Genomic DNA, 119,031 nt, shown 5'->3' on the forward strand with positions numbered 1-119,031 from the left:
AGGTCAGAGAGCCATTGGCAAACTCAGACCACAACATGGTCTCATTTGAAGTGTTTTTTAAAACCCCAAAAGTAATGACTAAAGCTAAGGTTTACAATTTTAGAAAAGTAAACTGAGGGTATGAAACAGAGACTAACATAAGTAGATTGGAGTAACATCCACAGAAAAAGGATGGCTGTTTTTTAAAAATATAGTACTAGAGGTGCAAAAACATCCCAAAAGTAGACAAATCTAAAACAAAATGGTTTAATAGATCAATTAAAAAAATATATTTGTAAAAGAGCTAATGTTGTTATTATTATTATTATTATTATTATTATTATTATTATTATTTGTCAACATTATTAAAATAAAGCATCATTTTACAGAAATACGAAAATGTGTGGCGCTCCCTGTCACTTTGACTAAAATTAAGGTGAAATAAAGAGAGATAGACATACCATCAATTTCCAATTGTTCTGCTATTTCTTGACATGTGCATCCTTTTAATTGTCTTTATAACCACACTGGCATCATAAAGAACATTATATTTTTCAACTTTAATAATTAAATTCTCACTGATGTAGATTTTTTTTTTATTTCTGTGGTAATCTCTGCATGAGCGAGACACTGACAGTCTGACAGCTGCTACCTTTGACCTTATTTCTGATTTGTCAATTGCTACAACAGCACGTAGCACAATACAAATAAAACAAATGTATTTGTCTATTTACTCGCTTCATTCACGCCACTCGCTTCGCTTGTGTTGTGCATTACTCCATTTAAATCCCAGAAAAAGGATGGCTGTTTTTTAAAAATGTAGTACTAGAGGCGCAAAACAATTACATCCCAAAGGTAGACAAATCTAAATCTAAAACAAAATGGCCAAAATGGTTTAATAGATCAATTCAAAAAAATATTCAGCAAAAAAGGCACTTTACAGAGCGTTTAAAAGGGACCAAAAACAAAGTACACAGAAAGAGTTCTTGGAACTGCAAACACAAGTCAAAAAGGAAGTTAGAAAGGCCAAGAGAGAGATTGAAATCAATATTGTTGTTCCAATATTATAACAGCACGAGAACATTCAAAGAGGAGTTTAAATGTCTAAGAGACACAAATGGCAAAATCATAGATGAAGAAAAAAAAAAAAGCAAATATATTAAATGATTACTTTTCACAGGTTTTTACAAAGGAGGACACGGACAACATGCCCCACATGTCGACCTGTTCCTATCCAGATTTAATTAACTTTAGCATAAGAGGCAAAAGTGTAAAAGGACTAGGAGCTCTTAAAATAAACAAATCCCCTGGGCCGGATGAGATCCTCCCAATAGTACTCAAAGAAATGAAAAGTTATTTACAAACCGCTAACCAAGATCATGCAACAGTCTCTTGACACAGGGGTTGTACCGACAGACTGGAAAATTGAAAACCGAACCAGGTAACTACAGGCCAATAAGCCTGACATCTATTCTATGTAAACTTATGTAAACTATAATAAGATCCAAAATGGGAAATTACCTGTATGGTAACAGTATCCTGGGAGACAGTCAGCATGGTTTTAGGAAAGGGAGATTGTGTCTAACTAACCTACTTGACTTTTTTGAGGATGCAACATTGACAATGGATAATTGCAAAGCATACGACATGGTTTATTTAGATTTCCAGAAAGCTTTTGACAAAGTTCCGCATAAAAGATTAATTCTCAAACTGAACGCAGTAGGGATTCAAGGAAATGCATGCACATGGATTAGGGAGTGGTTAACAGGTAGAAAACAGAAAGTACTGATTAGAGGAGAAACCTCAAAATGGAGCGAGGTAACCAGTGGTGTACCACAGGGATCAGTATTAGGTCCTCTGCTATTCCTAATCTACATTAATGATTTAGATTCTGGTATAGTAAGCAAACTTGTTATTTGTAGACAACACAAAAATAGGAGGAGTAGCAAACACTGTTGCAGCAGCAAAGGTCATTCAAAATGATCTAGACATCATTCAGAACTGGGCAGACACATGGCAAATGACATTTAATAGAGAAAAGTGTAAAGTATTGCATGCAGCCAATACAAATGTGCATTCTAATTAAATATTATATGGGAGATACTGAAATTAAAGAAGTCGTCTATGAAAAAGACCTAGGAGTTTATGTTGACTCAGAAATGTCTTCATCTAGACAATGTGGGGAAGCTATAAAAAAGGCCAACAAGATGCTCGGATATATTGTGAGAAGTGTTGAATTTAAATCAAAGGAGGTAATGTTAAAACTTTACAATGCATTAGTAAGACCTCACCTAGAATATTGTGTTCAGTTCTGGTCACCTCGTTACAAGGATATTGCTGCTCTAGAAAGAGTGCAAAGAAGAGCGAACAGAATTATCCCGGGTTTAAAAGGCATGTCGTATGCAGACAGGCTAAAAGAATTGAATCTATTCAGTCTTGAACAAAGACGACTATGCGGCGATCTGATTCAAACATTCAAAATCCTAAAAGACAATGTCAACCCGGGGGACTTCGTTGACCTGAAAAAAAAGAAACAAGGACCAGGGGTCACAAATGGAGATTAGATAAAGGGGCATTCAGAACAGAAAATAGGAGGCACTTTTTTACACAGAGAATTGTTTGGGTCTGGAACCAACTCCCCAGTAATGTTGTTGAAGCTGACACCCTGGGATCCTTCAAGAAGCTGCTTGATGAGATTCTGGGATCAATAAGCTACTAACAACCAAACAAGCAAGATGGGCTGAATGGCCTCCTCTCGTTTGTAAACTTTCTTATGTTTTTGAAGTCCATAATGTATAGCTGTTTTGGCATAGACCGTCTGACTTTCTAACTGCGGGATTGAATTCTCAGAGGAGTCAGTTGAGTTTGTGAACGTATTTTTTTGCATCGTCGAGTTGGATTATAGGAAGTCAGAAAACAATGAAAGAATTTGTAATGATGATTTTAGTGTTTGCAGCATCTTTTTTCTGAAGTATATTTTGGATCTATTTTTTGGCATGTGATGAGTTTTTAACCAATCACATGCCAGAAATGGCTGATTCATAAATAAATTAGAATTGTAGTGATTCAAAATGGTTGTTTTTGTTAAAGTTCTAATGCCACCTTCGAATGTAAACATCAATCTCTCTTTCCTACTTTCACCTGAAGAATAGACCTTTGATCTCTTGAAGCTTGTGATTAACTATTGGTTAGTTAGTCCAATAAAAGGTATCGCATCTCCTTCTCATTGTCTATCATATACAGTAAAAAACCAAACCAAAACTTTCAGAGATTCACCACGGACTCATGACCTAAATACCCTGTGAATTTGAACACAAATCTAGTAAGGGTGTTTTGCTGAAATTGCACCTTTTTTTTTTTTTTTTTAGTGATCACCTAGTGGTGAAAGATAGTAGTACAGTTATGCAAAATTTACATTCTGCAGTCAGAGAAAACAACTGATACCAAAAGAAATGTTCAGCTAATTCATTCAGATCTTTTAAATGAATGCTCTTTTTTTAGAAATGTCAAATCTGGCATTTCTGCCAACATTGAAATGGCTGCCATTCTTGAATATAACAAAACATTTTTACCCATGACCTTCTGGTGTGACCCCATTTAGGGAGTAGACTTGTTTTGTAGAATCTAAGGTCCTGCGACACTGTTTTGTAAATGGAAGTATTGACCCCTTTGCTTGGAATGCCTGTTATAACTGATGTGTTTGTTCCCTGTCTGTGTCTCAGAGTTTCTGTGCTGTGATTGGCTGGCCAAGGGAACAATGCGTCACGGCAAGTCGGGAACCTCAAAGAAGCGCAAGGGGACAACCCCCCAGAGGAGGGACCGGTCACCTCCCAAGTCCCCCGCAAGGAGACCCCCGCAAACCCCCCCCAGAAAACCCTCGCCCAAAAAATCACCTCTGCGAAGAGTGAGTGGTCCCGGTGAGGCACAGTAATGAAATACATAAATAAATAAATACATTGTGCCACCTGACAGTGCTCGGTCCATACTGCTGTGTACTCTGTGTGTGTGTTTCAGGCAGTGCTCGGTCCGTGCTGCTGTGTAAACTCTGTGTGTGTGTGTTTCAGGCAGCGCTCCTTCCTCAGTGGGCCAAAGCCCTCGTAGAAGGAAGCGGTTCCGGCCCGGCACTCGAGCTCTGATGGAGATCCGGAAGTACCAGAAATCCACCGAGCTGCTGATCCGCAAGGCCCCCTTTTCCAGACTGGTGAGTGAGGGGAAAGGGAATTTTGATTGTTTAAAATGTTCTTATGTTAGCTAGTTTGCCCTTCACTGTGATGCTTTACTTTTCCTGTGAGTCTCAGTACCATTCAGTTACTGGGGGACTGCTTTTTCTATACAACTGTGTCAACCAGGGGCACTTAACTTTAAAGGTAAATAAGAACTGCCGAGCGAAGCCAGGCGAATTTTTTTTTGCTAAGAAGCTCTGGGAAACCTCATTTTTACTATTCAATCTTTGTCACGGTTTTTGTAATAGTAAACCCACAAAAGTGGACATGTGTTTCAACATAAAATATAGAATATTTACTAACTGCGCATTTATTAAGTACAAACACAAGTAGCAAACTGCTGTACAGTACCTATAATTCCAACATGCAGATTATTAAAGGGAAGGCTGTGTGGTCCAGTGGTTAAAGAAAAGGGCTTGTAACCAGGAGGTCCCCGGTTCAAATCCCACTTCAGCCACTGACTCATTGTGTGACCCTGAGCAAGTCACTTAACCTCCCTGTGCTCCGTCTTTCAGGTGAGATGTAATTGTAAGTGTCTCTGCAGCTGATGCATAGTTCACACACCCTAGTCTCTGTAAGTCGCCTTGGATAAAGGTGTCTGCTAAATAAACAAATAATAATATGTACAACATATTATTGTTATAATATGGCTTGTTTGTTTATAGATATATTGACTTATGTATGTTAAGTTAAACTATTCCTGTAGTGCTAGATGCTAGAGAATGTTTGTTTGTTTTTCGTGTTTTGTCATTGGACATTGTTGAGCTCAGTTATCACAGTGAAACCAGCTGCTATGAAATACTGTATTGCATGACAATGCTTGGTGCTGATAGGATAGGTTGAAACAATAAGCACCCGCCCTCACATTGCAATGCTTAGTGCTAATTGGTTGAAACACTGAATTCCAGCCCTTGCCCAGCCGATTCATGACAATATTACAGGCAGTGCAAATCAACCATACACTGCTCATACGTTAACAAGAGTATAGCTGTGATCGGCCGCACCGACAGCACTCCCAGCACCACAATAAATAAATACATAAAAATTGATGCGCCAAGTATGTGAAATTTACCTGCCCCAGACCAATGGAGTTGATGATACAGTGTATCATGAGCTACACTGGTAAATATTGAGTCGCCCTTTTTATCAAGCAGCATTTATTTCTACATTTTTTACTCCATTCAGGGACATAACATACCTAAATGATTATTATAAAAGGAATGTGAGTTTAAATTAGTAGTAAGTACACACGTTTCGATATGAAAGCTGAACATCATTAATATCAGCAAAAAACTGTTACATTTTTAATGAAAAAAAAATTGTAGCCAGCGTTTTCACTAAAGTAAAATCATGCTTGTGTGATTCTGAAGTGCCGCATTTTTATATATTTACTACTGCTTAATCTGAGTTAAAAATAAAAGATTTTGGTGGGAATTGAACTTGTTCATGTCCTGCAGCAACATTTACCTAATTTAATTCTAAAACCCAACATTATTTAATTTAATAATGGTCTGATACTCTCTCTTCCTTCAGATATTTTTGCGAGTAATACATAAACACATGCCTATATCTAAGTATTAATATTTTGTACAGTCGTCTTTCCTGACCACCTGACAAGTTCACATTTACTTTTAGCTATCGTCAGCCACAGTGCAGCCCTTGGGTCAAACCAATATGTTCATGTAGGGAGAATTTATTGCGATTGTTCATAAATGTGGCTCATCCTCTGAGTATTTTTATATTTTATTTTAAAGCAAACCAATGCCAAATACAACAAGATATAATACATAAATAATGAACAAAAAAAGTGGAGGGGCAAAATATATTGATGACCCCAATTATTCAAAGTTGGGGGGGTACCTGCCCCTTCTGCCCAATGGGTTAGGCGCCTATGGTGTCAACAATATTTTGTTTAAAAAAACAAAATAATAATCCCCTAAATGACCATCAGGAGGCATTTCTACTCATAGAACATACTTCATTCAGCTCCTAGAATTCTACCCTGCATTCCTCATCCATAACTGTTCACCACTCACTAGTGCTGAATTTCGAAATGCTGAAGGTGCTTCTGTAGGCTGTGCATTACACGACAGGGCTCGCATCCCCAAGGCAATTCTATGACTTTGAGAAGTTTATTCAGCGTTGTATCCTATCATTATAAATAAATAAATTGTTGTTGCTGCTAAAGTTGTTCTACACACACATACACACATACATACATACACACAAACATACACACATTTTTCAGAGGTTTAAACAATCCTAAGAATGATGTGCATAAGAATGGAAGTCCTAAATGATGCCTTGTAAGGTGAGAGTGAACCTTCCCTTGCACTGTTTGTGTGATAGACTCCTCGACACAGCAAAGAGTTCACAAGAATGAAATACACTCAACTTATCAGAGGGAGCCACCCAACACTGAAACTCACAGGAGTGGTGAGGTGCTGCTGGTGTGCCTGGGCAGTGGTGTCATTGTGAGTGTGTGTGTGTCTCTTGACAGGTGCGGGAGGTCTGTCAGAGTGTGTCCTCGCAGGATCTCAAGTGGCAGAGCCTGGCGCTCATCGCACTGCAGGAGGTGAGAGGCAGGGGTTTTGAAATTTTTTTTTTTGTGTGGCTACCTTGTGATCACTCCAAATAAAAGTGGTGCATTCCCCATTGGGAAGGGGAAAGAAGTGTCTCATCTGCTAAAAGCCCGGCTGTGTGGTGTGCAGGGTGAGTCATACAGTCAGGGGAGTGCAGGTTTGACAGGGGATTCTGGAGGGAGCATCGCACTGGCTTTGGCACTTCCGTGGGTTTATGGAGGCAAAACCAGCCGGAAAAGTGGCTTGATTGTGGGACACCCACTGATCTTTCAATTCTCCTGAGCCGTGACGAGGGAAGAATCAGGGGTAAAATAATTTTTTTAAACTGTTTTTTTGTCAGACAGGTTAATATTGGTTACACTCTGATGTTGCCTGCCATAGACAATGTAATATAGGGTATGCACTATGCAGGCCAAATATAGGTGTTAGTGTTTTCATAATAGGTGTACAGTGTAAGACAATTCATGTAATGTTCAATATTCAGTCTTTTCTATACATAAGCAGTAAAATGCTGTGTGTCTTGTACACAAATACATGTTGCAGTCATTTATAAAGAGTGACGGAGGGCTTCCTGTGTCGGCTTTCCTGATTGGTTAGGACATTAAAGGGAAAGGAACACATCCCTAGCATCTGTCAGGCCATTCGGTTTACTTCAGCTGAGTGAAGCTGTGGAGGTATCTTTGATAGGGTCAGATATGTTTTCTTTTCTATCTATCTATCTGTATATCTCTGTTTATACAATAAACCTTGTTTAAGATATTTGTTATAGTTTATTGGCAGTCTTCTTACGCATTTTTTTAAAATTATTTTTTGTGATTGTCCCCCTGCACAGGCAGCCGAGGCGTTCCTGGTGCGCCTGTTTGAAGACTCGTACATGTGCTCCATACACGCCAAGAGGGTCACGCTGTACCCCAAGGACCTGCAGCTAGCCAGGAGGATCAGGGGGATCCACCATGGACTGGGCTGAGACACAGCCCTCTGCCTTGCGCTACGAAGCAACCTGAGGTCACACCTTCATAAGCAATTTCACTGTGCGAGCAGCTCATCCATAACTATTATTAAACACTCGCTGCTGAAACAAGCTTTATGAATAGAGCTGCACAAATCTGTGATTTGAATCAAGATCTCCACACATGAGGGTCATCGGTGTTGATTGGGCTGATTTACCATTCAGAATGAAACGAGTGAAGAGACGAGTAAGAAAAGCAGTGATCCACACAAACCCAAGCAGCAGTTTCGTCACTTGTTTCACTTTGAATGACAAATTAGCCCAGTCGACACCGATGACCCTCTGGAGAGCTCAATCCTAATAATAAAATAATTGGTTTGTGCAGCACTAAAATTCAGTGACAAAGCTTATCAACTGGAGGTATAGAAAGACTTCCTGTTGAGACATAGTCAAATTCAGATTCAAAACTAGTCTTGTGAAAATTGCTTACATGTCCCCTGTACAATTAAATGCTTGAAGTTGTCTGGTTTTACAAAGTCTGTACCTTCAAATTTTATTAAGTCTTTTAAATATATAATCCATCCCTTACTAATGTTATGGCGTTTGCAGTCCTTCTGATGCTCCTCCAATATTGATTTCTTATAATTGTATTCTAAATGTGGCTTTGCGTTTGACTGTAGAATCAAAGTGCCAGGCACTGAACAACCTTTCTCATTCCATTCAAATCATGTGACTTAATCCAGCCCTGCCTACTCTACATGTATACAGAGAATAGATAGGCAGAGCAGAGTTAAAAGGTCACACTGTCATGTGATTTGAATGGAATGAGGAAGGCTGTTCAGTACCTGGCACTTGGGGTTCTCCAGGCAAGCTCAAAGGCAGATAATTATAAGAACTCATTATTGGAGCAACAGAACCCAGAGCCCCTCGGAATGATTGTAAACACCACCAGACTTTTGATGTGTTTATGTATATATGTTCTAGATTAAGCTGTGTACTCTTTTAATGTGATGCAGAACAGTGCTGTTTTTAATAATGGTGAACTCTGTCTTCCTGCTGTCTTGATCTACGGCAGTACCGTAAATCTGTTTTGTAGCAACCCTTAAAGAAACTTCAATTCAATGACAAGCGTTTTGAAATCTTCAATCAAATTAAGGTGTAATTATCAATCTACTTCTTAATGAAATAGCTGACCGGTAATAATCAATGCATTGAGGACACTTATTCAAAGCAATGTGTTACTCTTTCAATACTACTGAAAGCATGAATGATTGGGATTGCAATATATATATATATATATATATATATATATATATATATATATATATATATATATATATATATATACATTAAGAGAACTTTATTATTAAACGGTGACCAGCAAAAAACAAACAAACAAACTGACAACATGCATGTGCTGGTAATATAATATTCAGGTGAGGGAGGCTCCAATCACCGGGAGATTAATCAATCCTTGAATTCTTTTTAATTGAGGCTCGCAAAATAAAAGCTATGTCAAGCAGTAATGGATGTTGCATCTATACTTCTAGTCAAAATGTTTCACGTTGAATTCATATGCTTCTTCCCATGTCACATCTTACAGCTATGGACAAAAGTGTGCCATCACCTAGAATTTTAGGATTGAAACATAATTTTAAAAAAGTATATGAACAGAATTGATATTTTATTTAACATCTTATAATCAAAGAAACTACAAAATGATATCGCAAAAGTCTACCGGGAAGCCATAATGGTAGTACAGTATTCCATGTTAGATTTTGAAATGTCACATTTTTTAGTTTGTCAGTTTTTAGTTCAGTATATGGAAAACTACAAAGCGGTATGTAATTTAATATGTTAACAGAACATTATTCAGTAGGTTTCATTTGACTTTACAAAGCAAAATTAGTTAATTCTATAGGGTGATGCAAAATATTTGGCCATCGCTATAGACATCTGTATCATAAGTAATCGTTGTGAATGTGGGGTGTTTTTGAAGTCTGCAGTTGCTTTTGTGGATCCTCGATGGTTATTCAGAGGATCTGGAAACTGGTATAAAAATATCAGTCTTAACTGATGAATTCTTGTTTATAAGAGAGGGATATTGTTAGGGGTTTTAATGAATTCAGTGGTAAATTGATTAATTGAAGCTTATAACAAGCAAGACCTGTGTCTGTGTAGTCGTGGTAGGCACTGAATTCTGAATGAATCAAAACTGTTGTCAAATAGCAATCCAATCAAACACAGCTGTTTATTGTTTTATAAACTCAACTGATATGAGGAGGCAGACTTCCCAAGGAAGACAGTGAGTCATGTTATTTATTTTAAAATAATAAATACATTGTATGTGTTCTGCATCATTTTAATGTACTTTTTAAATGTTTATCTTTAATATTGATTTTTTTTTTTGCAAATGAATAAAGAATATTTACTTTAATTTTTCTCTTGCAGTAGATTGTCTCGCTATACTGGGGTTGGAAACCATGTATTTTTGTCAAGATCTGCCTCTCCCTGCTTGTCCCTGTTTCTCTCTAAGGTCTCATTTAGAATGCAGTGGGGTCTGAGGGCCTGTGATATAATTAGCAATTAGCTGTCTGTCTCTGTATGAGAGGGTGCAACTGGACTCGAAGCTTGTCTGGACCCCTCCCCTCCCTGTAGAGTAATTACTCAGTCTTGTGGTGTGATCCCCTCCCCCTTGTCCCAAGGGTCTGATTAATGTTAAAATGGTTTACAACAAACCCTTTCTTTATTCCCCTGTCTGCCGGAGCAGCTCGTGTTGGGATCTGCTTAAAGAAGCAGATTGAAGTCACCACTGTTCTTTGTATTGCACTAAAACAAACCTGCAGCGGTGACTGGTCCAAAATCCTGGGATGGAAGTAAGACCCCAATTACACAGCAGTTTCACCCATTCAGTGAGTAAGGGGTCTCAGTGGGATGAAACAGGCAGTAACTGCCCCGCCACCTCAGTCTTTCTGTTTAACGGCTGGTGGCACCATCATTTTGCAATTCTGTAAAATATTTTCAAGTGACTTGGTGATGAAATCACAAGGTAGCTCGCTTTAAAAAATAAATAATGCAAACATTCAAAGGACAGGGGGGTCTAAGATGGAATTTTGCCTACAAGTGATGACCAAAACTGAAACCAGTTGTTTCACCTCTGCCTCAGTGGGGAGATATCTGTAGAACTTATCTGTTGCCACATTAAAGTTTTTTGTGTGTTTGAATCCCATGCAGACCCACTTTTGCATTTTTGCTCATTTAATCCAAGCATCATCCTTTAAAAATATATATATATATATATTATTATTATTGTCCCCTTATATTTAATGTTGTAGACTAAAGTGTCTTTAGGAAAGTAACACTAGTTTCGTTTCTTTCTGGAATACACTGACTGATGGACACTTTACCTGATCTAGCCTGTATTACATGGTGTCTGTGGTAGACAACTAGAACTGAAGAGCAGCTCCTGAACTCAGTGTCTTTGTCTGTCTCCTGTCAGTGTGTGTATCATCCTAAATTATATACCAAGCATCAAAAGAAACGTATCACTATTAACACATTTATTTTCGAAAAGAAATAAGTATATAAATGATGGACATTGACAAAATGTTTTTGGTTTCTTTTAATCACTCGATCATTCATCCTTGACCATGACACGCTTGAGTGACTATGACTGAAGCATATGTACTTAATCACCTCATTAGTGAGACAGTTGACTGGACACTGGGTATGGAGTGATTTCAGCTGTTGAATTGCAAGCTTGAATAAAAGCAATAAAGAAAATCACAGAAAAACACCAATATGCCACGTCTGTCAAGAGAGCAGTGCCTTCGTGTAATCGGCATGTTGGAGGCTGGACTAGGGCAGCGTACTAGGGCTTGCCGTCTTGGGTGCTCACAGCCAGCAATTTCAAACCTGGTGAGACTGTATAACCAGACACACTCTGTCAATGACAGGCCATGAACTGGGAGACCACTGAACAGACAGATGCTTATCCAGGCACTACAAGAGGAATGGGTCAGGATTCCACAAGACAGCATCCGAAACCTGGTGCAAAGCATGCGTCGCAGACGCACTGCTTGTATTGCTTCCAACGCTGCCACACACGCCACGAGCCTGTGACTTTCACAGTATCCCCCGTCCCCCCATAACTTTAGACAGTAAAATGTCATCAGCACAATAAAAAGTCACTGGACCTGCTCTAAAACAGTGTTTGTCATTTTTTGATCACATCTAGTGAATTTTATCCAAATATAAATGATAAGTTTCATTTGATGCTCAAATATGTGATAAGTTTCTTTTGATGCTCAGTATACTAAAACTAATCTGAAGACATTGAAAAAAACATGTGTGTGTGTATCTGCCTTTCAGTTTGTGTGAATGAATGTATGTTTCTATCTCAGTCTGTGAGTAACTGTTTCAATCTATCTTTCAGTCTGTAATTGTGTGTTTCATTTTTAGTCTGAGGGATTATTATTATTTGTTTATTTATTGGATTGCGTGTCTGTATTAGTCTGTGAGTGATAGTGTGTGTATATTGGTCTGTGTGTGATATTGTGTGTGTGTGTGTGGAGGGGGTTGGGTGGGGTTTACAGACAGTGAACTTGCTTGCACTGTAAAGAACTCTATGCATAATTACTCCTTGGGGTTTGTGGTCTGGGATGGTTTGAAAAAAACAGATGACTCCAACAAGCACAAAACAAGCCGTTCCCCTGGGGCCAATTATCTTTTCTGCCAAGTCACATTTCCCTCGAATCTCTCTTGCATTGAAATTCAGAATGGGCTTCATTGGCATGACAAGTCATACAAGCATTGGCAAAGTTAGTGCATCAAATGTACTGAAATATGTTTTCAAAAATGTCTGTCTATTGATCTATACATATATCAAACATGTATACAAAAATCCCAGTTTGAACAGAGCAGACGTGTTGAATGTATTGACAGGCCTCTACTCTGCACTTGTACAGTGGAGGATGAAGTGTGTCTCTGATTCAGTCTCTTCACTGTCTGTGTGTTTTGTTCAGTGGAGGATGAAGTGCGTCTCTGATTCAGTCTCTCCACTGTCTGTGTGTTTTGTTCAGTGGAGGATGAAGTGTGTCTCTGATTCAGTCTCTTCACTGTCTGTGTGTTTTGTTCAGTGGAGGATGAAGTGTATCTCTGATTCAGTCTCTCCACTGTCTATGTGTTTTGTTCAGTGGAGGATGAAGTGCGTCTCTGATTCAGTCTCTCCACTGTCTGTGTGTTTTGTTCAGTGGAGGATGAAGTGTGGCTCTGATTCAGTCTCTCCACTGTCTGTGTGTTTTGTTCAGTGGAGGATGAAGTGCGTCTCTGATTCAGTCTCTCCACTGTCTGTGTGTTTTGTTCAGTGGAGGATGAAGTGTGGCTCTGATTCAGTCTCTCCACTGTCTGTGTGTTTTGTTCAGTGGAGGATGAAGTGTGTCTCTGATTCAGTCTCTCCACTGTCTGTGTGTTTTGTTCAGTGGAGGATGAAGTGTGTGTCTGATTCAGTCTCTCCACTATCTGTGTGTTTTGTTCAGTGGAGGATGAAGTGTGTCTCTGATTCAGTCTCTCCACTGTCTGTGTGTTTTGTTCAGTGGAGGATGAAGTGTGTCTGATTCAGTCTCTCCACTGTCTGTGTGTTTTGTTCAGTGGAGGATGAAGTGTGTCTCTGATTCAGTCTGTCCACTGTCTGTGTGTTTTGTTCAGTGGAGGATGAAGTGTGTCTCTGATTCAGTCTCTCCACTGTCTGTGTTTTGTTCAGTGGAGGATGAAGTGTGTCTCTGATTCAGTCTCTCTACTGTTTGTGTGTTTTGTTCAGTGGAAGATGAAGTGTATCTCTGATTCAGTCTCTCCACTGTCTGTGTGTTTTGTTCAGTGGAGGATGAAGTGTGTCTCTGATTCAGTCTCTCCACTGTCTGTGTGTTTTGTTCAGTGGAGGATGAAGTGTGTCTCTGATTCAGTCTCTCCACTGTCTGTGTGTTTTGTTCAGTGGAGGATGAAGTGTGTCTCTGATTCAGTCTCTCCACTGTCTGTGTGTTTTGTTCAGTGGAGGATGAAGTGTGTCTCTGATTCAGTCTCTCTACTGTCTGTCACACTGGTTACAAAGTCCAGCCTTCTGGGCTTCCAAGCTACATTGCACTAAAATATGATCCCTTTCTGTCTTGGTTCCTGCATTTTACTGCAGACAGCATTCACGGGTCAACCTTCTGTGAGTCTGAACTCCATCCGCAATGAGACCTTGTTGGCTTTCCAGTTTGTTTACATACACCAAAGTTGGGTGTAACTGCAGCGTGTGTGTCTGTATGTATGTATCTGTACATGTCAGTCTGTGTGTATATCAGTATGTCTGTCTCTGTGTGTATGTGTGTCTGACTGTGTTTCTATGTGTCCGTGTGTGTGAATCCTGCTCATTAATTTCCAATATATTTTAAATTGGTCCCTGCGCAGTCAATTATTTTACTGCAGGAAGACACAATCTCATTATCTAGCAGAGAGCAACCACAGAGGAATAGACACAAGCCCTCCCCCAATCGAACCCCCCCCGAATTAGCTGCACCTCTCCTGCACCTCCCTTCCTCTCCCCTCACAAGCAGATCAAACAGGTGAGACACAAACACACCTGCACTCAGTGAAGAAGAGAGAGAGAGAGAGAGACAGAGACATCTTCAGACTGGACTCCAGATCTGTCTCCTGCAGAAACTCACTCAAGGTAAGGCAGTTTCTCTTCAGAGATGATTTTCAACATATTAACCATTCACATAGTGCGCTTCATGTAATCTGATACTGTGCATGTCGTATTATGATGTAATAAAAAACAAACTGAAAATAAGCTATGAACTGCTGGTAAAAGGCCAGATCAAGGAATGTTCTGTACCTTTAAAAAGTTGTGTTTGACTTTCCGAATATAACCTGGAGTTCCACAGTGAAGGAGCTCAGAACAATGCGCTCGCGTACCGTAGCTGTTCCATGCTGGAGTTCCCAAGTGGATCTTATTAGTAGATCTCAGAGAGGGGTAGGAAATAAGACTCCCATTGCATAGCGGTTTGCTCTATTCCTGGTTTTACTATGAGCTTAAAGACACACCTGAGTTGTTACCTATACACTGGCAAATCAAGAACATTCTTAGAGAGTATAAAAGGGTTGGGCATAGGATGATTGCTGTAATTACCAATAAGTCAATATGGGGAAAACGTAAAGAGCTATCTGAAACAGGCAGACAATTATTTATTGTCATAAAGCTGGAGAAGGATAGAAGAAAAATTCCAAGCATTTGAGTATCCTAATTTCAACTACTGTTTCTATTATCAAGAAGTACAAGACTCATGGTACTGTCACAACGCTCCCTCATTCTGGAAGAAAGAAGGTTGTTTCACCAAGAACAAGTAGAAGGTCTCAATGGTCACAGGCCAAGGAAAAAGGAACTCTTAGGAAAACATCAGAAGGACAATAGCTTAGAAAGTTTGCAAAATGGCATTTGAATGATGGATACGAGTTCTGGTCAAAGGTTTTGTGGAGTGGTGAAACAAAAATCAAGTTATTTGGTCATGCTGCATGTCGTTAAGTTTGGAGAAAGTCTGGTGAGGCGTACGAAGAAAAGAACACCATACCTACTGTGAAGCATGGAGGTGGTAATATCCTTCTATGGGGCTGTTTTTCCTCTCATGGCTCAGGACATTTTGTTCCAGTACATGGTAAAATGGATTCCACAGCATACCAAAAGATATTGGCCAATCATCTGAAACCCTCCGCTACAAAACTTGGTTTAAAGCACAACTGGATGTTCCAATACAACAAGATCCAAAGCACACGTCAAAATCTACTTCAGAATGGTTAAAGAATAAAATCAAGGCTCTGGAATGGCCTGGTCAAAGTCCAGATCTAAATCCGATTGAGAATCTTTGGTATGAGTCAAAGAAGGCTGTGCACAAGAGAAATCTTCAGAATTTGAATAAACTGGAACAATTTTGCGTTGAAGAACGGTCAAAAATATCACTAAAGAATCAAGCTAAAAGATTATTTACAAATATCCTATAGTCGTTTAAAAGAGGTTATTATTGCTAAAGGTGCCTCAACTAGCGATACATTTTATATTCCTCATCACGGTATGAATAAAATACTTTAGCATTTTAGGAGTTTTGCAAAAAAAATTGCTGAAATAAATAATTGTAATAATTATAATCTATTTCTTGTAACGTTTTTTCCTTATCCACAATAGCAAAACTTTTGCTACACAAGATTTTTCCTATAATTCTTTGTTTTTGATAAAGTTCTAGAAATTATACATTTCCATCGGGTGTGCAGACTTTTGACTACAACTGTTTATTTAGGGGACCTCTTACTCATGTGTGATGAAACTTGGTCTAAATGGAAACAGTGTGTGTGTCAGACCGCCTTTATATCACACTTGCATTTTCATATATATATATATTGAGAGAAGCGATTGTGCGATTGTGATGAAACTTAGTCAGGACATTCTCAAGCTCAAGTATTAAGTGTAGCAGTCTGGGGGTGTATGGAGGCTGTCTGTGTCAGACTAGATCACTCTTACACATTTACATCTATGTACAGAATCGCTTGTGTGATTGTGATGATGCTTGCTAAGGACCTTCTTTAGCACGTTATTGAGAGGATCAGAATCTGGAGGCTGTCTGCCTGTCTGTGTGTCACATTACATTCAATTCAAAGTGCTTTATTGTCATGACCAATACATAGTATTGCCAAAGCATAACAGTTATAATAGTATTTTATACTATTTTGTCTTCCCTCCCTGTGTGAGGAGCCTCAGTGTTCACTCTGTCCCTCAGGCTGTGACATGCACTTGTGGGCTGGGCTGCCTCTTCTACACAGCTTGTCTTCTCTCCTAAGAGGATGGGGAGTTTTTCTGGGTCTGGCAGGTATGGGAATTCTGTGCAGAGATGTTTTATTTTTGGGAAGAAGGCTTCCCTTATTTAATTATATTTAGTGCACTGCAGCCTGTCCTCTTTGGGCAGCCATGTCTGCCTGTGTCGGCCCTTCTCGATGGCCAGGCTGTGCTCACTGAGCCTGTACTTTGTTAAGGTCTGTCTCTGTTTACTGTTTTTCACCCTGTTCAGGTATTCAGCCGGGGTGTCGTGTTTTTTTAGGGCCCGATAGCATTCCAGTTTGCTTTGTGTTTTCTTGTGTGTCCCCCAATGGGTGAGATATTCTTGTTTGGGTTGTGCTATAATTTGGTTTACTCTGATTGTGTGTGTTGGAGTGGTGCTGTCCTGAAGCTGGTTGGTGTTAGTGTGTGTTAGTGCAGTGAGCTTCAGGACCAGCTGGCTGAGGGGACTCTTCTCTGGGCTGTGCACTTGGCATTGCAGGGCTTTATGGTGGTAAGAGTCTGGGTTGCTATTTTTTAGATGAAGCCAAAATGTAATTGCTCGTTTTTTAATATTAATCAATAGTGGGTATTGGCCTAATTCAGCCCTGCATGCATTGTTTGGAGTTTTCCTTTGTATTTGCAGGATACTTTTGCTGAAATCTGTCAGTTGTTTACTGATGTGTTTGTTTATTTAATGTCTCACAGTATCTGAGGTGAAACTCCTGGTTGTCTGGTTGTCCATGTTTATGATTTGATAATTGCTGGAGTTGTTTTCTTATATTCTTTCAATCTTTGTCAAACCAATTGTCTTCTTTCAGTTTTTTCTTTTAGTGTTCCTCATTATTTTTAAAGTTGTCTGTTTAAATATATTATTCAGATTGTGTACAGCCAGATTTACTCCTTCGTTACTGTGTGGGTATGCGGTGACCAGAAAGGTGTCTATTAATGACTGGATTTCTGGGTTTTCGATTGCTTTCTGGTATTGTTCTGCACTGTTTGGAGTCCATCTGTAGGAGTGATTGAGGTTGTTCAGCTTGCTGGGCTGTGTCTGCGTGTTGCTGTTTCGCTACGCAGCGGTTTGCTGTGATCTGACAGAGGGGATTGAGGCCTGACAGTGAATGCATGAATAGAGGAAGGTCTAGGTCAGTAATGGTGTGATCTACTACACTCCTGCCAAGAGCCAAGCTGTAGGTGTATCTTCCCAAAGAGTCCCCTCGGATCCTACCGTGAACAATGTACAGGACCAGGCCTTGACAGAACTGCAGTAATTGTCTCCCATTTTTATTTATCTCCCGGGCATAACTGTCTCTGTGGGAGCTGATGGGTGTGGAATGCCTGCCCTGGCGTTCAGATCTCTACAGATCATCTCTCTCTCTCTCTCTCTCTCTCTCTCTCTCTCTCTCTCTCTCTCTCTCTCTCTCTCTCTCTCTCTCTCTCTCTCTCACAGTGTCCTTTGACCCAGCATGGCAGAGGGCGGCAGTTTCACGGCAATGCTTCTACAAGGATTTGGAGGAGACCCCCTCTCTGAGACACCAACCCCCCAGAGCAGAGGGGCTTTCAAACAGATACAGGGACACCGTGTGAGTACAGAGCCCAGCCTCACTGCACAGATACAGGGTGTCAGTGTGAGTACAGAGCCCAGCCTCACTGCACAGATACAGGGTGTCAGTGTGAGTACAGAGCCCAGCCTCACTGCACAGATACAGGGTGTCAGTGTGAGTACAGAGTCCAGCCTCACTGCACAGATACAGGGTGTCAGTGTGAGTACAGAGCCCAGCCTCACTGCACAGATACAGGGTGTCAGTGTGAGTACAGAGCCCAGCCTCACTGCACAGATACAGGGTGTCAGTGTGAGTACAGAGCCCAGCCTCACTGCACAGATACAGGGTGTCAGTGTGAGTACAGAGCCCAGCCTCACTGCACAGACACAGGGTGTCAGTGTGAGTACAGAGCCCAGCCTCACTGCACAGATACAGGGACACAGTGTGAGTACAGAGCCCAGTCTCACTGCACAGATACAGGGACACAGTGTGAGTACAGAGCCCAGCCTCACTGCACAGACACAGGGTGTCAGTGTGAGTACAGAGCCCAGCCTCACTGCACAGATACAGGGACACAGTGTGAGTACAGAGCCCAGCCTCACTGCACAGACACAGGGTGTCAGTGTGAGTACAGAGCCCAGCCTCACTGCACAGATACAGGGACACAGTGTGAGTACAGAGCCCAGCCTCACTGCACAGATACAGGGACACAGTGTGAGTACAGAGCCCAGCCTCACTGCACAGATACAGGGACACAGTGTGAGTACAGAGCCCAGCCTCACTGCACAGATACAGGGACACAGTGTGAGTACAGAGCCCAGCCTCACTGCACAGATACAGGGACACAGTGTGAGTACAGAGCCCAGCCTCACTGCACAGACACAGGGTGTCAGTGTGAGTACAGAGCCCAGCCTCACTGCACAGACACAGGGTGTCAGTGTGAGTACAGAGCCCAGCCTCACTGCACAGATACAGGGACACAGTGTGAGTACAGAGCCCAGCCTCACTGCACAGACACAGGGTGTCAGTGTGAGTACAGAGCCCAGCCTCACTGCACAGATACAGGGACACAGTGTGAGTACAGAGCCCAGCCTCACTGCACAGATACAGGGACACAGTGTGAGTACAGAGCCCAGCCTCACTGCACAGATACAGGGACACAGTGTGAGTACAGAGCCCAGCCTCACTGCACAGATACAGGGACACAGTGTGAGTACAGAGCCCAGCCTCACTGCACAGATACAGGGACACAGTGTGAGTACAGAGCCCAGCCTCACTGCACAGATACAGGGACACAGTGTGAGTACAGAGCCCAGCCTCACTGCACAGATACAGGGACACAGTGTGAGTACAGAGCTGCACTTTGCTGGGGACTCCGAAGGGGGCGCCACATTGGCTCTGACGCTCCCGGGGTGGGGGAGACTCCTCCTCATCACACTACAGCGAACCCTGTTTGTGTTTGTGTGTGTCTGTGTTCGTGTTTGTGCTTCAGTGTAGGTGTCTCGGTGTGTGGGTGTGTCTCAGTGTGTGTGAGTGTCTTGTGTGTGTGCTTCAGTGTGGGTGTCTCTGTGTTTGTGTGTGTCTCAGTGTGTGTGTGTGCTTCAGTGTAGGTGTCTCGGTGTGTGAGTGTGTCTCAGTGTGTGTGTGAGTGTCTCGTGTGTGTCTCAGAGTGTGTTTGAGTTCTGTTCCGGACTGTCCCTGTGTTTGCTGTGTTGCAGGAGGTGCTGGGGGAGAGGTGTGTGGTCTGTGCAGGATGTGGGGGGCGTGTCTATGACCGGTACTTCCTGCTGGCGGTGGACAGGCAGTGGCATGCAGGGTGTCTGCGCTGCAGCCTGTGCCAGTGCGCCCTCGATGCCCAGCTCACCTGCTTCTCAAAGGACGGCGCCATCTACTGCAAGGAGGACTACTACAGGTAAACCCAGGGAGAGCGGGGAGACAGATCCTCTCTTTATCAAAAACAGTATTTTAGCTTGAAATGTGTTTCTCTCTGTTTCTCTTGTGTTTCTCTGTGTTTCTCTCTGTTTGACTTTGTTTTTCTCTGTTTCTCTTGTGTTTCTGTGTTTGACTGTGTTTCTCTCTGTTTGACTGTGTTTCTCTCTGTGTTTGACTGTGTTTCTCTGTGTTTGACTGTTTCTCTCTGTGTTTGACTCTGTTTTTGACTCTGTTTCTCTGTGTTTGACTCTGTGTTTCTGTGTTTGACTCTGTGTTTCTGTGTTTGACTCTGTGTTTGATTCTGTGTTTCTCTCTGTTTCTCTGTGTTTGATTCTGTGTTACTCTCTGTGTCTGACTCTCTGTTTCTCTCTCTCTGCAGCCGGTTCTGTGTGCAGTGCTGTGCTCGCTGTGGGCTCGGGGTTCCCGCCTCCTCTCTGGTGATGCGCGCGCGGGACTCTGTGTTTCACCTGCGCTGCTTCACCTGCCTGCCCTGCGGAGCCGCGCTGCGACCCGGCGACCTCTTCACCATGAGGGGTGGTGACCTATACTGCCAGAGACACTCCACCCATGGACACACCCCAAAACCACGCCTCCGCAAGCGTAGGGCCACGCCCACTGAGAGAGAAAGAAACACAGCAGGTACTGACGACTGGGAGTGTGTGAGAGAGGGAAGGAGGGAGAGACACGACAGATACCGAGGACTGGGAGTGTGTGAGAGAGGGAAGGAGGGAGAGACACGACAGATACTGAGGACTGGGAGAGTGTGTGAGAGAAGGAAGGAGGGAGAGACACGACAGATACCGAGGACTGGGAGAGTGTGTGAGAGAGGGAAGGAGGGAGAGACATGACAAGTACTAAGGACTGGGAGAGTGTGTGAGAGAGCGACAGGGAAGGAGGGAGAGACACGACAGATACTGAGGACTGGGAGAGTGTGAGAGAGGGAAGGAGGGAGAGACACGACAGATACTGAGGACTGGGAGAGTGTGTGAGAGAGTGACAGGGAAGGAGGGAGAGACACGACAGATACTGAGGACTGGGAGTGTGTGAGAGAGGGAAGGAGGGAGAGACATGACAGATACTGAGGACTAGGAGTGTGTGAGTGTGTGAGAGTGTGTGAGCTTTCAGTTACCATGGTAAATTTGCAGTTTTCGACTAGTTATCCTGTGCATTTACCATGTTTAATACGCTGTACCTTATCTCACTGCTTCAACATGCAGCATTAAGTTTGCAGTACATCGTTCTATGGTAAACGTTTAGCTGTGCTAACTGTTACTGTGGTCGTGTTCAATAAATAATAATTCAGCTGGGGTGGGTAGTATAGTGATGAAAATAATTCATATTGATATGTAGACTATAATATTACAACTTAAAAAAAAAGATCATTTCCACTCAGCTGTATGGAGAAGGGGTCACACAAATTCCTGTTCAATTTTTATAAAAAGATAACACATTTTAACATGAATCTAATTGCACATACAAATACATCACACGATGAATGCATGATTAGTCACATATACAAAATAATGCATGTATTAATTGTATTTGAATATTTGTAGCACGACAAATAATACTATACAGTCCCGGGCGTTTTTGAAATGTATCTTTACCTTCCAGCCTTTGTAAACAGGGCAGGAGGTAAAGTTTACCAATTTTACAATTGCATGGTAACCAATTTAAAACAAAAACAGCGACATACAGGGTGTTCAGCGATTTAAAGTTCACAGATAGAAAATACCAACTTGCGCCGGGAACCCTCCCTTTAATTTGAGGAATTCGTGCCTGCGCAGTAAAGGCAATGTCTACTTTTTTCACGGTCTTCCGATTTCCTGTGACACCAGCCCTGCCATGTTTCTCCGCAGGCCTCCTTCCCTTGGAGGAGGGGGAGGGGTTTCTGGGCGGCCCCGAGCCCCAATTGGCTGGGCAGCAGCAGGAGGGCATGTCCGTGTCGAAGACTAAGCGAATCAGGACATGCTTCAAGAACCACCAGCTGCGCACCATGGAGTCCTACTTCGCAGTGAAGCACAACCCTGACGGGAAGGACTGGGAGCAGCTGGCCAAGAGGACAGGGCTGCCCAAAAGAGTGCTGCAGGTAGGGGCGGGGCAGGGCTACAGAGAGGACAGGGCTGCCCAAGAGAGTGCTGCAGGTAGGGGCGGGGCAGGGCTACAGAGAGGACAGGGCTGCCCAAGAGAGTGCTGCAGGTAGGGGCGGGGCAGGGCTACAGAGAGGACAGGGCTGCCCTAGAGAGTGCTGCAGGTAGGGGCGGGGCTACAGAGAGGACAGGGCTGCCCTAGAGAGTGCTGCAGGTAGGGGCGGGGCAAACCATTGGTTAGCCATATTTCTTAATATTCTTCATACCTCTCTGCGCTTTACAATGCTTACCTATGCTTTGAGTTAAAAGGAGTCAAAAATAGAAAACTGCAATAAAAGTCCAATATTTCACAGGTACAAAAAAAACAGAAGGTAGAAAAAACAAACAAAAAAGAAATTAGCAGAGAGGACAGAGAGCAGTTTGGGGTGTTTATAATTCTAAAGCAACAACAAGCAGGATGGGTTTTTATTATGTAAAACTGTTCATAGGTTTGGTTTCAGAATGCCCGGGCTAAACTGCGCAAGACCCTGACCACAGACGAGCCAATCGAAGGAGAGGGGGCCGACGACACGGCAACCACCACCATCGACCAATCTCAGCTCTCCCTCACAACCATGCCCCCCATGGACCCACCCACCCCAGCCTCGGAACCCTCTGCCCAGCCAAGCAGAGCACCCAGCCCCTTCCTCTCCTTTCCAGAGTTCTCAGGAAGTTACATCACACAGCCTGGCCCCATCATGGCCCCCATATTCCTGAACTTTGACCTTGGGGAGTCGACCACCAGCAGTGTGGAGGATTCTGGTCCAGCGAGTTTCTTTTGAGTGAAAAAAAAAAAGAAAAAAAAAACTGGGGACTGACTACAGCAGCTACCAAACATAGTACTGTACTCAGAACAGTGCTGGAGGGACCACACTATATAACACTATAACACCCTGTACAGAACTACAGCAGCTACCCAGCATGGTGTCTATATAACACTATAACACCCTGTACAGAACTACAGCAGCTACCCAGCATGGTGTCTATATAACACTATAACACCCTGTACAGAACTACAGCAGCTACCCAGCATGGTGTCTATATAACACTATAACACCCTGTACAGAACTACAGCAGCTACCCAGCATGGTGTCTATATAACACTATAACACCCTGTACAGAACTACAGCAGCTACCCAGCATGGTGTCTATATAACACTATAACACCCTGTACAGAACTACAGCAGCTACCCAGCATGGTGTCTATATAACACTATAACACCCTGGACAGAACTACAGCAGATACCCAGCATGGTGTCTATAGAAAGTATAGTGCGCTGGCATTGTCTGCTGTGTGCTGGGCACAGCCTCGCTGTGCTGTACCAGGGTAATGCTGGCGAGACCACACTATGTAACTTATTGTAACAGAGGATAGTCTTCCTGCAGTTTGATGTATTTTATACACTATTGCTGTTTCAGTGATTCGGACTGTGGTTACATCTTTTGGCCACCTTTACTTGCGGTGGCGCTGTGTGCTTATTCAAAATGCAGTTAGAAATAAATGTAAGTAAAACCCGTATTTATTTTTTTATGTCGATTTTGCAATCCAAGAAGTTGGAGCTGGACCAGGCCTCGTCTGTTTGGGATGTTTGTTCACAGAACGTTCAGGATTTGAATTAATTAGTCAAGTTTGCAGTTTTACCTTTTTCAGCTGTTAGATTATTATTTTTTTTCTCATTTTTCAAAGCACTGTTACACCTGAGAGTATCTGGAGTCACTTTTAAAAATAAATCATTTCTAAAAAACCATTCCCTAAACAAATCATTCCTTAAGAAATTGTGAATGCTGCCCTTATTTTAATATGTATTATTATGTTTGTAAAAAATGATAACAATGAGTGCTGTTTGTTTTGTACCCGTTTTCTCGTTCTTTCACTGCCCCCTGAGCTCAGTATGATGTGAGCAGTCAATCTGAGTGCTGCTTTGTGCAATTATTCCCATCACTCAGATGCTGTGCGTTTTCATATTTGATAAGTCTGTGTGAAGGTGCTTTGAGTTCAGGAGCTGATCTTCAGTTCTACACATACTACTGTAATGTAGGCTAGATAGGCCAAACTGTCTTATATTATGAGCCAGGACCATCTAGTGCACAGCCAGTGTATTGCCAGCAAAACCAACTTGATCCAAAGTGGCAGATCACTAGATGACGCTGGCTCTTACTTCTGTAAAGACTCTTTGGCTGATCTAGCCTGCATTACGTGTCTATGGCAGAGAACTAGAACTGAAGAGCAGCTCCTGAGCTCACAGCCAGAGCAACACAAACTGATCAGAGCAGCTCCTGAATACATGTGTGCTGTGAGAGTTCTGACACTGGAATGCATGTGTGCTGTGAGAGTTCTGACACTGGAATGCATGTGTGCTGTGAGAGTTCTGACACTGGAATGCATGTGTGCTGTGAGAGTTCTGACACTGGAATGCATGTGTGCTGTGAGAGTTCTGACACTGGAATGCATGTGTGCTGTGAGAGTTCTGACACTGGAATGCATGTGTGCTGTGAGAGTTCTGACACTGGAATGCATGTGTGCTGTGAGAGTTCTGACACTGGAATGCATGTGTGCTGTGAGAGTTCTGACACTGGAATGCATGTGTGCTGTGAGAGTTCTGACACTGGAATGCATGTGTGCTCCGAGAGTTCTGACACTGGAATGCATGTGTGCTGTGAGAGTTCTGACACTGGAATGCATGTGTGCTGTGAGAGTTCTGACACTGGAATGCATGTGTGCTCTGAGATTTCTGACACTGGAATGCATGTGTGCTGTGAGAGTTCTGACACTGGAATGCATGTGTGCTGTGAGAGTTCTGACACTGGAATGCATGTGTGCTGTGAGAGTTCTGACACTGGAATGCATGTGTGCTGTGAGAGTTCTGACACTGGAATGCATGTGTGCTCCGAGAGTTCTGACACTGGAATGCATGTGTGCTGTGAGAGTTCTGACACTGGAATGCATGTGTGCTGTGAGAGTTCTGACACTGGAATGCATGTGTGCTGTGAGAGTTCTGACACTGGAATGCATGTGTGCTGTGAGAGTTCTGACACTGGAATGCATGTGTGCTCTGAGAGTTCTGACACTGGAATGCATGTGTGCTGTGAGAGTTCTGACACTGGAATGCATGTGTGCTGTGAGAGTTCTGACACTGGAATGCATGTGTGCTGTGAGAGTTCTGACACTGGAATGCATGTGTGCTGTGAGAGTTCTGACACTGGAATGCATTTGTGCTCCGAGAGTTCTGACACTGGAATGCATGTGTGCTCCGAGAGTTCTGACACTGGAATGCATGTGTGCTGTGAGAGTTCTGACACTGGAATGCATGTGTGCTCCGAGAGTTCTGACACTGGAATGCATGTGTGCTGTGAGAGTTCTGACACTGGAATGCATGTGTGCTGTGAGAGTTCTGACACTGGAATGCATGTGTGCTCCGAGAGTTCTGACACTGGAATGCATGTGTGCTCTGAGAGTTCTGACACTGGAATGCATTTGTGCTCCGAGAGTTCTGACACTGGAATGCATGTGTGCTGTGAGAGTTCTGACACTGGAATGCATGTGTGCTCCGAGAGTTCTGACACTGGAATGCATGTGTGCTCCGAGAGTTCTGACACTGGAATGCATGTGTGCTGTGAGAGTTCTGACACTGGAATGCATGTGTGCTCTGAGAGTTCTGACACTGGAATGCATGTGTGCTCTGAGAGTTCTGACACTGGAATGCATGTGTGCTGTGAGAGTTCTGACACTGGAATGCATGTGTGCTCTGAGAGTTCTGACACTGGAATGCATGTGTGCTCTGAGAGTTCTGACACTGGAATGCATGTGTGCTGTGAGAGTTCTGACACTGGAATGCATGTGTGCTGTGAGAGTTCTGACACTGGAATGCATGTGTGCTGTGAGAGTTCTGACACTGGAATGCATGTGTGCTGTGAGAGTTCTGACACTGGAATGCATGTGTGCTGTGAGAGTTCTGACACTGGAATGCATGTGTGCTGTGAGAGTTCTGAAGGATTTTTATACGGTGAAGAGGTGACACTGAAGAGAGAACCTGCTTGTTTGCGTGTACGCTTTAAATGTCAATTCCTTGGATTACAGGCGGGTATCCTTGTAAGAGTTTCCCACAGTAAAAGCACAAGAGTGTTATAAACACAGTGAATGCGTGGTAAAGTTACCTAGTAAAGCTTCCCATAGTAAAAGCACAGCAAGGTGTAATTAAGCACAGTGAAAGCATGGTAAAGCACTAAGAGCTATTGTAAAGCATGCTAAAACAATGCAAACCGGTAAATGCATGTATAACCATAAGGAAAGCATGTGGGAAGTGACTGTGGAAAACTTTTATTAGGGTCTGTTCAGTGTTTTAAAAGAAATCAGCACCACTCTGTAGATTCAGCTCAGCTAGCCTGTAATACAAGAAGGGGCTGTCTGTCTTCTAACAACACTGAAAATAAAACAGGTTTGGAAACACATGTTTGTATTTATTATTTTTACGTATATTTAGAGATCAGTGAGGGTGCAGTTAGGTCTCCATGCCTCAAGCCTGCCCTGGACTGCAGGGAGCACCCTTTCTCTTAGGGGGTGAGGGAGGGAGGGAGCAGTTCAGTCTCCATGCCTCAAGCCTGCCCTGGACTGCAGGGAGCACCCTTTCTCTTAGGGAGATAGGGAGGGAGGGAGCAGTTCAGTCTCCATGCCTCAAGCCTGCCCTGGACTGCAGAGAGCACCCTTTCTCTTAGGGGGTGAGGGAGGGAGGGAGCAGTTCAGTCTCCATGCCTCAAGCCTGTCCTGGACTGCAGGGAGCACCCTTTCTCTTAGGGGGTGAGGGAGGGAGGGAGCAGTTCAGTCTCCATGCCTCAAGCTTGCCCTGGACTGCAGAGAGCACCCTTTCTCTTAGGGGGTGAGGGAGGGAGGGAGCAGTTCAGTCTCCATGCCTCAAGCCTGCCCTGGACTGCAGGGAGCACCCTTTCTCTTAGGGAGGGAGGGAGGGAGTGGGGGAGAGAGCAGCTCATTCTAAATAAATCAATGTTGTGTAAAGATGGCTGATGGATGGTGTGCTGTTGTGGTCGGAGGGTCTGTGTTGATAGCCTTGTGAATGACGAATGTCAGTTCACATGGAGTGCTCAATAATCACTGCTCCAGTGTTTTCTTACCCTTCTCACAGTAATATAACCCAGCATGGCTGGATCACAAGGCTGTCAAAAACAAACATCTCTGTGTTTCAAGGCTGTGTTTCAACGCAGGACCTCAGAATAAAATATCTCCTGAATGACCCTGATGAAGTAACACTGCCTGCTGAGTTCAGGTATGAACAGTCACAGTGTAGCGCTGAGTTCAGGTCTGAACAGTCACAGTGTAGCGCTGAGTTCAGGTAGGAACAGTCACAGTGTAGCGCTGAGTTCAGGTCTCACAGTGTAGCGCTGAGTTCAGGTCTGAACAGTCACAGTGTAGCGCTGAGTTCAGGTAGGAACAGTCACAGTGTAGCGCTGAGTTCAGGTCTGAACAGTCACAGTGTAGCGCTGAGTTCAGGTCTGAACAGTCACAGTGTAGCGCTGAGTTCAGGTCTGAACAGTCACAGTGTAGCGCTGAGTTCAGGTCTGAACAGTCACAGTGTAGCGCTGAGTTCAGGTAGGAACAGTCACAGTGTAGCGCTGAGTTCAGGTCTGAACAGTCACAGTGTAGCGCTGAGTTCAGGTCTGAACAGTCACAGTGTATCGCTGAGTTCAGGTCTGAACAGTCACAGTGTAGCGCTGAGTTCAGGTAGGAACAGTCACAGTGTAGCGCTGAGTTCAGGTCTGAACAGTCACAGTGTAGCGCTGAGTTCAGGTAGGAACAGTCACAGTGTAGCGCTGAGTTCAGGTCTGAACAGTCACAGTGTAGCGCTGAGTTCAGGTATGAACAGTCACAGTGTAGCGCTGAGTTCAGGGCTGAACAGTCACAGTGTAGCGCTGAGTTCAGGTCTGAACAGTCACAGTGTAGCGCTGAGTTCAGGTCTGAACAGTCACAGTGTAGCGCTGAGTTCAGGTCTGAACAGTCACAGTGTAGCGCTGAGTTCAGGTCTGAACAGTCACAGTGTAGCGCTGAGTTCAGGTCTGAACAGTCACAGTGTAGCGCTGAGTTCAGGTCTGAACAGTCACAGTGTAGCGCTGAGTTCAGGTCTGAACAGTCACAGTGTAGCGCTGAGTTCAGGTCTGAACAGTCACAGTGTAGCGCTGAGTTCAGGTCTGAACAGTCACAGTGTAGCGCTGAGTTCAGGTCTGAACAGTCACAGTGTAGCGCTGAGTTCAGGTCTGAACAGTCACAGTGTAGCGCTGAGTTCAGATCTGAACAGTCACAGTGTAGCGCTGAGTTCAGGTCTGAACAGTCACAGTGTAGCGCTGAGTTCAGATCTGAACAGTCACAGTGTAGCGCTGAGTTCAGGTCTGAACAGTCACAGTGTAGCGCTGAGTTCAGGTCTGAACAGTCACAGTGTAGCGCTGAGTTCAGGTCTGAACAGTCACAGTGTAGCGCTGAGTTCAGGTCTGAACAGTCACAGTGTAGCGCTGAGTTCAGGTCTGAACAGTCACAGTGTAGCGCTGAGTTCAGGTCTGAACAGTCACAGTGTAGTGCTGAGTTCAGGTCTGAACAGTCACAGTGTAGCACTGAGTTCAGGTCTGAACAGTCACAGTGTAGCGCTGAGTTCAGGTCTGAACAGTCACAGTGTAGCGCTGAGTTCAGGTATGAATCAGTTTCTCAAATGCCTGAGTAAAGACACTGAACATAATGAAAGCAGTGGTACAAACAAGCACCCTCTCTCACTGAGGGATCAAAAACAGAGGGGGGTCCTCATCAGGGTGCCTAATCTCAAGAAATTTTATGAACCCTGATAAAATATGTTATTTTTCTTTAGTCCTGGAATTTTGCTAATCAGTAAAAAAAAATATTATTTACTTTTTCCCCATAGTAAAAGCAAAGTAGTTGCTTAATTCCTAACACTGAAACATGTTTTATCATGTAATACATCGTGTCGGGTCTGTGTTCCCGGGAACGTCTGGTGATTTAAAGTAAACCATTTAGGATGGTCACCGAACGTTCCAGGAACAGAAACATTCTCAGGGTCGAGCAGCCGAGGAACGCCCCTCAAACACCAGCCCTTGAAAAGACGCACGCCTGTGTGGGAGGCTCCTCGGACTCGTCCTATTAACACATAGAGAAAAGAAGACTCCCACAGCAAACACGTTTCTAGGAAGGTGCGTACAAGAACAGAACGTTATAATACCGGCAGGGTAGCTGAGGGACAGACAGGCACTCTGATTTGAGAGCAAGACACAATCTGCGACAGAGCTAGACAGCCACGCAGACAGACGCGTTTGCACAATCAGCAACAGACTGATAGACTGACAGACAGAGAGATAGACTGACAGACAGAGAGATAGACTGACAGACAGAGAGATAGACTGACAGTCAGAGAGATAGACTGACAGACAGAGAGATAGACTGACAGACAGAGAGATAGACTGACAGTCAGAGAGATAGACTGACAGACAGAGAGATAGACTGACAGACAGAGAGATAGACTGACAGACAGAGAGATAGACTGACAGACGGAGAGATAGACTGACAGACAGAGAGATAGACTGACAGACAGAGAGATAGACTGACAGTCAGAGAGATAGACTGACAGACAGAGAGATATACTGACAGACAGAGAGATAGACTGACAGACAGAGAGATAGACTGACAGACAGAGAGATAGACAGGCGCGCAAGCAAACTTTAATACAAACCGTCCCAGCCGGTATTACACACACACAGTCGCTCTCACTCTCCCTCCCAGTCCCGCAGCGATGCTGGTGTCCCTCGCTCTCCTCGTCCTGGGCTCAGCGCTCTTTCTCAGCTTGGTTCTTCGGCGGGGTGTCGGGAAGACTCTGCGCATCCCCTGCGCCGCCTCTCCAGCAGCCCGCATGCCCGGACCGTGGGCTCTGCCGGGTCTCGGCAACCTGCTCGATCTGGGGCGAAGAGACCTGCCGGAGCATCTCAACAGACTAGCGAGGCGGTACGGCGACATCTACCGGCTGCGCAGCGGAAACACTGGTACATTATTATTATTATTATTATTATTATTATTATTATTATTATTATTATTATTATTATTATTTATTATTGCATACGTTTACTTATAAATGAACATCGAATTGTATTACTACAGTTTATGATACACTGCTGTCTCTCATTAAACTAACAAAATAAACTATAACACAGTTAGACATTTTCATTTGCTTTCACAGACCCTGATTAGCACTAATCTTGGACTGCCTGACCGGAGGTAACATTAGCAGTACAAACTTAGTGCTGATCGGGGTCTGGTAGATAGATTTAGGACAGAGCGAAGGAGACACTTCTTCACACAGGGTATGGAATGGACTGCCTGGTCATGTTGTTGAGACAGAATCACTGGGATCTTCAAGACCCGACTTGACAAAGTTTTTAGATGAATCAGCTACTGAGAACCGGACGAGCTCTGATGCGCCGAACGGCCTCTTCTCGTCCTAAACGTTGTTAAATTGTTGTGTGCGTGTGGAGTGTGTGCGTGATGACATTGATCTGTGAAATCCTGACGCTCCCTCTAGTGGTACGCGGCCGGTACTGCAGCGTGTGTATTTCTGTGCAGATATCGTGGTGTTGAACAGCACTGAACTGATCCGTGAAGCTCTGCTCAAGAAATGGTCCGACTTCGCTGGACGCCCGCACTCTTATACAGGTAGGGAGGAGAGGGGATTCACACGAGAACTCACACTGAAACTGTTGTCCGTGGATTGTACACGTGCTATACTTTACTGCAGGGGTTTCAACCGGGGATACGTCTCAGGGTCATGCGGGTGCCAAGGTCGAAAATAAAAGTACAAGAAAATAATGATCTTGAATTGATTTTTTTTTTCAAAAATTGATACATTTCATACTTGCAAAAGAAAAACGAAGGAAGAAAACACAGAATGCTATACCGAGTCCCTTTGGGACATGTGTGTGTTGGCTTTAATAACACGTTTATCATGTTAATAATTATTAGGGTTGTCACAAGGTTATTGTTTTGCTATTGTAAACATTTTAAGTTGCACATGTAATTAAGCTGAGATGGGAAGTAAATGGTAACGTGATAAACACTTACACTGCAGACAGTTTTGAAAGCGAATACGACTGTTTCTGAAGAGATTCCCCAATACTGTCTTTTGATTCTGTGCATCCAAACACTTGAAATTTTAAAGTTTGAAGAATTACAGTTTGCTATTCTGTCCTAAACCAGCAGTTCTTCAGTCCCAAACGGTTCACATAAATGATATAGTAAATAAACGGGGAGATGTATTTGTTAATCAGATTATTCTGACTTTTATTGCAACTGTGGTACCATTTAGTAGAGTGAACATTGTAAAGGGTACTAAAGCTGAAACATGCTGAAAATAAAGACTGCTTTACTCAACAAGGGATTTGAACGAACTCCTTTTTTCACGATTTTTTTTTTTTAATTACTAAAACAGTGAATTATCGAGGCATCACTGGACTGCGCATTTAATTAAAGAGGTTTTGGTGCTCCATGAGCTGGTTTACTACACTCGGCCAGAGTTTAGTTTCAGACAGACAGACAGAGTCCCACAGTCCTGCTCAGTTTGACGCTGCAGTATTAATATAGCGCTCGTGATCCAGACAATCACCAACACAAATTCAATCCGAAGTGTCAGAATGCACCCATAACGTATTCGTTGTGCTGCATTGTGACTGTACCTTCAGCAAAGACGATTGTTTCTTGTGGTCAAGTCCAGTAAATGATCCACACCGCCTGGAAATCAGCAGAGGTGTGTGTTCATGTTCGATGAGCCGCTGGTCACTACAGACAGACAGTGTTCCATACACTGTCCCTTATGAAAATGTCCCTTAATAAAAGCACAGCAAAGTGCAATGAAGCACAATGAGGTAAAGCATAGGCAAGCATTGTAAAGACCAGCGAGGTATGGTAAAGCATATTAATAAACAGGGAAAACTAGGGTTAACTCTGGTAATGCATCAGTGTAGGGTCTTGTGCATTGCTGTGTGTCTCAGTGTAGGGTCTGTGCATTGCTGTGTGTCTCAGTGTAGGGTCTGTGCATTGCTGTGTGTCTCAGTGTAGGGTCTTGTGCATTGCTGTGTGTCTCAGTGTAGGGTCTGCATTGCTGTGTGTCTCAGTGTAGGGTCTTGTGCATTGCTGTATGTCTCAGTGTAGGGTCTGCATTGCTGTGTGTCTCAGTGTAGGGTCTTGTGCATTGCTGTGTGTCTCAGTGTAGGGTCTTGTGCATTGCTGTGTGTCTCAGTCTACGGTCTTGTGCATTGCTGTTTGTCTCAGTGTAGGGTCTTGTGCATTGCTGTGTGTCTCAGTGTAGGGTCTGCATTGCTGTGTGTCTCAGTGTAGGGTCTTGTGCATTGCTGTGTGTCTCAGTGTAGGGTCTTGTGCATTGCTGTATGTCTCAGTGTAGGGTCTGCATTGCTGTGTGTCTCAGTGTAGGGTCTTGTGCATTGCTGTGTGTCTCAGTGTAGGGTCTGTGCATTGCTGTGTGTCTCAGTGTAGGGTCTTGTGCATTGCTGTGTGTCTCAGTGTAGGTTCTTGTGCATTGCTGTGTGTCTCAGTGTAGGGTCTTGTGCATTGCTGTGTGTCTCAGTGTAGGGTCTGCATTGCTGTGTGTCTCAGTGTAGGGTCTTGTGCATTGCTGTGTGTCTCAGTGTAGGGTCTTGTGCATTGCTGTGTGTCTCAGTGTAGGGTCTGTGCATTGCTGTGTGTCTCAGTGTACGTTCTTGTGCATTGCTGTGTGTCTCAGTGTAGGGTCTGCATTGCTGTGTGTCTCAGTGTAGGGTCTTGTGCATTGCTGTGTGTCTCAGTGTAGGGTCTTGTGCATTGCTGTGTGTCTCAGTGTAGGGTCTTGTGCATTGCTGTGTGTTTCAGTCTATGGTCTTGTGCATTGCTGTGTGTCTCAGTGTAGGGTCTTGTGCATTGCTGTGTGTTTCAGTGTAGGGTCTTGTGCATTGCTGTGTGTCTCACTGTAGGGTCTGTGCATTGCTGTGTGTCTCAGTGTAGGGTCTTGTGCATTGCTGTGTTTCAGCGGAGTGCATCTCGTTCGGAGGGAAGGACCTGTCCCTGGGTGATTACTCCCCCTTGTGGCGAGCTCAGAGAAGGCTGGTCCACGGTGCACTGCAGCGCTGCCGAGCCACAAACCTGGAGAGTGTGGTGACCAGAGAAGCCAGACAACTGAGTCAGGTCAGAGTGAGGGAGAGAGCAGAGTGTGAAAGAGGGAGAGTGAAGACGGGGAGTGAAGAGGGAGAGAGTGAGCAGAGTGTGAAAGAGGGAGAGTGAAGAGGGAGAGGGGGAGTGAAGAGTGAGAGAGTGTGTGGGAGAGAGCGAGCAGAGTGTGAAAGAGGGAGAGTGAAGAGGGGGAGAGAGGGGGAGTGAAGAGTGAGAGAGTGTGAGGGAGAGAGCGAGCAGAGTGTGAAAGAGGGAGAGTGAAGAGGGGGAGAGAGTGTGAGTGAAGAGTGAGAGAGTGTGAGGGAGAGAGCGAGCAGAGTGTGAAAGAGGGAGAGTGAAGAGGGGGAGAGAGGGGGAGTGAAGAGTGAGAGAGTGTGAGGGAGAGAGCGAGCAGAGTGTGAAAGAGGGAGAGTGAAGAGCGGGAGTGAAGAGGGAGAGAGAGGGGGAGTGAAGAGTGAGAGAGTGTGAGGGAGAGAGCGAGCAGAGTGTGAGAGAGTGTGAGGGAGAGAGCGAGCAGAGTGTGAGAGGGAGAGTGAAGAGGGGGAGGGGGGTGTGAAGAGTGAGAGAGTGTGAGGGAGAGAGCAGAGTGTGAAAGAGTGAGAGTGAAGAGGGAGAGAGAGGGAGAGAGTGAAGCGTGAGAGTGTGTGAAGAGGGACACAGTGAGAGAGAGGGGGAGTGAAGAGTGAGAGTGTGAGGGAGAGAGCAGTGTGAAAGAGGGAGAGTGAAGAGGGAGAGAGTGAGGGGGAGAGAGGGAGAGTGAAGATAGTGAGGGAGAGAGTAGAGGCAGAGCGAGAGTGATAGAGAATGAAACTCTGTGTAGTCAGTTTATCTTAACCAGTGATCAGCAAAGTTTTTCAGTCTGTGGCCCATATTTATCATTATAATATAATATCAATAATACTAAAATAAACTCCCCCACCCCTTCCTCACTCCTGTCCCTCTCCCTGTCTCCTCTTCCCCTTTCAATCCTTCTTGTCTCCCCTCCCTCCCTCTTGTCCCCCCTGTCTCCAGGAGTTGTCCCGCTATGCCGGCCGTGCAGTGGACCTGTCCTGTGATTTCTCCATGTGCTCCTGCAACATCATCTGTACCCTCACCTTCGGAACCCGGGTGAGAGTTGGAGAGGAGAGGGGAGAGGGGAGAGGGGAGAGGGGAGAGGGGAGAGGGGGGGCCATGCTGACTGACTGTTGAATAACGTCTGTGTGTATGATTGTGTCTCTGATTCTGATTGTGTCTCTGAATCTGACTGTGTCTCTGATTCTGACTGTATCTCTGTCGCTCCCTGTCAGTTTGAGAAGGAGGACAGTGAGTTTGTTGGTATCCACGCGTGTCTCAATGAGATTGTGGCGCTGTGGGGGTCTCCTCTGATCAACGCACTCGACTCCTTCCCTCTGCTCAGAGTAAGAGCCACTCCACTGCTACACACACACTCACTGAGAGGAAGAGTCAGTCCACCTCTACACACACTGAGAGGAAGAGTCACTCCACCTCTACACACACACTCACTGAGAGGAAGAATCACTCCACTGCTACACACACTGAGAGGAAGGGTCACTCCACCTCTACACACACACTCACTGAGAGGAAGAATCACTCCACTGCTACACACACTGAGAGGAAGAGTCACTCCGCTGCTACACACACTGAGAGGAAGAGTCACTCCACTGCTACACACACTGAGAGGAAGAGTCACTCCACCTCTACACACACACTCACTGAGAGGAAGAATCACTCCACCTCTACACACACTGAGAGGAAGGGTCACTCCACCTCTACACACACACTCACTGAGAGGAAGAATCACTCCACCTCTACACACACTGAGAGGAAGGGTCACTCCACCTCTACACACACACTCACTGAGAGGAAGAATCACTCCACTGCTACACACACTGAGAGGAAGGGTCACTCCACCTCTACACACACACTCACTGAGAGGAAGAATCACTCCACCTCTACACACACTGAGAGGAAGAGTCACTCCACCTCTACACACACACTCACTGAGAGGAAGAATCACTCCACTGCTACACACACTGAGAGGAAGGGTCACTCCACCTCTACACACACACTCACTGAGAGGAAGAATCACTCCACCTCTACACACACTGAGAGGAAGAGTCACTCCACCTCTACACACACACTCACTGAGAGGAAGAATCACTCCACCTCTACACACACTGAGAGGAAGAGTCACTCCACCTCTACACACACACTCACTGAGAGGAAGAATCACTCCACCTCTACACACACTGAGAGGAAGAGTCACTCCACTGCTACACACACTGAGAGGAAGAGTCACTCCACCTCTACACACACACTCACTGAGAGGAAGAATCACTCCACCTCTACACACACTGAGAGGAAGAGTCACTCCACCTCTACACACACACTCACTGAGAGGAAGAATCACTCCACCTCTACACACACTGAGAGGAAGAGTCACTCCACTGCTACACACACTGAGAGGAAGGATCACTCCACTGCTACACACACACACTCACTGAGAGGAAGAGTCACTCCACCTCTACACACACTGAGAGGAAGAGTCACTCCACTGCTACACACACTGAGAGGAAGAGTCACTCCGCTGCTACACACACACCCACTGCAGGACTACTGTTTTGTCTGGAAGTCATCAATTGATTTAAAATTAATTAAATATCATATGAAATAAATTATTATTATTATTAGTAGTAGTCGTAGTCGTCGTAGTAATAGCAGTATCGTTCTCATTCATTTGCTCTTGTTGTTATTCATTTCCTCTTCCCCTGGTTGTTTAATCAGAAGCTTCCGAACCCTGCATTTTCCAGGCTGCTGCATGCTGTGAGCCGCAGAGACGAGATTGTGAGCAATCACATCCAGCAGCACAAGGTGAGCAATCACATCCAGCAGCACAAGGTGAGCAATCACACCCAGCAGCACAAGGTGAGAGACACACCCAGCAGCACAAGGTGAGCAATCACACCCAGCAGCACAAGGTGAGCAATCACACCCAGCAGCACAAGGTGAGCAATCACACCCAGCAGCACAAGGTGAGCAATCACACCCAGCAGCACAAGGTGAGCAATCACACCCAGCAGCACAAGGTGAGCAATCACACCCAGCAGCACAAGGTGAGCAATCACACCCAGCAGCACAAGGTGAGCAATCACACCCAGCAGCACAAGGTGAGAGACACACACACACACGCATGCACGCACGCACGCACGCACGCATGCACACACACACACATACACACACACACACACACACATACAGCTGCTCTGCTACACACACACACTGCTGTGTTGTATTGTATGTGTTGTTGTACTGTGTTTTATCTCATTGTATCGTATTGTGTTGTGTTTATAGTATTCTATCTCACTGTATTGTGATTTAGGACAGGGCTGGGTATGACGATGCAGCTGACATCACCGATGCCCTGCTGCAGTCCCTGTCCCAGCCTGCGGAGGTGATGGAGAGCCAGGAGCGAGTCACAGAGCAGCACATCCACATGAGCATCGTGGACCTGTTCATCGGAGGCACTGAGACCACCGCAGCCTGGCTGTGCTGGGCTATAGCCTTCCTGCTGCACCGGCCAGAGGTGAGCCAAACACCCATCCCACCCTCCCTCCCTCCTCCCTCTCACACACCATCCCACCCTCCTCCCTCTCACACACCCACCCTCCCTCCTCCCTCCTCCCTCCTCCCTCCTCCTTCTCACACACCCTCCCTCCTCCCTCCCACACACACACACCCTCCCTCCTCCCTCTCACACACTCACCCTCCCTCCTCCCTCCTCCCTCCTCCTTCTCACACACCCTCCCTCCTCCCTCCCACACACACACCCTCCCTCCTCCCTCTCACACACCCACCGTCCCTCCTCCCTCCTCCCTCCTCCTTCTCACACACCCTCCCTCCTCCCTCCCACACACACACACACACACACCCTCCCTCCTCCCTCTCACACACCCACCCTCCCTCCTCCCTCCTCCTTCTCACACACCCTCCCTCCTCCCTCCCACACACACACACACCCACCCTCCCTCCTCCCTCTCACACACCCACCCTCCCTCCTCCCTCTCACACACCCACCCTCCCTCCTCCCTCCTCCCTCTCACACACCATCTCACCCTCCTCCCTCTCACACACCCACCCTCCCTCCTCTCTCACAACCTCCCTTTCACACACCATCCCACCCTCCTCCCTCCCACACACCCACCCTCTCTCCTCCCTCCTCCTTCTCGCACAACCTCCCTCTCACACACCATCCCACCCTCCTCCCTCCCACACACCCACCCTCCCTCCTCCCTCCTCCTTCTCACACAACCTCCCTCTCACACACCATCCCACCCTCCGCCCTCTCACACCCCCACCCTCCCTCCTCCCTCCTCCTTCTCACACAACCTCCCTCACACACACCCTCCCTCCTCCCTCCTCCTTCTCACACAACCTCCCTCTCACACACCAACCCACCCTCCTCCCTCCCACACACACACCCTCCCTCCTCCCTCTCAGACACCCTCTCACCCTCTTCCCTCCCACACACCCACCTTCTCATACACCCTCCCTCCTCCCTCCTTCTCGCACACCTACCCTCTCAAACACCCTCTCTCCTCCCTCCTCCTTCACACACCCTCCCTCACTCCCTCCCTCACACACCCTCCCTCCCTCTCACCCACCTTCCCACACACCCACCCTCCCACATACTTCCTCCCTCCTCCATACTCCTACTCACACAACCTCCCTCCTCCTTCTCCCTACTCCCTCTCGCACCCTCCCGTCTCCAACCCTCTCACAGACCCTACCTCCCTCCTCCCTCCCTCGCACCCTCTCATACACCCTCCCTCCCTCTAACCTCCTCCCTCTCACACACCCTCCATCCCTCCCTCCCTCCTCCCTCTCTACACTGTGCTGTGCTGTTTGCAATGTCTCTATACTGTGCTGTGCTGTTTGCAATGTCTCTACACTGTGCTGTGCTGTTTGCAATGTCTCTGCACTGTGCTGTTTGCAATGTCTCTACACTGTGCTGTTTACAATGTCTCAACACTGTGCTGTGCTGTTTGCAATGTCTCTATACTGTGCTGTTTGCAATGTCTCTACACTGTGCTGTGCTGTTTGCAATGTCTCTACACTGTGCTGTGCTGTTTGCAATGTCTCTGCACTGTGCTGTTTGCAATGTCTCTACGCTGTGCTGTGCTGTTTGCAATGTCTCTATACTGTGCTGTGCTGTTTGCAATGTCTCTATACTGTGCTGTGCTGTTTGCAATGTCTCTATACTGTGCTGTGCTGTTTGCAATGTCTCTATACTGTGCTGTGCTGTTTGCAATGTCTCTACACTGTGCTGTGCTGTTTGCAATGTCTCTATACTGTGCTGTGCTGTTTGCAATGTCTCTATACTGTGCTGTGCTGTTTGCAATGTCTCTGCACTGTGCTGTTTGCAATGTCTCAACACTGTGCTGTGCTGTTTGCAATGTCTCTGCACTGTGCTGTTTGCAATGTCTCTGCACTGTGCTGTTTGCAATGTCTCAACACTGTGCTGTGCTGTTTGCAATGTCTATACTGTGCTGTGCTGTTTGCAATGTCTCATACTGTGCTGTGCTGTTTGCAATGTCTCTACACTGTGCTGTGCTGTTTGCAATGTCTCTACACTGTGCTGTGCTGTTTGCAATGTCTCTATACTGTGCTGTGCTGTTTGCAATGTCTCTACACTGTGCTGTGCTGTTTGCAATGTCTCTATACTGTGCTGTGCTGTTTGCAATGTCTCTATACTGTGCTGTGCTATTTGCAATGTCTCTATACTGTGCTGTTTGCAATGTCTCTGCACTGTGCTGTTTGCAATGTCTCAACACTGTGCTGTGCTGTTTGCAATGTCTCTACACTGTGCTGTGCTGTTTGCAATGTCTCTACACTGTGCTGTGCTGTTTGCAATGTCTCTACACTGTGCTGTGCTGTTTGCAATGTCTCTATACTGTGCTGTGCTGTTTGCAATGTCTCAACACTGTGCTGTGCTGTTTGCAATGTCTCTGCGCTGTGCTGTTTGCAATGTCTCTGCACTGTGCTGTTTGCAATGTCTCTGCACTGTGCTGTGCTGTTTGCAATGTCTCAACACTGTGCTGTTTGCAATGTCTCTACACTGTGCTGTGCTGTTTGCAATGTCTCTACACTGTGCTGTGCTGTTTGCAATGTCTCTGCACTGTGCTGTTTGCAATGTCTCTACGCTGTGCTGTGCTGTTTGCAATGTCTCTATACTGTGCTGTGCTGTTTGCAATGTCTCTATACTGTGCTGTGCTGTTTGCAATGTCTCTATACTGTGCTGTGCTGTTTGCAATGTCTCTACACTGTGCTGTGCTGTTTGCAATGTCTCTACACTGTGCTGTGCTGTTTGCAATGTCTCTGCACTGTGCTGTTTGCAATGTCTCTATACTGTGCTGTGCTGTTTGCAATGTCTCTACACTGTGCTGTGCTGTTTGCAATGTCTCAACACTGTGCTGTTTGCAATGTCTCTACGCTGTGCTGTGCTGTTTGCAATGTCTCTATACTGTGCTGTGCTGTTTGCAATGTCTCTACACTGTGCTGTGCTGTTTGCAATGTCTCTATACTGTGCTGTGCTGTTTGCAATGTCTCTGCACTGTGCTGTTTGCAATGTCTCAACACTGTGCTGTTTGCAATGTCTCTACGCTGTGCTGTGCTGTTTGCAATGTCTCTATACTGTGCTGTGCTGTTTGCAATGTCTCTACACTGTGCTGTGCTGTTTGCAATGTCTCTATACTGTGCTGTGCTGTTTGCAATGTCTCTATACTGTGCTGTGCTGTTTGCAATGTCTCTGCACTGTGCTGTTTGCAATGTCTCTGCACTGTGCTGTTTGCAATGTCTCAACACTGTGCTGTGCTGTTTGCAATGTCTCTATACTGTGCTGTGCTGTTTGCAATGTCTCATACTGTGCTGTGCTGTTTGCAATGTCTCTACACTGTGCTGTGCTGTTTGCAATGTCTCTACACTGTGCTGTGCTGTTTGCAATGTCTCTATACTGTGCTGTGCTGTTTGCAATGTCTCTACACTGTGCTGTGCTGTTTGCAATGTCTCTATACTGTGCTGTGCTGTTTGCAATGTCTCTATACTGTGCTGTGCTGTTTGCAATGTCTCTATACTGTGCTGTTTGCAATGTCTCTGCACTGTGCTGTTTGCAATGTCTCAACACTGTGCTGTTTGCAATGTCTCAACACTGTGCTGTGCTGTTTGCAATGTCTCTATACTGTGCTGTGCTGTTTGCAATGTCTCATACTGTGCTGTGCTGTTTGCAATGTCTCTACACTGTGCTGTGCTGTTTGCAATGTCTCTACACTGTGCTGTGCTGTTTGCAATGTCTCTATACTGTGCTGTGCTGTTTGCAATGTCTCTACACTGTGCTGTGCTGTTTGCAATGTCTCTATACTGTGCTGTGCTGTTTGCAATGTCTCTATACTGTGCTGTGCTGTTTGCAATGTCTCTATACTGTGCTGTTTGCAATGTCTCTGCACTGTGCTGTTTGCAATGTCTCAACACTGTGCTGTGCTGTTTGCAATGTCTCTACACTGTGCTGTGCTGTTTGCAATGTCTCTACACTGTGCTGTGCTGTTTGCAATGTCTCTACACTGTGCTGTGCTGTTTGCAATGTCTCTACACTGTGCTGTGCTGTTTGCAATGTCTCTATACTGTGCTGTGCTGTTTGCAATGTCTCAACACTGTGCTGTGCTGTTTGCAATGTCTCTGCGCTGTGCTGTTTGCAATGTCTCTGCACTGTGCTGTTTGCAATGTCTCTGCACTGTGCTGTGCTGTTTGCAATGTCTCAACACTGTGCTGTTTGCAATGTCTCTACACTGTGCTGTGCTGTTTGCAATGTCTCTACACTGTGCTGTGCTGTTTGCAATGTCTCTGCACTGTGCTGTTTGCAATGTCTCTACGCTGTGCTGTGCTGTTTGCAATGTCTCTATACTGTGCTGTGCTGTTTGCAATGTCTCTATACTGTGCTGTGCTGTTTGCAATGTCTCTATACTGTGCTGTGCTGTTTGCAATGTCTCTATACTGTGCTGTGCTGTTTGCAATGTCTCTACACTGTGCTGTGCTGTTTGCAATGTCTCTACACTGTGCTGTGCTGTTTGCAATGTCTCTGCACTGTGCTGTTTGCAATGTCTCAACACTGTGCTGTGCTGTTTGCAATGTCTCTGCACTGTGCTGTTTGCAATGTCTCTGCACTGTGCTGTTTGCAATGTCTCTGCACTGTGCTGTGCTGTTTGCAATGTCTCTATACTGTGCTGTGCTGTTTGCAATGTCTCTACACTGTGCTGTGCTGTTTGCAATGTCTCTACACTGTGCTGTGCTGTTTGCAATGTCTCTATACTGTGCTGTGCTGTTTGCAATGTCTCTACACTGTGCTGTGCTGTTTGCAATGTCTCTATACTGTGCTGTGCTGTTTGCAATGTCTCTATACTGTGCTGTGCTGTTTGCAATGTCTCTATACTGTGCTGTGCTGTTTGCAATGTCTCAACACTGTGCTGTGCTGTTTGCAATGTCTCTGCACTGTGCTGTTTGCAATGTCTCAACACTGTGCTGTTTGCAATGTCTCTATACTGTGCTGTGCTGTTTGCAATGTCTCTATACTGTGCTGTGCTGTTTGCAATGTCTCTACACTGTGCTGTGCTGTTTGCAATGTCTCTACACTGTGCTGTGCTGTTTGCAATGTCTCTATGCTGTGCTGTTTGCAATGTCTCTACGCTGTGCTGTGCTGTTTGCAATGTCTCTACACTGTGCTGTGCTGTTTGCAATGTATCTGCACTGTGCTGTTTGCAATGTCTCTACGCTGTGCTGTGCTGTGCTGTTTGCAATGTCTCTACGCTGTGCTGTGCTGTTTCCCAGGTGCAGGAGCAGGTGTACTCTGAGCTGTGTGATGTGCTGGGCTCCCAGCGCTACCCTCTGTACAGCGACCGAGACCGGCTGCCCTTCCTCACCGCCACCATCAACGAGGTGCTGAGACTCAGACCAGTGGCGCCCCTTGCAGTACCGCACAGGGCCACTAGGGACAGCAGGTGAAGCACACAGCAATATTTACAAACAACATTTGAGAGAGAAATGCGTGCGCTTTCTCATTGTAAAAAAGCATTAACTTGGCAGTGAACATGACCACTCAGTGTTGTTTCTGAATATGGCCCTTAGCTTGCAGTACCACACAGCGCCACCAGGCGACTAGTATGTGACAGAGATCATTTTATCCATAGCGTCAATCGGAATTGTAAGGTTAAAACTATAAGAAGCTGTCAGGTGGACTGTGACGGGGTGCTGCCCGCCCCTGGGTGTATTTTGGGTTATTTCGTATAGTTTGGGTTGGCACGGGTGAGTTAAAATGTATGTTGGTGTGTGGGCACGGGGAAGTCACAAATAGTTCACATGCAGACTGTGCCTGGACTAATTGAATGATTGATTAGCAAGCGAGTCCCGGCCCAGCTGCATAAAAGTGTCACGGATTTCTCGCTCTGGGTTGGGTGTTCAGTGGAACGAGAGAGCGAGATTTTAAGAACTTAAGAAATAAAGAAACATAACAGTTGCTACTCGTGCTGGGTTTAAACAGCACGATACTTGTTTGTTTGTGTGTCTCTGAGTATTTGTTTTGGTCATCATGCCGTTATGTTTTCTGTGCACCGTTTTGTTTGTTTAAACCTTTTATTTTCGTATTAAAACGTGCATCAGCGCTTCACTCGCAGTATTGTTGACTGTCTCTCCCTGGCCTGACGTCACCACAAGCCATCCTTGTGACGCAGACACACGTTTTTTGTCAAGTGCTGATGAAGCAAACAAAACAAACCCATTGCACCCTGCTGTTGTGAAGCTGGCCCTGGCTGCTCCTCTTGTTTTCTGCAGCATCGCCGGGTACTTCATCCCTAAAGACACAGTCGTGATCCCAAACCTGTACGCAGCACACCACCACCCCAGGGAATGGACTGATCCACACAGCTTCAGACCTGGTAAGACATGCAGTCAGGATCTGTTCCAGTCAGTGCGCTGTACTTTCAAAACGCTTCCTCCAGTTTTTAATTAACGCCTATTTTTATAAGGAGGTAAAACGGCTATTAATTTTACAGAACTAGAACCAAACAGCCAGTTTTGTTCAGCCCTCTCTCTTCTCCTCTCAGAGCGCTTTGTGAGCAGTCTTGCCCCGCGGGTGCCCCTGCAGTGTCTGCTCCCCTTTGGCGTGGGAGCGAGGCTCTGCCTGGGCGAGGCTGTAGCCAGGATGGAGCTCTTCCTCTTCACCGCACACCTGCTGCGCGACTTCAAATTCCTTCCCCCGCACGGCCAGGGCCCCCCAGACCTCACTGGACAGGCCGGCATCGTGCTCAAGGCCCGCCCCTTCCTGGTCAGGGCCCTCCCTCGACCAGGACTTCCTGTCTAGAGAGGAGAATGGGGAGGGTTTATTGAAAAATGACATGGAAGGGGCGTGGCTTAGTATGCAGGATTGATTTTAAGATTTTAATGTAACATATAAAGCTCTAAATGGGATGGCTCCAGATTATTTGACAGAGATGTTGACTCCCTATGAGCCTCGACAGGTATTGAGGTCTGCTAGTTGTGCCCTTCTCTGTGTTCCAAGGGCGAGGCTAAAGAGGAAGGGAGCAGCAGCCTTGTGTGTTCAAGCCCCTCGACTCTGGAACTCCCTGCTGAGTCAGTTAGAAGAGATCCCTCCCTGGAAATGTTCAAATCCAGGCTCAAGACAAATCTGTATAACTTAGCCTTTTAATTCCCACTTTTTAAGCTTATTTGTATTTGTATTTTATTCTATTTTTTATTGTATTTTTAAAATATACTGCTCTGTTTTTAACTGTCTGTAAAGAGCTTTGAACCATTGTGTATGAAATGCACTCTATAAATAAAGATTATTATTATTATTATTATTATTATTATTATTATTATTATTATTATTATTAGTAGTAGTAGTAGTAGTATGTGGGAGGTGTGGCTTCTAGTTTTTATGAGTTGTATTAAAAAATGACAAGCAAAGAGTTCTTTGAGGGTGTGGGGTTCTAGTTTAATGGGTGGGGTTTCTGTCTTAAAGTGACAGTGGTGTGGCTTATCATAAGAGGTGAGGCTTGTATGTTAATGTGGTAGGACAAGAGGTTGGGCTTATTTGAGTGGAGAGGGTCTAGTTTAGTGGGCGTGGTTTGTTATTAAAGAGGGTGTGGTTCTGGTTTAGTAGGTGGTACTTTTTTTAATTTATAGACAATGGATGTGGCTTTGCTTCTTGGGAGTGGGGCTTATCTCTGAAAGCTGGTGGGTAAGGGTGTGGCTTGTTGTTTGAGAGGGTGGGGTTTCCAGTTAACTGGTCTCATAACGGACAGGCGTGTGTTCTTTTGTTAGTAGGAGCTGGAATTTAAAGAGTGTAGCATGTTTTTTTATACAATAAACTGTGACTTCCTTGCATACTGTTGTAGTTTCTCTGAAGGCAATCTAAGGCAAAACCACAAGGATTAAAATAACCAGTCTGACTCTGAAACTACAAACTGCGTGTGTGTATCTGTAGCTGTTCCAAATATGCAATTCAGCGTAGATGCGATTGTGATGATAACTGCTGATACCAGCCCAGTCTCGTTGCATCTCTCCTGTTTAGTCTGAACAAAATGCAGTTCCAGATATCTTGTTCTAAAATGAGAATAGACGTGTGCTGCAGCATGTGCCTCTTTCAAAAGTGCATGTCTGAGACGGTGTAGTGAATGGAAGAGCACCGCAGGGAGGATCATTCGAATGCTTCTGTTTGTTACAATCCCTTTATCTACACAACAAGCTCTTCAAATAGGGCACTCTGTGGTTAGCTCCCCGCTTCATTCTTCTCACCTCCTCTGCTTCTGCTTGGAAACACATTGACAATCATTAAAAACAATTCAAAACTACTGACCCCAATTTGCTGGCTCAGGGATCCAAGACACAGGAATCTCCCAGTGCCGGAAATATGTAAACAAGTGACTGCTCCAGCCTCGCTGTGCGTCTGTCCCTCTGAGCCAATGACACGCCAGCTCGGAAGCTGAAGGCCCAATCGGATTCAATGTGTCGCAGAGTTTAAAAACGCTGGGAGTCTCTGTGCAAACAGAAGAAACACCAGTGTTCAACTCGCAAGAGGCAAAGGTGAGGTGTGTGTGTGTGTGTGTGTGTGTGTCTGTCTATCTGCCTGTGTATCTGATAGCGAGTTTATCTTTATGAATGTCTGTCTGATTATGTGTCTGTCTGTTATTATTATTATTACTTGTTTATTTATCAGACGTCTTTATCCAAGGCGACTTACAGAGACTAGGGTGTGTGAACTATGCATCAGCTGCAGAGTCACTTACAATTACATCTCATCCGAAAGACGGAGCACAAGGAGGTTAAGTTACTTGCTCAGGGTTACACAATGAGTCACTGACTGAGGTGGGATTTGAACCGGGGACCTCCTGGTTACAAGCCCTTTTCTTTAACCACTGGACCACACAGCCTGTCTGTCTGTCTGTTTTTGTTTCTGTGTGTATCTGTATGTCTGTGTGCCAGTTAACCTGTCTATTTGTTATTGTGTGTGTATAGTGAGTTTAACTTTATGTATCTCTGTCTGCCTGTCTCTCTGTGTGTTCGCCTGCCTGTCTTAGTGTCTGTTTTTTCTTCCTGTCTCTCTGTCTGTGTGTTCACCTGTCTGCCTGTCTCTCTGTCTGTGTGTTCTGTCTGCCTTTCTCTCTGTCTGTGTTCACCTGTCTGTCTGTCTCTCTGTCTGTGTGTTCACCTGTCTGTCTGTCTCTGTGTTCACCTGTCTGCCTGTGTGTTCACCTGTCTGCCTGTCTCTCTGTCTGTGTGTTCACCTGTCTGCCTGTCTCTGTCTGTGTGTTCACCTGTCTGCCTGTCTCTCTGTCTGTGTGTTCTGTCTGCCTTTCTCTCTGTCTGTTCACCTGTCTGTCTGTCTCTCTGTCTGTGTGTTCACCTGTCTGTCTGTCTATGTGTTCACCTGTCTGCCTGTGTGTTCACCTGTCTGCCTGTCTCTCTGTCTGTGTGTTCACCTGTCTGCCTGTCTCTCTGTCTGTGTGTTCTGTCTGCCTTTCTCTCTGTCTGTGTTCATCTGTCTGTCTCTCTGTCTGTGTGTTCACCTGTCTGCCTGTCTCTGTGTATTCACCTGTCTGCCTCTCTGTGTGTTCACCTGTTTGCCTGTCTCTCTGTCTGTGTGTTCACCTGTCTGCCTGTCTCTCTGTCTGTGTGTTCACCTGTCTGCCTGTCTCTCTGTCTGTGTTCACCTGTCTGTCTCTCTATCTGTGTTCACCTGTCTGTCTGTCTCTCTGTCTGTGTGTTCACCTGTCTGTCTGTCTATGTGTTCACCTGTCTGCCTGTGTGTTCACCTGTCTGCCTGTCTCTCTGTCTGTGTGTTCACCTGTCTGCCTGTCTCTCTGTCTGTGTGTTCTGTCTGCCTTTCTCTCTGTCTGTGTTCATCTGTCTGTCTCTCTGTCTGTGTGTTCACCTGTCTGCCTGTCTCTGTGTATTCACCTGTCTGCCTCTCTGTGTGTTCACCTGTTTGCCTGTCTCTCTGTCTGTGTGTTCACCTGTCTGCCTGTCTCTCTGTCTGTGTGTTCACCTGTCTGTCTGTCTCTCTATCTGTGTTCACCTGTCTGTCTCTCTATCTGTGTTCACCTGTCTGTCTGTCTCTCTGTTTGTGTGTTCACCTGTCTGCCTGTCTCTCTGTGTGTTCACCTGTCTGCCTGTCTCTCTGTTATTATTATTATTATTATTATTATTATTATTATTATTATTATTATTATTTATTTCTTAGCAGACGCCCTTATCCAGGGCGACTTACAATCTCAAGCAAATACATTTCCGAATCACAGTACAAGTAATACAATTAAGAGCAAGATAAATACAATAACTTTGGTTCAAGCAAGTACACCTGTCTGCCTGTCTCTCTGTCTTTTTTTTAGAAGGGATTGTGTAATTCAGCATGGAAAATATACTATTCTGAGTAGATGGGTATAGAAGCTATGATGTGGTTAGTGGCACAGAGCCTCTTTATAGCAGGCTGTGTGGGGTAGTTGGGTGTGTGGGGAGATGGTGTTCATTGGTAAAATCGCCTCCACTCCCCTTTAACAGCTTCTTTCCTGTCGTCATCCCTCCTGCTGGCTCCCGATTGACTGACATGCTTTGCAGCTTTGCCATGACCCTGAAGACACTGCTGGAGGGAAATTACCTGGGAAGTGGAACAGCCCTTAAAGAGGTTTCTCCAGTGAAAGCATAGCAAACTGTAATACGCCATAGGTAAGCAATGTAAAGCCCAGAGAGGCATGGTAAAGCTTATTAAAAAACATGACAAACCATGATAAACTGTTAATGCACAGTGTGGTATAACCATAAGAGGACACTGCCAATTACCATACAAATGAGCTTTTTAAGGCAGTAACAGACTTGCTGAGAGTATGATAAGAAAACAGAGATGTTTCTTTACACCTTGCCTGGCTCAAGTAGACAGTGTTTTGACTGTACCTTCTTCAATTTTTAGCGTTCCTCAGTCTTGGACAGCAGTTATAGGCAGCTGGCTACGTGACCCTCCAAATTGGGCACCAGAGTGATTAACCCATCTATGAATGTTTAACTGAGGCCAAATAAAAGCCATGGTGATGGATTAATCACTCAGTCTCTGTATGTGTGTGTGCAGTATATACACCAGCCGTGTGTGTGTGTGTGTGTGTGTGCAGCATATACACCAGCCCTGTACTGTATCTGTTGTGTGTGTGTGTGTGTGTGTGCAGTACATACACCAGCCCTGTACTGTATCTGTTGTGTGTGTGTGTGTGCAGTATATACACCAGCCCTGTACGGTATCTGTTGTGTGTGTGTGTGTGTGCAGTATATACACCAGCCCTGTACGGTATCTGTTGTGTGTGTGTGTGTGTGTGCAGTATATACACCAGCCCTGTACGGTATCTGTTGTGTGTGTGTGTGTGTGCAGTATATACACCAGCCCTGTACGGTATCTGTTGTGTGTGTGTGCGTGTGTGCAGTATATACACCAGCCCTGTACGGTATCTGTTGTGTGTGTGTGTGTGTGTGTGCAGTATATACACCAGCCCTGTACGGTATCTGGTGTGTGTGTGTGTGCAGTATATACACCAGCCCTGTACGGTATCTGTTGTGTGTGTGTGTGTGTGTGTGCAGTATATACACCAGCCCTGTACGGTATCTGGTGTGTGTGTGTGTGTGCAGTATATACACCAGCCCTGTACGGTATCTGTTGTGTGTGTGTGTGTGTGCAGTATATACACCAGCCCTGTACGGTATCTGTTGTGTGTGTGTGTGTGTGCAGTATATACACCAGCCCTGTATGGTATCTGTTGTGTGTGTGTGTGTGTGTGTGTGTGTGTGCAGTATATACACCAGCCCTGTACGGTATCTGTTGTGTGTGTGTGTGTGTGTGTGTGTGCAGTATATACACCAGCCCTGTACGGTATCTGTTGTGTGTGTGTGTGTGTGTGTGTGTGTGTGTTCAGTATATACACCAGCCCTGTACGGTATCTGTTGTGTGTGTTTGACCTCTCTTTGTTTTCTAGATGAAGTTGAGCGCACTCCACTTGTACACCTTACTGGCTTCCTTCAGCCTCTGCATCATCGCTGCATCCGGCTCCCAAGACCTCCCGCGTTACCTTCTCAACTCCAACCCAGACCCAGCTTCTCCATCTCAGAGCTTGGAGACTGGGCTACTCCAACAGCAGGCTTCACCAGTCCCCAACGCATTGCCATGGAGACTGAGGCCTAGCAACCTGGAGGACCTGGCGAAGCCTGGGCTCAGGGTTTCAGAGAGAGCCTGGGAAGGGGGGAGGATGACAGGAGCCCCGGAGCGCTCAGCCAAGCTTATCCTGAGAAAGACTGAAGAGGAGGAGGAGAAAAGGGAAACCTGGGGGGAGCAGGAAGGGGAGGAGAATGAGAGGAACCAAGCCCTGACCTCCATCGCAGGCGGACTGCAGTCTTTCAACAGGCAGAAGGGAGGGTTCGGGTTCCGATTTGGGAAGAAGCGAGCAGACTGAGGTTAAAATAAAATAAAACATCTGAAAATTTCAAATGCAAAGTTTGCTTTGACTCCGTGTTCATTTATTTGACTATGTATTTGCCATATGAGATATGATCTTTTTTGTAATATATTAAGTAAGGTGGTAAATGTCTGGAATTCTGAAGAAATATTTAGCTTTCCAAACATTTAATGATAAAGGCATTTGGTGGTTATTGAGATTTACATGTACATGTCTGAAGTAGAGCGCTGTGGTGTTTATTTCAGACATTTACCAGTAAATCTTAAGATTTGCCAATATTCTTACTTTTACCGTAACAGATACAGACAATAATAAAGGTATTGAATAGACTGTCCTCTCCTCGTGCAGTCTGCTTTATCAGTGTAGTGTCTGCACAGATCCAGAACGCTACACATATCCTTTTGTTTCACATGAACAATATTATAAGTCACACACCCATTAAACATCTACATCAAAAATCTTTTGTATCCTGAAGACAAAATTCAAAATCTTAACCTAAAATTCTTTACTGGAATTTACAACACCAAAAAACTTTGAGTAAACCAAAGAATAATGCCAGGGTGATTCAGAATAAATTGTGGGAGCCTTGTGAGAGCGGGAGGGTACGTGGAGAATGCCAGGCAAAGGAAAAACGTCTGTGACAGATGTGCTCTGTGACGCACCATATGGCCACCAGAGGGCTGTTTAAAAATGTCAACGTTTAAGTAGAATTGAAAACCGTGCAAAACAGCAAAGTGCTACAAATTCTGAATCAACCTGTATAGTTCCCTGTACCATAAAATAAACACAAGGATCATGCTAGAGTCAAGCAAGGCCATAAGATGTAGCAAATGTAACCCTTACTCCTTGCACACCCGGTGTTATTGTGTTTTACTAGGCCTTATGTCACTTAAATCAATAAGTGCACCAGTGGAAGTGGATACAATGCGTTGTGTTGTGTTGTGTATGAATGAGGTACTCAGGAGAGTGAAAATGTCCCCACCCCCTTTCAACAACTTCCTCCTGCCCCTGTTGACTGACATACTTTACAGCCAGTAACATGACTCCAAAGAGACACTGCTGAGGGGAAATTACCTAGGAAGCAGAACAGTAACACATTTCTTGAGTGGAAAGCTGGTATCAGATATCATACAAACGAGAGGAGGCCATTCGGCCCATCTTGCTCGTTTGGTTGTTAGTAGTTTATTGATCCCAGAATCTCATCAAGCACCTTCTTGAAGGATCCCAGGGTGTCAGCTTCAACATTACTGGGGAGTTGGTTCCAGCCCCTCACAATTCTCTGTGTAAAAAAGTGCCTCCTATTTTCTGTTCTGAATGCCCCTTTATCTAATCTCCATTTGTGACCCCTGGTCATTGTTTCTTTTTTCAGGTCAAAAAAGTCCCTTGCGTCGACATTGTCTATACCTTTTAGAATTTTGAATGCTTGAATCAGATGACCGCGTAGTCTTCTTTGTTCAAAACTGAACAGATTCCATTCTTTTAGCCTGTCTGGATACAACATGCCTTTTAAACCCGGGATAATTCTGGTTGCTCTTCTTTGCACTCTTTCTAGAGCAGCAATATCCTTTTTGTAATGAGATGACCAGAACTGAACACAATATTCTAGATGAAGTCTTACTAATGCATTGTAAAGTTTTACTAATGCATTGTAAAGTTTTAACAGAATAAATAACAGAAGCTTATGAGAAAATGGGATGTTATTTAGCTTGTTTATATAAGCTTTCTCAATGCATAAATCATATTAGTGTGTAATAAGTGTGTAATACGCACACATGTTTTCAGGAGTGTTTGAAGAGTCTTTCTTTTGAATGATAGTGTCCTCAATGCAGCGATCAATGTGGATTTGCACCTGATTCTTCATTGGCAAACTAGTTGCTGATTTGATTACACCTCTAATATGTAACCATGTTTTTATATAAGTCAGCAATATTTATTTAGGTTAAGGGATCCTTAAAAATCAAACCTAAAATCTGTTTGGCATTATAGTCAAACATTGTTTTTTTGGGGGGGGGGGCCTCAGGGATGAAATAAAAAAAGTAATATTATGGGAGTCTGCAAACTCCACATTAATATAGCTGTGTGTGTGTGTGCGTTTGTGTGTTTCCAAGTGAACCACAGCCTTTCTGAAAGCATTTTAAAGGACGGTCACTGCTAATTGCTGTTTTAAATGCAATTAGAGCTGGGTAGTTTGAATTGATCAGATTTTCTTATGAAGAGACACACAGGAAGGCACAGAACTAGGTAGCTAAGGCTGGCTTCAGACCCTGATTAGCACCAATCTTGAAGAGTGGCGCTAATTGGGAATGGATGAAACCATAGGGAAGTGAGCTGGGTGCTGTAGCTAACAGGCTGGGCTCAGGAACTAACATGATTAAAACACTTAGGCTCCTCATTTCAAATGTGGAGCCGCATGTCTGTCACAATCACCATAATATTTGCCTTGAATCTCCACCAGACTTGTATCATACAACCCTGGCCTTGGGTCTAATGTTTGTAATAAGCTGTTATATCATACTGATTTCTCAAACTTGAATTTAAAGAGAGGCCCTCTGTATGCATGTGCACTGGTTACAGTAAGCTATAATTGAGTGTCCGTGTTCCTTTAAGTTGCATCTTGAAATGTAAAAGTGAAACAGCGAGTGTAACTCGCCAGATATGTGAAGTGGTCTCTGTGGTTTGTAAACAGTCATGTCTGCTTCACACACACACAGCAAACAACCATTGTGTCTTTATCAACTGTCACGTACATAGACCCACACACATGCATATACACATACAAACACACAGTCTGTACACACAGCAAGACACAGTCCTACAGTACTACACAATACAGTCCTCACAAAGATAGAATCACACAGACAGTTGCTCTTCTTTGCACTCTTTGTAAAGCAGCAATATCCTTTTTGTAGCGACGTGACCAGAACTGAACACAATATTCTAGGTGAGGTCTTACTAATGCATTGTAAAGTTTTAACATTACTTCCATTGATTTAAATTCAACACTTTTCACAATATATCCGAGCATCTTGTTGGCCTTTTTTATAGCCTCCCCACATTGTCTAGAAGACATTTCTGAGTCAACATAAACTCCTAGGTCTTCTTCATAGATTCCTTCTTCAATTTCAGTATCTCCCAAATAATATTTATAATGCACATTTTTATCACCTGCGTGCAGTACCTTACACTTTTCTCTATTAAGTGTCATTTGCCATGTGTCTGCCCAGTTCTGAATGTTGTCTAGATCATTTTGAATGACCTTTGCTGCTTCAACAGTGTTTGCCACTCCTCCTATTTTTGTGTTGTCTGCAAATTTAACAAGTTTGCTTACTATACCGGAATCTAAGTCATTAACGTTGATTAGGAATAGCAGAGGACCTAATACTGATCCCTGTGGTACTCCACTGATTACATTGCTCCAAGTCCTGGATCGCGTGGCACTTTACACACACTTGGTTAAGCTATGCTAGGATTTCTCGGATTTCCCACATCATGCAGGTGTCACAGATTACTGGCTTGAAGTCCATGTTATTTATTTATTTTAGTGTCTGCAGCTGTCAATCTGCTTTCAAACTGCTTCTAACTGCTCTGCACTTTTCAACGATGCACTTCTGACACGCTGTCGCTGGAAGAACTGCCTCGCTTTGCTGTGTTCTGTTGTGCTGGTAGCTCCGCCCCTTCCCCTTGTCTCAGAACGGCGCTGAATTTGAATCAGCTGCTCCGAGTTTCAGTTTGTCATCAGAAAAAGACTGTAGTTCCCTTTCAATTCGAAGACGACCACCAAAGACATTACATATGGCATATCCCTGCCCATTGGGTAGGTATCTCTGAGCTCTCTATACCAGAGCTGCCAATAGGCCCCTTCCTTGGATGATGCACAGATACAAAGAGCGGTCTACTACGCAAGCGAGGAGGCCGATGAAAGACATGAAGACAAAAAAGGCTCAGCCTTTTTCAAGTTGTTGATTCTGGGAAAGCGGCAAGCCAGCTTTCAGCATGAATGCAAGGGAAATACAACCGACTCGAAAAGCTCTTTTCTATCAATACGCTCAGCTCAACACACAGGACTTACAGTACCGTCTTGAGAAGGTGTGGCAGGATGGCATGCAGTGGTGCGGTGTGGTGACGTCACAGACCAGGAAGTAACTGAACCAAAACAGTGGATGGGCGGGTGAAGCTGAATGCTACGGCACTCAGCGTGTTTAATAAATAAATAAACAAAAGATTTAAACAATAACAAAACACAAAACAAAAAGGCGCGATGGCCAAACAAACAGAAACAAGTATATTTTTAAATATAGCTTGCTTCCTTCTTTCTTTCTTTCTTTCGCCCGTGTTCTCCCGTACTCTCCTCTGTACACTCAACTCCACCCGCAGCACGGACAGCTGCAGGTTCTTATACTCTGTCAGCTAATTAAATAATCAGTAGCTGATCAGTCATGCATCCTCACGGGTTTTAAATTATAAATAACAATAACAAAAGACGCAGCGCTTTTATCCGCGCCGCAAACAAAAATACAAATAATAATAAATAGATTCATGACACTCCGCCACAGAAGGAAAAAGAGAAATGGCTTCCTCTGGATAGTAGTTTTATCCCCTCGATGGGCGGGACCGAGTGCATCATCCTAGGAAGGGGTCTATTGGCAGCTCTGGTATAGAGAGCTCAGTGATACCTACCCAATGGGCAGGCATATCCCATACGTAATATCTTTGGCGGTCGTCTTCTCTTTCAGGGAACCAGGGTTACTGTAAGTAACCTAATGTTATTTGAACATACTGTAGTTATTTTCACATACTGTTGTTCGAATGTACTCGGCATTTGTAAAGGACCATTGCCAAATTGAAGAAATATGTTTGTGTATGTGCAGCTCGAGAACTTTCTTTTTTTTTTCTGGAAAATTCGGCCTTAGTTCACAGAAATGTTTTTGAGTACCCCTATGATAATTATTTCGGCGGGTGGGACCATTTGTCCCACTAGAGACCATTTTACCTAAGATAATCTATGAAAATTTTAGTCCGGGGGACCATTTTCCAGAGGGGACCATTCGTCACCCAGCCCCCCTACAATAAAGGAATTATTACCATTCGTCCCATGTCTATATATCAGTTCATTGAAAATATGTAAATTAATATATGCTGAAAAACTTCTGAATACTTTTAATTTCTACAGGTTTAGTTGAACTGATTTGTTTACACACACACACATTGTAAAATTCCTAGACCCTTGAATATACGGCAATGCACCACCTGGAAGATGGTTACTTATTCCCGGTTCCTTATTTGCGATGTAGTTGACAAAGCAGCGCGTCCTTTTTCACATCTTCCTCAATTAATATATTACCACTATTTAAAAAAACACTAAAGATTTTAGTGAGCAAGCCGTACCCCACGAGCAGCAGCACCCCAAATAACCTATACAGAACGCATGGGGGCACGTCTTTTGATGCCTCAATTACCCCCATAGACGGCTTGCTCACTTAATATCGAGGTATCCCTAGATAGTTTATCATCTCCTCTTTTCAAAAACACTAACGATTTTAGTGAGCAAGCCGTCTAAGGGGGTAAATGTGGCAAAACAAGCGTTTAATATAGGGTACCGCTATGCTGCTGATACATATTTGTTATTAATATTTTCGTTTTTGTGTTTTTTTTTAAAGAAGGAGCGATTATTTTTTTTTAAATAGTAGCAATATATTAATTGAGCAAGATGTGTAGCGAGTTAAAACACACAGAAAAAGGACACGCTGCTTTGTCAACTACACCGCAAATAAGGAACCGGGAATAAGTAACCATCTTCCAGGTGGTCTGTAATGCTACCATTGTTATAAGATTGATTTGTATATACTGTTAATAATAAGTAAATAAATATATTAATTAATAAATACAACTGGATACCAGTGACGCGCGGGATGCTCGGATACTGATTGGTGTAAAGTTCTCATTTTGGAAAGTACGGGTTAGTTAGACAGTAAGGTTAGCTGGGCCGGGTGAAGCTGCGTTGTGAGCGCCAGGGAGACGGAAAGTGCTAAAATAAGGCATTCAGATTAGTTAATTTGACGCTGTTTTCGGCTGGATATAATATATCCATCATGTTGTGGCTCATTTTTGTGTCGTTTCTCTGTTTTGAGACGGTCAGCTCCGGTAAGTATTATAATTATATCTAATAGGAAGTCATAATAGAAAGTGAAAGTAAATTATTATAACTGAAGAAAAATCATAAAGTATTTAAATTAACACATAGTTTAATGTTTCTTAATATGATTATTGTACAATGATGCATACTATCCTACGGTTTATATATTTATAATTGTTAAGTGTTTAATATCATATCCTTGTATTATACGGTATGTCTTTATTACACCCAACGATAGTCTCAATTGCGCACTTTTGTTTGTAAATGTATATTTCACATTTGGAAATGTGTGCCTGATAATATTTCTACATTTAATTAAAACTGGTATTGTATGAATAAGGTTACACGGCACTATGGAAGTATATGTAATTGAACCTGTTTTTATTATTATTATTGTGGGTGAGAAGATACCACAGCTTTGCCCAGCCCATAACCCGGCAGACATTTTCTTTGTTGATTTATCTGCTAAACTGAAGCGGCTTTAATGCCGAGATGAGCTCGAGCGGTGATAAGCGCCCGTTTGTTGTTTGTTGCTAAGTTTTCACTGACGACAATTAGATGTTGTATTTATTAATTTAACATGTATCGTTTATAATTTGGTGTGCCATATGTGGTTTATTATTTATTTTCATACGTATGTATGTATTCGCTTTCGTTTTCAGCATTTTGCCCCATCACTGGTTTGACAGCAGTTCTTTTGAATTAAATGTTTGTGGTTGTTATTAGTTGTTGTTTTATATAAATTATGCTTTATCAATATGGTTATTGTTTTAATTTAAAACAACGATTATTTATTGAAATGATTATTCTTTTTATAATATGAATAGTTTTTTTCATCAACTAATGCGAAATGCGTTCATTCATTAAGAATTACAGTTAAACTTTGTTTATCGCTTTTGAATATACAAAGAACATGGCATATCAACAGTCAACAGTGTACATGGTGGTAAAGGTATGCGGGGAAAGAAAGAAAAAGAAAGAAAGAAACGGGAAAGTGAGGAGAGCTGAAGAGTCAGCAGCTACGCGTCATTTATTACAGTGTTAGTGCAGAGCGACACTCCGATCCCATGAGTGTGTGCAGACCTGCCTTCATAATCTCACAGTTCAGTTTGTTATAAAGCGACACAGCAGCACCTCGAGATGAAGCCGGAAGACGACCTTTGGATGCCTTTTAAATGAAGAGATAAAGTTGAAAAAGAAAAGAACAGCCAGTGTAATAAGTACAATAGTCCAGTGTACTCTGCATTCACCTCTTTCAGCCAAGCGTTTTTACCACAGTCTTAAAGTGGGTTAAAAAAAAAAAAAACTTGAGACAGGAGTGTTAAAAACCCACGACTACATTTTCATAACAAAACACCTTCTTTGTAAGATCACTAAATGTAAAAAAGTGGAAAAAAAACAAAAACCTTAAGGGCCACATTGAGCAAATGTTAATATTAGGGATCTAATTCCTCAGGGTGGTTCTTATTTAAATGAGCCCCTAAGCTCTGTTTTAGACTCATTCTCTGTGATTACTCTGAATGATTTGAATACATTAGTAATGCAGATGAAATCCTCAACCTGTTCATTGGATCCAAATCCCACTCGATGCCTTAAAGATGTGTTTAGTTTTTTGTGTAATGACATTTTTATTATAATAAACAGATCTCTTCAAAACTGCTTTGGTTAAGCCTTTACTCAAAAAATCTAACTTAGATTCTACTGACTTGAATTTTAGACCCATTTCTAACTTGCCTTTCTTATCTAAAGTTCTTGAAAAGTTAGTAGTCAAACAGCTTAACATATATCTGGACAGTAGCAATGTCCTTGAAAGATTTCAGTCAGGGTTTCGATCTGCTCGTAGTACAGAGCCTGCCCTTGTCAGAGTGGTGAATGACTTGCTGATGAGTGCTGACTCTTAACTCCATATCCATTCTAGTTCTTTTAGACCTCACTGCTGCATTTGATACTGTGGATCATGCTATTGTGATTGATCGTCTGAAAAGCTGGGTTGGCCTGACTGGAACTGTTCTCAACTGGTTTAAGTCATTTCTAACTAACAGACAGTATTTTGTTTCTTTAGGGGAGTCTGTATCGGGGTTATCCAATATTACTTGAGGTGTCCCCCAGGGCTCTATTCTTGGTCCAGTATTATTTTCTTTGTATATGCTGCCACTGGGGGAAATCATTCGGAAACATAGTATAAACTTTCACTGTTATGCCGATGATAGTGAAACTAGAGCTTGCAAACTCCCTAAAAAATGATTTGGGCAACCTGACCTCTAATATAACATCTGATGTAAGAAACTTGGGGGTTATATTTGATTCTGGTTTGAGTTTTGAGACACATATTTGAAAAATTATAAAAGTGTCTTTTTATCACCTACGTAACATTGCTAAAATTAGGTATTTTCTTTCTTTGGCTGATGCTGAGAAACTAAGTCATGCTTTCGTTTCAGTAAGACTTGATTATTGCAATGCTTTATTTGCTGGGCTTCCACATCATGTCTCATCACGTTTACAGCTTGTTCAGAATGCAGCAGCGAGGGTTCTGACTAGAACCAAAAAACAGGCTCATATAACTCCTGTGCTGGCCTCATTGCACTGGCTCACAATACATTTTAGAATTGATTTTAAAATCTTACTATTAAATTATAAAGCACTAATAGCTCAGCACCAGAGTACCTAAGAGAGATTCTGTCCCCATATAAACCACTGCACACTTTAAGGTCGGCTAACGCTGGACTCTTGTGCCTCCCAATGGTAAAACTGAAAAGGAGAGGAGAAAGCGTGTTTTATTTTAATGCTCCCAAGCTGTGGAACTCTTTGCCTTCCTCTATTAGAGATGCTGCTTCGGTCAGGATTTCTAAATCAAGATTAAAGACTCATTTTTATAGATCAGCTTTTTTAACCTAATCTAGATATAAAGTTTCTGTTATCTATTTTTATCTGCTAACTTTGTATTTTATTTGTTATTCTTATTAATTTTATTTTGTTCTATCTAGATATTTGCTATTTATTGTTATTATTAATATCATTGTGTTTTTTAATTGTGTGATTATACTGTTCTGCCTTGTTTCTTGATCATGATACATACTGTCTGTAAAGCGCTTTGACATACCATGGTATGAAAGGCACTATATAAATAAAATTAAATAAATAATAAATAAAATAAAAAATATCTGCGCAGCCACTTTCGCTAGGGCAAAAATGACAGCGTTAGCAAACCACTGCGATGGCGCACGAAAACATGATTTAGAAGTCGAGTCTCGTGTGGCTAACCAAAGCACAGTGGGGGGAGTAAAGTTACATACACCCAATAAGGATTCAACGTTACCATTAAGAGGATGTGTGCGTCTGCGAAACGAATGGATGGCATTTTGAAACACAAAAAAAGAGGCACGAATGAAATGGCATCTGTCAAAGCAACAAAAAAGAAAGTGTTTAACAGTGACTGGAGTAAAACATATTCATTTATTCTGCGCAGTAGAGTGAGTGAAAACACGAGTTGTGTTTTTTTTTTTCTTTTTTTGTGGCCTTGACTGTATGATAATGAGTGCTTGCGTGTGTGTCCTGCTGAACACATTAAAAATGGTGGCAAGTATGAAATTGGCATTTTACAAAATACACTGGTGAGCATTTTAATATGTAAAACATCTGCCTGCCTCAGAGCTGCCATTGGTAATAAACAAAAACAGCAGCTGTTTCAACCTTAAAAAAAAATAAGTGTACTCTTCTGTGCTGGAGGTTTCAGCACAAGTACCATTTCCAGTGTTCGCTCTACTGAATGGAACCACGGGTGCATAAAAGGAAGAATAATCTGTTTAACACTGTTTCCCATGTACAACTTTTAATTACAAGTGATTCTGTAGACTCTTTTGTTTTCTTCCTTAGTTTTTCTTTTGCATGTTAGAAATGTAGCGATTTTTGACCAGAGAAACAACACACAGGATAATGTGGATCCACTCTTATCAAACACCGAAAACAAATTCAACAGCCGCTATTCCTGTCACTAAAATACAGCCGCGCCTATCAGAGTGAAACCTGATCAATCGAAATGACGCGAGCGTGCGTGTGTACACGTGATGATAGCTTAGAAACTATAGACTGTAAACTGTGAGCTGCTAAACAAAAATGAAATATTTGTGTACATTGGTTTAGAGATATACAATACTGTTAAAAAAAAAAATTATTTTCTTTTACTTTCATTTGTATTTGTGCATTTCTGAGTCGTCCCCGGCTAATGTGACCCTTAAAGGGTACATAAGGACCTTTTTATTTTATTGTGTTACTTGTTCCCATGTGTTGCTACAGCTGTTTAAGTAAGGTGTGTGTGTTTTAATTTTTTTTTTTTTTTTTTTTACATTTTGACCACTTGTTTTACATTTTGACCACACCTGTAGTCCTACCTCCCTCCTTCACACCTGTAGTCCTACCTCCCTCCTTCACACCTGTAGTCCTACCTCCCTCCTTCACCACACCTGTAGTCCTACCTCCCTCCTTCACACCTGTAGTCCTACCTCCCTCCTTCACACCTGTAGTCCTACCTCCCTCCTTCACCACACCTGTAGTCCTACCTCCCTCCTTCCCTACACCTGTAGTCCTACCTCCCTCCTTCACACCTGTAGTCCTACCTCCCTCCTTCACACCTGTAGTCCTACCTCCCTCCTTCACACCTGTAGTCCTACCTCCCTCCTTCACCACACCTGTAGTCCTACCTCCCTCCTTCACACCTGTAGTCCTCCCTCCCTCCTTCACACCTGTAGCCCTACCTCCCTCCTTCACACCTGTAGTCCTCCCTCCCTCCTTCACACCTGTAGTCCTACCTCCCTCCTTCACACCTGTAGTCCTACCTCCCTCCTTCACACCTGTAGTCCTCCCTCCCTCCTTCACACCTGTAGTCCTACCTCCCTCCTTCACACCTGTAGTCCCCCTCCCTCCCTCCTTCACACCTGTAGTCCCCCTCCCTCCTTCACACCCGTAGTCCTACCTCCTTCCTTCACACCTGTAGTCCTACCTCTCTCCTTCATCACACCTGTAGTCTTACTTCCGTGCTTCACACCTGTAGTCTTACCTCCCTCCTTCACCTGAGCTGTAGTCCTACCTACCTCCTTCTCCATCACCTCACCAGTAATCAGCCCTACTTCCTTATTAGACGCACTTTTTTCTAAGACCGTTCACCCTTCACTTTTTTTTATATACAATCCACATTAATGTAATGTAATGCAGCTACACATTGAGGAAATGTAATTCAGATAATAGCACAGAACTGACAATCACTCCGATTGTTTTGCATTTTGTATTGTTTAATGTTAAAGAACATCAAATTAAAACAACACAAATGAAGTTTTAATACTTACAGACATCATCTCCAGGAATAGCTCCTTCTCTGCTTTCTCGGTGGTACCGTGCTTCACCTCTGCCCACTGGAAAGGATCAGCTCTGCTGATTACTGGTGCTGACCCTCTCACAACCACACGTGGAGTGAGGCCAGGTTTCTTGCTCTGCAAACCTGTTGTTGCTGGTTTGGTCTCTTGTGCAGCAAACAGTTGCTGGTAAGCTGCACACCGCATGAGCTGTGCAAGGAGAGGCATGCCACAGTCATCACTGAGATGTACACCATCAGTACACCACAGATCTGAGCATGTGACGGGGAAGTGTTCAGATATTGAGAGGTATCGGACCTTCATGCACAGCCATGGTATTCCTGACACAACAGATCTTAAAGCCCAAGGTCAACGATAAGCCAGGTCAGAAAATCTAATACTACCACCTACCAACAAGGAGCTTAAACAGGGTTACAATAACAGTCAAGGAATAAAAAATCCTTATTGTTTTCAGTTACAATCATTATTTTATTTTTGAGTGAATTAATTACATTTAACCCCCCTTTTACTGAGTTACAATCCTTAATTTTTTCAGGAATGTATGAAATATACACATGACAGATTTTTACATACAAAATATATAATAGAATAGAAATATAAACAAATATAAATAAAATAAGCAATATAAACAAAAATAAAGATAAATACAGTAAGGCATTTTTTTAGCAGATTATTTGGGACTTTTATTTTGAAATACGCTTTCGACCCTCTCCGACTGACTTACCAGAAGTTGCATAATGTTGCCAGCAACTGTTGCTCGCTTCACACAGGTGTTTGGTACAGTAATATATCCCTGTACATTGTTGGATCCATAATCTTCGTTAAGATGACTAGATCAAAGGGGTTAAAATAGGGTTTTAATACATTTGCTACACTCATCATTATACAATCGAATACGTTGCAATGCCCTGCTGTTCATTTGATAAATTAACATAATACACTCATCTTCTCTCAATATTTCATATGGAAATCAAACATTACAAATCAAATCATAATTGAAACATTGTACTTCTATATATTTTAATAACCCTGTTTCTATTGTCCTCGTCACGGGCGTGACTTCACGATTTAAGAAATAATTCCTGAATTAAACAAACAAAAAGAAACTTCTCACTTAAATATTAACAGACAAAAAAACAGTACCAAGTAATATTTTAAAAGAAAAATATGTTCTTCAATGAGAAATAAACTAAAGTATTTATGTACAAGTTTCCAGAATCCTTTCTGCTACTGCACACTCCTCACAACACTGCCAGTAGGTCAGTTTTTTGTAAAATAAAAAAAACAACAGATGACGTTTAAAACGGCCGATCCACACTAGACGCGAGCGAGCTGCTGCTTAATGTACAGAGGGGACACCAAATATTCCAGTGACTGCAAAAAACTGTGCCCCTGGAGGAAATGGTGCCCCCTTGTTTATTGAAAGCGAATGCACACCAGAGTGACACAAACCTGTTTAGTATGCAGGTGAGAGAGACACACACTAACAGTATAAGTTTGGTATTTTTGGCAAGTTCCTGCTTAATTTACAGAGGGGACACCAAATATTCCAGTGACTGCAAAAAACTGTGCCCCTGGAGGAAATGGTGCCCCTTGTTTATTGAGTGCAAATCCACACCAGAGTGACAGAATATGTTGAGTATGCATTCAGATGGCAAATAAAAAATAATTATAATCTCCTTTCAGGTTCAACATTTCTGTTATTGGTTTATCTGTGAGCGCGCGCGCGCGTGTGTGTGTGTGTGTGACAGTTACGAAAAGCTGTCAGGAATTAAATTGCTTACAAATAAATAAGTAAATAAACATTTAGAAGATTGCACTGCATTTAACTGAATTATAAAATAACTGGATTAATTTACACGTAGTAGATTACCTCTGTAGTAATAATAATAAATAAATATAAACGAGAGTGTTTCAATGTGTTTATTGTGCTCTGTGAAACATACTGGTACAATTCATCACAAGACTTCATTTAATTACCGTTGCGTTTTGTTGTTGTTGTTTTTCTTCTTTTTCTTATTAATTTTCTTAGCAGACGCCCTCACTCAGGGCGACTCACAGTTGTCACAAAATATACATATTTCACAATGCAGTAAGAGCAGATAAAATATACAATAACTTCAGAGCAACTTTTACTAAAATATATACATGTACAGTTCGATAATCACAATATAGTAAGAGTACATACAATACTTCCGTCCTAATAAGAGTAAGTAACTAGCTCATTTATACACATTTGAAGAAACACAATATATAGTTGCTGTTGTTGTTGTTACTGTATTTAAACAAGCTATTCTGGATGTAGAATCGCCGAAATCACAAGCTTATACAAACATTTTCCGTCCAGAAGCAATAAACTCGCTCCCGTTTGCAGCAGACCGCACGTTCACGTTGCAGCAGGCGCTGCTCTATCTAGCCGATTGCAATGACAGGTTACGCGCTTTGCGTTGTGAGCGAGGAATCACACGCTCCCGTTGGCAGATCGCAAGGTTTGTTGCAAGCGCATGCGCACATCCACCGGGGACACATGAATCCTAGGGGGCGCTGAATTCGTCGTAACACCGGCACAAACGAATGCGACAAGTTTGGTTCAATTCCGACATTGTAGGGGGGCTGAGTGACGTCACTGCCCTAAAAAAAGAATCGTTAATATCTTATAAACTACAGCAGCACAAACGTTTGTTTCAACGGCACAAACCGGCACAAACGTAGCACAAACAAATGATATATGACTCATCGTTTGTGCTGTTTGTAGGGGGGCCAACTTCACGGAGCTCAAAGCAGCGTGTCCTTTTTCTGTGTGTTTTCACTCACTTACACATCTTGCTCAATTAATATATTGCCACTATTTAAAAAATAATCGCTCCTTATTAAAAATAAACAAAACGAAAATATTAAAAACAAATCTGTATCAGCATCATAGCGGTACCCTATATTACCCTCTTGTTTCGCCCCATTTAACCCACCTTAGACGGCGTGCTCATTAAATATTGATGTATCTTTAGATAGGGTATAACCCCCCTCTTTGCAAAAACACTAAAGATTTTAGTGAGCAAGCCGTGCCCCACGAGCAGCAGCACCCCTAAGTGTAGCCCATTATAACCAATACAGAACGCGTGGGGCACGTCATTGGATGACCCATTTACCCCCCTTAGACAGCTTGCTCACTAAAATCGTTAGTGTTTTTGAAAATGCTACCATTGTTATAAGATGCCTTATTGATTTGTATATACTGTTAATAATAAATAAATAAATAAATAAATAAATAAATAAATAAATAAATAAATACAACTGGATACCAGTGACGCGCGGGATGCTCGGATACTGATTGGTGTAAAGTTCTCATTTTGGAAAGAAGTTAGACAGTAAGGTTAGCTGGGCTGGGTGAAGCTGCGTTGTGAGCGCCAGGGAGACGGACAGTGCTAAAATAAGGCATTCAGATTAGTTAATTTGACGGTGTTTTCGGCTGGATATAATATATCCATCATGTTGTGGCTCATTTTTGTGTCGTTTCTCTGTTTTGAGACGGTCAGCTCCGGTAAGTATTATAATTATATCTAATAGGAAGTCATAATAGAAAGTGAAAGTAAATTATTATAACTGAAGAAAAATCATAAAGTATTTAAATTAACACACAGTTTAATGTTTCTTAATATGATTATTGTACAATGATGCATACTATCCTATGGTTTATATATTTATAATTAAGTGTTTAATATCATATCCTTGTATTATACGGTCTGTCTTTATTACACCCAACGATAGTCTTCAATTGCGCACTTTTGTTTGTAAATGTATATTTCACATTTGGAAATGTGTGCCTGATTATATTTCTACATTTAATTAAAACTGGTATTGTATGAATAAGGTTACACGGCACTATGGAAGTATATGTAGTTGCACCTGTTTTTATTATTATTATTGTGGATGAGAAGATACCACGGCTATGCCCAGCCCATAACCCGGCAGACATTTTCTTTGTCGATTTATCTGCCTAAAGCGTCTTTAGTAATGCCGAGATGAGCTCGAGCGGTGATAAGCGCCCGTTTGTTGTTTGTTGCTAAGTTTTCACTGACGACAATTAGATGTTGTATTTATTAATTTAACATGTATCGTTTATAATTTGGTATGTCATATGTGGTTTATTATTTATTTTCATACGTATGTATTTGCTTTCGTTTTCAGCATTTTGCCCCAGTCACTGGTTTGACAGCAGTTCTTTTGAATTAAATGTTTGTGGTTGTTATTAGTTGTTGTTTTATATAAATTATGCTTTATCAATATGGTTATTGTTTTAATTTAAAACAACGATTATTTATTGAAATGATTAGCCTAATTATTCTTTTTATAATATGAATAGTTTTTTTTTCATCAACTAATGCGAAATGCCTTCATTCATTCAGAATTACAGTTAAACTTTGCTTATCGGTTTTTAATATACAAGGAACATGGCATATCAACAGTCAACAGTGTACATGGTGGTAACAGTATGCGGGGAAAGAAAGAAAGAAAGAACGGGAAAGTGAGGAGAGCTGAAGAGTCAGCAGCTACGCGTCATTTATTACAGTGTTAGTGCAGAGCGACATCTCCGATCCCATGAGTGTGTGCAGACCTGCCTTCATAATCTCACAGTTCAGTTTGTTATAAAGCGACACAGCAGCACCTCGAGATAAAGCCAGACGACGACCTTTGGATGCCTTTTATATGAAGAGATAAAGTTGAAAAAGAAAAGAACAGCCAGTGTAATAAGTACAATAGTCCAGTGTACTCTGCATTCACCTCTTTCAGCCAAGCGTTTTTACCAGTCTTAAAGTGGGTTAAAAAAAAAAAAAAAAAACTTGAGACAGGAGTGTTAAAAACCCACGACTACATTTTCATAACAAAACACCTTCTTTGTAAGATCACTAAATATAAAAAAAGTGAAAAAAACAAAAATCTTAAGGGCCCTATTGAGCAAATGTTAATATTATGGATCTAATTCCTCAGGGTGGTTCTTATTTAAATGAGCCCCTTAGACTGACTGGCTCTGTTCTAATTCTGCAAGGTGGTTCTTATTTAAATGAGCCCCTAAGCTCTGTTTTAGACTCATTCTCTGTGATTACTCTGAATGATTTGAATACATTAGTAATGCAGATGAAATCCTCAACCTGTTCATTGGATCCAATTCCCACTTGATGCCTTAAAGATCTATTTAGTTTTTTGTGTAATGATATTCTTATTATAATAAACAGATCTCTTCAAAACTGCTTTGGTTAAGCCTTTACTCAAAAAATCTAACTTAGATTCTACTGACTTGAATTTTAGACCCATTTCTAACTTGCCTTTCTTAGCTAAAGTTTTTGAAAAGTTAGTAGTCAAACAACTTAATATATATCTGGACAGTAGCAATGTCCTTGAAAGATTTCAGTCAGGGTTTCGATCTGCTCGTAGTACAGAGCCTGCCCTTGTCAGAGTGGTGAATGACTTGCTGATGAGTGCTGACTCTTAACTCCATATCCATTCTAGTTCTTTTAGACCTCACTGCTGCATTTGATACTGTGGATCATGCTATTCTAATTGACTGTCTGAAAAGCTGGGTTGGCCTGACTGGAACTGTTCTCAACTGGTTTAAGTCATTTCTAACTAACAGACAGTATTTTGTTTCTTTAGGGGAGTCTGTATCGGGGTTATTCAATATTACTTGAGGTGTCCCCCAGGGCTCTATTCTTGGTCCAGTATTATTTTCTTTGTATATGCTGCCACTGGGGGAAATCATTCGGAAACATAGTATAAACTTTCACTGTTATGCTGATGATAGTGAAACTAGAGCTTGCAAACTCCCTAAAAAATGATTTGGGCAACCTGACCTCTAATATAAAACCTGATGTAAGAAACTTGGGGGTTATATTTGATTCTGGTTTGAGTTTTGAGACACATATTTGAAAAATTATAAAAGTGTCTTTTTATCAACTACGTAACATTGCTAAAATTAGGTATTTTCTTTCTTTGTCTGATGCTGAGAAACTAATTCATGCTTTCTTTTCAGTAAGACTTGATTATTGCAATGCTTTATTTGCTGGGCTTCCACATCATGTCTCATCACGTTTACAGCTTGTTCAGAATGCAGCAGCGAGGGTTCTGACTAGAACCAAAAAACAGGCTCATATAACTCCTGTGCTGGCCTCATTGCACTGGCTCACAATACATTTTAGAATTGATTTTAAAATCTTATTATTAAATTATAAAGCACTAAATAGCTCAGCACCAGAGTACCTAAGAGAGATTCTGTCCCCATATAAACCACTGCACACTTTAAGGTCGGCTAACGCTGGACTTTTGTGCCTCCCAATGGTAAAATTGAAAAGGAGAGGAGAAAGTGTGTTTTGTTTTAATGCTCCCAAGCTGTTGAACTCTTTGCCTTCCTCTATTAGAGATGCTGCTTCGGTCAGGATTTCTAAATCAAGATTAAAGATATACAATACCGTTAAAAAATCATTCTTTTCTTTTACTTTCATTTGTATTTGTGCATTTCTGAGTCGTCCCCGGCTAATGTGACCCTTAAAGGGTATATAAGGACCTTTTTATTTTATTGTGTTACATGTTCACATGTGTTGCTACAGCTGTTTACGTAAGGTGTGTGTGTGTTTTATTTTTTTGTTTTTGTTTTTTTTTTACATTTTGACCACTTTTTTTACATTTTTAAATTGCATTCCCTGCCTCAAGATGGCTTCACATGTACCTGCATGGACCTCTCAGAACTGCGTTTCCCATCATCCTCCTGCTCACTGGTAAATCCATCTCGGTTACATATGTGAGCAGGAGGATGATGGGGAATATAGTTCTGAGAGGTCCGTGAAGGTACATGTGAAGCCATCTTAAAGCAGGGAATGCAATTTAAAAGTTTAAAAAAAGTGTTAAGAATGTTAAAAATAAAACACACACACCTTACGTAAACAGTTGTAGCAACACATGGGAACATGTAACACAATAAAATAAACAGGTCCTTATATACCCTTTAAACATACCTCCGTTTGAAACCCTGCCTGAAAGAATCACAACAGAACAGCTCAACCCGTGTGGAATGACTTTGCCTGCATACCAATGACGCGCGGGATGCTCGGATACTGATTGGTGCAAAGTTCTCATTTAGGAAAGTAAGGAAGTTAGGTAGCAGGTTTAGTCGGGCTGGGTGAAGCAGTGACGGAAAGTTCTAAAATAAGGCATTCACAGTTACTTTGACGGTGTTTTCGGCCGGATATAGTATATCCATGATGTTGTGGATTATTTTTGTGTCGTTTTTGAGTATTTTTGAGACGGCCAACTCCGGTAAGTATTATAATTATATCTAATAGGAAGTCATAATAGAAAGTGAAAGTAAATTATTATAACTGAAGAAAAAACATAAAGTATTTAAATTAACACACAGTTTAATGTTTCTTAATATGATTATTGTACAATGATGCATACTATCCTACAGTTTATATATTTATAATTGTAAACTGATTAATATCATACCCTTGTATTATACGGTATGTCTTTATACCTAACGATAATCTTGGATCTTGTTGTTGCTAGGTTTTCACAGACGAGAAGTTATATTTATTAATTTCACAGTTGTCGTTTATAATTTGGTATGCAGTATGTGCTTTATTGTTTATTTACGTAAGTATGTATGTATCTGCTTTGAGTCGTTTTTGTAAAACTATTACCGTAATGCGCCCTCTATGGACACACACGTAATTTTTTACATGCACTTTTTATAATATTGTAGCGTTTTCTCGCAGTGCGCAGGATAGACAAACACAACACGCCGTTTTCAAGTTCAAAGCTTTTTTATTTATGAACTTCTTAGAGCCCACTGCTCTCGCCACTTGCTCTACACCGACCCAATGAGCGTGCAACGACCCGTTTTATAGCTAAGCTCCGCCCCTTTATGTTAATCGGGTGCCAGAGCGAACAGCTAACCCATTGGTCCCCAGCCGCACACCAGGACCAATGGGCACACACAACAAACAGCCTATGACAGGGGCAGCTCGCACAGCCAGAGACAGAGCGAACCCGCAGCTACAGGTAATACAGACAGGGGGGAGAGGAACACAATACAGCGGCAATAACAGACAATAGAAACAAGAGGGAATACAGTACACAAACACAATACACGGATCGTTACACTATGAAGTGTGTTTTTTTCATCAACTAATGCGAAATGCCTTCATTCATTTAGAATTACAGATAAACTTTGTTTAACGGTTTTGAATATACAAAGAACATGGCATATCAACAGTCAACAGTGTACATGGTGGTAACAGTATGCGGGGAAAGAAAGAAAGAAAGAAACGGGAAAGTGAGGAGAGCTGAAGAGTCAGCAGCTACGCGTCATTTATTACAGTGTTAGTGCAGAGCGACATCTCCGATCCCATGAGTGTGTGCAGACCTGCCTTCATAATCTCACAGTTCAGTTTGTTATAAAGCGACACAGCAGCACCTCGAGATAAAGCCAGACGACGACCTTTGGATACCTTTTATATGAAGAGATAAAGTTAAAATAGTAAACAGCTGTAATGAAAACGTCACAAGGTTAATTAATTAAATACATATTACAATTAGAGCGTGTATATATATATATATATATATATATATATATATATATATATATATATATATATATATAAATCCTAATCATTCAGCAAACTCATTTCCATAGGGTACGGGGCACTTAACCGACACACTCAAAAACATAACATTCTACCACATTTCTCATCCTTGACCTTCATTATATTAAATAAGGAAAATAAAACAATTTTGCACTTATTTACAAAATTGTTGTAAAACAAAATACAGCTGTGCCATTATAATACATCCGCAAACCAGGTACCTCTCGCATTAAAGCATAGCGCAGATACCGCATACGGCTCATGTCTTCCCCCGTGCGCGCTACAATACTTTTCCATTCAGAAAATCATATCTTTATGAAAAACTGAGTTTTACTAGATAGAGAAATGAACGATGTGCATAAATAATAGGGGTGTAACGCTACACTGCCACTGTCACCATATGCAGGTTGCGATACAGTATACATTGCACGTAATGGTCCTGATGGGCCACTGTATCATGCAACATAAGATCTAATGATGGACCATGTGTTAAACGACAAAAATTTAATGATAGGGAGAGAATGTAAAACTATAAAACACACTTATTTCTTCATTAAGAAGCCTTTGGTGACGATGCATACCTCTATTGCAATACAATATATTGTGTAAAGAACGCATCTTGATTCATTGATGCACTTTTAATCATTACACCCCTAATAAACAATGAACTAATATAAGAGGAAGAGATCAGAAAACAACAAGTGGAGCGCTCTGCTTTCCTGGTCTCATGGATACCAGGGAGAATGCTGGACTTACCAAGAACAGTACTGACTAAACACAGGGCATTCATATCTGTCAGCAAAGTACTGAACTGAACACTATGCATGAACGAGGCCAAACACTTTCACATAACTAGCATTATAAATACTCTGCCTCATCCCTGTAAAAACGTAACCCTTCTGTCTCCCTATTTCACTGTCTTGTGTTTGGTTTTCTCAGAAACCCACACTCTGAGGTACATCTACACGGCCATGTCCAAACCTGAGGAGGGGTTTCCTGAATTCACAGCCATGGGTCTGCTGGATGACATGCAGATTGATTACTACGACAGCGTCAATCAGAAGAAAGAGTCCAAGCAGACCTGGATGAAGGAAAACATGGCTCCGGATTACTGGGAGAAAGGAACAAAGTCTCGCAAGAGCAAGGAGCAGTGGTTCAAAGTCAACGTCAGGATTCTGGAGAACAGGTTCAATGAAACAAAAAGTGAGAGACACAGAGGATACTTTTTTATTTATTTATATTTAAATATAAACTGATTTGAAAAAAAAGGTTTTCCAGATAAGAAGTGTGTTTATCACTGTGGCCCTGGGATTGTAGTCCGTTGTATCATTATTTATATTCTAGCAAGGCTTTATAAACTACAAATCCCACACTTTGTGCTTTGATCAGTGATCAGTTTCTTATGGTTTGCAAGACCCATTAACTAGAATGGGCTGCTTGATTCAATCAGTGACGGTTCACTTTACTGTTAATCTATATTAAACACAATAACGTGTCACATTATTGATCGTTACACATCTTTGAAGAAAGTCTATAGGGGAATAGGACATACTACCAATTCATTTATTAACCATTTTTTTTATAAATCTTTTATTTAAAGACATGATTTTATTTGCCCAAAGTACTAATTATGATGGTAAGTATAAAAAACAACTGATTCCCCCCCCCGTTAAGTAGGAATTGTAGAACTCTCTGAAAACATGATTTTGCATCTCAAAATCGAACCAGATTTTAGATTCTTGAAACTTGCAGTAACTGATACGGATTTCTAGAGCCTATGCATTGACATCGTCCACAATGGTGATTATCCTGTTGGAACATTTAACTAGTGCTTGTATTCATGATGACCAGGGATCCTAGTTTTCCTCAATTAAAAAAAAAAAAAAAAACATTTTCCAATAAAAAACAATAACAATCTGCGTTATTCCGCATTTAAAATAAAAGGCTAAAATTGAGCCCACCCACCAGCAAACTAATTCCTAGGATCCCTGATGATGACTCAACCCCATCTGTTTTCCAGTTCATTAATTTTCCTCCTTTGAACGAATATTAACATTGGACATTAAGGAAGACGGATAGCATTTTTGTTTCTTGATTTACAGCAGCTCCCGTTAAGGCTCAAGTTCTCATCTGCTTGCAGGTTTCATGCCTTATTGTTGGTGTCAGGAGCTGCATGGCTAATCTGATGAAGAGGAGCGACGACAGTGTTGTTGAGAGCTGGTTTTTTGGTGTTTGTTTGTTAAAAAAAAGAGTTATTTCCTCATTCATAGTCGCATCCTAAAATATATCACTGCAGTACACTTTTATCATTCAATTCATGGAACAGGAAAGCGTGTTTTTTATTGTACTTGTTCTGTATATAGAGTTATTTTTTTCATCCTTCTGCTGCACACCACCCACGACATTAATACTGTATGTCAGGGCATTTACCGCAGTGCATCATCTTGTTATGCACAACACAAGAGCCCGGCTGCATGTTTTTTGCTTGTGAGTGCACGCGTCGGGTGTTAATGCTCAGACAAGCCTGTTCTCTCTGATTTCAGGACCACACGTTCTGCAGTGGATGCACGGCTGTACGCTGGACGAGGACAACAATAAAAAGGTTCAGGGGTACGACCAGTACAGCTACGATGGGAATGACTTCCTGTCCTTTGACAAGAATCACCTGCAGTGGGTGGCCCCCATGCAGCCAGCCGTCGCGACCAAACTAAAATGGGACGGCGAGAAAATCCTGAACCAGTACACCAAGGGTTACCTGGAGAACGAGTGCATTGACTGGCTTAAGAAGTTCCTGGGCTACGGAGAAAGGGATATCCATCGCTCTGGTAAGAGACCACGCAGTCATGCATAACACTACAGAGGTGATCCCAGGCTTCCTGAGGAAAGGGGAAAGGCTAGTCTATAGTGTGTTATCTTTACTGTATAATCACTGCAATAGGTGCCAGCACGTATACAGGGTGGGTGCGCTTACCTGCGTGACAACAGCATGGCCTCATGTGCAGCAGGAGTCGGACGAGAATGAAATCAAAGTGAAAATCCAACAAAAATTAAATTTTCATGCTGTTTTTTTTTTTTCATGCTTGTGACGGGGAGCCCCGCCCCTTTATATATTGTGCGCTATTTTTGTGATTTATTTTGTGTTATTGATTTTTTATTATATATATATATGTGTGTGTGCGTGTGTGTGTTTTGTGCGGACTGCGAAAGCCGATATTGTTTGTTATTGTTTTATATACATATTTTAAACCTCGTGAGGATGCATGACTGATCAGCTACTGATTTATTTAACTAGCTGACAGTCACGCATCCTTACTAAACTCGTCCAGACTATGGCCAAGAGGTAATAAGATAATTAATTAATAGCTAGTTAACCCCTCGGCCAGAATATAGAAGCCTGCAGCTGTCTGCGCTCAGGAGGAGAGTGTACAGAGGCGAGACGTGATTTGTGAAGTAAGGGAAAAACAATTGCTATATACCAATACCATTTGTCAGCAGCAATGGGAGCTTTTGTACGTGGTCATAGGAGCATGGGCTAATTTGTTAAACCAAAAGTAACCTTTTATATAGTGATATACGGTAACCCACTAACACCACCTAGCCCCCCAGGAACCCAGGAAGCTGCCCGGGGGGGGGGAGGGTTAGGTCGGCCAGGGTGTCCTCGGCTCACTGCGCATCAGCGACCCCTGCAGTGTGGCCGGGCGCCTGCGGGCTTGCCTGTAAGATTCCCAGAGCTGCGTTGTACTCCGACGCTGTAGTTCTGAACTGGCTGCACGGTGAGTCTCCAGTGTGTAAAGAAGCGGTCGGCTGACGGCACACGCTTCGGAGGACAGCGTGTGTTTGTCTTCGCTGCTCCCAAGTCAGCGCGGGGGTGGTAGCGGAGAGCTGAGCCTAAAAATACTTGGATATGCCAAATTGGGAGAAAATAATAAATAATTGGCGACTACTAAATAAAAAAAAAAAAATTGACCTTCAATTTGGAGCCTGCTACAAAGAACCCTGAGCAGTATGCCTGTGGGGGTTGCAATCTAACCTGTGCATTGCTAATCTAACCTGTGCATTAACACTAGAAGCACTGGAATTTCGAACCACCTAGAAGCGCCAAACCGGTAATTTTAACCGGTAGCTTTTTAAACAGCTGTAATATAATAATGAAAGACAAACGATTGTATAAATCTCAAAAGTTTTATTTATGAACATCATAGCAGAAACACCATATTTAAATGGAAAAGAAAACATAATTTTTTTTTTTTTCAAAGGAGCAGTACAAAACAAGAAAGACTTAAGTAAAACAGTAATAAAATAAACATTTGATCAGTAACTACAGTCAAGCCTGTATTAAGAGACCACTCAAGGGACAGTCTAATAGTGGCCTCTTAACACAGGTGGTCTCTTAAAAGAGGGCCCATAACTTATGATATTTATATTTGTCTCTGACATGCTTTCCTGTAATTATGTATGTCTTACATACACTGTAAAAGCCAGAAGATGTAATATGAACAAAAGGAAGTATGTAATTTAATAACATTCATTTAGATAATGCATTTACAAAACAAATTATTTTGTGAAAGTAATGAATGCTTGCCGGTCTCAGGTCACACAAAATGTTTTAAATCCTTTGCAAATTTCAGTGCCTGTGTCTGCCTTTCAAGTATGTGTTGATTCATTGCATCCTGAAACCAACGCCAGCATAAGCATACGATCTTTTTCAATTACCGTGCACATTGTTTTCATACTCTTATAAGTATGGCTTGAATTTTTCAGTGTTTGTTTTCCTTTTAACGGGTTGCCTTTAAGTCTTAAGCCGCTACATCCTAATTATGAGAACATTCTGTTAAATTAGTGGGAAAGAACAACACAACACGAAACTGACCCATTTGAAGCTACCTAGTTCCCAGGCAAATGCGAGAACGAAATGCAAGTTAAAGTAGCATCTGGGGGAAGTGATTAATGTCATTGCTTGCTCTTGTGTTCAAATAATGAAGAAGGTAAAACAGAATCAGCAAGTCAATCAGGACATCACAGTAAAAAGAAGTGACTTTGTTTAGTAATTAACCCTTTGCGGTCCATTTATTAACTGCGCGTCAGGCACGCCAGGTCTAATTAATTTTCACACGCGCAGTTAATTTTATACGCGCTGTTTAAAAGTATTTTTTTTCACAGTCAAACGGGTTTAAATGGCCCTGCATATCAACAAAGCACTCAGTAGGCATCTCCAGCACCGCCCCACCCTTTTGTTTGCTATAGCGTTCACCTATGTAAGAAATAAATAATAATAATAATAATAGTCGTACATACCGATCGATCATCTCCGGATCACTCGTTTTATCACCAAACTCCTCAATAATGCGATCCAAGTCATTATTTTATTACTATAACATCTGAAAAAAGCTCTACAAATGTCCATGATAGTCTCTGTGCGCTGACGCACTCAGCCAGCTTGTTTACTATGAACGCCCCGTTATCTGATACCTGATACCATGTATGACTATTCATGAGATACGCTTTGTTTTTTTTTTTTGTTTTTTTCGACTTGTCTCGGCTCCTGTCGCTCCCACTCGGCAATTGAATGGTTTTCTCGGCTTTTTCCGGAGAAAAAACGACTAAACACCCGTTTATTGCGTTGCTATAATGATGTCGGACCCAGTCCGACAAAGGACCTGTGAGGAATAATTGCAATGTCGGACCCAGTCCGACAATGGACCGCAAAGGGTTAACAGTTTAATTAAGATATTGAATTGGCTGAAAACATGGTCACGTGAACAAAAATAAAAACCTAAAACTTCAAGCCCTAGTTCTTTCCGTTGCAAAATGCTGTATCTGTGTCTTTCTAGTGCCAAATTCTTCAGCAGTTTTTCTGGCACTTACGGACATTACAAGTTTAATAACTTTAATTCTGTCATCTAGGGAGGACCTTTTGTTTCTCCACGTTTTCTCTCTTCCTTTACAAGAAAGCGCTTTTGTTTTATTGATTACTGATAAAAGACCACTAAGATGGTTACCTTATTCCTTTGAATTTAGGACGTACCACTTAAAACCATCTTTTCTTATAACAATAGCCCTGTGTAAGGGTGCTTAATACAGGTTTGAGTCCGTTGCTGGGTAAGAGAATTGTGGTCGCTGGTCTTGTTAGACAGGTGGTCGCTTAATACAGTTAAATAAAAGCACAAATATCATTGGGAGGAATTTAAAGTGGTCGCTTAGACCAGGCGATCACTAAATAAAGGTGGTCGCATGAGCAGGTTTGACTGTATTTTGTAACGGGTCTCTACATACGAAATTGTATAAACATTTTATTTGTATGTTAAAATAACATCAAAGGGTCTTTTTTTGTTCAAACAGTATATAATGCACTACTTTAAAACATAAATATGAACCATTTACATAACGTATTTATTTAGCCTGCATACTTGCCAGCTTTCTAACCTGTACAGTCCACACACAATACTTGCTAATCTAACCTGTGCATTGCTAATCTAACCTGTGCATTGCTAATCTATCCTGTGCATTGCTAATCTATCCTGTGCATTGCTAATCTATCCTGTGCATTGCTAATCTAACCTGTGCATTGCTAATCTATCCTGTGCATTGCTAATCTAACCTGTGCATTGCTAATCTATCCTGTGCATCGCTAATCTATCCTGTGCATTGCTAATCTATCCTGTGCATTGCTAATCTAACCTGTGCATTGCTAATCTATCCTGTGCATTGCTAATCTATCCTGTGCATTGCTAATCTAACCTGTGCATTGCTGATCTAACCTGTACATTGCTCATCTAACCTGTGCATTGCTCATCTAACCTGTGCATTTTTAATCTAACCTCTGCATTGTTTTTCTCTTGATGAACAGTCAAGCCTGCAGTAACAGTTTTTGCGAAACCAGGCAAAAATAAAGAGAGTCTAACTCTCACCTGCATGGCTACGGGCTTCTACCCCAAGACAATCCACATTCACTGGAACAAGGACAAGCAGAGGGTGGGTGAGGAGATGAATTCCACTTGGGCCCTGCCTAACAACGACAACACCTTCCAGCTGAGATCGAGTTTGGAGATCGACCCAGTGGAGGGCAAGGGATACTCCTGTGTAGTGCTGCACGGCAGCTTACGAGAACCGCTCTTTACACACTGGGGTAAGAGACAACAGTTAGAGTTGCAATGCATTTTAAATAGTTGAAAACTGTAAGTGAGGCAGCGAATTTCAGAACGCTGTGTGTGACTGATCAGCCGTTTAGCTTCTGTGCTTTTATCAGTCACTGTCAACCGGGGACATGGCTTCTTACTGCGGTTTTAAACTATTAAACCATTCTTAATTTTATATTTTACTGTTTTGTTTATTTTAAAATTGTTTCTGCATACGTCATCCAGTTGTAGTGGTTTACAGTGTATCAGTACTGTATTCTACAAAAGATGAAACCTGGAAAAAAAAAAAGTTAAATGCAAGATTCGCACTTTAGATATTTTTGATTAATTAAACACCTAGTAAAATATTGTATAATTGTTTGCCATTTAAACTGTTTAAACCAGTTATTCTTTGTGTGACTTGGTGTCCCAGAATGTGTGAATGTAGCCCAGTCCATACAGGTTTGGACAGTACAGTGTCATTTACTGCAGTTGGTGTAACAGCCCTTATAAAAGTTTCCCATAGTAACAGCAAAGTGTAATAAAGCACAGTTAAAACATGGTACAGAATAGCGAGGTATGGTAAAGCATATTAATAAGCATAACAAACCATGGTAAACTATGGTAAATGCATAGTATAACCACAGGAAAAGTATGGGAAAACTGAAAATAATTTGCAGAAATACAGTGGTAAAGTTCTAAAGGGAGTTTGTGTGTGTGTGTGTGTGTGTGTGTGTCAGTGTGTGTGTGTGTGTCAGTGTGTGTGTGTGTGTGTGTGTGTGTGCCTGACTGACCTTGTCCCTCTTTGTGCGTTTTGTTTTTCGAAGATGGAGTCGTGCCTGGTGAGGTGACCTCGATTGGGATAATCTTGGGAGTTTCGATTGTTCTTGTTGTTGTTGCTGTTGTTGCTGTTGTTGTTAGTGTGGCCGTCTTCATCTACAAGAGGAGATCTGGTAAGAGTAATTGGTAGACAGAAATAGAAGGGAGAGAGAAAAACATTGATCAATAAGAACAAAGACTGACACAATAAAACATTTTAAAATAATGAAGTAATAATAAAATAATAACCATTAGGATTTCAGATGGAAATAGCAGTTTGATTCATTCCTGGATTTACTGAGTTTAATTAAATCAAGCTTGTATTAAAACCTGGAATGGGTGAAACTGCTGGGCAATAGGAGTCTTATTTCCATCCCTGCGATCTAAAAAAATGTTTCATTTTTTCTCTCATTAGTGTTTAAACTCTTAACCCAGTCATTGTAGTAAAAGGTTATATAGATAAAAAAGAGATAAGTAGCTGGTGGAGACTCTGAATTTATTATTTAAAAAATATTTTGTCTTTACATACACACCTTGCAGAAAATCTACTGGTGGAAACTATATAGCACTGGAGCAGTAATAATTACGTGATGACTAAAGATGGACCATTAGGATTTAACCCTTTGCTAAGTGAATATGAACGCTTTGTGTTTAAGTGCTTCTAGTTTTGGAACCTTAAACCCCAATACATCTACAGAAAGGCATTATGTAGATCTTTCCAGTGATATAATTTATTTTGTTGTGGCATCTGTTATATTTTTCATATGAGCTACACCTCCCAAAAAATGTAAAATATCAAATATTTTTAACCCTGTTTGAGATACAATTATATTTATTTAAGTATAAAAATAAAGAAACAACACAAGATATTAAGTAAAAAAAATATTTATTTAAAAAAGAAACAAATTAGACACAACTTGATATGAAGTTTTTTATTATCAAAACTAGAAGAAATAAAATCAGACTGAAAACCTTTTATAGCAAAACATTTAGAACAAGAACATAAGAAAGTTTTCAAACGAGAGGAGACCATTTGGTCCGTCTTGCTCATTTGGTTGTTAGTAGCTTATTGATCCCTGATTTATATTTTATAACACAACAAATAACGTTTTATGCAATAAGAAAACAGCGCGGCATTAGGAGCATGCAGTGGATTAGAAACAGAAGGTATAGAGGGAGGAATGCAGTGACGACATTTCTTCATGAAAGGATACGCAGGTGCAGGAGCTGTAAAAGAGAAGCTAACCACCAAAAAATAGTTAGAAATGTGTCCAGAGGTCAGGGACATGCAAAAAGTAGAGGGAACAGGAGCAGCTGCAAAGGGAAATTGGGGGTAAGAAAACACTTGCAGAACAGGATACCGATGTATAGTGTTGTGTCGTATACTTACCCTGCAGTTGAAGTGCTGGGCTGGGGCTCCTCGAGGTCCTCTTCCATGGCATCCATGCCTTAGTGGTCCTCCACAAGGAGGATCTCGATCTCCTCCTCAGGCAGGGCCTGATTCTTGTCTCCATCCATATCCTGGCACCAATTAATAATGATAATTGTCTATCCATTTTCACACACACAGAAAGAAAGTAAATTAAAAATAATAATAAAAAAATAAAAGTTAAATAATAATACTGGCTACAGCTAAATAATGACACATACACAAAGAAAGTAAATGGAAACTAATAATAATGACTAAAGCTAAATAACATCTCTGTCCTTTACACACATACACAAAGTAAAAGTAAACTAATAATAAAATACATAGCTAAATATTAATAATAATAATAATAATAATAATAATAATAATAATAATAATAATAATAATAATAACTACAGCTAAATGATGTATCTTTGTCTGAAAACATAGGAAAATGTAAACAAATAATAAAATACATAGCTAATAAATATTAAATATCTAATTATGCATCACATGTATTTGCCCCAGTCAATCTCCTGAGGAGAAGCAAGTTCAAAAAAGGGAAAAAAATCTAAAATAGCAACGTATATAAATAAAAGTATATTATAAGTTAGCCCTTCTCAGCAAACACATGACACAGCGAGAGAGAAAAAACACTGCAGATTTAATAATAATAATAATAATAATATAAAGTTTAAAATAACATTTAAAAACATGACTAATTATTTCAAGTACTTACAGTTTATATGATGTGTTGATTAGCACTCTTGGAATTGTAAAACCGGAGATACAGGACATTCGACTCAGCTGTGCACTAGTGTCATAATGGCGCTGGCAGTGACTCGTCCTTGTAATCAAAATATTTTATGTCCCACCCACCCTAGCCCTAAACCAATGGCATGGCTACGACCCACACAAAAAAACAAGATTGCTGGTTGGTAGCTTATTGATCCCAGAATCTCATCAAGCAGCTTCTTGAAGGATCCCAGGACGTCAGCTTCAACAACATTACTGGGGAGTTGGTTCCAGACTCCCACAATTCTCTGTGTAAAAAAGTGCCTCCTATTTTCTGTTCTGAATGCCCCTTTATCTAATCTCCATTTGTGACCCCTGGTCCTTGTTTCTTTTTTCAGGTTGAAAAAGTTTCCTGGGTCAACATTGTCAATACCTTTTTAGAATTTTTATTGCTTGAGTCAAATCGCCACGTAGTCTTCTTTGTTCAAGACTGAATAGATTCAATTCTTTTAGCCTGTCTGCATACGACATACCTTTTAAACTCGGGATAATTCTGGTCGCTCTTCTTTGCACTCTTTCTAGAGCAGCAATATCCATTTTGTAACGAGGTGACCAGAACTGAACACAATATCCTAGATTAGGTCTTACTAATTAATTGTAAAGTTTTAACATTACTTCCCTTGATTTTAATTCAACACTTTTCACCTTTTTTTTATAGCTTCCTACATTGCCTAGATCAGGGGTCTCCAACCCTGGCCCTGTAGAGCCACTATCCAGCAGGTTTTATAGGTCTTTACGTCATCCTTGGTCTTTTTCATAGATTCCTTCTTCAATTTCAGTACAGTGCCTTGCGAAAGTATTTGGCCCCCTTGAACTTTGCGACCTTTTGCCACATTTCAGGCTTCAAACATAAAGATATGAAACTGTAATTTTTTGTGAAGAATCAACAACAAGTGGGACACAATCATGAAGTGGAACGAAATTTATTGGATATTTCAAACTTTTTTAACAAATAAAAAACTGAAAAATTGGGCGTGCAAAATTATTCAGCCCCTTTACTTTCAGTGCAGCAAACTCTCTCCAGAAGTTCAGTGAGGATCTCTGAATGATCCAATGTTGACCTAAATGACTAATGATGATAAATAGAATCCACCTGTGTGTAATCAAGTCTCCGTATAAATGCACCTGCACTGTGATAGTCTCAGAGGTCCGTTTAAAGCGCAGAGAGCATCATGAAGAACAAGGAACACACCAGGCAGGTCCGAGATACTGTTGTGGAGAAGTTTAAAGCCGGATTTGGATACAAAAAGATTTCCCAAGCTTTAAACATCCCAAGGAGCACTGTGCAAGCGATAATATTGAAATGGAAGGAGTATCAGACCACTGCAAATCTACCAAGACCTGGCCGTCCCTCTAAACTTTCAGCTCATACAAGGAGAAGACTGATCAGAGATGCAGCCAAGAGGCCCATGATCACTCTGGATGAACTGCAGAGATCTACAGCTGAGGTGGGAGACTCTGTCCATAGGACAACAATCAGTCGTATACTGCACAAATCTGGCCTTTATGGAAGAGTGGCAAGAAGAAAGCCATTTCTTAAAGATATCCATAAAAAGTGTCGTTTACAGTTTGCCACAAGCCACCTGGGAGACACACCAAACGTGGAAGAAGGTGCTCTGGTCAGATGAAACCAAAATCGAACTTTTTGGCAACAATGCAAAACGTTATGTTTGGCGTAAAAGCAACACAGCTCATCACCCTGAACACACCATCCCCACTGTCAAACATGGTGGTGGCAGCATCATGGTTTGGGCCTGCTTTTCTTCAGCAGGGACAGGGAAGATGGTTAAAATTGATGGGAAGATGGATGGAGCCAAATACAGGACCATTCTGGAAGAAAACCTGATGGAGTCTGCAAAAGACCTGAGACTGGGACGGAGATTTGTCTTCCAACAAGACAATGATCCAAAACATAAAGCAAAATCTACAATGGAATGGTTCACAAATAAACATATCCAGGTGTTAGAATGGCCAAGTCAAAGTCCAGACCTGAATCCAATCGAGAATCTGTGGAAAGAACTGAAAACTGCTGTTCACAAATGCTCTCCATCCAACCTCACTGAGCTCGAGCTGTTTTGCAAGGAGGAATGGGCAAAAATTTCAGTCTCTCGATGTGCAAAACTGATAGAGACATACCCCAAGCGACTTACAGCTGTAATCGCAGCAAAAGGTGGCGCTACAAAGTATTAACTTAAGGGGGCTGAATAATTTTGCACGCCCAATTTTTCAGTTTTTTATTTGTTAAAAAAGTTTGAAATATCCAATAAATTTCGTTCCACTTCATGATTGTGTCCCACTTGTTGTTGATTCTTCACAAAAAATTACAGTTTCATATCTTTATGTTTGAAGCCTGAAATGTGGCAAAAGGTCGCAAAGTTCAAGGGGGCCGAATACTTTCGCAAGGCACTGTATCTCCCATATGATATTTATAATGCACATTTTTATTGCCTGCATGCAGTACCTTACACTATTTTTGTGTCGTCTGCAAATTTAACAAGTTTGCTTACTATACCAGAATCTAAATCATTAATGTAGATTAGGAATAGCAGAGGACCTAATACTGATCCCTGTGGTTCACCACTGGTTACCTCGCTCCATTTTGAAGTTTCTCCTCTAATCAGTACTTTCTGTTTTCTACATGTTAACCACTCCCTAATCCATGTACATGCATTTCCTTGAATGTGGGGCATGTTGTCCGTGCCCTTCTTTGTAAAAACCTTTGAAAAGTAATCATTTAATATATTTGCAATTTTTTTTCTTTGCCTATGATTTTGCCATTTGTGTCTCTTAGACATTTAACCTCTTTGAATGTTCTCTTGCTGTTATAATGTTTTGCGCCTCTAGTACAACATTTATGAAAAATAGCCATTCTTTTTCTGTGGATGTTTTCTCTATTTTACTCCAATCTACTTCTGTTAGTCTCTCTTTCATGCCCTCACAGTTGGCCTTTGTAAACCTTCGCTTTAGTCATTACTTTTTGGGTTTTAAAAATCCCCCTCTAGTCGGTGTATTGACAAATTGCGTTAGGAAGCAGTCATTTGTCATTTCAACCATTTCAATTTCGTCTGTCTTGCTCCCCACCAGGTTTTCCCATTTTATATGGGGGAAGTTGAAATCCCCCATTAGTATGGCTTCTCCTTTTCTACACACATTTCTGATATTGTATAACAGATTATTTTGCTCGGTGCCTGAATTTGGCAGTCTATAGCATGCCCCTATTATTATGCCCTTTGAATTTTTGTCCATTATTCTGACCCATATTGATTCTGCGTTGTTTTTTCTTCCATATTTAACACCTGGACTTCAAGAATATTTTTGATGTATAGCGCTACCCCTCTGCCTCTTCTGTCTTTCCTATATAGTGTATACCCACTAATATTATATTCATCTCCATCACTCTCAGATAACCAGGTTTTGTAACACCTATCACATCGTAGTTACTTGTTGGTGCAGTAGCTTCAGGTTCTAACATTTTGTTTCTGAGACTTCTAGCATTTAGATAAATACATTTAATGGCTATCTTACCTGAGTTGTTGCCCTTGTTTTGATGTGGTCTCCCTTCTGTTTTTTTGTTTTCTCCCCCCTTCCTTTCTTGTTTAAATGCTTCTGAAGCTCCTCGAGGATCCTTTTTCAGAGTAGATTGGTTCCCTTTTTATTTAAGTGCAGTCCGTCCCGCCTATATAGATAGTCCTTGTTGTAGAATGTGCTCCAATGTTCAAGGAAGATGAAGCCTTCCTGTGTGCACCACGATTTCAGCCATGCATTTAGATTATTTATTTCCAGCTGTCCGTATGGTCCTTTGCAAGGTGGCGACAGTATCCCAGAAAATACCACAGTTATGATCGTTTTTAAAGCGCGTCGGCAGCAAGGGGTTAAGATGAACTTTAGTACAATTTTAAATAAAGAAAGAAGTACACTAGAACAAATAAAATGAACTGAAGTGTGCTTTTCTATTAGCAGATCATGTGTGCTTGCCATGAGTATGTCCAGAACTGTATTAGTAGTAGGGCTGCAACGAAGGGTACATTTTGACCTTCAAAGGTTCGGAACACATTACCGAAGGAAGGTTTGAACCTTCGATGGTACTCATTTGCATAATTTACTGTTGACGTCACCATAAATACTTTATATTTGATTGAAAATCCTATTTTACGGGTAATCCATATAAATGGAATAAAACATTCACATATACTTTAAAAATATATTGTATAGAACAGTAATCATGTTTTTATAATTTAAATAAATATACATGTTGTTTATGTGCACATAATTGATGCTGCTTGCAATAAATACAGTAAGCTTGCACTGCAGCATCACCTTATTGTGGCCATTTAAAAGAACTGCAGCGGTAGGCAGGTGACGGAATCTAAAACATGAAGCCACTCTGCCTGCGGGAACCGCGGTTCGTTACAATACGAACTTACGCTTGTCAAGTGACCCGGAGATTGGATGTACCGCCTTGGTACGTCAACAGTCACTTGCACAGTCTGCATTCAACTTTTTGTTTTGGTCGTCAGCAGAAGGGTTTCAGGACATTTCTTTCAATACAGCTTACGCTATACAATGCTTTGCTGTCGAGATGGCGAATGAAGAAATTAAAGCTTTGCCTCTGGATAACACAAGCTGGAGGGGGGAGGGGTGGATGGTGCTCAGTTTTCTAAATTAAACTGATTAATGTTAGTGTATATTTTGTATGTTTCAAACATATTCTACCATAGCACTTCTCTTGCACTGTCTTGTACACTAGATATTCAGTACATATTTTACTGAGGCACTACAGCTGCTATAGGTACCCCCCCCCCACCCCCCCAGTGCTTTGGCATACTATACCCTGCACCATACACGGCAGCGGCGTCGTATAGAGTTATAGTAGATTTTAATACATCAACTTTTGTTTAAGTAATATGCATTATACTAATCAAAAGATCGAATTTTGCATGCGAGTTACATTTAATGTGTGATTTTATAGTATTCACACATTGTCAAACGGTTTCTGTTAACAGAGAAAAAGTAAAAAACGTACAGTACATGAATACAACCTGACGAACCTTCAAAGGTTTAGAACTAACTTTGAATTTCTGGCTAGCAAACAAACCTTTGACCACAGCCCTAATTAGTAGCTGTTTTTTGGGGGGAACTCTTTGTTGTAATCTTGTGAAACTGTGCTGCTTGTTCTGTTCCCACACCACTATGAGGGTGTTTACAAATGATCAGAGTCACGCAGTTCATAGAAACAAACCGCTCATCCAAATCAACAGGTTAAGCAGGCTGCTGGAAATTAGAGTGTTCTCATAAGACACCCCTACATACTTCTAGTAGGAAGTGTAATTATTAAAAAATATCAAATAAATAGCTTGTACTGTTATACCCAGAGTTGATATTGTATAAAGGCACACTTGTATCTCCTGGCAATTGAAATGCATATTCCTAGCGATGGAGACAGATTAACCTGAGCAGTTAATGTGAATAATATTTTCTTATTTTGTCTTTTCAGGGAATGCAGGCCCCAGAAGAAATATTGTTTCTCTTGTAGCACCAATAAGCAATGTTGCTCAGCCTGCAGGTACGAGTATTTCACCACTTATGTCTTATTTGGGGAAAATGTGTTTGATTTGGGAGAATGTTATTGATTTCACCATTTTTATTTCATTGGAAATAAATTGATACTTAAATAGGTCCTGATTGAGGCATTACATTGTCTATGAGAAGATATTTACATAGATTCCTGAATGAAATAAGAAATGAAATTGGTGTGAACCAACATTTTGCGTTAATGTTTAAAAACTCCTGTTTTGTCTTCACAGCCCAGTCTTTGCTTGCCAGTGGTAAGTGTCACGGTCGTGTTTGTTGTTTTCAATTACAGACTTTCAATTACATCTGTATTATGAGGATAAACTGATCAAGTTGATTCAGTCCAATAACTGTTATCATTTTTTTTCTATTTTATTGTAAATAGATAAATGTTAAAATATTCCTTAAAACACATCCAGTGGTGAAATGCTGTCGGTACTCATTTTAAGACTTATTTTAATGCCGTTGTCATGGGGAAAAAGGGGAGGGTTCGATGGAAATTCAATGAAGATTACAGGACCGAAACGTCATTAGTTATTTTTCAAATACATAAACAAAGGGCGCTTTGTTTGTTTATCTATCTAGGTGTGTGGAAGGGTGGTGGGCAGTTCACTGACACACACGAGACAAAACTTTATTTGTAACGCTGCTCAGGCGCACTGATTTATTTTTACCTGCAGAGGGCGCTGTTGTCCGTGGCCGGAATACTGACAATAGTAATCAGGACCACAAGGTTACCAATACTGGTGTACAGTCCAGTGCACATACAAGTGCTCAAAATAATAATGAAAACAAAAGGCACAAAGAAAAAGGGAAAACAAAACACTGCTAACAAAACTACAAAATAAAGGTGCTGCACTCTGCAGCGTTTCCCCGACCGTCGCTACCTGCACGGTCCGGATCTCCGTCCTACACTCCACCGTTCCCTCAGACTACGGTCTATACTTTGGGGGCCTGTCCACGGTTTCTCTGCTACCCTATATTTCTTTTCTTATTTTTATTGTTCTCTGGCCATTCTAGGTCCGGCAATAGAACTTCCGCTCGCTCGTTTGTGGTCCTATAGGGAACAACAGAGCGTTATTTTATAGGCCCAGCAATCCCCCAAGGCCCGCCTCCCAACCATTCAGAGAGAGGGAGAGACCACACCTTCTCCCAACCTCTCCGTGTCATTGCCATGACTGACAGGCGGATCTTACAGGGTTTCTGCCCTCTTCCTGCAGAACCATGCATGCGCCAGACAGTCAGCACAGATCTCTCCTGTAACAAGGTGTAAAGTAAATTCATATTTCATTTATTATATTCAGGAGATCGATCTCACTGTTCAAATATGTTTTTTTTTCTTCTAATTCTTCAACAAATTTTAGCAAAAAATAACTATATATAAAATAAAAAAAACTAAATTTTTAGTTATATTTTTTTACTGATAACAATAATAATAAATAATAGTAATTAATATAGTGCCTTTGACAATAAAAAAATTGCTGCAAAGTCCTTCACATGAATAAAAACATTGACAAATATCAATATATTAATATACAGAGTGTTCAACAATTAAAGTTCACAGATAGAAAATGGCAATTGATGTGTGTGAACCCTCCCTTTTAAATTTGTGCACAGTATAGGGGATATCTACTTTTTTTCAAGCTCTACCAATTTCCTGTGACACAGGTCCTTGATCCCAAGACTAAAGCCCCTTTCACACTGGCATGCTCTACCTGGGTTGATTGTTTCAATGTTCAGCGCTGGGGATCAGTGTCACTGACAGGCTTGTTGTTCAGTGTCCAGCGCTGGGGATCAGTGTCACTGACAGGCTTGTTGTTCAGTGTCCAGCGCTGGGGATCAGTGTCACTGACAGGCTTGTTGTTCAGTGTCCAGCGCTGGGGATCAGTGTCACTGACAGGCTTGTTGTTCAGTGTCCAGTGCTGGGGATCAGTGTCACTGACAGGCTTGTTGTTCAGTGTCCAGCGCTGGGGATCAGTGTCACTGACAGGCTTGTTGTTCAGTGTCCAGCGCTGGGGATCAGTGTCACTGACAGGCTTGTTGTCTCTTTACAGATGTGGCTGTCCCCGTGGATCCTAATAGTAAATATGCAGTCATGTGTGTGTCTTCATTACCAGGAATATTGTATCTTAAGTGTTGTGTTTTTTTGTTTTTTTTTTCTTCTTAAAATATAAATATCCCATACTACACTTGTGGGATTGCTCATTAGAGTTGTTACAAGGTTTAAATCACATAACCTCCCCAAGTTTGATTGATGGAAATGTAAGAAATATGTCAATAAGAAAAAAAGGGCGGTGGTTTCTCTGAAGTATCACAAGCACAATTCTTATTTAGAGAAAAAAAACACCAGAGTCAGGTTTTTGGATTAAGACTGAAGACTGAAGACAAGACTAACCCTTGTAAGAGTTTACTATAGTAAAAGCCTAGCAACATGTAATAAAGCACAGTGAAAGAATAGTGAGGCATAGCAAAGCATATTAACCACTTCAACTCCAGATGTAAAAGTGAAGGTACCAATATTTAATTGCTATTTTTACCCCTGAAATTGTTAAAAAAAAAAAAAAATACTATTAGAAAGAAAAAAATCATAAATCAATAATATATATAACTCCATGAACCTGTTACACCCCTCTGTGCCAGTAAAACAGTACAATAAGCAAGACACACACTTGATATGTATTTATTTTTAATGAACAATAAAAAATATTTCTTTTTGACAAGAATAATATGACAAGAGTGGTTCTGAGATGCAGAGATGAACGGTGGGGTGATTGCTCTTTTGAAAGCATGCAGAGATGAACGGCAGGGTGATTGCTCTATTGAAAGCATGCAGAGATGAACGGTGGGGTGATTGCTCTTTTGAAAGCATGCAGAGATGAACGGTGGGGTGATTGCTCTATTGAAAGCATGCAGAGATGAACGGTGGGGTGATTGCTCTATTGAAAGCATGCAGAGGTGAATGGCAGGGTGATCAGTGTCACTGACAGGCTTGTTGTTCAGTGTCCAGCGCTGGCGATCAGTGTCACTGACAGGCTTGTTGTTCAGTGTCCAGAGCTGGGGATCAGTGCCACTGACAGGCTTGTTGTTCAGTGTCCAGCGCTGGGGATCAGTGCCACTGACAGGCTTGTTGTTCAGTGTCCAGCACTGGCGATCAGTGCCACTGACAGGCTTGTTGTTCAGTGTCCAGAGCTGGGGATCAGTGTCACTGACAGGCTTGTTGTTCAGTGTCCAGCGCTGGGGATCAGTGTCACTGACAGGCTTGTTGTTCAGTGTCCAGCGCTGGGGATCAGTGTCACTGACAGGCTTGTTGTTCAGTGTCCAGCGCTGGGGATCAGTGTCACTGACAGGCTTGTTGTTTCTTTACAGCTGTGGATGTGCCTGTGGATTCTAATAGTAAGTATGCAGTCATTTCTTCATGTGTGTGTCTTCATTACCAGGAATGTTGTATCATTTAAGTGTTTTTATTTTAATTCTCAAATATAATTTATTTCTAAATATCCCATACTACATCCATGGGATTGCTCATAAGAGCTTTACATCAAACAACCTCCCCAAGTTTGATTCATGGAAGTATAAGAAATATGGCAATAAGAAAAGAGGGCGGGGGGGGGGGGGGGGCACAATTATTACTGTAAAAAATGTTATTGGGGGAGAATATGATTGATTTGGGAGATTATTATTGATTTTACCATTTTTATTTTACTGGAAATAGATTAATACACAAATAGGTCCTGGTTGCGGCATTACATTGACTGGGAAGATATTTACATTGATTCCTGAAATAAGAAATTAGGTTGTTGTGAGCAAACATTTTGCGTTAATGTTTAAAAACTTCTGTTTTGTCTTCACAGCCCAGACTTTGCTTGCCAATGGTAAGTATCACAGTGTTGCTTTCAATTACAGACTTTCATTTACATCTGTATTATGAGGATAAACTGATCAAGTTGCTTCAGTCCAGTAACTGTTGTCACTTTTTTTATTGAAAATAGATAAATGTTAAAATATTCCTTAAAACACATCCAGTGGTGAAATGCTGCCAGTACTCATTTTAAGACTTATTTTAATGCCGTTGTCATGGGGAAAAAAGGGAGGGTTCGATGGAAATTCAATGAAGATGACAGGACCGAAACATCATTAGTTATTTTTCAAATACATAAACAAAGGGGGTGTGAACCAACATTTTGCGTTAATGTTTAAAAACTCCTGTTTTGTCTTCACAGCCCAGCCTTTGCTTGCCAATGGTAAGTGTCACGGTCGTGTTTGTTGTTTTCAATTACAGACTTTCAATTACATCTGTATTATGAGGATAAACTGATCAAGTTGATTCAGTCCAATAACTGTTATCACTTTTTTTTCTATTTTATTGTAAATAGATAAATGTTAAAATATTCCTTAAAACACATCCAGTGGTGAAATGCTGTCGGTACTCATTTTAAGACTTATTTTAATGCCGTTGTCATGGGGAAAAAGGGGAGGGTTCGATGGAAATTCAATGAAGATTACAGGACCGAAACGTCATTAGTTATTTTTCAAATACATAAACAAAGGGCGCTTTGTTTGTTTATCTATCTAGGTGTGTGGAAGGGTGGTGGGAAGTTCACTGACACACATGAGACAAAACTTATTTGTAACGCTGCTCAGGCGCACTGATTTATTTTTACCTGCAGAGGGCGCTGTTTTCCGTGGCCTGAATACTGACAGTAGTAATCGGGACCACAAGGTTACTAATACTGGTGTACAGTCCAGTGCACATACAAGTGCTATAAATAATAATGAAAGAAAAAGGGAAAACAAAACACTACTAACAAAACTTCAAAATAAAGGTGCTGCTACCCGCACGGTTCGGGTCTCCATCCTACACTCCACCGTTCCCTCAGACTACGGTCCGGCAATTGGAATTCTGCTCGCTCGTTTGTCGTCCTATAGGGGCTGGCCTAAGGGAACAACAGAGCGTTATTTTATAGGCCCAGCAATCCCCCAAGGCCCGCCTCCCAACCGTTCAGAGAGAGGGAGAGACCACACCTTCTCCCAACCTCTCCATGTCATTGCCATGACTGACAGGCAGATCTTACGGGGCTTCTTCCCTCTTCCTGCAGAACCATGCATGCGCCAGACAGTCAGCACAGATCTCTCCTGTAACAAGGTGTAAAGTAAATTCATATTTCATTTATTATATTCAGGAGATCGATCTCACCGTTCAAATATGTTTTTTTTTCTTCTAATTCTTTAACAAATTTATATAAAATATAGTATAGTAATTTTATATAGTAATTTAATATTGTGCCTTTCACAACAAAAAAATTGCTGCAAAGTCCTTCACGTGAATAAAAACATCATCTTAGAATTTTTGGGCCCTATAATTGAATGCTCTCCCACCTGTGTTTATTCTTTTTATTTGTTTTTTTAATTTGTGGGACAGTAAGCAACCTGGCATTCTGTGATCTGAGTGGGTGTCTAGGAATATATGGTATTAAAAGATCATTTAAATATGATGGTGCAAGGCCATTTAATTAAAAGCAACACCTTAAAATCTATCCTGAATCAGCCCGGAAGCCAGTGCAGAGATGCTAGCACAGGAGTCATGTGATCTCGTCTCATAGTCTTAATTCTAGCTGCAGCATTTTGTATAAGTTGCAGTCGAGATATAACATGGCTAGGAATACCAGAGAATAGGGCATTACAGTAATCAATTCTGGAAGATACAAAAGCATGCAGCAATCTCTCATATCTGAGGGGGAAAGAATACTTCTCAATTTGGTGATATTTCTTAGATGATAAAAATACATTTCAGTAATTTTCCTGATGTGTGTCTCAAAAGAAAGATTTGGGTTGAAGATCACACCCACATTCCTCATTTCATCTGCAAGTTCAGAAGAGAAGCCACCAAGAGTAAATCACAAGCATCACTTCTATTTTATCATTGAAAAGTTTTCAAGCACCCATTTCTTTATGTCGGCAAAACAGGTGCTCAAAATATTTACAACCAAGGTGTCCCCCTGTTTCAGGGATAAATATAGCGGTGTATCGTCAGCGTAACAATTAAAATAGCTACGCATAATATTGCCCATAGCCAGCATATACAAAGTAAACCGAGGGGCTAAGAATTGAGCCCTGTGGGACCCTACCTGTAACCTTTGACAAAAAAGAGGTCTCCTCCTCCATTTTAACAAATTGCAACCTGTTTGAGAAATAGGATCAAAACCAAGACAGAACGCAAACTGACAGTCCTACCAGATTTTCAAGGCAAAACATTAAAACGAGGGCTGTCAAGCGATTTAAAAAAATGAATCACGGTTAAACTCGTGTAAAAAAAAAAAATCTTTGTTAATCGATACAAATTGATTCAATTACTACCTCCATCTAATGTAAATGTGTTTTATTACTGATGCTATTATTATCCTTAACTATAAGTAAAGTCGTTTTAAAATGTATTTATTTAACTAGGAAATGTACCCATTGAGACCGTCACCAAAATTTAGTAGGGTCAATAATTTAGAAATTACAACTACATGTACACCCTCGCTATAACTAACCTGTTGTGGTCCCAGCCATTTGTTCGTTATATCGAGGGGGTTTGTTATAGAGATAGGAGAATCAAAACATACTGTTGGAGTGAATTAATGAGATGAGATTGTGAATACAAGTAGAATTGCATGTACCTGATCGTCTCATGTATGCAGTATCCTGCCTTTGCTGTGTCCGATTCGGTAAAGAATTAACACTCAGTACAGGGTTTGTACGGGTCATGGAATTTCTGGAAAGTCAGGGGAAAATAAAATATGTTTTTCACAAATGGTCATGGAAAGTCATGGAATTCTACATTTTTTGAAGTGTACGAACCCTGGCAGTACAAATCTGACATGAATCTTTTCAAATCTTAATCCAACATGCAAGAATCCCAAAATTAGCTTTTATTCCAAATCAACCCGACATGAAAAGTTCATCAGATCCTCAAGTTTTTTTTTTGTTTGTTGTTTTTTGTCTTTAATCAATTTTGCTTTGCCGCATGGTTGCCGAACAAGCCAAAAAACTTTTTGTGCTTTTTGACAGCTTATATTCACGACAGAGATATGCCTGAGTTACTCCTTTTTTCAAACCATCAATATAGTTTCCAGCTTTGTTGCAATATAAATTGATTTTCGTTTCGGAGGCAGTTACACAGTGTGTGCTTTTTATTAAGATAAGAGTTGACTGCACTGTGGAGATGGCATCCCGTGCGTACAGACAGGGATGTTGAGTGTGTGTTTATATTGTCTTTTTATTAAGATAAGAGTTGACTTCACTGCGGAGATGGCATCCCCTGCATACAGACCGGGATGTTGAGTGTGTGTTTATATTATCTTTTTTTTTATTTGGGGTCCAGGGGCCATGTTTGTTATAATGAAGGGCGTCATAGCGAAGGTGTCCTGTACAACCAACAAAATAAAACATGCGGTTCAAGCCTGATCAGCAGCATACAGAGATCACAAAATAGATTAAATAGGATATCTATTTTTAAATGTGATTTGTGGACTGAAATAAAGTAGTTTTTTAAATAAAATTATAAATATGTAGCTACAGGTGTGCCGAAAGGCTGAGACACAGCAATGCGATTAACATGCGTTAAAATAAAATTATCTGCAAAAGAATTAACGCGTTAATCGCAGAAGTTAACTGTCCTAATTAACCCCTTGAGTCGTACGAACGTACCAGTAAGTTCGCTGCTCTCTGGTCTCCAGGGAGTACAAACGTACTGGTACGTTCTGCAACTTTAAACTTGAATTACTGAGCCTTCAAAACTCCTGATAACAAGATATTGTAACACTAGGTTTCTGTAACAACTTTTATTGGTCTCTTGCGCCCTCTGCCACATATTGACTGAATTACACACAATAAACCATCACAAAAATTTCAACGATATCTGTAAACCCAACGGCAAAAATTGCTCTGTGAGAAAGAAGTATTAGAAATAATACTGAATTCAGATTCCAATTTAAAATTCAAATACATACAATTCTTCCACTGAATCGGATGTCAGTGAGTGTGTCAGTGAAGACATAAGTGAAGAATATTTACCATCAACATCAAGTGACAGTGAAGAGGCGGCGTCAAGCTCTGTGTGTTGCTCCATGCTTCAAGGAGCATCATACACTGAAGCATTAGACACGCTCACTTGCTCTGCCCCCACAACCTGTTTACCCAGGTATGATTTATTCATGTCTCTCTCTCTCTCTCTCTCGCTCGCTCTCTCGCTCTAGTTCAGCTCTTTTTTTTGTTAGGACGTGTTCTTGTGGTTGTTCCGCCCCGTTGTTTATTGTCTACCTGTTATTTTTTAGTCTAAACCTTTCCGTATGACAAAATAAAAAAAAAAATGTATTTGTTTTATTTATTCACTGTAAATATTTTGTCAGTATTCATTACAGACATATAGACATATACCTTTCAGCTTGTTTGTACGCTGTACTCTTAATAATCAAGCGCATGCAGAAGACATAAAAAACCTCACTCCCGTAGGGCCGGCAGGGCATTTTAGAACTCACTACTCAAAGGGTTCAAACAGAATGATCAAGTGTCAAATGCACCACTTAAATCTAACTGTATAACCACTCTAATTTAAGTTGCTCGGCAACTACTCTTTCTAAAACTTTAGACAGAAATAGAAGATTTGAAATAGGCCTGTAGTTATTAAGAACATTGTGATCTAAGGTAGATTTCTTGAGCAGTGTTTTACTATTTCAGTCTTCAAAGAGTTAGGAACAATATCGGATAAAAGGGAGCTATTAACAATATTTAATGCTGTGGTATTTATTTTGGAGAATACTTCTTTAAAAAGTGGAGTAAGGATAGGATCTAATACACATGTAGTGGAGTTCATCTTCTTAACTATATTAGCCAGATCTATTTGACTAATCCAAGACAAAATGCTCAAAAATGTGGATTGGTGGATGTCACGGATATTGTGTGGTGACATGAGACCCGGAAGAGACAGGACACAGTTTAGTGAGTGAATGCGCTGCTGCGCCGGTTTATTATAAATAAAACAAAGATTTAAACAAAGCACTATACACTAGCACAAAACAAACAAAATGGTACGGTGGCCAAAATAAATACAGACAAAACAGTGGACAAACCCCAAACAAGTATCAATTGTATTTACTCTCTCCTTCTCCTGTTCTCCACTGCGAACACCCAACCCTGTGTGGTGAAACAGACTCTTTTATGCAGCTGTGTCGAGACTCAGTTGCTAATCAATCATTCAATTGAATCTCGGCACAGTCTGCACGTGAACTACTTTGTGATACACCAGTGCCCAAATACTATCTGCACGTGAAGTGATTGTGTAATCCCTGTGTACAAATACAAAAATACATTTTAAATCATTCGTCCTACATAGCCCAATTTACACCCCATGCATCAATATATACACACCAACAATAACACACCACATACAACATAAAACACAAAATAGGCACAGGGGCGGGGCTAGGGGTGTTGCGATATGAGGATAAAAAGATAATCGCAATATCAATTCTAAAGATTATTATATCGTCAATATTTTTAATTATCGCTGTAATTTATTTATGATTTTGCTCTGAGAAAAACCCATCAACTGGACAGGATGCAGAAAAAAAAAACAATAGTGGCATCCATTAGATGGAGATAATGAACCTTTTCACTGGGTTTTTTATATAGCCACAAAATCAACAAGATTGTTTATGATCCTAAAATCTGTTGTCTTAACAACTTAACGCAGTTATATCGCCTAGATTATTTTGAAAGTTCTGAACGAGAAACATTTTTAAAAGCTGTAAGGAGAGGTTCACCACAGGTAGGAAATATTCACATGTATTCCATGTATTAATTTTCATATGCTCAGTTACTGGTACTGGAGTAAAACTTAGGACTGGATAGGTGGAGCACGGCAGTAGGATCGTGGGAATGCACCAGGGGCACAGTAATTCATTGCATTATTTATTAAAGGAGTATGAGCACTGTTTAAAGATAGGCTTTGGTATGTCTGTGCTGGTGAGGTTTAATATTGGTTGTTGAAAAATCCTCATAAAATATATTTTTGTGTGTTATATGGTGTGGTTGTGTATTGCGGGTTGAGTTTGGGCTCTTTGAACAGTGGTCCGGTGGTATCATGTCGTCAGGGCCCTGGGGCCACTGTTCATAAAACTTACCTGGCCGTTACATAAGCCTAAGTAAGGAACTGCGCTCAGCGGGGCTTTCCCAAAGTAAGTAAGCCAAATAAATTGCTTATTTAATTATTGTTTAGTTTATTTTTTTCCACGGTACTTGTCTTTTAATGAAGCTATAATTGGCAATGTTAAACCATGGCCATTTCTTAATTGCATTGTATTAGCTGACGAGGAAGAAACAAGCTATTTTTCTATACGTTCCTGTGACAGGGTACACCCCGCCCCTGTATTATTATTTGTATATTTGTATTTATGACGGTGGAAAAGCTGTGTTTTTATTGTTTGTTTTTAATTTAAAACCTGTGAGAATGTGGCTGGAGCTTCAACAAGGTAATTGTTTTATTGATAATTAAGGCTCCAGCCACAGCTTAAAGAACCTGCTCCAGGCTGATCGGGGTATTTTCTTTGAGCCAGAGACGGGAGTACTGTGTAGAGCGAGAGAATACACCCGAAGCAACTGCTACCGCTGTACCAAACGGTTTGTTTTGCTGATTTATTTTGGCCACCAAGCCCTTTTGTTTTTTGTATTGCAAAGTGTTTTGTTTATTATTTCATTTTATTAAAAGCTGAGCGCAAATGTGTCTCGTTCCCCGTACCTTTGCCTTTGTTTACTTCCTGGTCCGTGACGTCACCACCCACACGCCACTCAAGCCCACCTGTTCACAGTTCCTTAAAGGAAATGAATTGCTTCACTGTGTAAAGGATGTAGTCACTACACTACACACCGTTTTTTTTTTTTCATAAAGACATTCTGTCTGGAGACGCACTTCAAATAGCAGAATCAGCGAAGAAACAATTGTGAGGATAAATGATGTGTTTACATTAAAGGGACGCTATTTAAATTACAATCGGGTAATGCACAGCACAAGTCAACACACTTTTTTTATTTTTAATCAAACTGTTTCATATTTTATCCTGGTTATTGTAATGCCAGTAAAACGCTAAAACATATTTGTGTACTGTACATATGATTACTCTCACATGACATTAACTGTTACTAAACTGTTTAATATTGTAATTGGACTAGTCTTGATTAAAATGTCAGTTGTGTACCTACAGTAATTGATACGGGGAGATAGAGAGGAGACAGAATTTAAAGTAACAATTGCTAAAACGTGCTGGATTAGCCAGCATGACACTTACTTGTTTGTCTGTCTGGTTTGTTTGGCACTTGTGCCTTTTTGTTTAGTGTTTTGTTATTGTTTAAATCTTTTGTTTTGTTTGATTTATTAAACGTGCTGAGTGCCGTAGCATTCAGTTTCACCCGCCCATCCATTGTTGTGGTTCTGTTACTTCCTGGTCCGTGACGTCACCACACCTCACCACTGCAAGCCATCCTGCCACAAAAGCCTTTTCAAAAGCTGATTGGTAATTAATCTAGACAGAATATATTATTGTAGGATAAGTGAGTACCCAGGGTAAGGAAAGTATGAGAATAATTTCAGAGAATACTATGGAGTTTAAAATGACCTTGTTGGACTTGTTACTGCATAATATCATATTTCTTAATACTTATCATTTAAAGTTTAACTTAAGTGTTATACAGTGCTCACCCATTCTAACGCGCCCCGTTATAGTCCCGTTTGCTCCATAATGCCGTTACAGTTGCCCTTTTATACTCATTATAAGGCGGAATACAAACAGCACGGTCTTGTAACTATGGATCCCCACTATAGCGTTATAAAGGGGGAGCACTGTAATAAAGTACATGACTGAGTGATCCATGCAAGGGTACACAGCTTTCAGCTTCTTTGTTTATGGTGAATTGGTTATACTTGATCAGGTATTTTTAAGCCTTTTTGTATTAAGAAATGTATCATGTACCAATATCTATACATTTTAGAACAATTTATTAATTTGCACTGAATTTGTCAAAAAAAAAAAATGTTTACATGTAGGAAAAAAAAAAAAACAACTGCTGCACATATTGGTACCGCACTTGTTTGTTGAATTTCACCCCGGCACACATCCAAATGGCACATAGTTAGTACTAACTCTAGTAGCTGTGTTCCTGTTTGTGGCATTACATTGATTGAGGAAAGTAATTTATACAGATTCCTGAATGTGTTGCAAACACTGACCTAGTATGTGAATTAAGTTTTTTTTTTTTTCCCTTTCCTTGGCAGAAAATCCACAGAGACGTGGCAGTGACTCTGGCCACAGTGACTCTGGCCACAGTAACTCCAGCGAGTCTAACAATTCTAACTCCAGCGATTCTGTTAAATCTAGCGATTCTGGTATGTCCAATTAAAAGTGCAAAATGAAAGCCATTCTCATTATATACTGTTTATCTCCCTGTGTGCTATTGTTGTAAATGTATTTATTCTTTTAAAAACCCGTCCATTTTTTGTATTTTAATCTTTAATATCATTAAGCATTGGATTGTACGTTTTTCTGGTCAAACACTGCTTCAGTGAGTCTGATACCATATTACTTGCTCTACCATTAAGGTGGCTGCATGTTAATAATAATGATTTCATTAGTGTGTCCTTCATGAGTTCTATCCAGGCTCGCTCCTGTCCTAATGTGGTGTTTTTGTGCTTGGTAGGGAGTGTGTTACTAATATACATGTTATGTTTTTGTTATTTCAGGTGTTCCTGTGGAAACAAGAAGCCCCGTATAAAATAACATGGTGCCAGTGGTGCAGTCCCTGCAGGATCAGTAACACGAGCTTCAGCTCCAATGCTGAGAGTTCTGCAGTGGCAGGAAATGAAAGGAACCCAACTTCCTCCCTCATAGCCGTCGTGAATTTGGCACTTTAGATTAAACTAACACATCACCCCTCGTAATCTGCACCAAATTTTTTTGCATGATCCTTTTATATAATAATGTTTTTTCTTTTTTTTTTGAAGGTAGCATTTAAACAAAAAAAAAAAGATTTAATAGATGCATGATTTTTGTTTATTTTTTTCTACACAAAATCTACAGAATAATGTGATGTTTGTTGTTAATCAGGGTTCTTGAGTTTATTCAGTGTATTCGTTTTTAAAATATATATATTTTAATGATTATGTGTAGATCAGTGTGTGGTTTTAATGTTTCTTTATTTTAAATATTGGTCAGCTATTTAATTTCTATGTCCCTTTGATTGGTTTTAATATATTTCCAATTTTTAAATCTTGTCTTGAGGAGTGCTGTGTATATAATTGGTTATAAGGTGAGTTTCTGGAGCTGACCAAAACGTAACAATATATTTTGAACAGTTTCCTTGATTGTGCAAGAAGAGTGCTAAATATTGACTATATAGTCATATTGTGTATCCATATTGCAGTTGCTCGGATAAAACCAGGACCCAGTCTGCTACTGGCATGATGGATCCAGGGCATCTTTACTGGTCTTTGCTCAATGTTGAACTTGTCTAGACAAATTACCCTCCTCTCTGGCTAAGTATTCTGTTTCCAATTATAAATGGGTTTAAATGTTTATAAAATGGCAAGAATAGAGGAAGCAATCTCATTGGCTAACCAGTGTTCCATCCTGTGCTGATGTGTCACCATGGCAGCACAGCTCAGAACTTCACTGGACCAGTCCACTCTGGGAGGGGTGGAGGGGGTGCCATTTTAATAGCACAGTAACACACTCCAGGGTGTTCAGATATGGTTGTAACAACGACACCCCTAGGCATTCGGACATTGAACTGTATTGAACACCCTGGAGTGTGTTACTGCTTTCATACACCTCAGTTGATCTATCTAACAGAAATAATTCAAATAGAAAGATTTTTGTTTTAATTCTTGAGTTTCAAGATAAACAGTTTTGCCATTTGTCATTTTGTATCTATTGGCTTACAAAAATATTTAACTCGAAAGTCATCATCATATTTCTTCATTTGGTTAAATACTGTATACCATATTAAAAGATGGCACCAAATCAAACTGTGCATATCCGGTGCCTTCATCACTACAGTTACTGTTAGTGATGTATTTTGGCCAATACAAGTACTTAAAATGCCAGGATTGGGTCTATATTAACATTGTAAAGAAAGGTAACTGTTTAGATCAGTAAATGCACGGCTGTGTTTTTAATTCTGTTTGAAGATCAGATTTAATGTGAGAATTACAGCTGTAATAATACAAGACAAGCAGCATTAATGCCGTGTATACTCCTGCAGGTGCACGTCTGTAAAGTGCAGTCATTTCATAGCAAACAAGCTTTGTGTTCGTAGTTCTAAACTGTTAGGGTTGTTAAGGATATATTGAATTTAAGTTTCTAATCAAAAAATTATATCTAACATGTAACATTTAATTTTCTTCTAATAAAATGTATTTTAAAAATGAAAACCTTATCAATTTCTTTAAATATCCATTAAAAGAAGTGTGTGTCTCTTCACCTGGGTTGTATTTTCATCATACCCTCAGCATGCAGTGTACAATCCAAATTCATTACAACGCTTCAGTCTCAACAAATGGGTGCTAAAGTTACCCTAAAACGCCTGGTAACTTTGGACACCCGTAAAGTTTAACAAACAATTTAGAATTTAAAATGTTTAAAGCCCTGTGAGGGTGTGTGGGTGGATCACGGAGGACTCGAGAATGTCTTTGAGACCCTGCCCCGACACACACGATGTGTTTATATTCCACAGTGCTGTGAGGGTGTGTTGGGTGGATCACGGAGGACATGAGAATGTCTTTGTCTTTGAGACCCTGCCCCGACACACACGATGTGTTTATATTCCACAGTGCTGTGAGGGTGTGTGGGTGGATCACGGAGGACATGAGAATGTCTTTGAGACCCTGCCCCGGCACACACGATGTGTTTATATTCCACAGTGCTGTGAGGGTGTGTGGGTGGATCACGGAGGACACGAGAATGTCTTTGAGACGCGGCCCCGGCACACACGATGTGTTTATATTCCACAGTGCTGTGAGGGTGTGTGGGTGGATCACGGAGGACATGAGAATGTCTTTGAGACGCTGCCCCGGCACACACGATGTGTTTATATTCCACAGTGCTGTGAGGGTGTGTGGGTGGATCACGGAGGACATGAGAATGTCTTTGAGACGCTGCCCCGGCACACGCGATGTGTTTATATTCCACAGTGATAGCAACAGGGTTATAGTAATCCTCAGTACCAACAATGGTTTCCCCCTGAGGTACTGTGCATGTTGCAATTATACTCCATATTGAAAAGGGAAAATCAAAACAGGAAACAAAGCACTAATAAAAGTACAAAGTAAAGTGCTGCTTCATGCAGTGTCTCACCACCTCCGCTAACCTGCAGGTACGAGTGATACTGACGTTCTAGTCCTTACCACTTTATTGGGGTGCCCAGATTCCCCCCGAACTAAAACTAAATTCTGTCCCCAGGACTGTCTGTCACCAGTAGGCACGTAGGACCTGAAGCTGTTACTGTGAACTTTAGCCGGCTCTTTTTCCGCAATAGGCAGCGTTTCTTTTCTTTGTTTGTCGTCCGTAGACTTCCACTCTCTCTGATTCCGTTCTCCGGCCAGAGCTTCCGCTGGCTGGTATCCTGCTAGGGGCACCCCAAGGAATAGGAGAGTGTCCATTTTAGGAGGTCGACCAGACCCGCCCTTCAACCAATCAAAGAGGTCCGAGCGACACACCCTCGCTCAACCTCTTTGTGTCAATGCTGTGATTGACAGGCTGGTCAAAACAGGGCTTCCGACACACTCCTGCAGGATCGCGCATGCACCCAATAGTCAATATTGTTCAGTATGTGGGTGTCGCACTTCAAATATAATAGAATGACAATCAATTAGAAAATCTACAATTATTAAACATTGAGGGACATGAACTTTTGACATGTCTGCAGTTTGAAGTTATTTAATAAAAAGGACATGTCTGCAGTTTGAAGTTATTTAATAAAAAGGACATGTCTGCAGTTTGAAGTTATTTAATAAAAAGGACATGTCTGCAGTTTGAAGTTATTTAATAAAAAGGACATGTCTGCAGTTTGAAGTTATTTAATAAAAAGGACATGTCTGCAGTTTGAAGTTATTTATCATTTTGTGCTGATTTTCAGTTTTGAGATGTCATCAAAATGTTGCCATGGATCATTTCCGATTATTATTTGAAGTATGCTGCACAAATCTAGTGCGTAAACATGTACTGGGCTTGTTCACAGACACCAATCTGCAGTAATCATGGACTGTTACCAAAGGCAGGGGTGTCAAACTCACAGTGTCTTGTGGCTTTCGTTCTACCCGAGCTCTCAATTAATTAATTGGTCTAATTATTTGATTAACTGGACACATTTAACACTTCTCTTCAAGCCTCAAAATGGTTCATAGATAGTGTACCTTGAATCAAGTGCATTTTTAAAACCATCAACTGTAAAAGACCTTGAAAAATATGAAATATGTCAAACTGAACAAATAATTAGATCAATGTTAATTGAGAGCTTAAGTTAAAACCAGAAGACTGTGACATGCCTGCTCTAAGGTAAGTTGATAAACTAAAAAAAAAACTCGTATGACGAAAGATTTGTAAAAAAAAGTGTGCTTTTTTATTGATGCATCTTGAAAACGTAGTATGTGTGAATTAAAAAAAAAAAAACATTTTTAAATAAAAGCAAAGGTTTTTGGCAACAAAATAATAACTTTTAAGTTGTTTTTTTTTTTGACAAAAAATAATGACGACCTCCTCAAAATAAGTACCAGCAGGCCTCTTAACCTTATCCAGGAGGGTTACAGGTTTAGAACGCTGACAGAGCCAAAGATTTAATAAAATGTCTTTGATACAGACTGCTGAGGTACGTACATTAGTGATATAGACTGTTGAGGTACATATATTGTTGATACAGACTGCTGAGGTATGTACATTGTTGATACAGACTGCTGAGGTACTGATACAGACTGCTGAGGTACATACATTGTTGATACAGACTGCTGAGGTACATACATTGTTGATACAGACTGCTGAGGTACATACATTGTTGATACAGACTGCTGAGGTACGTACATTGTTGATACAGACTGCTGAGGTACTGATACAGACTGCTGAGGTACATACATTGTTGATACAGACTGCTGAGGTACGTACATTGTTGATACAGACTGCTGAGGTACGTACATTGTTGATACAGACTGCTGAGGTACGTACATTGTTGATACAGACTGCTGAGGTACGTACATTGTTGATACAGACTGCTGAGGTACGTACATTGTTGATACAGACTGCTGAGGTATGTACATTGTTGATACAGACTGCTGAGGTACGTACATTGTTGATACAGACTGCTGAGGTACGTACATTGTTGATACAGACTGCTGAGGTACGTACATTGTTGATACAGACTGCTGAGGTACTGATACAGACTGCTGAGGTACATACATTGTTGATACAGACTGCTGAGGTACGTACATTGTTGATACAGACTGCTGAGGTACGTACATTGTTGATACAGACTGCTGAGGTACGTACATTGTTGATACAGACTGCTGAGGTACGTACATTGTTGATACAGACTGTTGAGGTACTGATACAGACTGCTGAGGTACATACATTGTTGATACAGACTGCTGAGGTACGTACATTGTTGGACCACCTTTATATATCCCACTGCAGGGTTCTCCGTTGCTCTGGGTGCCCTTCTCAGTTGCCGCAATGCCCATCAAAATGTATTTGTATTCTTCACAGCAATTATGGCCGCAGTGCTACAGCAACTAGAGACACTCGTACATAATAAAAAAGGAACACTGCACACACATAGATAGCAGCATAATTTTTCCTTTCAGAGCACTGAACCTGGCGGGAGAGCCATTGACAGATGAGTACTTGTTACTTTTATCTGCGTATTACTCGCCATTTGTGTATTCCTGTCTGTCACCAACTCACTAAAATCTCCCCGAGCTGCCTCTCTCTCCTCTGTCCTAATTCTCCTCAATCTCTCTGCTGCCTTTGACACTGTCGATCACTCTATTCTACTATCCTCTCTCGCTGACCTGGGAATCTCTGGCACTGCTCTGGCCTGGTTCTCCTCCTACCTCTCCAACCGCACTTACCAGGTAACCTGGCGTGGAGCAACCACCATACCTCGCCATCTCTCAACAGGAGTCCCCCAAGGGTCAGTCTTGGGTCCTCTCCTGTTCTCTCTCTACACCTGCTCCCTGGGCTCCCTCATTGCATCCTATGGTTTCTCATACCATTTCTATGCTGATGATGCTCAGATTTTCCTCTCCTTCCCCACCTCTGACTCCACCACCCCCTTCCGTATCTCTACCTGTCTGTCTGCCATCTCCTCCTGGATGCACTCACATCACCTCAAACTCAACCTCTCTAAATCTGACCTCCTTTTCTTTCCCTCCTCCTCCTCCCCCTTCTCTGATCTCTCTATCTCTGTTCCTCTGGAATTTACCACACTCTCTCCCTCTTCCTTTACTAAGAACTGGAGTCACCTGGGACCCCTGCCTCTCTTATTCCCAGCACATCTCCACTCTGGCACGCACTTGCCGATTCTTCCTGAGCAACATCCGAAGAATCCGACCCTTCCTCACCAACTACGCCACCCAGCTCCTGGTCCAGGCCTTGGTACTCTCCCGCCTAGACTACTGCAACTCACTCCTGGCTGGCCTCCCTGCATCCGCCACCCGTCCGCTCCAGCTCATCCAGAACTAAGCTGCTCGCCTGGTGTTCTCTTTGCCTCGCTTCTCCCACGCAACTCCACTACTCCGCTCACTCCACTGGCTCCCGATCACCGCTCGCATCCAGTTCAAGACTCTTGTGCTAGCCTACAGATGCCTTGACCAGACTGCACCCAGCTACCTCCAGACCCTCATCTCTCCCTACACCCCCACTCGACCTCTCCGCTCTGCCTGCACTAGAACAGTGGCTCTACCTCCTCTACGCTCCCCTGCCTCCAGAGCCCGCTCCTTCTCCACCCTCGCCCCACAGTGGTGGAATGACCTTCCTACAGATGTCAGGACTGCCCAGTCCCTGACCACATTCCGGCGCCTCCTCAAGACTCACCTCTTCAGAAAGCACTTGTAGAACTCCTCTGTTTTTCCCCTGGGACACTATCACCCTTCCTTAAATGCACTTTACTTGCTCTTATCTGTCCCCTATTTTACTGCATTTAATCCTGTACTTCAGAGCACTGTAATCTGTCAGGTGTTTAATCTGTAGTATTTTGTATTTAATCATATCCTGATGTAACTATCACTGACACTGTTATCTGCTGTATTATTGAATCGTATTTTGTCACACTTGTACTTGCTTGAACCAAGTCATTGTATTTATCTTGCTCTTAATTGCATTATTACTTGTACTGTGATTCTTGAAATGTATTTGTTTACGACTGTAAGTCGTCCTGGATAAGGATGTCTGCTAAGAAATAAATAACAATAAATCATAATAATTCCCCTAATGAATGCAATACTTATTGATGTATTAGTTTACTAATTACACATGTTTTTTTGCATACAGCCTGTTTGTATTCCACAATGTTTAGAATTCATATCCTAGCCTTGTATTTAATATACTATGCCCTGTATTTCACTGTATTTAATGAATTTGAATTGTTGTTCACTGTTTTAATCTATTAAGCATTGTCTCTCACTATCTTGTAAAGTGTTTACATCCCCAGTCTGGTACCAAGCAGGCCTTGTTGACAGTCCTGTTGCTGTGTTTAGCAGCTGTGGCAGGAACTGTGCATTCTTACTGTACATTGCTTGCTATTTGCATAATGCCTAGGTTTTATTATTTATTATTATTATTTAGTTCTTATCAGACACCCTTATACAGGGTGACTTATAGTTGTTACAAAACATCACAATACAAAGTATCACATTACAGAATATCACATTACAGATAAGAACATAAGAAAGTTTACAAACGAGAGGAGGCCATAAAGCCCATCTTGCTCATTTGGTTGTTAGTAGCTTATTGATCCCAGAATCTCATCAAGCAGCTTCTTGAAGGATCCCAGGGTGTCAGCTTCAACAACATTACTGGGGAGTTGGTTCCAGACCCTCACAATTCTCTGTGTAAAAAAAGTGCCTCCTATTTTGTGTTGTGAATGCCCTTTTATCTAATCTCTATGTGTGACCCCTGGTCCTTGTTTCTTTTTTCAGGACGAAAAAGTCCCCTGGGTCGACATTGTCAATACCTTTTAGGATTTTGAATGTTTGAATCAGATCGCCGCGTAGTCTTCTTTGTTCAAGACTGAATAGATTCAGTTCTTTTAGCCTGTCTGCATATGACATGCCTTTTAAACCTAGAATAATTCTGTTCTCTTCTCTTTGCACTCTTTCTAGAGCAGCAATATCCTTTTTGTAGCGAGGTGAGTAGAACTGAACACAATATTGTAGATGAGATCTTACTAATGCATTGTAAAGTTTTAACATTACTTCCCTTGATTTAAATTCAACACTTTTCACTATATATCCAAGCATCTTGTTGGCCTTTTTTTATAGCTTCCCCACATTGTCTAGATGAAGACATTTCTGTGTGAACTCCTAGGTTTTTTTCATAGATTCCTTCTTCAATGTGAGTATCTCTCATATGGTATTTCTATGTGTGGCGGAGTGTCCCGCCCCTTTGTTTATTATTCATTTATTATGATTTATGTTTATTACAGTGAAAGCCGATTTGTTATTTGTTATTGTTTTTCTGTTTTTAAAAACCTCGTGAGAGGGGCTCCCGAGTGGCGCATCCAGTAAAGGCGCTCCATGTGGAGTGCAGGATGCGTTCTACAGTCTGGACGTCGCGAGTCGAGTCCAGGCTATTCCACAGCCGACCGTGGATGGGAGCTCACCACGCGACCCCTGTAGTCTGGCCGGGCGCCTGCGGGCTTGCCTGTAAGCTGCCAGAGAGCTGCGTTGACTTCTGACGCTGTAGCTCTTGGGTGGCTGCATGGTGAGTCCGCAGTGTGAAAATAAACGGTCGGCTGACGGCACACGCTTCGGAGGACAGTGTGTGTTCGTCTTCGCCCTCCCAAGTCAGAGCAGGGGTGGTAGTGGTGAGCGGAGCTTCAAATCATAATTGGCCATTCCAAATTGGGAGAAAATAATAAAAACAATTGGCAACGACTAAATTTAAAAAAACAAACAAACAAAAAAAAAACCTTGTGAGGATGCGTGACTGATCAGCTCGTGTTTTATTTAACTGACAGTCAAGCATCCTTATTAAACTCGTGCAGATGGTGACCATCTCCCGAGTCAATTCACTGATTAATTGTTGCTAAACCTGTAGCTCTCTATCCTCGGGAGAGGCAAGACGGGTTTTTGAGAGAGAGTGAGAGAGAGAGAGAGAGAGAGAGAGAGAGAGAGATATTAAAAGCTAAACAACTGCTAAACCTTATTTGTTTGGCCAACGCGCCTTTTTGTTTAGTGTGTTTTTGTGTTTGTTTAAACCTTTTGTTTATTTTTTTAATATTTAATAAAATAGCTGAGCGTCGTAGCGCTACTTCCTGGTCCGTGACATCACTACCTACACGTCAGAACAGAACAGAACAGAAAATAGGAGGCACTTTTTTACACAGAGAATTGTGAGGGTCTGGAACCAACTCTCCAGTAATGTTGTTGAAACTGACACCCTGGGATCCTTCAAGAAGCTGCTTGATGAGATTCTGGGATCAATAAGCTACAACAACCAAACGAGCAAGATGGGCTGAATGGCCTCCTCTCGTTTATAAACTTTCTTATGTTCTTATGTTCTTATGTCACTGCAACAGCACTTGGTCACAGTTGGTGTCCTGCGTGGGATAAACAACGCCTCCAGGAGCCGGGCCAGGAACAGCAAAGGGCGTTTTTTTTTTGTTGTTCGTTTTTTTCAAAAATAGTGTTTTTGTTTTGGGGGGAAAAAAAAATTGTAAAAAAAAAAAAAAAGGTAAGTGGCCGGAGAAAGCAACAGCAGCAGCGCGGGGACACAGACCTGGAGTGGGAGGAGCCCGAACGTCCTGCGCCTGAGTGGGAGGAGCCCGAACGTCCTGCGCCTGAGTGGGAGGAGCCCGAACGTCCACAGCCCAAGAGGGGGGAGTCGGTGCATCCACAGCCCAAGAGGAGGGAGTTGAACGTCCACAACCCAGGTACCAGCCAGCAGAGGGAGAATACTTGCTGGTTCAATCTCCACCTCCGTGGGAGGACTGTGTGTCGCTCCCACCTCCGCCAGCAGAGGGAGAGTTCCTGCTGGTTCTGTCTCCAATGCCGTGGGAGGACTGCTTGCCTCTCCTACCTCCACCAGCAGAGGGTGAATACCTGCTGGTTCCACCTCCACTGCCGTGGGAAGGACTGCTCCTGCACTGCCTCGCTCCGCCCAAGGATGCCTGCCTCGCTCTGCCCAAGGATGTCTACCATGCATCGCCTGGGGCTGCCTGTGGCTCCGCATCGCCTGTGGAGCCACCAGTTGCAGGGTACGAGGGAGAAGTGGAGCTCCCGCTGCCGCCTCCAGGGGCTCCCCTCCCGAGTTTGCCTCCCGAGGGTCCGCTGCTGCCCTCGCCTCCCGAGGGTCCACTGGTGCCGTCGCCTCCCAAGGGTCCGCTGCTGCCGTCGCCACCTGGGGTCGCCACCAGATCTGCTTCACATTAGGTCGCCGCCGGCTCTGCTTCGCCTGGGAAGCTGCCGGCCATGAAGAAGGGGGGGGGGGGGATGTCAGGAGACCAGCTTCCCCCGCAGCAGTTTCGCTGCAGGGAATTGGGTGGCCGGAGCCCCAGAAGAGGGAGCTGCCGGCTATGAAGATGGGGGGAGAGGTCAGGAGCCCAGCTTCCCCCGCAGCAGTTTCGCACAGGTCGCCGGACGGTTGCAAGATTGCTTTGGCTGTGGGCTCCCGAGTGGCACATCCAGTAAAAGCACTCGCTAGAGTGCACGATGCGCTCTATAGCCTGGATGTCGCCGGTTCGAGTCCAGGCTATTCCACAGCCGACCGTGGACGGGAGCTTCCAGGGGGCAGCGCTCAATTGGCCGAGCGTCGCCCGGGGGGAGGGAGGGTTAGGTCGGCCAGGGTGTCCTCGGCTCACTGCGCACCAGCAACCCCTGTAGTCTGGCCGGGCGCCTGCGGGCTTGCCTGTAAACTGCCCAGAGCTGCGTTGTCCTCCGACGCTGTAGCTCTGAGGCGGCTGCACGATGAGTGTGTAAATTAGCGGGCGGCTGACGGCACACGCTTCAGAGGACAGCGTGTGTTCATCTTCACCCCTCCCGAGTCAGCGCAGGGGTGGTAGCGGTGAGCTGAGCATAATAAAAATAATTGGGCATTTCAAATTGGGGAGAAAATAATAAAAACTAATTGGCAACGACTAAATTTAAAAAAAAAAAAAAAAAAAAAAAGATTGCTTTGGCTGGAGGAGCCGGCCTGTGTACAGTCAGCCTGGCCGCTACAGTTGTTGGGGTGGGAGGAGGACCTCCCATCGTGGCCGCCACCTTTGGCCTGCTGCTGCCCGTTCCTGGACCGGGACTGTAAACCGGGACTTTGGGGGCTAAGGTGGGAGGTAGCCTTTTAAGGCCATGTGTGCTGCGCACAAGGGGGGGCATGTGTGGTGGAGTGTCCCGCCCCTTTGTTTATTATTTATTTATTATGATTTATGTTTATTACGGCGAAAGCCTATTTGTTATTGTTTTTGTGTTTTTAAAAACCTCGTGAGGATGCGTGACTGATCAGCTAGTGATTTATTTAGTTAGCTGACAGTCATGCATCCTTATTAAACTCGTGCAGACGGTGACCATCTCCCGAGTTAATTCATTGATTAATTGTTGCTAATCGGGAGATGGTCACTGTATATAAACCTGCAGCTCTCTACCCTCGGGAGAGTGTCAGAGGCGAGACGGGGACACTGCTGCTGTACTCTTGAGCAAGGTACTTTACCTAGATTGTTCCAGTAAAAACCCAACTGTATAAATAGGTAATTGTATGTAAAAAATAATGTAACTGTATGTAAAAATAATGTGATATCTTGTAACAATTGTAAGTCGCCCTGGATAAGGGCGTCTGTTAAGAAATAAATAATAATAATAATAGTAAACTTATAGTAAAACTATTTTCTTATAAGAGTAAATTTCATTAGAGGATGTAGTAAGTACTATAAATGGATAAGAATGATTTTGTTTTATCCCTGTGCCAGCAGCCTCAGGGACCTGCACAGCCTGCGGCCAGAGGTGTTATTAAGAACCGGCTGTGTCTGTTAGCCGCGGAGGCTATAAGTTCAGTCCAGCACAAAGTCTACTCACCGCAGTTCGGGGCGTGACTTCAGTCACGGACCCACAGGATGCCGTGGTGGTGTCTCAGGAGGTAGTAGCTCTGCTGCACAAATTGGCTGTTTGCATGATAGACCCCCTCCAGGTGGAGGACGGGTTCTACTCCATGCCCAAGCGGGATGGTGGCCTCAGACGCTCACATGGTCACCGGCCACCTTCTACGCTTGGGTCTTACGGTGAATCTTGCAAAAAGCCAGCTCACACCTTCCCAGACAGCCTCCAATCTAGGAGTGTGCTTGGACTCCAGGTCCATGCTGTCCACTCTGTCAGATGGCAGAGTGCAGAGAATAGCCACCTGTTTAGAGCTATTTCGGCTCCACAGAGTGCTCACGGTAATGATGTTCCAGAACTTATGGGCTTGATGGCAGCAGCTTCTCAGACCCTACCTTTGGGTCTCCTGTGCATGCACCCTCTGCAAGCCTGGTTCAACAGCAGGACTTTTTCACCCCGCATTGAACCACGACTGCCCACTGACGGTGTTTCATCACTGTCTAAAGGAACTCTCTTGGTGCAAACAGCTGGCACATCTGCCCCTCGGCGTAGTTTTGGGTAGTGTCACCAGAAGGGAGAGCATCACCACGGACGCGACCAGACTGTAGAATGGCACAGGTGTGTGTAACCCTCCTTGGCACGTTCTCCACAAAAATGTTTTGCAACTGCAGGCAGTTTAACTAACCTTGCTACATACAAGGTTTGAGGGAGGCATGTGCTTGTCCGTGCAGACAACATAACACTGGTGGCTTACGTCAACCACAAAGGCGGCCTCAGGTCGCCCAATCTCCATTGCGTGGCCCGTAAGCTTTGCTCTGGGCACACGAAAACCTACTCTCACTGCTGGGTAAAAAACTGGGTAGCTGACCTCTCAAGGAGGGTCCCAGTACCTCAGAGTGGAGACAAACCCCTAGGTGCAGCCTGATTTGGGAGAGGTTTGGGACAGCAGAGATCTTTTGCCTCCCAGGAATCAACCCACTATCCCTTCTGGCTCTCCATAAGAGGAGATGAGGACCTGCAAGCGGTAGATGCCTTGGCACAACAGTGGCCGAGGCAACTGTTATCTGCCTTCCCATCGCTCGCCTTGCTCCCACTGTGTCTGGAGAAAATCAGGCAGGACCAGGCCAAGTAGCCCCTTATTGTCCCAGGAGACTCTGGCTTAAACCCTGATGCAGCTCCTGAGTGGCCAGCCATGGAGACTTCTCAAGCGCCGTGACCTGCTCAGTCAGGCACAGGGTATCTTATGGCATTCCTGACACTCTTGAAGCCTCCATTTAAGCCCCTGCATTCAGCTGAGCTGAAATATTATTTTTCGTGTGACTGCTTGCTTGCTATTCCCTTCGCAAAGCGGGTGAGCAAGATGCACAGTTTCTCCTTGTGAGAACCTGCTTTGTTTTTACAGAGGCCAGGGTTATGCTCCGTACCGATCCTGCCTTTTGCCACACTAGCTTGGCATTCCATGTCAACCAGTCTGTGGAATTGGAGGCTTCTTTCCACCTCCTTCCAGTCTGACAGGGAGCTGCAGCTCCATACACTCTGCCCAGTGAGGGTCCTGGCATGCTATGTTGACAGGACAAAAAGTTGGAGGCAGTCAGGACGATGTGTTGTCTGCCCTGGGATGAAGTCCCATGGTCAAGCCCTGTCTAGGCAGAGGCTGTCCAAGTGGATAGCCGACACGGTGAGGACTGCCTATGAGCTGGCCAACTTGCCCCAATAGGCCCCTTCCTGGGATGACACATTCGGTCCCGCCCGCTGAGGGGTTAAAACCGTCATCCTGAGGAAGCCATTTCTCTTTTTCCATCGAACCCGTGAGGGCGACCGATGCGACCTTGTAGTTGGTGGTTGTCTTCTCTTTCAGGGAACCAGGGTTACGGTAGGTAAACTAACGTTCCCTTTCAATTCAAAGACGACCACCAAAATGACTATGGGATAGTATACCAGAGCCGTTGTGAGGGAGAAGGAACGGCAGCATATGAGGGACACTTCACTACCGCACATCCGAGGTTAAACTGAAGGCTAGCAGTGCGAGCGTGCAACCTCTAGGATCCTTGTGCCTATTGAAGGCGAGGCAGGATCTACCATATTAAGACGGTAGAACCTGCAGAAAGTATGCGGAGTAGCCCAGCTAGCAGCAGTACAGATATCAGACAGCGAGGCCCCTCTGAAGAGGGCCCAAGATGTAGATAACCCTCTAGTGGAATGTGCGGTTACCCTCCCAGGTGGGGGCAAGCCAGCACCATCATATGCAGTCGAGACTTTGTCCGTAATCCAATGCGACAGTCGCTGCTTTGAGAGGGGCTGTCCTAGGGTCCGTAACCCGTGGCAGACAAAGAGCTGGTCAGAATGATGCAGAGCCCATGTCCTGTCCACGTAGCATCTCAATGCCCACACTGGGCAGAGGAAATTCAATTTCTTATTCTCCTCTGAAAAAAACGGGGGTGGATAGGAAGACACCACTTCCACAGATTGATTCTGATCCCAAATACGCATGCAGGAGCCATGCCCCGACAGCGCTTGTAGCTCACTGACCCGCTTAGCGGAGGTGATACCCACGATGAAGGCTGTCTTCATAGACAGGTACTTCAACACTACGGAGTATATGGGCTCATACAGGGCCTTCATGAGAGCCTCCAGTACAATATCAAGACTCCATTCGGGGAGAACAGTCCTCCTGGGTTGACGTAATCGCCGCGTGCCTTTAAGAAAATGGGTAGCCAAAAAATGCGCACCTGGAGATACCGAATCTACGGGGGCATGGCATGCAGAAATAGCCGTTCTTGCAGAAACTGTAAGATAACTGTCAATGGACAAGAAATTGGGTCATGGCTTCTAGCCGTGCCAAAGAGTGCCTCTCACCTCACCGAGGAGATCCACAGGGTCGAGAACCAGATTCTCCTGGACCACCTGGGGGCCACTAGGAGAACTGACGCCTTCTTTAACTGGACCTTTTCGAGAAAGACCGGGAGCAGCAGTATAGATGGTAAAGCATACAAAAACGCTTTGGGCCATTCGTGCACTAGGGTGTCTATGCCGAGTGGACCACCTAAGCGGTGGAGGGAGTACCATAGGGGGCAGTGTGTTGTCTTCACCGAGGTGAAGAGATCGATCTGCGCCCTCCTGAATCGTTCACAAATACGCTCCACTACCTGAGGGTGGAGTCACCACTCTGACAGAAGGGGACCCTCCCTTGAGAGGTCCGTTGCCCAAGTTCCTCTGAGCTCACATCAAAAGCCTGAAGTCAATGTGATGCAACCCCGGGCACCGTAGTGCACCCTGGTGGTTGACATACGCCACCACTGTTGTGTTGTCCGTCCGGAGCAACACATTGGTACTTCTTAGCACTGGGACTGCAGCTCCAGCGTGTTTATATGCAGGGACGTCCAGTGGTCCGACGAGGATCCACGGACTCCTCTGCCTTCCCAGACCGCCCCCCAACCCAAGTTGGAGGCGTCTGTCATCACCACTTGGCGGTTTAACACTACTCCCATCCACAAACCCACGTACAAGTGAGAGGTCGTCCTCCACCAGTGTAGGGCTGTCGAGCACGTATGAGACACAGTCAGCCGATGGTGTCTGTCACACTTGGGATGGAGGTGGAATGCATTGAGCCATGCTTGAAGCGGGCACATGCGAAGTAGACCCAGCTGAATGACTGATATGGCTGCGGCCATGTGACAGTCTGGCTAGCAGTGGTGACGTGGATGACGTCACGGACCAGGAAGTAACTCAAACCAAAACAGTGGATGGGCGGGTGAAGCTGAATGCTGTAGCACTCAGCGTATTTATTAACAACCAAAATATTTAAACAAAACACAAAACACAAAACAAAAGGGCACGAGGGCCAAACGAATAAACAAACAAGTGTCGTGCTGGATACTCCAGCACGTTTTAGCAATTGTTTCTTTCCTTCCTCTCTCTCCCGTTCTCCACTCTCGAACACCCAACCTAGAATGCAGAGAGCTGCAGGCTTATATACTCTGGCCGAGGGATTAACCAGTTGGTAATTATCTTATTATCCCTCGGCCAGAGTCTGCACGCGTTTGGTAAGGATGCATGACTGTCAGCTAGTTAAATAATCAGTAGCTGATCAGCCATGCATCCTCACGAGGTTTTTAAATACAATAATAAAAGACGCGGCGCTTTTACCCGTGCCGCAAACAAAAATACAAATAATAATAAATAGGGGCGGGACACTCCGCCACACATGCCCCCCCTTGTGCGCAGCACACATGGCCTTTTCGGCCACCTCCCCTCTTAGTCCCCAAAGTCCCGGTCAGCAGTCCCGGCGCAGGAACAGGGGCAGCAACGGGCCAAAGGTGGCGGCCACGGTGGGATGTCCTCTTCCCACCCAAACAGCCGTAGCGTTCCAATGGCCCGCGCACCGGCCAGCTCCTCCGGCCAAAAAATTTTTGGGGGTGGTCTCCAGACCTGCCCCCCCTTTTTCATGGCCGGCAGCTCCCCTCCGTGGGGCTCCGGCCACCCTTTCTCCTGCAGCGAAATTGCTGCGGGGGAAGCTGGTCTCCTGACCTCCCCCCCCCTTCTTCATGGCTGGCAGCTGCCCTTCACGGGGCTCCAGCCACAGTATTTCCTGCCACGAAAGTGCGGCTGGGGGAGCTGGTCTCCTGACCTCCCCCCCCTTTTCCATGGCTGGCAGCTCCCCTTCATGGGGTTCCAGCCATAGTATTTCCTGCCGTGAAAGTGCGGCTGGGGGAGCTGGTCTCCTGACCTCCCCCCTCCTCTTCACGGCCAGCAGTTCCCCTCCGTGGGGCTCTGACCACATGATCTCCGGCTGCGAAAGTGCGGCTGGGGGAGCTGGTCTCCTGACCTCCCCCCCTTTCTTCATGGCCGGCAGCTCCCCTCCGTGGGGCTCCGACCACAGTGTAGTGACCCCAGGAGAAGCAGGATCCCTGGCGACCCCAGGCGAAGCAGGATCCCTGGCGACCCCAGGCGAAGCAGGATCCCTGGCGACCCCAGGCGAAGCAGGATCCCTGGCGACCCCAGGCGACAGCAGCGGACCCTCGGGAGGCGACGGCAGCGGCAGCAGACCCTCGGGAGGCGACGGCAGCGGCAGCGGACCCTCGGGAGGCGAACTCGGGAGGGGAGCCCCTGGCCATGGAGGCGGCAGCGGGAGCTCCACTTCTCCCTCGTTCCCTGTAGCTGGTGGCTCTCCAGGCGATGTGGAACAACAGGCAGCCCCAGGCGATGCGAGGCAGGCATCCCTGGGTGGTGCGAGGCAGGGCAGGAGCAGTCCTTCCCATGACGGTGGATGTGGAACCAGCAGGCATTCACCCTCTGCTGGTGGAGGTGGGAGGGGCAAGCAGTCCTCCCACAGAGGTTGAGGCAGAACCAGCAGGCATTCACCCTCTGCTGGTGGAGGTGGGAGGGGCAAGCAGTCCTCCCACGACGGTGGAGGCGGAACCAGCAGGTATTCACCCTCTGCTGGTGGAGGTGGGAGGGGCAAGCAGTCCTCCCACGGCGGTTGAGGCAGAACCAGCAGGCATTCACCCTCTGCTGGTGGAGGTGGCGGAGGCAAAGGCAGCTCTTGCTGCTCTGCTCCTGGTGATGGTGGAGACAGAAGCAGCTCCTGCTGCTCTGCTCCTGGTGGTGGTGGAGACAGAGGTGATGGGGCGGATGCTGGCCACTCAGAGGGAGGCTGTGCTGGCTCCCTCTGCTGTGGCGGCTGGGCTGGTGTGTGCCGTGCTCCCTTCAGCAGCATAAATAGAGGCTGCTGGGGAACACCAGCATCCTGCCCTTCTCCCCCCCAGAAAAATTCAGGGGGTTGAGCCTGTAACTCCTCCCCTTCTGGCTCTTGGGACTGCAGCTTGGGTCCTAGGGCTGTGGAAGCCCCGACTTCCCTCTCTTCGGGTCGTGGACGCACCGACTCCTCCCTTTTGGGCTGTGGACGCACCGACTCCTCCCTTTTGGGCTGTGGACGCACCGACTCCTCCCTTTTGGGCTGTGGACGCACCGACTCCCCCCTCTTGGGCTGTGGACGTTCGGGCTCCTCCCACTCAGGCGTAGGACGTTCGGGCTCCTCCCACTCAGGCGCAGGACGTTCGGGCTCCTCCCACTCAGGCGCAGGATGTTCGGGCTCCTCCCACTCAGGCGCAGGACGCACGCGCTCCCCCCTTCTGGGCGCTGGATGCACGCGCTCCCCCCTTCTGGGCGCTGGATGCACGCGCTCCCCCCTTCTGGGTGCTGGATGCACGCGCTCCGCCTCTTCATATTGCGTGGGGCATATGGCCAACGTGTGCCCATATGCCCCACAGCCAGGGCACAACTCCGCCACGAGGTTCACAATGTAAACCTCACAGTCATCCTCACCGATCTCCTCCTGCTGCTGCGGTTGCTGTTGCTGCAGCCTACCTCTCCCCCTTCTCTTCCTGCTCCTTCTCCCTGCCTTCCTCTCCTGGGCCAATTCCTCCTCTTTGAGGCAGGTGAGGCAAGTTTCCTGATCCACCTGCGGCGATGGTATGGCCTTCAGGTGGATCCACTCCTCTGCAGTCTCCACCTCACCTCGATCAAAGGCCTGCACAAAGAGGGGGTCTTCATATGGGCACACCTCAGGGAGGTGCCCATACTCCAGGCAGGCGAGGCACCATGTAGCCCCTCCTTCCTTTAACTCCCTCTGATGCGCATGCCACCTCTCCATGTAGGCGTCCACTTTATCCATTTTTTTTTTTTTTTTTTTTTTTTCAAACACACAAAAAAAACACTATTTGAAAAAAACGAACAAAAAAAAAACGTCCTTTGCTGTTCCTGGTCCGGCTGTTGGAGGCGTTGTTTGTCCCATGCAGGACACCATATGTGACAGTCTGGCTAGCAGTGGTGACGTGGATGACGTCACGGACCAGGAAGTAACTCAAACCAAAACAGTGGATGGGCGGGTGAAGCTGAATGCTGTAGCACTCAGCGTATTTATTAACAACCAAAATATTTAAACAAAACACAAAACACAAAACAAAAGGGCACGAGGGCCAAACGAATAAACAAACAAGTGTCGTGCTGGATACTCCAGCACGTTTTAGCAATTGTTTCTTTCCTTCCTCTCTCTCCCGTTCTCCACTCTCGAACACCCAACCTAGAATACAGAGAGCTGCAGGCTTATATACTCTGGCCGAGGGATTAACCAGTTGGTAATTATCTTATTATCCCTCGGCCAGAGTCTGCACGCATTTGGTAAAGATGCATGACTGTCAGCTAGTTAAATAATCAGTAGCTGATCAGCCATGCATCCTCACGAGGTTTTTAAATATAATAATAAAAGACGCGGCGCTTTTACCCGTGCCGCAAACAAAAATACAAATAATAATAAATAGGGGCGGGACACTCCGCCACAGGCCATCAGACCCAGTAGTTTCTGGCACAATATGAGAGTGACCTGTGATCCCTGTTGAAATCCCTGAGTGACCTGTGATCCAGCTGTAGTGGAGTCCAGCCGAAGCCCCAAGTACGTCGTGCACTGCACCGGTATAAGCCCACTCTTTGCATCGTTGATGGTGAGGCCCAGCCTCGCCAGATGCTCTGTCACGACCACCATGTGGGCTACTGCTCCTTCTCACAACTGGGAACAGATCAACCCATTGTCGAGATAGTTTATTACGGTGATCCCCTGCAGCTGCAGGGGAGCCAGGATAGCGTTCACAGACTTTGAAAACGTACAAGGAGCTAGGGAGAGGCCGAATGGCAGCACAACGATCTCATAAATGCGTCCGTGAAAGGTGAAAGGGAGATACTTCCTGTGCTCTGGATGAATGGGAACGTGAAAATACGCATCCCGTAAGTCCACGGTGGTGAACCAGTCGCCCAGCTGGACTGACTGGAGAATGTGATGGTGAGTCAGCATCTGAAACCTCTTTCTTTTAAGAACCAATTGAGAAGCCTCAGGTCTAGGATGGGGCGGAAGCCGGCGTCTTTTTTGGGCACCAGAAAGTACCTCGAGTAGTACCCCTCTCCATGGTGTGCTGGTGTCTGCTGGTGTGCCCTGTAGGCGATGCCTTGGTCACCCAGCGGAGCCGTGGGAACCGGAACTGTCCTGGTGAAAGTCCACGTCTGAGGAGCTCGTCTGCGGTTAGACCTGCCCCGCGCAGGAGCAATGCAGCCATGCCAGAACGCCTCACGTTCCCGGTGGGATCTCTGCAAGATCTCCTCTATGGCTGGCCCAAAGGTATGTCCTGGGGATATTGGCGTATCTACCAGCGCGGCTTTATCCGCGTCAGGAACTCTGGCTTGTGACAGCCACAGCTGTCTACGAGCCACTGCTAGGCTAGCCAGGCTCCGGCCAAGAGCTTGCCCCTGGACAGGAGGCGTAGTTCAGTAGCCACTGGCTCAGGGAGCGGGGCCTCATGCAGGACACCGTCCATATAGGCTATCAGTATACCCGCCGTTCACCCTTCTCGCCTGCGGGGATTGGGAGCGACTATGGGGGGCCTGTGTGCTGGGGAAGGCCAGTAGGGGGTCCTGGGACAGTTAATGGAGGAGGGGCTCTGGGGCTCCAAGAGCCGCCGATGGTCCGGCCACTGAGGATGCAGAACTCACCCTCATGGCCCTCTCCAACCTGTTCTCCTGAAAGGCTGTGCAGATACTGAAGGCCAGCTCTCTCTCTCTCGAGGGCCAAGTTGGCATGCTGAACGCCCAGGCACTGCGCACAGAGGGTGTGCCTGGCCTCCTGAGCGATCTTGGCCCTGCAGGATGTACAGGCGTGGAACCCGGTCTTGCTCGACATCATATTGGCGTGTTCTGCACCGAATGAACACAGAGTGCATCGAACACTGCTTGCACTGAGTGCACCGTGAGCTATAATATATTTAGGGCTTTTTGAGTTTTATTAATTGTATTTTTTGGTGCTTATTTTGAGCTGTTTCTGAATTTTATGTAAGTCGTTTTTTTGGGGGGCTTTCGTTTTTTGATATGCTGTATGAAATAAGTGTTTTCAGTTACTTTCCAAAATGCTCGAGCGTTGTTTTTTTTTTTGTCAAAATATGTATAGTAACTCGACAGTACTTGTACACTTAAGTTGTACCTTCTTTCCTTTGCTGTCTTCCACAACTCAATCCCTATGGTCACGGGAACATTCTTCTGGGGTTTTTGTGTGTACGCATTTTTTTAGATTTCGCCACAATTCTGTTTTAAATCCTCAGTATCTTATGCAACGGTGTCTACCCTAACCTCGTGGTCACACACCTGGTCAGTGTGTGTAGCATAGACCAGGGAGACACAAGGGCCGAATCCGCGGCAGGCGAGCTGAAAGCAGACAGCAAGAAAACCACGGTAGAAATAGATAGGGGAGAGCACACTGTTTGTTTACAAGGCCTGACTCATTTGCAACAGGGTGGTACTATATCGTCACGTGATAGGGGTGTAAAGCCTTCACTGATGACGTAGTTTAAGCTGCGCGCGCACGCCCTCCCACAGAACAGCCACTGGCAGTACAGGTCTCCAGTCTGCAGCTA

At 43.1% G+C, this 119,031-nt stretch overlaps 5 protein-coding genes across 15 annotated transcripts in view; all 5 read left to right on the top strand.

Moving 5' to 3' along the window:
- The window catches only part of LOC131707047 (histone H3-like centromeric protein A), a 14,038-nt gene extending 3,868 nt beyond the window's left edge, over nucleotides 1-10,170 (top strand). For both annotated transcript variants that reach the window (XM_059009102.1, XM_059009101.1), the window contains exons 2-5: nucleotides 3,702-3,896; nucleotides 4,044-4,180; nucleotides 6,703-6,777; nucleotides 7,617-10,170. In XM_059009102.1, coding sequence (XP_058865085.1) covers nucleotides 3,737-3,896; nucleotides 4,044-4,180; nucleotides 6,703-6,777; nucleotides 7,617-7,751 — 507 coding nt within the window. In that variant the 5' untranslated portion in view covers nucleotides 3,702-3,736 and the 3' untranslated portion in view covers nucleotides 7,752-10,170. The remainder of the gene's footprint in view (nucleotides 1-3,701; nucleotides 3,897-4,043; nucleotides 4,181-6,702; nucleotides 6,778-7,616) is intronic.
- A 3,457-nt stretch (nucleotides 10,171-13,627) lies between these two features.
- On the top strand, nucleotides 13,628-24,161 carry LOC131707143 (LIM/homeobox protein Lhx2-like). 2 transcript variants are annotated; one of them, XM_059009379.1, is made up of 6 exons: nucleotides 13,628-14,442; nucleotides 18,023-18,155; nucleotides 19,835-20,028; nucleotides 20,428-20,687; nucleotides 21,908-22,137; nucleotides 22,627-24,161. In XM_059009379.1, exons 2-6 carry the CDS (start codon nucleotides 18,039-18,041, stop codon nucleotides 22,957-22,959), a joined length of 1,134 nt encoding a protein of 377 aa, XP_058865362.1. In that variant the 5' UTR covers nucleotides 13,628-14,442; nucleotides 18,023-18,038; the 3' UTR covers nucleotides 22,960-24,161. The 2 variants fall into 2 exon arrangements, with proteins under 2 accessions (XP_058865362.1, XP_058865363.1); XM_059009380.1 differs by having other exon boundaries at nucleotides 13,629-14,442; nucleotides 22,639-24,161.
- A 5,185-nt stretch (nucleotides 24,162-29,346) lies between these two features.
- On the top strand, nucleotides 29,347-44,293 carry LOC131707121 (steroid 21-hydroxylase-like). 3 transcript variants are annotated; one of them, XM_059009314.1, is made up of 11 exons: nucleotides 29,347-30,223; nucleotides 30,801-30,890; nucleotides 33,253-33,407; nucleotides 34,404-34,499; nucleotides 34,679-34,789; nucleotides 36,177-36,236; nucleotides 36,291-36,317; nucleotides 36,772-36,975; nucleotides 42,267-42,436; nucleotides 43,266-43,369; nucleotides 43,538-44,293. In XM_059009314.1, exons 1-11 carry the CDS (start codon nucleotides 29,977-29,979, stop codon nucleotides 43,792-43,794), a joined length of 1,521 nt encoding a protein of 506 aa, XP_058865297.1. In that variant the 5' UTR covers nucleotides 29,347-29,976; the 3' UTR covers nucleotides 43,795-44,293. The 3 variants fall into 3 exon arrangements, 2 of the variants coding, with proteins under 2 accessions (XP_058865297.1, XP_058865296.1); XR_009310990.1 differs by lacking the exon at nucleotides 36,291-36,317 and having other exon boundaries at nucleotides 36,177-36,263; nucleotides 42,267-42,374; nucleotides 43,538-43,665; XM_059009313.1 differs by lacking the exon at nucleotides 36,291-36,317 and having other exon boundaries at nucleotides 36,177-36,263.
- A 173-nt stretch (nucleotides 44,294-44,466) lies between these two features.
- Nucleotides 44,467-49,433, top strand: qrfp (pyroglutamylated RFamide peptide). Its single transcript, XM_059009400.1, has 3 exons — nucleotides 44,467-45,518; nucleotides 47,493-47,657; nucleotides 48,947-49,433. The coding sequence occupies exon 3, from the start codon at nucleotides 48,947-48,949 to the stop codon at nucleotides 49,418-49,420; it is 474 nt and encodes a 157-aa protein (XP_058865383.1). The 5' UTR covers nucleotides 44,467-45,518; nucleotides 47,493-47,657; the 3' UTR covers nucleotides 49,421-49,433.
- Nucleotides 49,434-64,269: 14,836 nt separating this feature from the next.
- Nucleotides 64,270-98,200, top strand: LOC117434265 (major histocompatibility complex class I-related gene protein-like). 7 transcript variants are annotated; one of them, XM_059008900.1, is made up of 13 exons: nucleotides 64,270-64,460; nucleotides 70,495-70,758; nucleotides 72,099-72,380; nucleotides 76,403-76,681; nucleotides 77,498-77,623; nucleotides 85,187-85,255; nucleotides 85,497-85,517; nucleotides 87,318-87,344; nucleotides 88,630-88,656; nucleotides 89,115-89,135; nucleotides 89,484-89,504; nucleotides 97,571-97,681; nucleotides 98,036-98,200. In XM_059008900.1, the coding sequence occupies exons 1-13, from the start codon at nucleotides 64,409-64,411 to the stop codon at nucleotides 98,065-98,067; spliced, it is 1,332 nt and encodes a 443-aa protein (XP_058864883.1). In that variant the 5' UTR covers nucleotides 64,270-64,408; the 3' UTR covers nucleotides 98,068-98,200. The 7 variants fall into 7 exon arrangements, with proteins under 7 accessions (XP_058864883.1, XP_058864885.1, XP_058864882.1 ...); XM_059008899.1 differs by lacking the exon at nucleotides 64,270-64,460 and adding an exon at nucleotides 68,029-68,227; XM_059008902.1 differs by lacking the exons at nucleotides 64,270-64,460; nucleotides 88,630-88,656 and adding an exon at nucleotides 68,028-68,227.
- The last annotated feature ends 20,831 nt before the right edge of the window (nucleotides 98,201-119,031 follow it).

This window comes from Acipenser ruthenus, chromosome 38 (genome assembly GCF_902713425.1).
Source record: "Acipenser ruthenus chromosome 38, fAciRut3.2 maternal haplotype, whole genome shotgun sequence".
NCBI lineage: Eukaryota > Metazoa > Chordata > Actinopteri > Acipenseriformes > Acipenseridae > Acipenser > Acipenser ruthenus.

What these genes read in the sequence shown, in the direction of transcription:
- LOC117434265 (XM_059008899.1), top strand. Translation starts at nt 68,170, where the DNA reads ATGATGTTGTGGATTATTTTTGTGTCGTTTTTGAGTATTTTTGAGACG. An exon ending in TTTTGAGACGGCCAACTCCG is followed by an intron (nt 68,228 to 70,494) that starts GTAAGTATTATA and finishes TGGTTTTCTCAG; the next exon opens with AAACCCACACTCTGAGGTAC. An exon ending in CAGGTTCAATGAAACAAAAA is followed by an intron (nt 70,759 to 72,098) that starts GTGAGAGACACA and finishes CTCTGATTTCAG; the next exon opens with GACCACACGTTCTGCAGTGG.
- LOC131707143 (XM_059009379.1), top strand. Translation starts at nt 18,039, where the DNA reads ATGGCAGAGGGCGGCAGTTTCACGGCAATGCTTCTACAAGGATTTGGA. An exon ending in AACAGATACAGGGACACCGT is followed by an intron (nt 18,156 to 19,834) that starts GTGAGTACAGAG and finishes GCTGTGTTGCAG; the next exon opens with GAGGTGCTGGGGGAGAGGTG. An exon ending in TGCCCAAAAGAGTGCTGCAG is followed by an intron (nt 22,138 to 22,626) that starts GTAGGGGCGGGG and finishes AACTGTTCATAG; the next exon opens with GTTTGGTTTCAGAATGCCCG.
- LOC131707121 (XM_059009313.1), top strand. Translation starts at nt 29,977, where the DNA reads ATGCTGGTGTCCCTCGCTCTCCTCGTCCTGGGCTCAGCGCTCTTTCTC. An exon ending in ACGCCCGCACTCTTATACAG is followed by an intron (nt 30,891 to 33,252) that starts GTAGGGAGGAGA and finishes GCTGTGTTTCAG; the next exon opens with CGGAGTGCATCTCGTTCGGA. An exon ending in AAGCCAGACAACTGAGTCAG is followed by an intron (nt 33,408 to 34,403) that starts GTCAGAGTGAGG and finishes CCCTGTCTCCAG; the next exon opens with GAGTTGTCCCGCTATGCCGG.
- qrfp (XM_059009400.1), top strand. Translation starts at nt 48,947, where the DNA reads ATGAAGTTGAGCGCACTCCACTTGTACACCTTACTGGCTTCCTTCAGC.